Genomic DNA, 144,179 nt, shown 5'->3' on the forward strand with positions numbered 1-144,179 from the left:
ATATATGCCTGCAGATCCCATTGACCCAGTGTCACCAAGTAAGTGGAAATCATGATAGATATTTGTTACGACCAAAGAACATCACTGAATCCAAGAACATAACTAGCACTGAAAACCCAATACGACAGTCACCTGCCCCCTATGACAGTATACATAATTTCTATAGTTTTTGGATATCTATAAATAATGGTTTAATGATAAAACCCATGTTGTATCTTAATTTCACATTTTAGGTACATACCCCTTATTTCAACTAAATATTAAACTTTATTTCTTGTTTCAATTGCAGAGTAACATGATGGCAAAGGGTTTAATTGAGCATATTCATTGCAATGCTCATTAAATTCTCAGTAGATTATTATGAACTTTCTTTGAAAATGAAAATAGTCTTTGCCATGGCATTAAAGTTTTAGATTAATTAATGTACAACTGGAAGTAAAGTCATGAGTCAGAGAATATTAAAGTTGAAAGCACCAATATATGATGAAAGCTTTATCAAGCGGCATTCTGGCTAATCTAAGGGATTTGTACTTCACAATTTTTTTTGATTGCTGATTGGATATCTTTCTTGTAACAGAAACATCAAGGGCTTAAGTCTACTGTTTGGTATGCACTGGTGGGTCATGTGATTGCGCTATTAAAATGTATTGTTGTAAATGTGCTGGTGTATCTTGCTCAGGCATTTATTCCTTAGCATTTCAAAGTAATGCATTTTAGTTTTCAGAATCCATTTAAAGCATTTAAGCCAGGCTTCCCCAAACTCCTGCCCTCTAGATGTTGCTGAACTACAATTCTCAGCCTATCTATTTCATTCATAAAATCATGGGAGTTGTAGTTTAGCAACATCTGGAGGGCTTGGGGAAGCCTGATTTAAGCCCTGATAAGTAAAAAAAAATTAAATTTTGCCATACAAAAGATCAAAAGTTGCAGAGAAACAGTCACGAGAGTTTATTGTATTTGATATTAGTGGTAATACGTGTTAATCCATATTTAGTGGAACACTCCCAAACTTCATAACCACTAGAGCACACTTTATTGCCTTGGTGTTGCCACCTTTGTAAATTGTCAAAACTATTTTAAAACAGTATGGCTTCTTAATTGGTGTCCGGCTGGACCCTGCCTGGATCTCATATCTCTGTTGTTAATACTTTGTGCTACCCTACTGGACATGTTCATTCTTCTTCTGTCCTTGCAGTTCTTCCCTCTCCAACTTCCAACACCTTCTCTTAGCTAACCTACATTTCTATAACTCGCTACATTGTACATGTCAGTTCTCTGTTTAAATACTGTTCCCTCAGGGAATGAGCATGGGATTGCTTTATGTTTTAATTCATTCTCTTGAGTCACTTACTTTTTCCTTTACATTATTGCCTTCTGGAGTTTGGCTCCTTTGTAAAAGAAAAGATGGATTGTCAGACAGGTGGATAATAACAGTATCCCCTAATGGACAAATTATACATTTAAAACTTGACCATGAGAGTTAGTTTTTTAAATATAGTTATGCAAACTCATGTCTTTATGAAAATCCTCTCCATATGTTTAATAAGCTTGAAAATACCAAGAAGTTAATTCATAATGAAAGGCACTGAAGAGGTTTCTGGAAATGTTGCTGTAGTTTCTTTATGTTGTTACATGCCATTAACATCCATTCAAGTCTTGCATTACACCATGTGTTGTACATACTGCCAGCCTTTCATCTTTTTGAATGATTAGTCCACATCATTTTGATTTCTGCAGGTACAGCTGTATGAGAGCTAGGAACATAATTAGTATGTTGTCCTACTGAATGCATTCTCATTTTGTTGCTTTACTTGTTTAACTCTCAAGATGTTTTCTTTTAAATATACTTTGATATGTAACAATCTTATAAAGACCATGTGTTATACCTGTCCTTTGATTCAAGATTCTATAGAAGTCACAGTTTGTAGTAATAAGAAGGGATTAAATGTATATACAGGACAATCAGTGATCGAAGTTCAAGACATACTTGCTACAGTCTTGCATTTTATGGAACAATCTTGATTTGGGTTCCCAGATCTACTGTCCCAGGTGTCTATGAGGACAAAAGAGAAAAGTACAACTTGAGTGCAGGTTTAAAGACGTTCGTGCTGCACTATGCAAGAATTCCAGGGCATTTCAGCCCAAATTGGAATGCCTGCTAGGATGGCATACTCCTATGGTAGCATCCAGAATTCCCACTTGCCTACCAGGCCTCCTTTTTGTCTTCTCCTTTCCCATTCTCACACTTGCTAAAGTTGGTTTGTGTGGTGAAAGTAACCTTGCTATGGGCCCTGTAAAAGCCATGTGAAAAGACTTGGTTCATGGCATTTTCCATTTGGTTCGGGAACCGAACCAACTCTGGAACCACTGCACAAACCAGAGACCACCCGGGTGCTTGTTAAGCTAAATTGACACCTTGTAATGAGTTCCACTGCAGTGTTCTAATTGTTCATCTGGGTGGCCGCAATTTGAATGAACAACCACGAGGTAGCGGCCATCTTGTTCGCATGAACGCAGGCAGCAGTGTTTGGTTGTCGAATTCATGGAACTGAAATCGGACACTGAAACTCCTGAACACTGCTGGAGTTCCATCATCGCCTGCGTTCGGTTCTATACAACTTAGAAGGGCACTGTTCGGTGGAAGCGTTCCCACGAGCAAGGTGAAAAAGCTCCACTGTATGACTATTGACTACATTCGGTAGTTTGTTCGTTTTTAAACTACCAAACTTGACCGACCGCTACCACTTTTCCCCTGGAACTATTTTGGGCAGGAGCCTTGTGTGCAGTCGGTCAAATTATGACTTCCATGGAAAACCCGAACCCCTGAACCGATCTGGGTGATTTTTGGATATGTTGGTCACCCAGATCGGGGCTATCAGGGGGTGTAACTTTTCTTAGAGTTTTTACGAATTTTGAGGGAACTTTTGGGGTGTTTGAGAAATGTGTGTTTTCTGTGCCTGGAGATAATTGAGTTTGTACAGTTCCTGACTAAATTATCTCTCAGGCACAGGGGAGGGATTACCCTGTTATCTTGTGTAGGAAACCCCTTGCATGGGGTTTGCATAAGAGGCCATGTGTGGTCTCTAATAAACAGATGACTCCCAGCATTAAGCCTTGGCTCATGTGTGGGGGGAACAGCTATACTGCTACATCACTTGCTCTTTTACTGGCTATACAGCGATACTCTCTTGGAGGAGAGGTCTTCCCACTGGGAGCTGGATCCAGGTGGGAAGGGACGACGAGACCCCTGCCAAGCTGCGGCGGCTAAGGGAGCTACAGTGGTTATGGTGTCTGGTGCAGTGCTTATGGTACTTGGTGAGCACTAGGAAGCGTGATTGGCAGAGGTACCCAGTTGTGGTGGCAGGTGGTCCACCACAGTTTATGCACAGATTATAGTAGCCTAGAGGGCTAGCCCTTGTTCTTCTGCTCTTAAATTAAAAATATGAATGTCTATATTAGTTTAGAATACAGATAGATGACATATTAGAGAAACAATATCAAGGAACCCTTTTCAATTTATTAAATGAACACTCCATGCACCATAACCTAGATCCGTTAACAGTTTAGTTTGACACTTACCTGAGCACTGCCTGTCCTGTATCTGGTCTTCTCAGGCAGGTGAAGCTGAATACCAATGTAAGCTTTCATTAATTTGGCTATAGTGGTGAGTCAGCATACATATGTGCTAATCTTTGCGGTACCAAGTACCACCTCATTGTCACCTTACAATACGCCTCCCATAACGATAAGCTACGTGAGGCTTGCTTGGTGCTGAACATAGCTAAGTGCCAATCTCTCCTTGAAAATTGCTTCCCAATTTCATTCTCCCATTTATTCATATATTTTAATTTTTCTGGTGCCTCGCTTTCAATCAGTGCATTATAACACCAAGAAAATGGTTTAATAGACTTACGGGACAAAATAAATTCTGGTGAGGGTAAGATATTTGCCTCATTATCTGCATTATCCATAGCATATGCCTTTATTATATTCTTAATCCTTAAGTATACAAACATCTCTTTAGTATCTAAGTTAAATTCTTTTTGAAGATTAGGAAATAATTTTACTTGCGGCCCGGTCATTAAGTTGCCTATTTGTCTTACCCCCTTCTCTTGCCACCTTCTCATCTGAAGGTCCAAAGAAAGGGCTGCTAATGCCATTAATGGTGCAGCTTTAAACATCAAATTAAGATTTATTACACATGGACACCATTTTTTCCATAATCTTAGTAAGAGTTTTGTGCTTTGTAACATAGGTTTTAAAGGAGACTGGGGAACCGAGCATGTCCATAGGTAGTATGTTATGTTATTTGTATCTAAGCATGCCTTTTCAAATGTTAGCCAAATTGGGTATTGAGAGGTTTTTCTCATTCTGAGTAATCTAAACCCTTCTGCTAAAAAGAATGCTCTGTAATATATTTTAATGTCTGGCATTCCCAGACCTCCTTTTACATATGAAAGACCTGAACTCCCTCGTGCCACTCTTGGGGGTTTCCTCTTCCAAATGTGAGCATTTATAGTGCTCTGAATTTGTTTAAGTAATTTGTTAGAGAGTGCTATGGGTAATGTTCTAAAAAGGTATAGTATCTGAGGTAGTATCATCATTTTAATAAGATTTATGCGTCCCAGCCATGAAATCTCCAAACCTTCCCACTTTGCCATTGTATTTTTAATTTGTTGAAGCATTGGGTAATGGTTTACTTTAATTAATGTTTTAGCTGCTTTAGTAAGTTTAATTCCCAAATATTTTATAAATGTAGTACGCCAATCAAATTTATATTGTAGCTTCAATTTATCTATTACTGTTTGTTGTAATTTAATAGGTAGCGCCTGTGTTTTAGCTATGTTGTTTTTATAATACGACACCTGCCCATATTCTATTAATAGTTTAATCAGTACTGGTAAGGAAGACTCTGGGTCTTTAATAAAGAGCAGAATATCGTCCGCAAACAACGCTATTTTTTTAGTACCCCCTGGTGTAGTCAACCCTTTAATATTATTATCTTGTTTAATAATCCTTACTACAGGTTCCATACATATAATAAAAATAAGAGGGGAAAGGGGGCAGCCCTGCCGAGAGCCGTTACTTATTTTTATTTTATCAGAAAAAAAACCAGTATTAAACACTCTTGCACTAGGATTTTGATATAATGCTAATATACTTGCTAAAAAATTTGATGGAAAACCCATTTTAATAAGCGTAAGTGACATATACCCCCAATGTAAACGATCGAATGCTTTTTCAGCATCTAAAGCTAAAATTAATCCTTGTTGTGATGAAGTGTTTGCCCATTCCACCAAGTTCACAAAGTGTCTAGTATTATCCCCTATCTGTTTTCCAGGTATAAACCCTGCTTGTTCCTCTGAGATAAGATCCGGGAGGAAATGTTTAATTCGTAAAGCTCTCAATTTAGCGTAGATCTTAATATCCGTATTAAGTAGGGATATCGGTCTTAAATTTTAACTGTGTAGGCGGTTTATTAGGTTTCGGTAAAGCCACAATATTTGCTTCCAACATTTCTTTGGGAATGGCACCAGTATCTTTTATAAAATTAAAAAGTCTCGTAAGAGTAGGGATCAGTTGTTTTACTAATTTTAACATAAAATACATACAATGTAGGAGATGATTCACACTTCTAGACTGGTTCTGTAATATAAAAAGCAATATAGTGTAATATGCTAGTACAATTGTATCAATCGAAATGAGCGTCAGGTACTCACAAGCCTAGAGCCAAATTTCTGCATATGGCTCTCATGGATAGCGCTGTGGGACTTTTCAGGATGTCCCTCTCCTATTCCCAGATCACTTATATGATGCTCCGGTTGGGTAATAATCCAGGTTCCACAACTTGACTTGACTTTTTTCAAGAGAAAACTTTATTGCTCCCCAATGTGGAGTAAAACATGGATCAAATTAAAATTTCGATAAAATAAATAAAAAGAGACACCTGACCGATATTAAAGATCTCATCAATAAGGAATTTACCATTAAGGAACAACTTACATGCTTCTCTAAAGGAGTCATTTATGTGATAAAATGCCCCTGTGGCCTATTATACATAGGCAGAACCATAAGATGCCTGCACATAAGAATTTCGGAACACGTGCGCAACATAAAAAAAGGTCTAGAGACACACAGTTTATCAAAGCACTTTAAAACCCACCATAACCAGGAACCTGAGAACCTATTTTTTTGCCCACTTAAACTTGTAGAAAAAGATTGGAGGGGAGGTGACTTTAACAAAAAAATCGGAATAGAAGAAATGAAATTCATCTATAATTTTAACACTCTAATACCCCACGGATTAAATTCAGACTTCGAGGTCTGTCATTTCTTCTAAATGCCTATTTGTTAGAAACATCTTTATGCTAGAATAAAATTGAATAATATCAGGAAAATGCTGTCACCTCCTACTACATAGAGCAGGCTTTTAAAAGTATTAGATATATTTGCAATCCTCTAAAACGGAAAGCACTTTGTTATCCACCTAGAGACACCTGTGTGATGAATATTTAATATTGTAATGGATAGTGAATAATACCCTACAACTATAAGCACTTTAAATATAACAGTATTAAGATTAAGAATGATTATCACCATTGGCACAACACCAGCACTTTAATATAAGATGTCAGCATATGATGTTTTTCAATGTGATTAATACTATCTAAGTTAAAGGCTAATATCACTTTTTGCACAACATCAGCATTTTAATGTTTAATTAAGCACTTTAATGTTAAGCTATTAATGCTATTTAAATTCCACCAGCACTTTAATGCTAAGCCACTAATGCTATACAAATTCATATTTATTTAGCACTTTTATGTTATGCCACTAAAGCTATCTAAATTTCTATTAATTCCGAAATGGAACGCACGACACGCTCGACATGCGTTCCAGTGACGTCAGTAGATAGCGACGGCGCCATCTGAAAGTGGAACGCATGCCGTCAGCGGTGGAACGCACGTTGCGTTCCATACGTGCGATAGCCGGAACCCGGAAGTGAAAAGACACAAGGGGATTAAGAAGACGCCAAACAGAGAAAGAAGCCCATACACCGATTGAAAAAGCCCCTGGTACGGGGCGAAACGCGTTTCGGACATTTGGACTTTTGCCAATTGGCAGGACTATATACAGTTACTCTATTTTTTATTTATTTTATCGAAATTTTAATTTGATCCATGTTTTACTCCACATTGGGGAGCAATAAAGTTTTCTCTTGAAAAAAGTCAAGTCAAGTTGTGGAACCTGGATTATTACCCAACCGGAGCATCATATAAGTGATCTGGGAATAGGAGAGGGACATCCTGAAAAGTCCCACAGCGCTATCCATGAGAGCCATATGCAGAAATTTGGCTCTAGGCTTGTGAGTACCTGACGCTCATTTCGATTGATACAATTGTACTAGCATATTACACTATATTGCTTTTTATATTACAGAACCAGTCTAGAAGTGTGAATCATCTCCTACATTGTATGTATTTTATGTTTGTATTTTATAGAGTGGTGTAAGGGGTTCCCACTCAGGTGATCTGTGGCATTTATTGCCACCACACTTAATCCCACTTTGTTTGTATATTTTTTGTGTTCCACTTACTATTGTTTTACTAATTTTATATAATAATAATTTGAAAACCCATCTGGCCCGGGAGCCTTATGTTTAGTGAGGGAATTTATTGCTACTGCTACCTCTTCTTCCTCAAATGGTTTATCAAGGGAGGTACATTGAAGTGGTGTTAACCTAGGTAAATTTGCCTTCTCCAAAAAAATTTTGATCTCCTCCTCCTTTGGTTGATATGTATTAGTATCTCTCTCTAATTGATAGAGCCCTGAATAATAATTTGCCAGTTCATTTGCTATATCTTGAGGATTATATAATTTATCATTCCTTTTTGAGACTATATAAGGGATTTTAACTTGTAATTTTTTTTTTAACTTTATTAGCTAAAAGTCTACCCGCTTTGTTCCCCATAACATAATGCGATTGATTTAATGTTCTCATATGCTTCCCTGTCTCTAATAGTTGTAAATCTTGTACAGCTGACTTTATCACCATCAGTTGTGAATGTGAGCGTGAAGTAGGGGCAGCTTTATGAGTGGCCTCAATCTTAGTCAACTCTAATTCTAATTTGCTCATTTCCTGTGACCGTAATCTCTTTACCCTTGCTCCTTGCTGTATTAACATGCCTCTTATAACTTTATGGGCTAACCACTGAGTAGTGACATTAGTCTGGCAGTTCACATGATTTCTAAAAAACACTTCTACCTGAGATTGCAACTTTGGGAGATATTCTTCACTATCTAATAAGCTATCATTTAGGCGCCAAGAACTCTTCCCCCTTACAGAAAATGGCACTTTTATCTTAATGCATAGAGGCGCATGGTCTGACCACGTTATTGAACCTATTTGTGCGCTAATTGCAAAGGGCAAGGTTTTAATGTCCAACAGACATAGGTCTATTCTAGTAAAAGTTTTATGTACAGTTGAATAGTATGTAAAGTCCCTCTCACTTGGATAAAGATTACGCCAAAGGTCATAGTAATCAAACTCATGCAATAAATTCCTTAAGTATTTACCAAGGTAGACTGATGATTGTTTCGGTGATTTGTCCTCTACTCTTTTGATATCAAAAGAGGGGTCTGGAACACAATTAAAATCACCACAGATAAATATATGCCCCACCCTATATTGCTCTATCTTTCGAAAGGTCATAGTGAGAAACGATTTTTGTTTATCATTTGGTGCATATAGTGACACTATAGTTACTTGTAATCCGTTTAGTAATCCAACCAAAATCAGCAATCTCCCATCATTCCTAATATATTGTTTATCAGGAATAAAACCCCAATCACAATGAAAATAAATTGATACCCCTTTACTTTTGGTCGTAAACATAGAGTGAAAACTTTGGGGGTAATCTTTACGCACAAATGTGTCTCCTGAAGGCATACCACTGCAGCTTTTGATTTCATCATTTCATGCTCTAACATTCTGCGTTTATGAGGGCTGTTTAGGCCTTTAACGTTTAAAGTAAGTATAGTTAAATAATTGGCCATCTTCCTAATTCAATTATTCCTCATTATCCATTATACTCTTATACATATACAGGTACGTAATATTTTGTTGGTTCTCCAGGCAATGTGGTGACCCAGGGAAGGGCAGGGTGAGGAAAAAAAAAAAAAAAAAAACCCCAACACAAACAAAGAATATACAACCTAAGTATATACACAGCGCCATATTTCCTAGCGCTCTACTTGAATGAAGTCTAAGCGGGCAAAAAATTCCCGACCTGTTCCTCATCCAAGGGCGTGTCTTCTGACTGATCGAAATGCCTGTAACCATTAATGATGTAAATATTTCAAGTCCCTATTCCACTACCTCTTTTATTATGCAAAGTAGCTGCCCGGCTTTTTGGTTGTGTTTTTTTTTTTTTTTTAGAAACTTTTATAGTTGTACAATTTTTAAGCTTAATAATTTATGCAGTAACTTAAGCGAATAAGCTACATAATGCTTCAATTGACATTAATCTATTAACCAAACCTTATTTCACTAGTTATCGTCCACTTATAGGCATCATTAGCATCATATTGATAGTGTAGTCCATATCTTACATTACCTCTTAATAGCTTAGCTTAACTGATACTGTTAATTAACTGTTCCAAATAGCCATAATCACTCTAATTTAAGTTAATTCATAGTATATTAAATCTACCATGCCTACAGTAGGCTGCAATCCAAATTTATCTACAAACCGAGCCTTATTCCCACTAATTATCATCCTTAGCAACAACTAAACCGCACCTACATCCTTGTTTCCTCTTATAATCATTAACAGCATTATATTAACAACAACTAAACATCTCCAACTTCCTTGTTGCCCCTTATGATCATTATTAGCATTATATTCATATTTCCTTCAGTATATTGCACTTATAATCATTAACAGCATTATATTAGCAGCAACTAAACATCTCCAACTTCCTTGTTACCCCTTATAGTCATTATTAGCATTATATTCGTATTTCCTTCAATATATTGCACTGCTATATTGACAGCCAATTAACTATTCCAGATAGCAATAATCTATTTGCTTAAACCAATTCGTAATGCACTAGACCTTATATATATGAAACTTAATATTGTTGTGTAATCATTTAATTTATAATTCACATTATAATGCATATAATATGTATACCAGTTAATTTATCCAATGTTTACCCCAATCATCTCTATATTTACACCTTATTATTATTATTATTATATATTTTTTTTTATTTTTTATATCTTTTCTTTCTTTTTTTTTTTTTTCCTTTTCCTTTTATTATTTTATTTATTTTTTTTTCCTTTTTTTTTTCATATATATATATATATATATATATATATTTTTTTTTTTCCCCTCCTTTTTTCCCTTCATACTGTTACAAATATCCGCCTTATTATAACGCTCACTTAAATTTTTCCAGCATCCCATACCGCATTTTCACACCATGCTTTATATTTATACATCTTATTGTGGGATGCTTATTGAACTGAAACTAGACAATTAGGTGACTGAATATATTCACATATTTGGCATATTTGGCTATAGTGGTTATGGTGCTTGGAGTGTTTAAATATATATGCATTTTACTCTACTACTGGATTCTGGCATTCTGTCCTACAGCATTCCCTCCAGAAAAACTGCAGTTTGATCTGTCCCTTGTTCTACACTCTTGAGCGTTCTCAATGTCTGCGTTGTAGCAGACAGGGAGGAAGGTCGAATGAATTAATGGAGTACATGGTGGTTGCAGTACTAGCCTATCCTGCAGTGCCCTATATATTACATATTCTTGATATAACTATACTTGTGCACATGGAAAAAATTTGGTTTGGACGAAAAAAAAATTGAATTCGGTCAACCAAATTTCTTGTTGTGGTTCTGCTCATATGAATTCCAGCCATGCCACCGATTTGGTAAAAATGCTTTAAGATGAACAAAAAGGGTAACAAAAATATACCTACCACTGCACTGCAAAGGCTTATATTTGTGTCCTTTTAATGAAGCTAATATTGGTAAGAATTAGGTCAACTTAATACTGACTAAAAAGAATGATATTTAACCGTTCAAATTAGGTCCACATTTGGACAACTGGGATTTTGAGCATTTTGTTACTTTTGAGCATTTGGTTGCGTATTCTAAGTGTTCAGTCTGGCTGATCCCTGGTTTATTTCTTTATTATTTATTTGATTGAGTTCTACATACATTTGATTTAGTGGCTGTCCACTTACCATCAATCATATATTTTTTTTTATTGCCATGAAAGAACACTTTGTCCATTGCGTGTGTCGTTTGCTTCATGCTATGTCCATATGGTGATTTGAAGTTAAGAAATTCAGATGACCTTTCGAATGACCAAAATTGGGTGAATTTCTCTTAATTTGAAGCCAATTTCACAGGTCTAGTACTTAAAGGAACAATCCAGGCACCCAGACCACTTCTGCCCATTGGAGTGGTCTGGGTGCCAACTCCCACTACCCTTAACCCTGCAAGTGTAATTATTGCAGTTTTCATAATTGCAGTTTTTATGTCTACTAGACAGCCACTAGAGGGCACTTCCGTGATTGTAGCGCACGAAAAGTGTGCTATAGCGTCGCTGGATGTCCTCACGCTATGTTTATGTTTAAATATATATGCATTTTTATTCTACATTTTTATTTTACTACTGTGGCATTGCCGCGCATGCGCATTAGGTCTCCCCTGCTGGCGGCCGCGCATGCGCAATAGGTCTCCCCCTCCGGATGACGTCGGCGGGGGAGGAGTGTGGGCGGACCCTGACCCAACGCCGAGGGACATCGGCGCTGAATACAGGTAAGTCACTGAAGGGGTTTCAACCCCTTCAGCAACTTGAGATGGGGGTAGGAGGGAGAGGGGACCTGCAGTACCAGGAAAACAGTTTGTTTACCTGGCACTGGAGAGTCCCTTTAATATATGTGTGGATATTGGAAACATACATACTTTATTTTTTACATTCTGGTGGCATTTGTAGGAAGATGTACTTCTAAAAAATGTCATCAGATTCGTTACAAATGCCTATAAGCAAGATATTTGACTTTTTTTATATACCTGATTTAGACACTCCTACTATTTCCAGCAAAATATTGTGATTACATGCTATTTTAGACCCTGTCTGAAAGAGTGCACAATAAGAATACCATATAATTGTGCAATATATTATTCCCTCAGTATTTTTTGTGTAGGAAAAACATATTTAAAATAATAATAATTAAATAATTTCATTTTTTTGTTATCTTGAATAGCTTTGTATGTACACTCTTTCGATTTTATCCTTCCTAAATTTATGTGCTCATTATTCATCCCATATTTGAAATGAATTAATCATATTAAATGAATATTGTAAATTTCCTATTAGTATACAGTATAAATGCAGACTTTGGATAAGATGTAATAATTTACGAAGCAGGCAAAGAATGGAAATTGGCATCATGCTTTAAAACGTAGATTTATAGTTAGAGTAGTTGTTCCCTGGGGTTTTATTAATTGAAGGCGAGCATTAACCAAGAACTTTAGCCAGAGGGACAAGAACAAGATAGAAGAAAAAAGATATACTTAACTAAAGAGTTGAGCAAAACATTGATTTGTGGTGAGTAAATTGAAGCAACTAAAATAAAACACACAATGGTATCAGTAGAATTAACTGTAAAGTTTCACAACTGCAAAACAAATAAGCTGACAACGTGATTTAGCGTGGCTTGTATTCGTAGCACAGAGCTGTCTAGTTTCTCCGATTTTGTGGACACAGATTCAAGTTCCCTTAAGGGAAATGCTACAAATCCAGCAAATAGAAGAATCTTAGGTACCTAAATTAAAGGTAAAGAGCAATTTTCTGCCAAATAACCTACAGTTATTTAATGCAATTGCTTTCTCGGCTCAAATAACATGCCTAGAGGTGAAAAGGTGAATTCACAAATTGTCAGTTTCCAAAAGTTAGATTGCAGAGAGTGTATTTTATTTTGTCCCTTAAAAATGACCCAGACTTTGCACATCCATTATAGGGCTGGGCCAACACAATGGAGAGTTACAATAAAAACGAGAAAGCTATTATTTACCTTTTAAAATGGTGTCAAGCTTAAAAGGATTGACATTTTTAAAAGTGAGGGTTTGTTCTTTAAACATCGCATTTACAGATAAAGTGTCTGACTCCTAAAATTCTATATACAATTTGATGGAAATATTTTTTTTTTTTTTTTTTTTAATCTAAATTGATGTGTTTGATAACAAAAGATTTAAACACAAAAATAAAAAATTGAACAAAAAATGTAAATTCCCCAAACGGGAGTTATATTATTATAAGCATATTCATTTTAGAACATTTTCCCAAAATAAGTTTCCAGTAGCACATAGCGAGAGAATATACACATATTATTTAAAGTATTAAAAGGTAAAAGGTGCTTTAGTTCATTATTGGTGAGTGTATGGGATTGTTATTATATAACTGATAATAAGATGTATAAGCTTTTTTTTTAACCTAACAGGTCCTTTTGCTTTCACCTGCTCCAAATTGCTCAACAAATTTTGACTGTCAAAAGAAAAATAATCAAATATTCTCTAAATGGATGTGGAGTGTTCATGAAATACATAGCAAAATTATAAACGGGCCTATAAATCTAGATCGTTACCAGCACAAAACCCCTTCTTTTCGTAAATTCATGATCCATGTCCCACTAGCGAGACAGCCAACCCAATAGAAAAAAAACAACACAAACTTCAATAATGATAATGTACAATTGTTTTTTTGTTTACTGTAGCTTTCAGGCATTTTTGAAAAGCTTTACATTTTGATATTTTATTCTAGGTATTTAAAAAAACAAGTTCAAAATGTCATGCCTACAGAAGGTTATTAAACAAGAGAAGAGTCACAAAATTGTACACACCTAATATAAACCTAATATAAACCTAATATAACACCTAATATAAACCAAAAACTTCTACTTAACTTCTACTTAGTCAACCAGACCACCTCAGCCCTTTGAAGTGGCCTGGGTGCACTGTCCCTGTTAGTTTAACCCTGCAATTGTAATTATTGCAATTATGGATCAACTGCAAAACTGACCTTGCAGGGTTAACTCTACCTCTAGTGGCTGTCTACCAGGAGAGGCGACTCTCTAATTAGGCGATTTAGGCGACCACCTAAAGAAGGTCTTGTGCTGGCTAGGGCCTCGCGGCCGCCTAAATTGCCTAAGGGCAGACTGAGTTGTTGATTCCTCGGTCATGGACATCGGGAGGGGGCGTGGCGGCTTGCTATGTGTGCCGCCGGTTATGAGGCCGTTTGCCCAGAGAGCCAGCCTTCAGTCTTCAGCTCCGCCGAGTGTGAGCTGCAGACTGAAGTTTCTCGGGACTCCACAGCCAATCAGAGCGTTGCCGAGTTACCACGGCAATGCTCTGACTTCTGGAGATCGCGAGACTCTATCACATGGCTGCAGCTCACACCCGGTGGAGTTGCAGACCGAATAGAGAGCCCACCGGACCACCAGGGAGCCAGGACACTGGGCCACCAGGGAAAAAAGTATTTCTCTCCCTACCCTGCTCCTTGTCAACCCCTCCCACACTGCTACTTTTGACCCCCCTAACTCTGCCCCTTGTCACCCCCCTAACTCTGCCACCTGCCACCCCCTAACTCTGCAACCTGTCACCCCCCCTAACTCTGCCACAAGTCACCCCCCATAACTCTGCCAGCTCCCCATTCTGTCACCTTTCACCCCCTCACTCTGTCACACCCTCACTCTGCCATCTGTCACCCCATCACTCTGCAACCTGTCACTCCCTCCCACACTCTGCCACCTGTCACCCCCTCCACACTCTCTCACCCCCTTTCACACACTGTCACCCTCCTCCACACACTCTGTCACCCCCCTCCACGCACTCTGTCATTCCCTTTCATACTCTGTCATTCCTTCTATGAACACGCACTTTCACCTCCCTTGACGCACTATCTCCACCCTTCCACACACTGTCACCCCCTTAAACCTGCCACACTCACATTAACCCCTCCTGACACTGTCACAATCACCGCCTCCAACCAAACCACACTCATCTCCCCTCAAACAACCACACTCACCCTAACACATTAACACCCCTGCTGCTTTTACACTCACCTTTTCTCTCAATGTCACGCTCACCACTCCTCTTCCTGTCAAACTCCCTCCTCCAATCATGCCACACTTATGTGGGGGGCCACAGTTAGCCCACCACATACACAAAACACAGCAAGCAGCTACCCCACAAACATACACATGCTCACAGAAACATTCACATACAGGGATACTCACTGTCAGACACATACACAGGTAAACAATGCCAGATACACTAAGAAATACACACAGCCAGATAAAAACACATTGCGACTGTATGTCTGCATTAGTCAACATTTGTGTCTCTGTGCATCAGTGTGTTTGTGTGTATGCATGTGCATGTATTTGTGTATTAGTGTGTATATGTGTGCATGTATTGGTGTGTGTGTCTGTCTGCAATGTGAGAGTGGTATGGTATGGACAATGCAAAGGTAAAGTTGCAAGCAACACATATATTATATGCATACATACATACATATACAATACGTAGGAAAACACATATATAATAATATACATGCCCGCCATATATAAATTGCCAATACAGTATACAGAAAATATAGATCGATTGATTCTGTATACTGTATACTGTATTGGCAATTTTAAAATGTAGCTGTTATTCATAGATCATTGCCTCCATCCGGTGTCCCTTCCGTCTACCTTGCAATGTAACTTACTTACTCAGTAGGCATTGGGAAGGGATGACGCCAGGCACGCCCATAGATGGGATTGGAGACTGGGAGTTTATCAATAGCTGTGATGTGAAGGAGAGGAGGGGTTGATCAGCCTGGCAGAGGACGTCACCCCCCCCTCCCTTGTCCTTCCCACACCTGGCAACAACGTTAATTGTAAACACAACACATGACGTACAAAGGTCACAGCTGATTGGTCCTCATGCATATAAAACCCCGGTCCAGATGGAGATAAGGTCAGCCTCTGACGAAGGTGCAGCTTCGTGCACCGAAACGCGCGTCGGATCTCCTTTTTATTTTTATTTTCACCTTTTGGAGCACTTTGTATCACCAATGCACTTACTGTGTGTTTAGCATCCCCTTTTTCTTTTCTTTTTTGATTTGCTTGTGTGTTGGCTGACTGGAGCTGAGGGCATGGATCGAGCAGAGATTAAGCATTAGCATATAACACCCATGAAGGTGTTTCTTAGGAGATTTAGGGACTAGTAGCAAGGGCATTTATTACTTATTATACTTGTTTGTTTGGAATGGATGTTTGCCCCTTTTCCCTCCCCTCTTCCTACTAATCTATTCTCAAGAGGCTTTTAGTATCTGCCGGTAGAGGGGGAAGAATACCTATGTCTCGTAAGTTTGCTTTAAGTAGGTATGAGTGATTATTACACTCATTTAACTTCAACCTACAATAACATTTTCTGTAATTGTTTTTTTCCCAATATCTCCCAGATTCAGACTATATTAATGTGACCCTCTTGTCTCATACAGTCGCTGTATGATATAGCTACCCATTTCACTGTTTAGTGAATTTTCACCTACCATTTTTCCTGTAATTTGGTCTCAGCAGCAATCACAAGGGTAAAGTTTAACCATATCAATTCAGCTGCATTTTTCAGACCAAAGACAAGGATAGGTTTTGGAGCTGCTATATACATTACAATACAGTATTTTTTGTTACCCAGCTTTAGTCCAATTTGTATCTTATTGTTTATGGTTTCAATAAAGTATTTATCTATTGGATACATTTTGGTTTTCGTGTCACACATGACTTATCTCTAAGGAGGTTATTTAGCTGCTAATCTATTTATTTATTGTTTTCCCTCTTCTTGAGTTTCCCCCTTGTTTGGGGTATACTCACCCTCTGTTTATGCGCATTGCATTTGATGGTCCAAGCCCTTGGGTTGAGCTGGTATCACTACACTGACCTTTATATCCCTAATCCAACAAGTTTGGATTGAGTGACACATTCCTCTCTCTGTTTTCTATTAATGCTCAATCTGCTTAAACGTCTTTAGAATCTAACATTACCATTAACATTTTTGTTCAAAGTCGATGCTTAGGAAACGTTTGATTCTTACAAAGTTACCTTTAGATCTCTGAGTATTGTTTCACTACTGACACCTATAATGAGCTCAGCTCCCCATATTTTTCAATAGCACTTTTCATATCCATACTGTTTAATTTATATGCAGTGGTCTGCAGTGATCTGTTCAAACTCATTTCACTTAAATGGTCATGTAGCATTTTGTTTACATTTCTACCTGACTGCTTTAAACCATACAATGACTTGTTCAATCTGAGAACTAGTTTTTCATTCTGTCTAGACTTGACCCCTAAACCTTCTGGCTGTTCTCCATATATTTCACAATCAATTGAAGCATGTAAATAAGAGGTTTTCACATCAATTTGATGAAGAAATAAGCCGTATTGTGCTGCTAGTTGCATTATGATTTCTACTGATCTAATGTTTGCTATTGGAAAGAATATTACCTAGTGACCAATTCCTTTTACTTGATTATAACCTTTATCAACATAGCTGGCATTATATGTATCTGATTCACCAGTTTTGTTCTTTATGCATAAACTCATCGATAACCCCCCCACTGATTATTCACCTTCTGTGCAAAATTGGTTAAAATTAGTCTTTCATTCTACCTTAGTAAATACATTTCCTATTTCATAGCATTAAGGCAGGAATGTGACTGAGGTGAGCTTATGGTATCTTCATAGGTTTGTGGTACATCAATCACCTTGTCATTATTTTTCAAATCAGGAACATTGTCTTTCAAGTACTGGGGAACTTTTCTATTTCTTTTAGAGTAACATATACCATGACTGTTCTTTGTTTGACCATTCTCCTCACTCCTTGTGTTCTGGATCTCTTCTGAACGCTCTACTTCCGTAATGTTTGTTTTCGGTACAGAAGGCACATTGCTCTCTCTATAGGGATTGTCTTCATCATGCAATATATCAGTTCGAGTTTGCATTTCAACAGATTTCTTTCTAATAAATGTCAAAAGCCTGGTGTCAGGATAATACACTAGATAAGAAGGACTGTTCTAGCCATATTTAACATAGATCCCTTTCTCACATTTTAAATCTAACTTCTTCCTATCATAATTTTATGTAAAACAGTCTGACCCAAAAACCTTCATTTTAGAAAGGTCAGGTCTTTTGCCTGTTAACAGGTAATAATAATCTTTCTTTTGGAAGATTATTAAAGCACCTGTTTTGGATCTGAGCAGCAGTCATTACTGTATATGCCCATAGACTCTTTGGCAATTTACTTTTAATTAACAGACATTTTACCATTTCAAAAAGTGCTCTCCAGTTTCTCTTAGCAGTACCACTTTGATGGGGCGAGTAAGGTGCTAAGGTCTCATGTTTAATACCTTGCTTGTTTTGATGTGACTTAAAACTCTCAGCCATGAACAACCATTTTCAGATTTTATACACTTTATATTTCCACATGTGTCTGCTTGACTTTCAAGAAGTATATCAATACTGCTCTTGAGTAGTCAACGGTGAATGCCATGGCATATTTGAAACCTTCTCTAACTTGTAGTTGTATGGGACCTGCTAAGTTCCTATGCACCAGTTCTAGTGATACTATGGCTGGTATCAATCTCTCTATTTCTACTTTGAACAAACTTTCCTTGAGTGCAAGTTTCACAGTTTAGGTCCGACCTACCAATTTTACATTTAATCTTTGATCCTTCTACAGCACTTTGTAACTTTCCAATGTCATCATAATTACAGTGGCCTGGAATGTTGTGCCAAGTTTGATTATTGTAACATCCATGACAGCTATTTTTATTTCCAGAAAATCTACCGTATATACTCGAGTATAAGATGAGTTTTTCAGCACATTTTTTGTGCTGAAAAACCCCCACTCGTCTTATACTCGAGTCAGTTGTCTGTATTATGGCAATTTACATTGCCATAATACAGACATGGACCGGGGGCTGGCAGGAAGCTGTAACTTACCTTCACAGCAGCTCCTGTCAGCTCCCTTCTCTCTCCTCCGGTGCGTGCAGCTCCCAGGTCAGCTCCCTCTGCAACTCTCGCGAGAGCTGCGGGGTCAGAGCCCGTGGCAACGCTCCGCGCGGCCGCAAGAGTTGCAGAGGGAGCTGACCTGGGAGCTGCACCCACCGGAGGAGAGAAAAGGGAGCTGACAGGAGCTGCTGTGAAGGTAAGTTACAGCTTCCTGACAGCCCCCTCCTACAGCCCATCCACTGGACCACCAGGGAGTGAGAGCCCCCCTCCCTGGCCAGCTAACAAGCAGGGAGGGGGGACGAAAAAATAAAAATATTAATAATAAAACAAATAATAATAATAAAAAAAATATTAAAATAATAACATAAAAATAATAATACAAATAATAATAAAATAAAAAAAAGTTACCTAAAAAAAATAACATTAAAAAAATATTAAAATAATAATTAAATAATAATTAAAAAAATGCCCACCCCCCACCAATGCTCTGCACTCACACACACACACTGCATTCATACACACACTGCACTGCATTCATACACACTGCACTGCATTCATACACACTGCACTCATACATACACACTGCACTCATACATACACACTGCACTCATACATACACACTGCACTCATATACACACTGCACTGCATTCATTATACACACACTGCATACACACTGCACTCATACACACACACACTGCACTCATACACACACTGCATACACACTGCACTCATACACACACTGCATTCATACACACACTGCATTCATACACACACACACACACACACTGCACTCACACACATTGCACTCATACACACACACTGCACTCATACACACACACTGCACTCATACACACACACTGCACTCATACATACACACTGCACTCATACACACACTGCACTGCATTCATTATACACACACTGCACTCATACACACACACTGCACTCCATTCATTTTACACACACTGCACTCATACACACACACTGCACTCCATTCATTATATACACACTGCACTCATACACACACACTGCATACACACACACTGCATTCATTATATACACACACTGTAAATAAATATTCAGTTAATATAATTTTTTTTAGGATCTAATTTTATTTAGAAATGTACCAGCTGCTGCATTTCCCACCCTAGTCTTATACTCGAGTCAATAAGTTTTCCCAGTTTTTTGGGGTAAAATTAGGGGCCTCGGCTTATATTCGGGTCGGCTTATACTCGAGTATATACGGTATTTAGATAGTAAAGTCCGTTGTGTGTTTGAATTATGAATTTGGTGCTGGTTTTGCAAATGAGTTTACTTCTGTCTTGCTTAAAGTTAACTGATACACCATTGTTCATTGCTGCTTCTACAGCGAAAATGTCTTGAGCATATGAAATAATATCCAATGCTATGTTTAGGGTTGCTGGCATTCAATTTCCTTTACTGTCAAGTAGGTAAATCTGTGCATCACATTTCTTCAGTGCCATAACTGCTTCCTTTTTCCAATCTGCAAACTCCATGACGTTTTACTCTAACCTAAAGGTGTAATCAAAGATTTTGAAGTTTTCAATATTAGTAATTATGTGGGGTGTAGCCCCATGTTGAACATTATCCCATTTGGTATTAAAACATTAAGTTGATCAATCCTGATTTTAAAAGCATACGAGTGTCCATTATCATTGTTATCTGCTGCTTGTTTAACATTGTAACGATATACAAATATCCAACACATCTTACATAACACCAGTGGAGTTAAGTGAAAAGAGAACAATTGGCCTTTAATTCTGGCTGAGGAGGAGCCTAACCAGCGCAGAAGGACCTTGGTGCTAGAATCAGGTAACTGACAGAAGGGTTGCACCATGGTGGGAGGGATGGATGCAAGTGGGGACACTATGGGGAGCTACAGTGCTAGGAAAACAACTTTGTTTTTCTTTCCCAATATTTTCCCTTTAACCCCTTAAGGACCAAACTTCTGGAATAAAAGGGAATCAAGACATGTCACACATGTCATGTGTCCTTAAGGGGTTAAGTGCATCTAAATAGGAAGACACAAATATCTGAGATTAAATGTCCTTAGTTGGGAGACATGCCCATTATTCCTGAAATGTTGTAAGTGCAATTTAAAAACACAGTCATTCACTAATGTTTACTGTGTTTTCCTATGTGTGTATTTGTATTTGTTATCTCTAGATTAGGCCTTCTCTAGCATTCCGAGCCGACCAGTCAGGCCCTGTAGATCTCCGCGGAGCGTGGCAACATCAGTCTGGAGAGTTCTCTGCAGATCTTCCAGAAGCTCCCGCAGCACCAACGTGGCCACCAGTGAGGAGGCAGTACCCATCGAGGTCTTTGACTGTCGTGCCATTACAGGTAAGCTCTCTTCCACCGCCTTATATGAGAAGTCGTCAGATAGGTCTGTGTGACGTCATATTCTGGCTCCCGGCTTCATTTAGCAGTGCGCGAGGGAGCTGAGCAGGAAGAGCTCAGGTGAGCATACTCCCTCACTGCCCGCCGCCCGCCTCGGGGGGATCAAAAGTGGCCAGCTCTTGAGCCCCCAGGACACTAGGCAAACAAGAGATCGCCGCCCAAAGCAAATCCCCCCAGGAATTTTTATTTTGGAGTCGAAGAGCTTGTAAAGCAATGTTTTCAACGCAGAATGCCGGAGCACCAGGTTTGTGTGACTGTTCGCTTCAGCTGTTGAGCTCCGCCCCCGTGTGTGTTTTTTTAATACCACTCCTGTCCACCACACGGCAGCGCTTATCGCCCAAGTAATATACACCTACACACTACAACTCTTAGATGGCTGGGTATGTGTGCATTGCTCACACAGGGAAGAGATGGCAGCAGGATGCACTATAAAAAGAAGGCAGTTTTATGCTCTGGGCAATGTTCTGCTGGGAAACCTTGGGACTTGGCATTCATGTGGATGTTACTTTGACACCACTCACCTAGAGATTGTTGCAGATTACCTATACCCCTTCATGATAATGGTGTTCCCTGATAGCAGCAACCTCTTTCAGCAGGATAATGCACCCTGCCACAGTGCAAAAATTCTTCATCAATGCTTTGAGGAAAATGACAAAGAGTTGAAGGTGTTGCCTTGGCCTCCAAATTCCCCAGATCTCTATCCGATTGGGTATCTTTGGGATGTGCTGGAACAACAAATCCGATCCATGGAGGCCCCAGCTCACAACTTACAGGTCTTGAAGTTTCTGCTGCTAATGTCTTGGTGCCAGATACCACAGGACACATTCAGAGGTCTTGTGGAGTCCATGCATCAACGCATCTGAGCTGTTTTGGCAACACAGGGGTAGAGGGGGGACCTACACAATATTAGGCAGATGATTTCAATGTAGTGGCTGATCATTGTAGTCTGTAATTCAAATCCATATTCTATAAATGTGTTCATCAACAATAGTTGTTTATAAAGTTGTTTTTGTTTGACACCACATGAAGGAGCCACACAGACTCTGCTCATGTTCCCACTGTGCACATTTCAGTAATAACCGAGTGGTAAATTATATTTTTACTTATAAAATATTTTATGGAATATTCTTGGGTATTCTGCTGAGAGCTTTTCCGGAGGAAAAATCTAAAGCTTCAAATTATTTTATGTATCAATTTATTAATAAATGATCGGGTTTGGCACTACATTACAAATGTATTAATTTATGTATTCTTTCAGCCCCTTGTTTATTGATCTCATCCTCATTCACTTATTCACTTGCATAACCTTACAATCAAATCTAATAAACCAATTTACAAGGCAGACGCACAGGCACAAGACAGCCCTTCATATGATACAAGGAAATCAATACACACTACATGAATCCACATTTTTAATATTATATATGATCCACAAAGGCATGCTGAGCAAGTCGTCAGGGCCGTCTTTAACAAGGGGCAAACTGGGCAGCTGCCCCGGGCCCTGTTGCTCCTGGGGGGCCCAAAGCAGCTGCCCTGTGGGCCCCCTGCCCGCAGCCAGGTCTGAATAGCCCACGGGATACTAAGAAATATTCCGGTGGGCTGCTGCAGGTGAGGTAATCAAGGGCCCCCGGCCCTTTAAGAGGGCTCCAGACCGGGCCTCTGTCTTCCTGCCTGCTGGGAGGAAGTGTTGTGAGGTCACTTCCTCCCAATTAACTGAGTGCCGCTGGGGAGGAGGAGGCATACAGGGAGAGAAGGTGACCAAGAGAGAAGGTACAGACCAAGAAGAAGAAGAAGACTCCCATCAATCTCAGCCATCCAGCTCCCACTGGACTCCAGGGAAGCCACACTTCTGTAAAGGTAAGGAGGGTGGCTAAACTATGTAAATTGATATGTGTATGTATGTGTGTGTGTGTGTGTGTGTGTGTGTGTATCTGACTGTATGTGTGTATGTGTATCTGACTGTGTGTGTGTATCTGACTGTATGTGTATCTGACTGTGTGTGTGTATATATATATATATCTGACTGTGTGTGTGTGTGTGTGTATCTGACTCTGTGTGCATCTGACTGTATATGTGTATATCTGACTGTGTGTGTATATCTGACTGTGTGTGTGTAACTGTGTGTGTGTGACTGTGTGTGTGTATCTGACTGTATGTTTGTATATCTGACTGTGTGTGTGTTCTGACTGTGTGTGTGTGTTCTGACTGTGTGTGTGTATATTTGACTGTATGTGTGTATATTTGACTGTATGTGTGTGTCTAACTGTATGTGTGTATATCTGACTGTGTGTGTGTGTGTATATATCTGACTGTGTGTGTGTGTATCTAACTATGTGTGTGTGTGTATCTCAGTGTGTGTGTGTGTGTGTATCTGACTGTGTGTGTATGTGTATCTGACTGTATGTGTGTATGTGTATATCTGACTGTGTGTGTGTGTGTGTGTATCTCACTGTGTGTGTGTGTGGGGGGGTGTGTATCTCACTGTGGGTGTGTGTATCTCACTGTGTTTGTGTCAGTGTTTGTGTGTATATGCGTGTGTAAATGCATACATCCCATCTAACATTGCACACAAATACATTCCGGGGGAGGGGGGTGGCGGGGGGGAGGCAGGGGGGGCAGGAAAGGGGGGGCAGGAGGGCAGGATCCAGGGGGCCCAAGCAAATGCATGCCCAGGGTCCAATCAATGTTAAAGACGGCCCTGCAAGTCGTACAGTAAGGCAAGTCACAAGGGACAGGGAGCGAGGATGTTTTCGACTTTGTGTTTCAGTTTTGCTCTATCTGTTATGATGCTCTAATGTAATCTGCCATGTTTTAATACATTTGCTAGAGCTATTAATACTCTTAGTTTCCTTCCTTTATTAACCTGATTACAGCCAAGCTCAAAGAGAGCTCTAAAGAATTAACCTCAGAAAATTCAGGTGATATTATGAAAAATATTCCGGAACCATCACATTTCTGGGAATTACCCCATTGAAAAAAAACATTGAAAATTGCCAATAACTTGTGGTAACCCTTTTTTGTATTCTGCACTATTTTTTTGTGCTTTAAAGAGACATCCTAAGTACCAAAAGTACCATCTTAATATAGTGATTTTTCTTTTATTGCCATTTGCGAGACATTTTGCGAGAAATGTCACCGTTTGCATGTTTGTTAACACATTCCTCTAGTGACTGGCAGGCTCTAAATTCCTTCTTGTGAATTAAAGGGAAACACCAGATCAATAAATCATTTTAGCTCTCTGAAGTGCTTTATGCGTGAAGAGTATGCCCTCTTTTTTTCATCTTACAATTTCATTTTTAAATTTTCTATTTTGTAACAGAAATTGGGACTTTTATAGTTAACCTTGTTACACCCCCATGGCTGTCACTCAGACAATCAGTCCTGTTACTTCCTGGTTGTTTAGCTCTGTGGAGCTAAATTCTAGAGGCAGCAATTGCCCAGAACTCCTGCCTTGCAAAGTCTTCTCATTAAGCCGCATTGGGAAGTCTGTAAGTGGACAGTCACAGAAAGTGTGGGCTGGGCTAGAAGGGGAGGACTTGCAAAGACTGCAGACAAGAGATCTACAGATTTTGCAATCTGTGTTTCCATGTAACCACAATGAAAAAAATGTATAATTAAAAGCATGTGTGTTTTCATTGGGGTATATCGACTGTTATTATTTGTATTTGGACAGTGGAGTGTTCCATTAAACTCTTTTTGACAAGTAAGGGCATTATAGAGGATATATATTTCTATATATAATGGACCCAGTAAGTTTAGCTCTATACTGAATACTTGGAGTACTAATTCCTATGTCACTTAGTTCTTCTCAAGCTTATGTTTTATCCTTTTGCAATGGCACCCTATGCAGCAGCACAGCTCGCACAACCGTAAGGCCAGCCCTGATTGAGCTTAGGGTCTTTTTGGTTTGAGTGTTTGATCAAAGGCAATGCTTCTCATAGATGAGCATTGTATTTGCTCAGAGTAGCAATGAGAAGCATTGAATTGGCTCTGGAGATCCCCTGGGGTAGAGCGGAGCTGTGGTGAGGACACCATCACACATGGCATTACTTTTACGCACAACAGATCGATAACATTTATTTTAATACATTTATTTTAATACATTTATTTCCAACACTGGAGTATTCCTTTAATCCTGCCGTCTCTTTTTCTATTTATATTTTTTTGTGTATCTTGTCTGCTTTACTGTTATCTGAGCGCATTGAAATTTAAAGTGTGTCGAGTCCCTTTGGGAGAACACTGCTATAAAAATTTAATTATTATTATTATTATTGCAAAGGTTATAGATGTGCAAAAAAAAGTATTAGTATGTAGAGAAGTGATTTACAGCCAGGAGTACTAAAAATGAATGACTTCCCACCGCCAGCTTCTCTAGAAATTGTACGAATCATCAGAATGTAACGCCGCAGCTTAAACTATTAACTTTTAAATCTCCCATGGCAGAAATAAAAGTTTGGTGCTCCGGGCAAGTTCCCAGTGTGGGAAATCTGGTGGCAAAAACACTCAATTCCTGCTTTAACTATTAATTATCCTTTTACAGAGTGGCTTCTACATTTCCTAAACTGGCATGGAATAAGTTGTTACATTTTAATTTTAAAACATTATATATTAAAATAGTAAATTTTAATCTTCCTGAGCAAAAAAATAAGGGGCAGCATTGGAAGAAAGCATACGCATACTCTCAGAGCTCCAAAGAGATGGTGTTGAATGGTGCAAAAACTTACAGAATTCTGCCATTTATTTTTGTTTCTTGCCTACATTACATGGCTACTGCATGGAGAAAAGGACTAAGTTGTGTTTCTACCTCTTATTGTAAAGACATCGGAGATATGCTTTACTTACTTCCAGAGCTGTGGCCTCTTAAGATGGCAATCGTGCAGGACCCTCCATTTATACCTCTAATTACAGCAAGTTAGATGAGATGAAGGTTGTTCTAAGGCCAAAGGAAAAGTCAGGGTGCCTTTCATTGACAGACGTGCACCTACCTGCCAGCAAGGCTGATATCTGGAACCTGCTCACTGAAATTAAAGCTTTATTTGCTGTAGACATCGCTTTGGTTTGAGAGGAAATGGCAGTTATGGGGGATGTAGTCCACAACATCTGGAGTGCCGAAGGTTGCCTCAAGCTACGGAGGAGGAATCTAGCTCCGCATAAGGTAGACATGATTGCTTGAAGTCAAACATTGAATGACTCAAGCGGGCTCACACCTGCATGGATGTTCTAAGGTGGGCCCTGCTCCCCAATCCAGATAAATAAAAAGGCAGATAAAGCAAGTATATTTAAATAACTGGAAATTGCAATTCTAAAATATATATTCATATTTGAAAACTGCATACGTACAAATATATGTATTTGCATATTTCTGCTTGCAATGTATAGTGTTTGAATCTGAGAGTATAGTGAGCGTATACATATGTGTATATGCTGCATGTAGGGTTAAATCTAGCTAAGTACTTATTTCACTCATTAACATGGAAATAAATGTATAACTTTTTTGACATGCGTTTTTCTGGATTTCTTGTTTTTGTTATTCTGTTTCTCACTGTTAAAATACACCTACCATTAAAATTATAGACTGATCTTTTCTTTGTCAGTGGGCAAACGTTAAAAATCAGCAGGGGATCAAATACTTTTTGTAAGATTATTGAGTCAGATACTGTATTAACTCAATTATCTCCAGGCAGAAAAAACACATAATTTTATAAAACCCCAAAAGTACCCCAAAAACACATGTAATCCCCACAAAAATACAGAACGTATAGCTTCGGGAGTAGTCTCAGTTTATGTCTCTCGTTCTGAAATTTATTCTTACCGAACGCTGTTCGACTCCCGTTCGAATAGTCGAACATCCGTAGAAGGTAAGTAGTTAGCGATGTTTGTGCCGTTGAGTGTCCGATTTGAGTTCCATGTACTCGACGACCAAACACCGCTCATTGTGATTGTAGCATAAGATGGCCGCTGCCACATGTTCGAAGTGCTGCTTCGACCGTTCAGGAGCTCGAAGTGCCGCTTCGAACCGCTTAGAGAGTTCAAGGTGTTACTGAGTGAATAATATACAGAATAAACTAAAGGGAAGGCAATGTCACGAGCTCATAGGGGAATGAAATGAAGGAGTTTTCAGTCCAGGGACAGGGTGATCTGTCACAATGGTGTACAACAAGTTCAACTCACCAATATGGTAAGAACCATCCAGTTTGTTAAGGCCTTGAATTACCGACCACTTCTTCTTGGCCACACACTTGGAGACATGTACCCCTCTGATGTGGGACATCCCTAATGTTAAACCCTTATACCTGAAAATGGGTTCAGCAAAAGGCTTGCTGAAACCTCAGCCTTCACTTACCTAATGAGTTCACGTGTGAACTTTTATTGGAAGCAATTAGTGTCTTGAGGCTAACCTCTTTCATATTAAGTAACATACCTTCTTGTTTAGTCACATATCTATTTTGCTTTTCACCTTTTAATTTATGTCATTGTATTTCACAGGGTGACGGACCACCTGGCAGCCCGACAGGGGGCCTCCGTCAATCGATGCTCCTAGTGCTCACCGAGGGCTCCAAGCACTCCGCCAGACACCATAAGCACTGTAGACTCCACAAACTGCCACAGCTTGGTTCCAGCTTCCAGTGGATAGAACTCTCCTACTCCAGAGTGCGTAGCAGGAACAACTCTTAGAAGAGCTGGTGATTATACTCAGGGGAGTATTGTGATATAGCAATCCCCAGAGTGTATGTAGTTCTCCAAATCCCAAACATGAGCCAAGACTTCATGAAGGGGTAAAGCATTCTGTTTAATGCAAGGTGTATGCCCACATGGACCTTGTTGGGGACAGGGATACAAAGCTTACAAACCAATCAGAACAATAATTAAATGTACAACAATCCCATAACAAACATGCGATCCCTCCCCTCTGCCTGTTAGGTAACTGATTCAGATACTGTATTAACCCAATTATCTCCAGGCAGAAACCCCCCCACATATTTTACAAAGTCCCATAGGTACCCCAAAACACAACATATCCTCATAAACATCCCCTGATAGCCCTGATCTGGGTGACCAACATATCCAAAAACCAGCCAGATCAGTTCAGGGGTTCAGGACGTACCTAATTTAACATACCTAATTTAAGTTTAACATCACATGACGTTTAAAACGTAGTATTACTGTAGCAGGAGAATGATTGGTACTATAATCTGAATTGGTAAAGAAATTAATGAAAGTACACCTGAATGGATTATACCTGGAAGATATAAAATGTAAGACATGGACGGCAGAGCCTGACCGGGGAGCTGAACAGACACAAAATCTGTGAGCTCCCGAGCCTGGACCTGATTTTCGGCAAAAAACGAGGGAAACACGCTCAATCCTGAACCCCTACTTACCTCACCTTGCACTCCAAATGCTGGGGAACGGGTGGATACCTCACACACTCAGAAAGCCCACTGGGCTACCGGTTCAGAGACTCGGGGCCTACACCACGCAGGGTAGAGGAGAGACGGCCGCTCTCCCACCCCACCAAAGCAAGCGGCACCCGAAGTATTGGGCCTACCCCCCCCCCCCCTGGGACCGGTGGGGGTTATCCCGGTCCCAATAATCGACACCAGTGAGCCTACACAGAAAGCAACAGAGGGCAACAGCCTAAAACGTGCACTAATCCAGCAGACCGATAGCTGCACTAAAATGGCGGACGCACAGCCTGACAAAAACCACGCGGCACCAGAGTCCCAACACTCCACCTGCGAACCACTAGATACTCGCCTGAACAAACTGTTTGCAAACTTCTGGGCAAAGGTGGAAGCACGACAAGCTGCTGCACGGACACAAATGCAGGCAAGCGGGAGCACACAGAGAGATCAAGAGAGTGACAGCTGGAGAGGACCCGGGAAGCCCTTGGGCAAAAACCCGACGACGCAGAACGCTACTCCTCTCACAAGCCCATCCGGGCTGCGGGCCCCGAAGGGCAAAACCCCAACACATCCACCATACAGGCGGAGGCCTGGGCACCGCAGGTGGCGCAACTCCGCCGCAGCCTTCAGACCTACCCCACCAGGGAGGGACCCGGCCTTTACAAAGCACCGAGTCCGTGGTGATATGATGCTGGCCCCACAAAAAGCCTGGAGCGAGAGGGTTACCCGAGTATACCCCTGGCCGTCCACCGACACCCAGACCTACCCGACACTGCCGCCACAGTTCCCCCTCAGAGGCATAGGATGACCTTTTGACAGGCGGACGGGCGGCCGGCCGGCCTCCCCACAAACACCAAAGGACGCTGTGCAGCCAACCTTCCCACACACCCATTAGGACATGAGTATTGCCAGACCCATGAACTGGAAAACAAAAAGGCGGAGGTACCACTAACATGCCACGGAGGTAAAGCACAGAGACATTCCATGCACCTACAGACCAGACGCCTGAAAAACAAGATATGTGCAAATATTTACATTATGCCTCTAATCATTATGTGCCTCCTATTGATGTTTTCAATTACTGTGTGCCTATCACTGATATGACCCTAACTCTGCCGTTACACCCACAACCGTACTAGCGCTAATCGATGTTTAGGTGAAAGAGATATGTCTCTCATGTTAAATTGCATGCACTGTTGATTTCTACCACTAAGTACTGTGTCTGGTAGAGCTTCATTTGGATGCCCTTCTTGTTTAATCTGTTTGTTTAATCTGTTTGCTTTCAATACCAGCCAGTGACAGCTGAACATGCACATGTATGCTTAATGTTGAACATACCTAATATATGCTTCAAACGTCTGACCCTAACACCCCTATAGACACATAGCACAATACACGGTGACAAGACGTCAGACTAATCTGTTAAGGATTAGCCATACCTTAACGACAATGACGGCACATACTATGGGAACAACAGACAGAGCAGTACTCAAGACGGACATCACGTGACGTAGCACGACAGCAAAACAATGGTCACACTAAATATACCACACTCGACTCCCTGCAAATAACCCCAGTCTGGCTGTCATATGCTGCCGTTGATCGACATACAACGATTTAACAACCACTAAATTGTGTAGTGTAAAATGTACTGACCTACCTGTTACCTGTTAGAATTACTAAACTGTATAGCTTGTTGAGCCCAGTTAGACCAACAAGAAGACTTATTTTGCATGCCTGGCAACCACTACCAGCATGATGCTTAATACTGACGGGCTAGTTTAAATCGATGCTATTTTAGTCTTCACAGATCAGCCTTAGCTCATATAGCTCAATCTGACGGTTCTTCACATACTAATTTCTACTGGAAAGTTTACACTCGCTATATGACATCTTAATTCAGCTTGTTTAAAACATGTTTCCATTAAGCGACTTACAAAATATAAAAACAAGGCATTATTATCCTGGAAATGGCCCCACATAAAAACAAGGCATTATTATCCTGGAAATGTCACTAACAATGTTTTCGATGTATTATCCCCAATCTGTGAATTACATATGCATTTTCCTTTCTCTATTCTGTATCCCTCATATGTGCCTTAATAAAAGAAAGATTTAAAAAAAAAAAAAAAATTAAGACATGGTATTAATCCCGTATGGTATAATTTAGAAACTGGATGTACTGTAAACCCCCTAATGGGTCGCCAAAGTAATAAATAGTAAACCAAATGAATGAATTACCAGTGGCCTAATGGAGTAATTGTAAAAGCTAGAAAGCAGATAGTACTACAGAAGTCACTATATGAACGTAAACGTATTGAGGACCTGACGTGGGTCCAACGCAATGCCTAAATAAGCACAACGTGTAAACGTAAAAGGCAGAGTGAGGCCTTAATATACTTGTTTAATGAAAAATATAACCGTAAGGAATAAAACACCTGAAACAAGATTGCTGGAGGAACACCGCTGTTCTTGTTTTCTCCAGTAGTTTCCTACTAAATTGATATGGGCTTCTAGAGTACGTGGTATAATAGGAGAGCAAAGTGAGCAACGAGTTGGGGAAATATATATATATATATATATATATATATATATAGAAAAGACTTATGCACTGAAATAGTGTGTAACCTAGAGTTATTATAAAACAGGCGTATGTGACCACAAAGTGCTATTAAATCATGAACAGGAATCCCAGATGAACTGGACCAAATTGTAATAGATTACATAGCCTAGTGTGCATAAATCCTAGCGAATGGATATGAGAATTTTAAAATGTGCATTGTATTTAAGAGCGATGGTAAAGTACTGAACTGTGACCAACATTGAAACGCACAGGTGAAGGTAGTAAGTGGAAAAAACGTGAAAAGCAAGTTTATTTAACCAAACCAAATATACATTAATAAGTGCAGGAAAAAACGAACAGAAAAGCCTGCATGAATGGAGTGAAATTCAGCACATGCAGAAATGAACAGTGAACCCTGCCCTATGGTTTATAAAATGAACAAATGGTGAAATTAAGAGAATGTCCAACCAAACGGCTTTAAATGAAAGCTTAAGTGTCAGCATCTAGGCAAGTTGGAATTTAAACGAATGAACGCATGATTCAACCAGCATACGAACGGGACAAGTAAACATCTTGAACCAGACAAATGAACAGGGTAAGTGAACAGGCTGTATTGGAACAAGCAGAATCCCGCGAACGTGAGTATTAGCACAAGATTGTTTAAACAAAAGCAAACGAACGGTACACGTGTATGCAAATGTAATGGGAGCCAATCCCGGCGTTTGGTAGAACCGAACATGGAAACATCGCGAACGGGTTCCCACGAGTACATACGTAAGCGTAAATGTGTCTCATGACCGGAAGAAGGTGTCTTGCGATGCGGAAGCCAGGTCGGAGACGCTGAAGGCCGGATCCATGGGCTGCTGGGAAAAATTGGTGGGAAGGACCGTAACGGAAGTGCTGGTTGTTGTGGTAACGTCACTCGAATAGGAAAACGGTGTAGGTAAGTAGAGGGGGGTTGAGTTTATATAGGGAAAACTCCTCCCACAAATTCAGGCCTATGGCCTTTTACATATAATTTTCGAATGGCTGTCAAATTCCTGCAACTAAATCTAAAGATTGTAACATCTAACACTGCTCTAACTGGTTTAGAACCAGTCAGATACTACCACTAAACTTACACAAAAATAAATAAAAATGAAAACCAGGAATTGCTAATTTATACACATATGTGAAATTTATAAAACTTTGTTTTTACAGATTTCTTGATTGAGACCATAAATAATTGATTATATGTAGAGTAGGATATTTGTTGACAGAGCCCCTGGGTGGAGGTTTTTATGAATTAGTATAATTGGTCTCCATCAACATGTGTATGTTATATCTGGCTAAAAACAAGCTTTATTTTATTTGCTCAATACTAGGCCAAAATCTGAGATCTGGTGCCCTGTTTTCCCTTCCCAAAGTTTGTGCCTTATCTGTACTTACAGGGGCACCAACAATCTGCACAACTCAATATTCAATAAGTTCAATGTTCAAACCAATATGTATACATTATTACAAATGTAGTATATGTAATTATGTATACAAAGCTATACATTCACAAAGCATGCACAACAGCCCAACAACAAATTAAACCTATTTGTAACAAGGCTGAATGATATATATTATTTTCAAATTATTGAACATCTACTACCTCTATTTTGTCATCACTAGATGATTTTCTAATTTAGCATTTTCATTAGAGGTACAATACAATCTCTATTCTATTGCAACATTTTTATTGACATAGAATCACAATGAAATTATAGCTGCAATTTTCTGGAGTAGCAAAAGAAGCAGCATAATATATAGTTATCATTCGAAGAAATTTTCCATGAAAATATATTGAAAATTCTATTATATTTGTCCAATTCTGAATATGAAGAAAAATATGTTAGTAATACTGTATGTTTTTATTCTGCAATAAGCAAAGGGCAATTAAATGTGTTAGGCTAATCATGTTGTTTAAAACATTTAAAGGAACGCTATAGTTTTGTTCAGTCACAGAAAACACAGTTGGAAGTGAATAAAATCTGCTTCAGTAGTCTCTCTTCTAATTTTTGCTTTTTACATTTTTTTTGACTGCGTTGTTCAGATGATTATTCAGATGATTATTCTAGTAGTCTGCACCAATGGCAGCAGTACCACCACAACACACGTGAATAAACCATCTGTGTTTTGGGTGGAGGTGCTTGAGACTGCAGTTTGACCCAATGAAACACCAAGTACCAGAAAGGAGAGTAGTGCCTCATAAATGGTTAGGGTTATCTCTCTGAAGCTCCCCTGCTCCCAGTCTTTCTTTCTGTTTCTTTTTTTACAATTCAAATTTCACCCAAACACACACACACACACAGACATACATCAACACAAAAATTCTTTATATCCCAAAAAAGTTAATATCACACTTATATTGCACATTACAAACACCAGTACAACCACAACACACAAGCAATACACTCCCATTCCAGAGTCAGAGTGTATGCAGTGCACTCACTGTACACAGAGAGACACTGTGCAAAGTCAGCATCACACACTCACTAACCCATCCGAAAACTGGAAGTAGGAATATAAAGATTAAGAAGACTGATGGAGATGGAAAAGGACTACAACCAGAACTTGAAGAAGACAGTTATTGCAACAGACAGTTTGAGTATGAACCACAATAGAACAGGTCGTTCCTGTTGCACTACAATAAAGTTTATGTATTTCAGAATTATTGCTGTGTTTGGCTTTAAGTAAGTATTTCTTTGTAATGGCACCATAACCACTACAGTGCACTCTTGTGGTTATGGTATCAGTGGTGCCTGTGTGCCCAAACAATGTTAGTAGTTAAAACATCGTCAAATGAATGGAATTTCAGAAAGAAAAATGTTGGTCGAATTTCATGTGATAACAAATAGGCTAATGGCCAAAATTTGTTTTGGATGAAACCAAATTGTTTTTAGATGATGCAAACATTTTGGTGGGGCCCAAGTCTACCATTTTCTTCAAGGCAGGTGGTAAAGCTGTGAGTAGTAAAGTTGGAGGAGCAGGTACTTGTAAAAGACTAAAAGAGTGAGATGAAGAAGCAAAAGAAGTGAATGACTCGTCAATCTGAAAGCAGATATGGAAAGTGAAAAGCATTGGCTCGTGACTACGTGCTGTGAGGGCACATGTTAAGTGAATTTGCTGTTGCTATATTCAGTTTTTTGCTTGCACTTATACTTTGAGTACATTTTTGTAGGATTTAGTTTTTTCATTGGAACCATCTGCTGCTTTATTTTTGTTCTTTGTGTGGACCTGTCAGATTGAAAAAGAAAGGAAAAAGAAATAGAAAGAAAACTATGTTGACTTGGTAAGGATAGTGCATGAATGTATTTTATAGTAAACATTCAGGCTGATTTAGAGGTCCTGCAGCAACACTTGGATGTTTGATAAAACCTTTGAAGAAATAAAGTAAATTGATAAATATCATTGTTGTGAAAATTTGACCAGAGAATATTGAATAGAATCTCCAGAAGTTACCTCTATTATATAATGCTGTACATGCATATTGCATTAAAAATGGCAAAAAAATAAATAAATAACAACAATCATATTTACCTTAAAGGCTTTTGAAGCTTCAGCACAAACAGTTCCCTCCAGGATTAAGAATTTATAAACTCATTTAAAGAAATTAGTTTGCTAGTATTAAAAGCAGGATTGGCATGATTCACAATGATCAATCACAACATTAAAACTTTTAAAATGTAAAATTAAAGCAGCAGATCATTTAAGTCCTGCAAGTTGCGAAGTGGGGCCTCCATGGAATGGATTTGTTGTTCCAGCACATCCCCAAGTGGATTGAGATCTAAGAGATTTGGAGGTCAAGACAACAACTTGAACACTTTGTCGTGTTCATCAAACCATTCTTGAACAATTTTTGCAGTGTGGCAGGGTGCATTATCTTGCTGAAAGAGGCCACTGTCATGAAGGAACACCATTGCCACGAAGAGGTGTACATGGTCTGCAAGAATCTAGCATCTACATCTTTGCACCGAGGATAATGCTGCCTCTTCTCGTAGTACATCCTGCTACCATCTCTACCACTGCTAAACAAGTTACACGCACCAGGCCATCCACACGATCTAAAAGAAAACATGATTCATTAGTCCAAGCAGCCTTCTTTCATTGCTTTATCATCCAGCTCTGACGCAGATGTCCCTATTAAAGGTGCTTTTGGTGGTAGACAGGGGTCATCATGTGCACTCTGAGCAGTCTGCTGCTACGCAGCCCCATATGCCCATACACAGCAAAATGTGATGCACTTTGTGTTCTGGTAACTTTCTATCATGTCCAGCAATATGTTTTTAGCAAATTGAGCTATGGTAGCTCTTCTGTGTGATCAGACGAGATGGGCTAGCCTTTGTTCCCTACATGCATTAATGAACCATGAGCGAACCATTATCCTATCGCTGGTTCACCGGATATCCTTCCTTGCATTACTTTTGGTAGATACTAACAAATGCATACCAGGAACAACCCACAAGACTTTCCGATTTGGAGGTGCTCTGACCCAGTCATCTAGCCATCACTATTTGTTCCTTGTCAAATTCAATCAGATCTTTTCACTTGCCCATTTTTACTAGTTCTAACACATTAAATTCAAGAACTGACTGTTCATTTGCTGTCTATATATCCCACTCCTCAACAGGTGCCATTGTAATGATGTAATCAATGTTGTTCACTTCACCTGTCAGTAGTTGTGATGTTCTAACTGATTAGTGCATTTGACTTGAATGTTATTTAGTTAGTACACTTTGCTATGAAATGAAGAATAGGTACATATTGTCACTTTCTACTGCATGGCACAATATACACGACTAAGTATTACAGCTATACCTCATCCCACTTCTGGAAGTAACTATTGTTACTTTTTCGACTCCCTCGGTTGGAGACCCAAATCTGATATATATGTATGTCAAAATAGCCCTTTTTTGATCTTTTTGACTAAAAGATCATGAAGAGATACATAATACAGAGAAAGCTCAAAAGAATAGTGACCATTTTGAAAAATCTAAATATGTGAAATGGTTAGGCAGGCTCCAGTAAACATTGCCTGATGTACAGTTGTGCTCAAAAGTTTGCATACCCTGGCAGAAATTGTGACATTTTGGCATTGATTTTGAAATTTTATGAATGACCACGCAAAAAAAAAAAAATTTATTGAAGGATAGTGATCATATGAAGCCATTTATTATTTATTGTTTGGCTCCGTTTTAAATCATAATAATAACAGAAATCACCCAAATTGCCCTGATCAAAAGTTTACATACCCTTGAATGATTGGCCTTGTTACAGACTCACAAGGTGACACACACACAGTTTAAAATGGTAATTTAAAGTTAATTTCTCACACATGTGGCTTTTTAAATTGCAATTAGTGTCTGTGTATAAATAGTCAATGAGTTTGTTAGCTCTCACATGGATGCACTGAACAGGCTAGATACTGAGCCATGGGGATCAGAAAAGAACTGTCAAAAGACCTGCGGAACAAGGTAATGGAACTTTATAAAGATGAAAAAGGATATAAAGATATCCAAAGCCTTGAAAATGCCAAAAACTACTGTTCAATCACTTATTAAAAAGTGGAAAATTTGGGGATCTCTTGATACCATGCCAAGGTCAGGTAGTCCAAGAACGATTTCAGCCACAACTGCCAGAAGAAAAACCCTCAGATAACCTCAGGAGAAATACAGGCTGCTCTGGAAAAAGACGGTTTGGTTGTTTCAAGGAGCACAATACGATGATACTTGAACAAAAATGAGCTGCATGGTCGAGTTGCCAGAAAGAAGCCTTTACTGCACCAATGCCACATAAAAGCCAGTTACAATATGCCCAACAACACCTTGACACTCCTCACAGCTTCTGACACACTGTATTTTGGAGTGATGAGACCGAAATAGAGATTTATGGTCACAACCCTAAGCACTATTTTTGGAGAGCGCCAATCAAGGCCTATAGTGAAAGGAATACCATCCTTACTGTGAAGCCTGGTGGTGGCTCCCTGATGTTTTGGTGGGATGGTAGAGCACAGGGAATCTTGTGAAAATTGAGGACAAGATCAAAGCAGCATGTGTTTTAGAAAATACTGGAATTCTGCTCGAAGGCTACGCATGGGACTCTATTGGACCATTCAGCATGACAATGACTCTAAGCACAAGGCCAAGTTGACCCTCCAGTGGTTACAGGAGAAAAAGATGAAGGTTCTGGAGTGGTCATCACAGTCTCCTGACTTTAATATCATCGAGCCACTCTGGGGTGATCTCAAACGTATGGTTCATGCAAGACGACCAAAGACTCTGCATGACCAGGAGACATTTTGCCAAGACAAATGGGCAGCTCTTCCACTTGCAAGAATTATGGGCCTCACAGACAACTATTACAAAAGACTGCATGCTGTCATTGATGCTAAAGGAGGCAATACACAGTATTAATAACTAAGGGTATGCAGTCGTTTCTTTTTTTTTCTTTGTTGCCATGTTTTGTTTTATGGTTGTGTCATTCTGTTATAACCTACAGTTGAATATGAATCCCATAAGAAATAAAATAAATGTGTTTTGCCTGCTCACTCATGTTTTCTTTAAAAAACATATATTACCAATTCTCCAAGGGTATAACAACTTTTGAGCAAAACTGTAGAGAAACTCCAATCTATCCATCAAGTGGATGCATTAAGACATCACTAGAAGTTTGGAAAGTTCATACTTTGAGAAAATGATCATCGTGAAGTTCTAACAGATTCGCACGATACATATTTATGTAGTAGCTTTTAAGTTATCATTTGAATAAATATATTTTTATAAAAAGAGGGAATTTGACTTTCAGTCGTTTGCTTCCTCAAACCATTTACAAACTGAAGTTGCAGAGCACGAAATCTGGAAACTAAGAATCCCTAAAATAAACCACTTATCCCTAAATATAGACCAGCTTATTTCCCAAACAGCATTAATTGACCTGCATGATGTCAATGCAACCTATTCCTTACAAAGATGATATATTTACAAATCTTATAGATTACACAATACCAACATTTTGTTGCTACATTTTTATTGTAACTGGATCAAATTAAAATGCTTCAAACATTCCATATATTTATATTCCCTCGGGTTTATTTTCTTTTAATGAAGACAACTATTTAAATATATTTACATTCATAATGAATCCCTACAAGGCAATATTCATAAGATGCAAAGAAAAGAGTGTATTGAAAATGAAGACTGCAACACCAAAGGCATGCCATTAAATCCAAAATTTCTTGGTATGACATACGCTTTTAAAAAGTATGAATAAATATGATGAACTCTGCCACTATTTTGTAGACTAGACCCACAAACAAATACTCATTAGCCGGCTCAAAATTTCAACTTGCCACTAACCATTAACAAGTGAAAATTTAGCCCTGGCAAGTTGACATTCACACCTGGTAAGTGTGCCATGGATCCTACAAACTTTTTAAAGTATTGCTAGTGATACCGGAGAAACTGACGGAAGCCAAGCACAGAGAGATGAACACAGGTTTCTTCAGGAAGGAAGAGATTCTTTATTCGGTTCACCGATCGGGACTCAGAGGGACTAATGTCACCAAAATACAACAAGTTCTGAGCCCCGGACAATAGTGCAGGCTCCTTATATAGGCACATAACTCCTCCCATATTAAGCTCCACCCGCACATTCTCATAACCAATCAAAACGAACAAGAACTAACTTCCTGCTTGACCGCATGGCTTGTCCAGCACAATGGAGGAGGGGAATACTACATCCGGTATTCTTGCACATGCTCAGTACACTACTGATCGTATATTTGCCACGTGCAACCGACCGATACGTCAGCATATGCACGTACGCATGCCACGTGGTAATCTCGGCCTACTAAATTTATTTTTACCGAGATTCCACCACATTCCCCCCTTTGATGCCTCTGATATTTCACAATTACTTGAGGCATCACTTAACCTAATCATTTACCCTCTGGGCGGTCTTTATATAAGACATCCCTTTTTGTTTTTTTTTTGTTTTTTTGAGGCATCACTTAACCTTGGTTTGCATACACCTCAGGTTACCATGAATCAGACCAGACTTTTCTATGATGTGAATCCCTCAACACGCCTCTTCCTGCATTGGTTCTCCCTGATTTAGAGCTTCATATTTATATATGGCCATTATCTGTGCTGCAGCCTTCCTCTCTGCTATATTTTCTATCAGGCTTTGCACAGACCTAACTACTAAAGGAATAAGACATGGCAGGAGTAGACACAACATTATAATCAGCATGACTCCGCCTACCAATGCCTTAAGCCCTCCAAACTGCTCATACCAGTTACCAAACCAACTACTTGGATTATACCCTTTCCATACCTGAGTAGGCACATGCGCTAGTTTAACCATATGGTTAGTAAGCTCAGCTATTGCTTGTCCTTCATCATCTATTTGAAGACAGCAATTGCTCAGGTTAAACTTCCCACATACACCTCCCTCTACTGCCAATAGGTAATCCAAGGCTAATCTGTTTTGGTACACTGCTGTCCTCATTCTGGTATTATGCTTCGCTAGAAGATTGAGTGCTTGTGAAGTCTCATTAGTAATTATCTCAACCACCGCCTGTAACCTTATAATGCGGTTGAGCATATAAATTGGGGTTCTATATCCGAAAGTACCATCCTCTGCCCAAGTGGCTGGCCCATAATAGTCTATAATACGCTGGGGAGGCCATTCATCATCTTCCCAAGCGCCTATCTCTATGGGTCCCCTTTTCTTCCTATGATTCACATCATACACTTTAACTCCCAAAGTCTCACCTGTTTCAATAGGTAACAAGAAGAAGGATGGTTTGAGCATACCCAACACACATGCCCCTTCCCAGTCCTGTGGCAACTCCGAATAGGCCTTCTTACCACAGATCCAGTACAAATTTGCTGGGGCTTTCCAACTAGATGTGATGGATAAGTCAAACCATACGTCCTTTAAATTGGCATATCTTGCAAACGGGTTAGATGGTTCTGAGACATTTGAAGCCGACCACCAAGTTGTATTCTTTGTATCATCATCATAAGCTTTTTGCCCTAGACAAGTTAATTCTCCTACAGAAGTATTAAACATCATTCCTTTCCTTGCTATGCAAACATAACCTATGATGGAGGTTTTCACTCTCCACTCAGATTTACCTCTAACACTCATCTGATAATCGGCTTGTGAAGATATTAATTGTTCAACTGCCTCAGAACCGGATATTACCTCCTTTGCTTCCCAAGGCCATTGGTCTCCCATGTTAGTACCTCCACACACATAGCAGTTGGTTACATTAAGACTACCAGCAATACTCTCAGCTAAATCTATGAACAGGTTTTTAGCGTTATGGGGGATATTATTATCTACACTCATCTCTTCATAAAAAGAATGGAATACCTGATGAGTTTGGGAGGTTACAGTATCGGTCTCTATCCCTATAAACAATATTGTCCCAGGGTCCAAACCCGTCCCATATATTTGAAACCCAAATAAGTTACCATATTTATCTAAGAATTGGTCAGGATTATTTATAAGAATATGGACTGGATTGCATTCCATAGACTTACAATATGGATTGGTAGGCAACTTAGTAGCAACTTGTCTGCTGTCTGTCCCCAAGTTGCCCACCCCACACAAGACCAATATGGGCAAAAATGATATTCTCTATTTGGGCATTTTGGACTCACATACTTATTTTTACTACTGGGACAAGTATATTTATCATTAGACCCATACGTTCTCTCCCATCTAAGATCCCCACATACATTCCACGGCTTTCTACCACTTGATATCGCTTTACATGCATCAAATAGCAGAACACCCGAAGAATGTATGGATTCTAACACTGTTTTATTTATTAGGGTCCCCTGAGGATCTCCATTCCTGAGGGTCAACCAAATTGTACGAGGTTGATACTCTGGATTGAAGCACTTAGGTTCTCCTACTCCCAAATGGCATACACTATACTCTACATTTAAGTATCTACACCTAGACACATCTCCTTTACACTCATATTGCGAATGCCAAATTAGGGTCTGGGAAATATGATTACCTGTTATAGGAGTCTTAATGCAAACCTCACAGCTAAGAGTGTCGGTACCTCTACCTTCCTGAATATAAAAAGACATATAAATAAACAATATCATTAGCACATCTTTCGTCGGCTGCATCCTCATTCTTCGTCCGTGCGATGGCACCTCAGCTTCCAGGTGTAAGGGCTGCAGGGAATGGAGTTCTGCTCGTCTTCACAGGGGTCCCTTCGAGACTTTCCTGGCTTTTAATAACACGTTGGTGAGCGGACAGGCGTTATTATGGCCGTCTAAACACTCACTTACCAATCTCTGAAACAATAAAATTTGTAATCCACAAGGTTTCCTTGTCACTCCGACTGAGTCGTGCGCTTTAACCGGATCTTGCAGGGATTCTCTGGATCTGTTGTAGCTTGCCAAGAATCTACTGCTGCTGGTTTAACCCTGGAGTGATGAATCCACGGAGTCACTTAGGCCACTTTTATCGCTGTAGGGATAGACAAAAGAACAACATAAGGACCTCTCCTCTTAGGCCCTAACGGTACATTATTCCACTCTTTAATCCACACTTGGTCTCCTGGATGGTAACTATGAACAGGGGGATAAATATTCACAGGTAATCTATCTTGTACCCATTTCTGTACCTCCTCCATAGTCTTACCCAACTCTACAACCTGCTGCCGGGTAATTCCTTCTCCCAACTGACTCAAATCCCCCCTTAAGTTACCAAGTACGGGAGGTGGACGCCCATACATGATTTCAAAAGGAGAGAGACCCATCCTTCTGGTAGGTGTACTTCGAATACGCAACAGAGCTATAGGCAAAAGAACGTTCCACTTAAGTTGGGTTTCCTGACACATCTTTGCCAACTGATTCTTAATAGTTCTATTCATTCTTTCTACTTTACCAGAACTCTGAGGTCTATATGCTGTATGAAGTCTCCACTTAATACCAAGCATATGAGTCAGTTGTTGTAGGCACTGATGAACAAAGGCTGGACCATTGTCCGATCCTATAGAGCAGGGTAGTCCATATCGGGGTATTATTTCTCGTAGCAGGAATCGCACAACTTCTCCTGCTTTCTCTGTACGAGTAGGACATGCTTCTACCCAGCCTGAATAGGTGCATACAACTACTAGTAGGTAGCGATGTCCACCAGATTTAGGCATAACTGTATAGTCAATTTGTAGATCAGACATAGGGAGTCCCCCCATATACTGAACTCCTGGTGGTTTTACTGGTCCTTGCCTTGCATTATTTTTAGCACATGTTACACATCTTCGTACAATGGCTTGAGTTAAGTTGGACAATCTTGGTATGTAGAAATGTTTTCTGAGAGATTCTTCTGTACTATCTCTTCCAGAATGTGTCCCATTGTGATAGTTTTGGACAATTTCTACCGCTAGTGATACTGGAATAACTATTCTCCCATCTTCTAACTGATACCATTTGTTCTCCAGGTACTTTCCAGGTTCAGTCTTTAACCACTCCTCTTCTTGAGCTGTATAAACTGGAGTCCATTGAGACAGTGGAGTCGGTATAAGAGCAGCTATATGTTCCACATATTCCTGTCTTCCTGATTCAGCGGCACGCTTAGCGGCATTATCTGCCATCCGATTTCCTTTGGTTACATCACCATCGCCTCTCAGATGCGCTCGACAATGTATAATACCAACTTCTTTTGGTTCCCATACTGCTTCCAATAGTTGTAGTATTTCAGCTGCGTACTTGATTTCTTTGCCCTCTGAATTCAATAGTCCTCTTTCTTTATACAAAGCTCCGTGGGCATGAGTGGTTAAAAACGCATACTTGGAGTCCGTGTAGATGTTCACTCTTAAACCTTCTGCCAATTGTAACACTCGTGTTAGTGCTATCAATTCTGCCTTTTGTGCTGATGTTCCTTTTGACAGTGGCCGAGCTTCTATCACCTTGTCTATTGTTGTTACTGCATATCCTGCATAGCGAATCCCTTCTTTCACATAACTACTACCGTCTGTATAATATTGGACATCAGGGTTCTGGATGGGAAAGTCACGAAGATCTGGTCTACTTGAAAATACTTCATCCATCACCTCCAAACAATCGTGTTGACTTTCAGTAGGTTGCGGCAAAAGGGTATCTGGATTTAAGGTATTGACAGTCTCTAAATGCACTCTTGGGTTTTCACACAACATTGCTTGATACTTGGTCATACGGCTGTTACTGAACCAATGATTGCCTTTGTAATCCAACAACGTCTGTACTGCGTGTGGGACTCGTACATAAAGTTCTTGAACCAGAGTGAGTTTGTCGGCTTCAGCTACCAGCAGGGCAACTGCAGCTACGGCTCTTAGACAAGGTGGAAGACCACTGGCCACTGCATCCAGTTGCTTAGACATATAGGCCACAGGTCTTTGCCATGATCCCAAGTACTGTGTCAATACTCCCACAGCCATTCTTCTCTGCTCGTGTACATACAGGTAGAATGGTCGTGTGTGATCAGGTAGACCTAATGCTGGGGAACTCATCAAAGCCTTCTTCACATCTTCAAATGCCTTTTGCTGTTCTTGAGTCCATAAGAAGGGGTCGTGTTCTGTACCCTTGATAGATGCATACAGTGGTTTCGCCAGTATCGCATAACTGGGAATCCATATCCTACAGAAGCCTGCTGCCCCCAAGAATTCTCGCACTTGTCTTCTATTCTTGGGTATTGGTATTTGGCACACAGCTTCTTTTCTCTCTGGACCCATTATTCTTTGACCTTCAGAAATATGGAATCCCAGATATTTGACAGTTGGCAGACACAACTGAGCCTTCTTCCTAGACACCTTGTATCCTGCCTTCCAGAGAATGTATAGTAGATCATGTGTTGCTTGCTGACATATTTCTCTTGTGACTGCGGCTATCTACAAGTCATCTACATATTGTAATAATACACACTCTCCTGGGATGGACTTGAAATCCAGTAAGTCTTGACTTAAAGCTGAACCAAATAGGGTAGGTGAATTTTTAAACCCTTGGGGCAGTCTTGTCCAAGTCATCTGGCGTTTCGAGCCCGTTACAGCATTTTCCCATTAGAAAGCGAAGATACATTGGCTTTCTGCAGCAATTCGGAGGCAAAAGAAGGCATCTTTGAGGTCTAAGACTGTAAAATAGGTAGCCCCGCCCGGAATTAAAGCAAGCAGGTTATACGGATTGGGCACAACTGGGTGTATACTTACAACCGCATCATTGACTGCTCTCAAGTCCTGCACAGGGCGATACTCATCTGTACCGGGCTTTTGAACAGGCAGCAATGGGGTGTTCCAGGGGGAAGTACAGAATTTTAGGATACCATACCGTATGAACTTATCCAGATAAGATTGAATATTCTTCTTAGCCTTCTGCGGGATATGATATTGCCGTAGGCTCACTGGATAAACCCCAAGTTTTAGTTCAATTCGAATAGGTGGAATATTACGGGCCAGTCCTGGTGGGTTGTTCTCTGCCCAAACTCCTGGTATGTTGAATAAGGATTCATCACTCTTAGGGTTTTGGCTAGTCAACGCTGTATAAAGTCGCCACTCTTCTTCCTTTGGTACAGATAATGTCATAATACCTGAAGGTCCATTAAACTTTAAGGATGTTGTTCCATTTGGTAGGAACGTTATCTGCGCTTGTAATTTTGATAGCAAATCACGTCCCAGCAATTGGACTGGACATTCAGGCATATAAAGGAATTGATGTTTCACTACGTGGCCTCCCAATGCACATTGTCGACTTTTAAGAACCGGTTTTGCAGCACTTCTTCCAGTTGCTCCTATTACGGTGATAGTTCTTCCAGATGGAGGAGCAACCAGATCAGTCACCACCGAATGTTCAGCACCAGTATCAATCATGAATGCACTCCTTTTTCCCCCTATTGATACTTCGACCATAGGCTCCGCTCGGCCAAGGGGGATGGAGCCCGGTCGGTATCAATAGTCATCCATGACCGTGTCAGCCAATCCTACAAAGTCCCTATCTTCTCTATCGCGGGACCTTTGCGCTGCGGGATAATATCTGTCTTCCCTAACACTACCTCTGTCATTACCATTACTCCCTCTGGGACCTCCTCTACCTCTCGCTCTACCTCTAAAGTTTCCATTTCCTGCCCTGGGTGGGTCTCTCTCGTACTGCTCTCTTTTTGGACACTCGCTTCTCCAATGCCCTTCTTCTCTGCAGTATGCGCACTGATTCCTACTCAGGGGTTCCCTATTCCACTTACTATCGCCTCTATCCGGCGCCTGCGATCGCTACCGCTAGCATATCCGCCTTTTTACGCATCTTGCGCTCTTCCTCTCTCTTACTCTCTGATTCCCTATTCATATAAACCTTATTAGCTACCTCCATTAGTTGGGTGATGGACATTCCTACGAACCCTTCTAACTTTTGTAGCTTGAGCTTAATATCTCCGTAGGCTTGGCTGACAAAGGCAGAGTTTATCATTCGGGAATTCTCAGGGGCTTCCGGATTAAAGGGGGTATACAAGCGGTATGCCTCCAATAATCGGTCATAAAAGACACTAGGCGCTTCATCACTTTTCTGTATCACCTCAGCCGTCTTAGACATATTTATGGCTTTCTTCCCTCCGGCTTTCATGCCAGCAATTATAGCGTCTCTATAGGCTCTTAAATGAACCATGTCTGCGCCATTAACATCCCATTCGGGATCAGCATTAGGATAATGAGTTGCGGCCCATGCTGCTGGATTAGCTTGGTTTAAAGTACGGGCTTCTTCTTCCAGCGCTTTAATGGCAGCTTGATTTATCCTAGTCCTCTCCTCGTTGTTAAACAATGTCATTAGTAATTGCTGTCAATCAGCTCAAGTTGGATTGTGCGTCTGGACTATCGAGGTGAACAGGTCGGTCATGGCTTGTGGTTTATCAGTATACGAGGAATTATGGGTTTTCCAATTCAAGAGATCGGTAGTTGTGAATGAGACATATACGAAGATTGAGTCAGCATACACCATTTGGCCTAAATCATTAAGGTATGCTGACCCAGGAGTCAAACGGAGTGGCATCTGATAATTTTTAGGTTTTTGGGTACCGGTCAGTTGTCGGGTTAGTACAGGGCTTCGTTGAGGGGCGTCGGTTAGGGGTTCCGGTCGAGGGGTAGTAAGGCATGGGGATGTGGAAGCTTTATTGTGGGGAAGGTCGGTGAATAGAATATTCCGAGCCGGGCTAGAGGAAGCCTGACCGGAAGCTTGAATTGGCGCCAAATCAGGATATGTGGGTTTAACGGGGGTTGGTACCGGAAGGGGAGGTTTAGTAATGAGGGGGATGGATTCTGAGCTAGAAGAGGAAGCGGATGGGGACAACGGGGGAAGGGGTGTAGAACTTCCTGTATCACTTCCCCTTGAGGAGAAGTAAGGGAGCGGCATAGGGATCTCGGACTCAGGGGGCGTGTCCAAAATGGGCGTAACCATGGCCCTAATGGACAAACGAGTCCTGGCCACCATGAGGCGACATTGCTCCTCGTGGCATATTCGGATCCATCTTGGCGAGTCGTTTACGGCCTGCCTCCAACAATCAATGTATGGAAACTGTCCGTAAAGTTCAGGCCTACCTGATACAGCCACGTGTACACGCTGTACCAGATTTGGATCTAAACTGCCACGTGGCGGCCATGCGGCAACCAAAGTAGGCCATTCCCTATTACACAAAGTGATCAAACGTGCAGGAGACATTTTAACCCCAAAATCACATACTGTAAATCCCTTTTTAAAATTCTTTAACATGCATCCTAAGGGATCCAAAATCGTCGAGTCCGACGCGCCCATACTTAGCAATGGAGCGTCGTTTCCAACGAATACTACACACGCACTCTATTCAACGGTCACACCCGTTCCCTCGGCAACAGCACCACGTGGTACAGTTACTAAGTGAAACGTACACAATAAAACACTCAGGGAATTCCTGTACACACACAGCTGTTACACCAGTCACTAAGTAATCGATATTATGCCCTTTGGCGAAACTATACCGTCACCCACGCTATCATTCCTATATATGAATTACCCGTCTATAACATACCCCAGTAACATCGTCTTTACAAACAGCAGTTACAGTACGGTTAGCATAGGTCAAGTACAATTAATAGTGATTATGGTGTTAGACATGCAATAGACGACAATTATTAGTATTTATATACAGTGTCAGTAAATATACAGGGTTATGGTACCGTGCACTATAATACAGCTACACACTATTAACACTCTCGCTATACGGCAGAGCTCACGCTATCTAACAAGATATACACGCTACTAAACAATCTTTAACACATATACAATCCCAACTAATCTATTGGCCAGTACCTTGATGGACTACCTAAAACTATCTACATCCGTTTTGGTTAGCCACACTGCCCAAGCACCACATATAGCGAACTAGAGGGTGGGATTTACAACAGAACCCTTTTAGTCTATCTACTCTATCAAAAGTCTAGTGGGTTCCAAATTTACATGCCTTCCCACTTAGCCAAGATAGGTTGAGAGCTAGCGGACCGAATTTACACAGACGCCGCTTAGTCTCCCGGTCCCTCCGTGCCAAAGTTTGCCTATCCCTGGTCTAGTAGGTTCTTCCACGGACTTCAATGTTCTACTCTCCTGCATTCGCGAGAGTAAGCACTGTTGCAGCTTTTGGGAAATGAACTATTACAGTAATAATAAACTTGATTTGCAAAATGGGAGCCAAATATTTTCGTACTAGTTATAACATTTAAGAGGCAACATTCTAAACTGAGCAATCACCATGGATACCAATCGAATATTCCTGCTGATTGCTCCACTTTTAGAAGTTTATTGCAAAACTTATTTTATTTATAAATCCTGCATTTTTTTTCTCTATTTATAATGAATCCCACTGTGGCTTAATTTCCATATGCTTTTTATAACTGGGCTATCCATTCAGCCTAAAGAGAAATTGAACTACTTTTAATACAGAGTGGAAAATTAGAAATCTGATGCTTGTGTTCTGCTTAAACACTTGCAATGCATGTTTAATTTCTCTTCCATTGTCACATTCACTTTAGCTTGTTTGTGCCTCATTAAATATCTTTAGCTGAGCGGTAGCCTGCAGCTACGGTGCAGTATATATTACACCGTGTTTTATCAGCAAGCTAGCAAAACAGTGACCATGAACTTTGCTCTTGGGCTTGTTATCCTTCTGGCTCCCATGTAAAAAAATCAGTCTGCTCAGGTTATCAATATTATTCCTCTAAATGTCAAAAAGCTGTTGCTATTTTGCTGCCTATACAATTCTTGGTTACCCAGGAGGAAAATTAATGCATGCAACCCTTCTGTGGAGCCGTGTGCATTTATTTATTAGAATGTATTTACTGCAGTAGATTTGAGGATATGTTCTATTTATGTTTTTTTTTACTTTTGTATTTTTTTTAATGTTTGCTTAATGCTAAGTAGGAAAATAGAGCCCGTGGCATTCCCCTAAAGACTTCATTGTTCAATGGTCAGCAACTTTACGAAAGTTAAACATTTTTTTTCTCTTTCTTCTACATGCACGGAACATTTTAATTTAGATTGACATACACTGCCTATGCTATAACAAAAGCAATAACACAACAACAAACAAAACAAAACTATAAGGCCGAGCTGGTTAAAGGTGTAAATACAATGCATGTATATTATTACAGTTAAAAAATAGGTATGATCATGCTGCAGGTGCGAAAAAGACAAGCGCATAAGTGTAATACAACTTGTTAATAATCTGTGAGCATGCAGGGATGAATGTGAATGATAACACAGTAATAGAATGTCAAGTGTAGCACCTCCAAAATCATAAATTAAAGGATCAGACACTTGGCTAGGTAAATGATAGGTGTCTTTATTCTATGCAAAAGAAAGACAATGTTTTGTCTTAGCGAAACCCTTATATCCAGAGTAGTGTAAATACACAAAGATTGCATTTTTTCAGCCACTACAGGAAAGACAATTGGAAATGTTGTTTGAATCAATGATCTTGAAGACAGTCAATACATTTGCTATTTAACAGCTAGGTATAGGAAACCGCGTAGTAACCTCAGCCAACCTGGAAAAAAAGAACTAAACCAAGCCATCTTGCCCATGTACCACTCTCTTGATGATCACTGACCTTGAATTATTCATAGCAGTTGACATTTTTCATGTAGTCTGTGAAGTAGTAACCAGAAAACAATATTGTTGGGTACCACCTGCACATCTCAAGTTGGACTTTGGAAAATCCTCTTTAGGCACAGAAACTGGAGAAATTATGCTTCCACAATTATGCCAGAATTCATAGGTGGATAAGCAAGAACAGAAATGTTTTTCAAACTTCATTTGCCATTTTTTCAGGTTCCCTTAGCAATGGACATTGCTTTAAACAAAGCTTTTTAAACAAAACAAAAAAAAAAAATATATAGCATGGGAATCAATGCTGCTGTCAGATAATGAGTCCTTACCAGATAATGCATAGACCCTTCCTCTGTGCAGACAGAATGACCATTACATTCTCTGACCTGTACCATAGACTGGCAATTAGCTGTCAACCCTATGTTTCCATTTTGCATCCAGATTCATATAATAAGTTCCCTCTATCACATCTCCCCTACAACATTATGTCATCCTTATTTCCACATTACTCTATCCACCCATATAATTTTACACTTCACCTGCTCGTGGCAGTGAGGCCCTGGTTTATCTTCTCATCTCAATCTCCAAGTCTCATTCCATCTTCACTCATAGGGTCTAGGAGTCATCTAATGTCCACACACTGTGTAAGCCTTCCTGTTACATCTCAGAAAATTAACATTAGATCAATTTCATCAGCAGCCCACATCCTGCATCATTTCTGTCACATTTAAATTATCTCATTTATACCCCTGGTGTATCTTTATCTCCAGCATCCCATGTTGTTTCTGTCCCCATGGTCATCTCCAACTCCCCAAATCATTATTAACCCATACTACTATTATTTCACTGTATCTGCAGAAATACCAGTACTAATGCCCACCAAGATATAAATGAGTAAAGTTATGATGATTTTAATAGTTGGTCTATGGAGGTATGAATAAGAGTACATATATAAGTCTTTGGATCTACAATATCTACAAATTTGCCTGGTGGATTGCCTGTTGTGTGTCCTCCTACTCAAGCAGTCAGTGAGCAAGACAATGTATAGGCACCATGACAGATCGAGAAAAAAAAAATGTGCTTAGTTTGCTTAAAGTAGAACAGTCACTTTTTTTTTTTTTAATAACATGTTTAGTTATGCCTACGTTTAACAAATATGTACTTACAAAGTGTGAAATATAAAAATAAATGTAGAAATCTACGTCCCTTTATCCTGCGACTGGGCTCCTCCATCTTAGCGCCCAGACAATCATTGTTACAAGCTGTGTCCTTTGCACTGAGCACTCAACATAGAAAAATAATGCTGGGAAGAGGACAAATGAAACAATGTTTCTGTTTTGCCATCATATTGTTAATTTGCATTGTTTGTCATGGCTTTTCCTTGTCTGAACTGGATTGCGATGCCATATGCTAAATCTTTAATATAAATTTAAATGAAAATGGAGCAGATTATGAAATAAAAGGTTAACATGAGTTATAGGTGATGTTTCCATTTGTACATTCTGGCAATCGTTTACCTGTATTCTCTCTTCATTGTCCTCCATTTGTTATCAAGTGCCTTCCAAGGACAATTATTCACCAGCATTTTATAGTGAAATAATTCTCATTAAACCCTATCAAAACAAAGTGTTTCCAAAGCAAGATTTACTTAGATTGGTGGTATTAAGTTCATAACTTCAGGTATGCAGGTTTGACATTTCTTTTTGTACAGTTGAAACTTATCTTTTCATTATAATGTACTAAGTAGCACAACCAGGCAGGTCAGTGCAATCACATTTGATGTATTTGTATAAATGATGTATTAGAACTGAATAACACAGAACTAATTGCGGGAGCAGCAGGTGTTGGATAACAGGATAAATGGTGGAGCAATTTTCCTTCGCCGGAACAAATAAAATAAAACCAGTTATAATAGTAATGCATTTTTCTACATTCCTCTCTAGTATAGTAATAACTTTAGATTACATTGTATTTTCACCTATTTATTAAGCCAATGTCAATTTAGAAAATATTGCCAATGTATACTTAATAATAATTAATATTATAGTAGTTATAGTATTAATAATAATAACCAAAAATCAATCACTGCAGTCATGTTACTCATATCAAGTGATAAGTGACCATCACATTTAAATCTTCAGGGATTTAAATATTTGGCAATGGCTTAACACCACATTTTGGGTCAATGCTCGGCTCTTCCACCTCCTGGCTTCTGGTCCTGTCTGCGCTGCAGTTAGAGCAAGGGGAAGCCAGGCAGCCGCTGATGGGGTGTGAGCATGAGAGGCATTAGGCATTTGGGCACCCTGTGTGAGAAAACTTCACATCTTCCCTCCCTGGCCACACACCCTCATCCAAAACCTCCCACCATTCAAACCCTCAAATTCTTATGTGTAAGCTGCCAGCCCCCCTCCCAAGAATTGACTGATAGCAGTTTGTACCCCCAGACACATTTAGGTCCTGACCCCTTTCATATCCATTATACACATAATATAAATAATAATATAAAGGTAATTTTATTGAACTGAGAAATGAATTGCCACCTTTTGGACAAAATAGCTGATTTTTTTCAAAAATTCTCCAACTTTGCTACAATTACAGCTGAGCTATTTTAGCTTGAATTCATAAGCATATAGTGCGAAGGCATGTGTATGAATGCAAGTTTGAGCGCATATATTAGTGCATGTGCTTAAGTAAGTGTCTAGTGCTAGTATGTGTCAATTCAAAAAAGTATCCAGAGTGTGCAAACGCAAGAATTTTTTGAATTTTTTTTTTTAAAAGTTCAAACTTGTGAATGTAAGGGTAATAATATTACCATCAGCAAATATGTGATTAAAGGACCACTGTAGTGCCATTAAAACATACTCGTTTTCCTGGCACTATAGTGTCCTGAGGGTGCCCCCACCCTCAGGGTCCCCCTCCCGCCCGGCTCTGGAAAGGGGAAAAGGGGTAAAACTTACCTTTTTCCAGCGCTGGGCAGGGAGATCTCTGCCTCCGATCCTCCTCCGTTCCGCCCCGTCGGGTGAACGCGCACGCGCGGCAAGAGCTGCGCGTGCATTCAGCCGGTCGCATAGGAAAGCATTTACAATGCTTTCCTATGGACGCTTGCGTGCTCTCACTGTGATTTTCTCAGTGAGAATCACGCAAGCGCCTCAAGCGGCTGTCAGTGAGACAGCCACTAGAGGATTTGGGGGAAGGCTTAACCAATTTATAAACATAGCAGTTTCTCAGAAACTGCTATTTTTATAAAAACATGGGTTAACCCTAGCTGCACCTGGCACCCAGACCACTTCCTTAAGCTGAAGTGGTCTGGGTGCCTAGAGTGGTCCTTTAAGACTGAAAATTTCAGACAGGTTTTCTGTGTGCTATTCATAATGTCCACATCCAAAGATATCATTCATCATTTTCAAAATTGGAGCTATGTTGAGGGGAAAAAAAGCTTTTTTTATTATGTAGCATAGAAACCTTCATTTGTTGCTACAGCCATTTTTAATGATGTGTCGTCTTGAGAGCCATGGAAATGATCTAATTTAAGTAATAGGTTACTGACTCAGGCCTTGATTTAATATTGTTTGATAAGCTTTCCAAATGAATTAATATTTTTGGATAAATCTTTAAAATGTATTTATTCACATATTAAAATATCAAAATAAATATATTTCAATATATCAATAAATATTAACATATTACAAAATTAAAATATTTTTCATAATATTAAATACTTTTAAAACTTAACCCCTTAAGGACCAAACTTCTGGAATAAAAGGGAATCATGACATGTCACACATGTCATGTGTCCTTAAGGGGTTAATCCAAAATTATCACTCAAAAAAATTATTTGGAAAGCTTATCCAACAAATCAAAATTAAATCAAAGCCTTAGTTTTGGGTCTGTTTTGTGGCATTGTGGTGGCACCTAGAGTATATATCGTGGTAGTTCATAGGTTCATAGAGATGCCAAGGATTTAATCTGGCGTTGTAATTACCAGAAAAACACAAAAATAAGATAAACGCATCTTGCCTACTTCTACTCATTTTTTTTTAAATCAAATTGGCTGGGGCCAACGTACCTTAGACTTAAAGGAACACTCCAAACACCATAACAACGTCATCTAAATTCTCGAATGGGTTAACCCCGAAGTAAGCCTCCAGCACTATTCTCAACTATCCCCAGGCAGCACCTGGCTTTTGAAATCTCAGTCTCAGGAAGAACAGAGTGTCACTGGGCAGTGTAGAGAAATGAAGAGAAGAGAGGGGTAACAGCTGAAACAATGAAGTTATATTCTGATTCATAAAGTGTTTTTATTAAAAAGTAAAACTGTGTTCTGCGCACCCATGATAGGTTCCCATTATCTCAAACCCTGCTGTTGACATTGTGTTCCGTGATGTATTAAGTTTTATTGGACTTTACAAAAAAATATGTTGTATTGGAAACCCTAGTGAGCTGTAAAGGGGTCTAGGTTGAGCGAATGATTTATGTGGATTGCTATTTTTTTGCCCACTTTATAAAATAAAGAAGACTTTCTTCACCTTGCAGTACTTGGCAGTAGTTTCATACTGTGATCCTCTTTGTAGGAATTTAACAAGTATAAATATTTTACAAGTTATTGAAAGAAATTGCTTATCGAGCCGCGCTTTTAAAAGGTGCTTTCAAGTGTCCAATAAATTTCTATTAAACAAGGTTCTTACACAAACATGAACATTTTCTTTATTTTTCCAAATTAATGTTGCTGTAAATATTTTTTTATTTATGCAAAATAACATTGTTCATATTTTCAGTGGATTACTTTAATAAGATGTTGCTGTTCCTATAGTGTGAATGGTAAACGATTGTGCGAAAAAATACATTTTTGCTGCTGGGTAAACAATTTTAATAAGTATAGAATTTCTCTTGAACATGTGGAGAGTCTGCTTCAATTTACCAGAGAAATGCGCAGATGTTTAAAAGTAAGAGGTAGAAAATTACAGTCTGCCACAAATGCAATAAAAAGTATTCATTTTTGTTAACAGTTTTTTTTTATATGTTTGGACTACTAATTCACATTTTAAAGAGGCACACCAGGTTTGCTTTTACCAGTCATTATTTTATACACATTTATATGCATTCTATCAACATAAAATAAATACTTTAAATATATGTATCTCTCTTTCTTCATATAAAAAAAGAAAACAAAAATGGGTTTATATCAGAAACAGAATCTGCAATAAAAATGCAGATTTTGCTAGTTATACATTTTTTTTTTCATTTAACATCTGCAAAAAATGTACTAATCAAATAAGTGAGTTGTTAGTACATTTTATAACGGCGAAAATATATTCATACATTAGAACCATTTTAGCACATTGGTGGACCAAACTTTAAAAATACACGGTATAATAATACTATTTTCACAGATGTGCAATTTTATTTGCTATATTGTTTTTTTTGACAATTAAGGTGCAAATAAAGAAAATTCGATGGAATGTTCATCATTGAGACTTTTTTTTTTTTACACGCCATTCATTTTTACAGTTATATTTTTCAAATGCATCTGGTTAGTGCATGCCTGTCATACCCTTCCCTTCTCCGTAAGACATTCACCCAGTCTCCACTAATTCAAAAAAATCATTGAAAACTCACTTCTTCAAGAAAGCATATCAATTAAACTGTTAGCAGGTTTTTATCCCCCATGACTCCCCTCCTGCAACTGTCAAAAATTACCTACTAAGCCCTCAATGAATACTTTTCTAACAACCTACTCTGTACCCCTACTTTTACCCTTTGTGTCACTATACCCCACTTCCTCTAGAATGTAAGCTCATTGAGCAGGGCCCTCCACCTCTCTGTTCCTGTATGTCCAGTTGTCTGGTTAAAAGTACATGTCTGTTAGTCCACCCATTGTACAGCGCTACGGAATGTGATGGCGCTATATAAATAATAAAATAATAATACGACTTTGCATGGTTGTGCTACTATCCTAATGAGAGAATTGGCAAACACAATCAGTGGTTTAAAGGAACACTATAGTCACCTAAATTACTTTAGCTAAATAAAGCAGTTTTAGTGTATAGATCATTCCCCTGCAATTTCACTGCTCAATTCATTTAGGAGGCAAATCACTTTGTTTCTGTTTATGCAGCCCTAGCCACACCCCCCCTGGCTATGATTGACAGAGCCTGCATGAAAAAAAAACTGGTTTCACTTTCAAACAGATGTAATTTATCTTAAATAATTGTATCTCAATTTCTAAATTGACCTTTAATCACATACAGGATGCTTTTGCAGGGTCTAGCAAGCTATTAACATAGCAGGGGATAAGAAAATCTTAATTAAACAGAAGTTGCAATAAAGAAAGCCTAAATAGGGCTCTCTTTACCGGAAGTGTTTATGGAAGGCTGTGCAAGTCACATGCAGGGAGGTGTGACTGGGGTTCATAAACAAAGGGATTTAACTCCTAAATGGCAGAGGATTGAGCAGTGAGGCTTCAGGGGCATGTTCTATACACCAAAACTGCTTCATTAAGCTAATGTTGTTAAGGTGACTATAGTGTCCCTTTAAAGTAGTAGTTAACTGCCTGTACCCAGATCCTGTGTAAAGCAACTTTTTTTACAATTTGAAAAAATTGTAACTAAAGAATAGAGACTAAAGTGGGATATTACAAGCCTGAATAAATACATGAAATACATGAAAATCATAAATTACCCAAGAGATTGCGTATGTTAAAAAAATTCTACATCCCTACAAGATGATGAATCTTTTATGACATGGTGATCCATCATATGCAAACTCTTCCTTTAATGTGATGTTTACTGATGATGCTAAACAACACAATATCAGAAATAAGAAAAAAAACTTAAAGTTTTTCCTAGTACACACAAAGGTTTTGGCAATATCATTATTAATATTAAATAAAAATGCAACAGGAAAGAAATGAAGACAAATGAACTTAAGAGCATCACAGATACAAGTGAAATAGATTAGAATGCATGATACAAACCACAGTTTCTACCACATTTTGGACCCAAAGAGATATGGTAAATAAAATATACACTGATTAAGAAGATAGCAAACATAGCTGAAGACCCAAAGAGATAAGTGTTTAAATAGTCAACTTTGTATTTTGCAGGAAAGCACTTAAAGGTACACTCTACTGCCCAAACACAAATAAATTAAAAAAAATCATTGTTTACTAGTAGTGATGTCCCGAACTGTTCGCCAGGAACATAGCTTGCTCGTGGCGAACGCGGCGGGCGAACATATGCGATGTTCGGTCCGCCCCCTATTCGTCATCATTGAGTAAACTTTGACCCTGTACCTCACAGTCAGCAGACACATTCCAGTCAATCAGCAGCAGACCCTCCCACCTCCATGACGAACAGGGGGCGGACCGACCATCGCATATGTTCGCCCGCCGCGTTTGCCGCGAACAAGCTATGTTCGCCAGTGGATGGTTCCCGGCGAACAGTTCGGGACATCACTATTTACTAGGTATACCTCAAATGAAAACTTGAATGCTTTTAATTATGCATTTTTCATTGGAGTTATATCTAAAAATAGCTTACAAAGACTGCAGATCTCTTGTCTGTTGCCTTTGCAAGACCTCCTCTTCTAACCCCGGCCAGACTCTACGTGACTGTTCAGTGAGAAGTGAGAACTGTTTGTAAGGCAGGTGCTCTGGGCAATTGCATTCTTTTGGGTTCAGTGCAAATAAGCTAACCAAACCAGGAAGTAACAGGACCTGTTGTCTGCTGGAAAAGCCAGGGGGTGTAACCAGTATAATTTATAAAAGTCTCAAGTTCTATTGAAATCTGTAATTTTTCCAATATGAAAAAAACAAGAAAACAAACGTAGTTTAGGGGCTTGGAGTGTCCCTTTAAATAAATACTACAAAACTGTATTCCTAGCACTACAATGTCCCTCTGCCTCCGCAACCCCCACCTGGTGCTCCCACCAGCTATGAAATGGTTAAAAACCCTTTATACACTTACCTGATTAGAATGCTGAGATCCTCTTGCTTTCTCCTTAAGAGCAGCACTTTACTCTCTCCTCCAGCTCTGCTTCACTCCCACCTTATTTGAGTGCTATTTTCTGTCCTAACGTGTCTTATACCCCACCTCCTATAGACTGTAAGCTCGTTTGATCAGGGTTCTCTTCAACCTATTGTTCCTGTAAGTTTTCTTGTAATTGTCCTATTTATAGTTAAATCCCCCCTCTCATAATATTGTAAAGCGCTATGGAATCTGTTGGCACCATATAAATAACAATAATAAATAATAAATAAATAAATTAGGCCTGCCCCATAGAAAAGCTTTGACTCAGTTCTTACCTTTGGGGTTTGCAAGGTGCTGGTCGTCCTCATGCACAAGGATGTCTAACATCGTTTCACTAACTTAAACTTCATGAAACTGCAGCAAGTGCCTCTAGTGGCTGTCTGGGCTAAGGGGACAGGGACACTGCACCCAGACCACTTAAATTAGATAAAGTGGTCTGGGTGCATATAGTTTCCCTTTCAGCAACATTCCAAACACATAGTAATCTAAGCTAAAAAAAACAACTTGAGTCTATCAAGTTCGACCAATAAAACACGTCTTTTTATGCTGTTGATCTAAAAGAAGGAAATGAAACAAAAACAAAACAAAAAAATAAAACAATTTAAAAGGATGGACAATGATACCTCAAAAAGGGAAAAAAATCCTTCTTGACTCGATAATGGCAATCAGATTTCTTCTTGGATCAACAACCTGTTTACATACATATTACTAGTTATATCCTTAAATATTCTGTTATGCCAAAAAAGAAAACAGGCCTTTTTTATATCTATATCTATAAAATCTGACAACCTCTTTGGTTAGAGAATTCTATGAAACTAACAAAAAAACAACAACCCACCTTCCAGTCTCAATGGATGGTCTCTTGCCTGTTGTATATTCCTTCTGATGAACCTTGTATATATTTGTATAGTAATATCATATCCCTGTTGAGATACCTTTTTTCTAAAGAAAACAAATGCAGTTTTTTAAAGGCATTCTTCATAACTATTTTACAGTTGACATTGTAGCTTGCCTCTGCACTTTTTCTAATTCTGCAATATCTTTCTTGAAAACTAGTAATTAAAATTAAACCACATTTTCAACATATGGGGTCTTACCATTGATTTTTAAATAGGAAAAAAAAATCTTGATCATTTGAACCAAGACACCTTTTTTATACATGACATCTCCTTACTAGCCTTTGAAATAGCAGACCGATATTGCCCACTGTTGCCTATTATGTTATCTATAATTGTTCCAAAGTCTTTTTCATTTGATGTCATATCTAACTCAACCCCATTTTAATGTGCAAGTTGCAAGTTGGTTTCTTATTCCAAAATGCATGACTCTGTATTTATGTGCATTAAATCTCATCTACCACTTCTCTGCTAGATCTCCTAGTTTATTGGAATCCCTTTGTAATGAAGCTTTATCATGGTCCTACTCTGTGATCTTGCTAAGTTTTGTGTCGTGTGCAAACATCGATACGGGACTTTCAATGCCAACTTCAAGATCATTAAACAAATCAAAGAGAAGTGGAACCAGGGCAGAACCCTGAGGCTCACGACTTACCACCTTTGTCCAAATAAATGTACAAATTAGTATCACTATCATTTATATAGCAGCAACATATTCAGCAGCTCCTTAGAATCATAGAAAGGGAATATTTGAGAGGTCAAGAAAGCCACATGCTGGTTAGGTGGTCTAACTGGGACAATAAGAATAATAACCCCCCAAAAAACATTTAATAAAGAACAACACCTGAGGTGTACAAGGGTTAAATACATATTAAATATCTCCCTGAATTTCCTAAATACCAATGTAACCAACGACCAGCACTACTATAAATATTACTTACAGTCATTTAAACATGCACTTTACAATCAAGGCACAACGCAACACATATATCATGCCTTCAGATAACAAGACAGGTCATTTGTCTTAATATGCCTTGTATCACAAATGTATTACTGTTTTCACTCGCATGGTAAATAAAACAAGTCATTTTACCATTTTCTCAGCTTTAGTCATTTCTGACTTATGTCACACACAAATTATAAAATAAATAGAAATGTATGTGCTATGGCCATTTCGATACAGATGTATCCTGTATATAACTGTAAAAAAGAAAGAATGATCACCTTATAGAAAACTGCAGAACAGTACAATGAAAACATCAAGATAGCTTGTCATCAAATTTTGAGGATAATATCACAAACTTTGGCTGCCAAGGTGGAGAGATAATGAAATAACACTCCCCTCCAAAAAGGGCAATCATTAATATTAAGACATCCCAAACAAAGATTTGCAGACTAATTATTACAAACTAAAAAGCAGATACAAAATTGAGACTCAAAGTAAGAAACTCACCTATGAATTGAAACTATCATTCCTGACTCCGGTTTTTATTAAAAGAGGTTTCTTTTGTTTGATGCTCTAACATTCGAAAATGTAATCTATTATGTTAACACATGTATCTGTGATCTCACCGTAAAATGCTTTTGTTTCTGTACTAGGAAGATGGTGAACAGCCATCTGTCTCAGAAAATTCTTCAAATGAAGATGTTGCATCTCAATCCATATTCATCTGCTGTCTTTTGGAACATCTGGACAATTTGTCATTCATATATTTGAGGAATCTACTAAGCTTGAAAGGAACACTATAGGGTCAGAAACACAAACATGTATTCCTGACCCTGTAGAATTAAAACCACCATATAGCCCCCTGGCCCACCCTTGTACCCCTAAGTATAGCAAAAGCTTACTTTTATTCCAGACTGCTGCTGCTGGATCTGCCCTTGATCTGCCTGCTTGGCTGACATCATCAGAAGTTATGAACTGAGACAATCACAATGCTTTCACACAGGAAAGTATTGGATTGCCCGAGACTGTGAGGAGTCAAATCAGGGGCTGAGCTAGCACAAGCCAAACACAGCCCTGACAAATCAGCACCTCCTCATGGAAATTAATTGAATCAATGCATCTCTATGAGGAAAGGTCAGTGCCTCCATGCAGAGAGTGGAGACACTAAATGGCAGTGCTGCACACTGCGCAGCACTGCCCCAGGAAGCACCTCTAGAAGCCATCTGGGGAGTGGCCAGGAAAAGTATCCCTAAACTGTAATGTAAACAATGCATTTTCTCTGAAAATACAGTGTTTACAGCAAATAGCCTAATGGGAATGATTATATACATCACAATAAGCTGTAGTTGTTCTTGTGACTATAGTGTCCCTTTAATTTTTCAAACAAATTTGGGCTGAACTGCCTTGAGATAGCACTGAAATGCAGTCTCTCCAATTCCATAAAACGGTTCAGGAATTGCTCAGAAAATAATTCTCAAAAATGTTCTGAACTCTTCAGGGTGCTCGGATATTGAAAGAGGTCATGCTTCCCAACCTGCGTAAACACTTTAGTTCCAGAGATGGCCCCAAAAGCTTGCCCTTATCAAGTGGTATACAAGGACCTATGCCCCTGGTTTCATTGCATATGCATTTTTCTAAAAAAAATATGTTTTTGCAGAATCCATTGCAAGAAATATATTACCTCAATCATACCCTGTGCAAGCTGCCAAGCATTGCAGACCTTCAAATAACTGGAAGGAGAGGTGAGTTCATCTAGGATGTTAAACTGCAGTAGCACACCTCTCTCACTGGTTCACTAGCCTACCACCAATGAACCAGGCCCTGCCTCCAAGGGAAAATGGTAAGAATCCCGAAAAGGCAGGCAGAATTTTATACCGCCGCTGGTCGCACCCACTCAGTCCCCCGTCCCTCCATGGGAAACCATCCATGGGGAATTTCGGGCTGCTTCTTTGTGAGTTCCATTGGGCTATATTGCTTGTTTGTCTACTTCAAAGATATAATAATGTTGAGTCATCCAGCGAGACAGTAATTTGTAAATTTTGGTGATGATAACATTTCCCCAGAGGAACTAGCTTAGATTCTTCTGAAACGTGCTGAAATTCTAGCAATTTATTATATTATAGAAGATCGATTTTTTTTAAGAGTTAATTGAATAATAAGTTAATAATAATGATACAAAATTCAAATTCAGAAGTTTCATTTACAACACAACAGCGACAAAATTGTTTCCCAGTATATTAGTGTATTTTAAAGTGTTTTTAGAAATTTGTATTGCAATGTTTTTGCATTGCAAGTTAAATTGCAAGTTACTTGTACATTTTAAATATTTTATCAACATTTTAACAGGGCGATCCCATGGGACAGTCTGTGTTTATGTTGTGTTCTGTTGATACTGTAGATAAACTTAGTGTTTATTTCCTTTCAGGCAGCCCTGATATGATCCCCATTGGAATACTCAAAATTCTGAGAGTTGCATTATGCATTTTTCTTAACCATGGCTTAACAAAGAACTTCACTATAAATATCCCACACAAGGCAAGCTAACTTTTTTTTTTTTTTTTTTTTTTTACGAAATCTACCTGCTTTGAACAGTGTGCACATTATTTTACAATATGGATGGAATTGAAAACTATATGTATGGGAACTTTTTGCAAGATACATACTCTTAATGTCAGGGCTATCCTTAATGTTCACAGGGTCATGGGCAAGCTTCTGCATTTAGACCCCTGCTCCCCCAAAATGGCTCTATAGACTACTCATCGAAACTGCATGAGATGCCATATAAGATGTCTCAGTAGCTTATGGGAAATGACAAGATGTTGTGGAAGATTTTTAAAGCTTAATATTTAAAATTTTTGGCAATGATGTCTACTGATTGTGTTAGATTTTTTTTTTTTACATTCTTAGCCAGTCTCGGCAGATATTTTTATTTTTTTTTTGTAAATATGTGTTTATTGAAGTGTTACGTTCAATTAGTCAACTTTGAGTAAACATCAATTGGGACACGCAGGTCCCGGCGCTCAGTACATTAACGGTAACATGCAAAAACTGTAAGTTATCATTTCAATTAAGGCGACACGCAGGTCACCTCTTAACATGAGCAACTCATCTCTAACTGCCAACATGTTAACATTCTGTTTTCTGTTTTCCTCCCCCCCATACCTCCCCTCCTCCGTCGACCCCCCCCCCACCCCCCGCCCCCCGTGTGCGGCCACTCATATCCCGTGGAGAACCATTGGAAGTGTCAAGTGGGGTAATTGAGTGTAGTATCCATAGCTTTTCATGAGGAGACGTGTCGAGGGGTACATGCTCTAGGTGTCAGTTTAGCGACCTATCCAACCATAACGTACACAAGGGTCTAATGATGTTAGGCGTAAGACGTGGTTCGGAGCTCGGATAGTGGGTCTAGCACTTCGGGTATGGGCCTATATATCCCTACTTGAGCCTGGGTGGGTAGGTTTCAGGTTGCAGTTGTGGTAGGAGTGGCAATACGGGACGCAGTTTACCACTAGGCGGGGTCAGGGGTTAGCTGTCACGGTCTTATTACCAAGTATTCTCTGGGGTGCATGAGGCATCCGCCTCCCCTCCCCCCTCCCCGTTAGCTGTCAGTGGGTATTATGTGGTGCCATGAAGTATCTCTGCGTTTGGGAGTTGATATGTCTTGCCAGTGGTGTGTTCATGTGTTCTGCTGGTTCCAGGGTATCCAGTGCATGGAACAGGGCTAGGGTAGCGTCAGTGCTCCCCTTGTTCCCCTATTTGTTCCAGCTGTCTAAGTGGTCGCTGTCGGGTCATGCATTCACTGTGGTTCCTAGCCAGTATGTTCCCGCTGTCCAACTGTCTGCTAAGATACCCAGCGTCTGGGGAGTCATCTCTGGGCCAGTCTTGCTTCAGGTGTATGTGTGGGTGCCTATTCAGGTGGTCGTAGGTGCAGGTATGTGCGTGTGGTGGTAGGTGTGGAGTGTGTCCTATATGCATCTCTCCTTGTCCCTCCATCCGCCTGCCCTTCCCCGTGCGGCTCAGTGTGGTGTCAGTCTCTCTTGTGTAGTATCGGTTACCAGTGCGTATGTGTTCTACGTTATAAGATAATAGCTATCTCCCTACGAGCGTTGCATGCAAGTCTGGTTGCTCTGTGCGCTGATAGCGTTCCCTCGTCCCCGTCCCTCAAATATCCACTCCCAACCGTGGTGAGACCCCCGCTCCGGTCCCCCCGGGGTCCCTGCCCTCCTGTTCCCCGGCCCCTGGTTGAGGACATGGCAGATCAGTGTGGAGGTAGGGAAGTCGTATCAGGCAGGCCCGGGTCCCGCACCCCCACATCCCTCTCAGTCATCATCTGCGGTTTGCGAGCGGTAGAAGAACCAGGGTCCCCATTGTTCCGCGTGCTTTTCTTGTTTGCCCAGCAGGTTTGCTATTACGGATTCGGCTTTTTGAATATCGTCCACTTTACGTCTCCATTGTTCGATCGTCGGCGGGTGCGTCTTCTTCCAGAGCAGTGGTATCAGTGTCTTCGCCGCGTTCAAGAGGTGTCGAAGGATAGATTTTTTATATACTGAGAGCGATTTATCCGTGTGGTGTAGTAAGGCTAGGTCTGCCGTCAGGTTCGGAGGTTCGCCTAGTATCTTTTGTATTTCATCCCCAACTTTCACCCAGTATGGCTTAATACCGTCGCATTCCCACCAGATATGTTGGAGGGTCCCGGTCTCAGTCTCGCATCTCCAGCATGTGTTTGGTATTTCCGAGCTGATTCGGTGTAGCAGAGATGGGGTGCGGTACCAGTGGGATAGCAATTTGTAGTTCGTCTCCTGGTATTGTGAGCTAGAAGAGCTCTTATGTTGCAGCAATAGTATTTGCTCCCATTGATTTTCTGTGTATTCTTTGTCCAGTACGTCTTCCCAGCGCCTCTTGAAGGTATCTTTCCTCTCCCTCTCGCCTGTCGCCAGTCGCTGGTACATTATGGAGACTGTTCCCGCCGCCTCGGGTGTCTGGAAGCATAACTGTTCAAACCACGATAAGTCTCTGTGCAGTCTATTTCTATGCGGCAAGTTGTAATAGAAGTGTTTGAGTTGGGCATAATGAAATTGGTGCATCAACGTGGGTCTCTCTACTCCCGATAGATCCTGTAGCGTCTTCATCCCCCTGTCTGTGACCGCCGTATGTAGCGGTATGAACCCTTCTTGGTTTGGAAGCGGCCATGCTGGTGGCGGTATTCCATCGCCTATGTACGTGTTATGAGCAATGGGGATCAGGGGGCTCGGGGTAGGTGAGATATAGGAAGTTTGTCTCAGTCCGGTCCACGTCTTAAGGGTCTGGGTGATTGGCGAGTCCTCCCCGAGGTCCTTCTTGGCGTCAGCTTCCTTGTACCATAGGAAGAGGTGTAGGTGGTTGTTCGCTAATTACCGGCCTAAGGAGGTCCACCGTTTGTGGGGGGACGCCAAGTGCAAATCCCTGATGCGTTGTAGAACCGTGGCTTGGTAGTACTTGTGGAGGTCAGGCAGGGCCAGTCCTCCCCACGGTTTGGGAAGGCAAAGTGTGTCATGTTTGATCCTGGCTCTTTCTCCCTTCCATATATATCTGAGGAACGCCGAGCGGAGGGTTTTAAAGAATGCCGGTGGGATTGTGCGAGGTATGGTGTGGAACTTGTATAATATCCTCGGTAGGATGTTCATTTTAATGACTGCTATACGACCTTGCCAGGAGATGTGGTTGAAGTTCCATCTCTTGAGGTCGTCGAGGATGTCCGTCAGGAGGGGTGTGTAGTTCTGCGCATATATATCCCTAGCTTCAGGTGTGACCCGGAGCCCGAGATATGACATATATTCTGTGCACCAGTGGAACGGAAACCGTGTTGCAGGGTGGCGCATTCCTCTCTCCTGACCGTCACATTCAAAACCTCGCATTTAGGCAGGTTGAGCTTGAGCCCCGATAGTGCTCCATATATCCGGAATTCGCTCATGAGTAGTGGGAGCGACTCAAGGGGTTCAGCTAAGAAGAACAGCATATCATCCGCGTAGGCGGCTACTTTGTGTTCCTGTGTCTTATGTGTAAGGCCCAGGATCCGGGGGTTGTTGCGGATTTTATCAAGGAACGGTTCCAGGGTGAGCGTGAACAAAAGTGGCGAGAGTGGGCACCCCTGCCTGGTTCCGTTTCGAATCTCGAAACTGTCCGTGAGGGCTCCATTCACCCTGACTCTGGCATTAGGTTGATGGTACAGCGTCTGGATCCAGGTCATCATTCCCTCCCCGACACCAACCCTCCTCAGTGTCTCCATCATGAAGTGCCAGTTCACCCTGTCGAATGCTTTTTCCGCATCCGTGGATAGTAAAAGTAGCTTTTTCTTCAAGTGTTTCGCCAGGTGTTGTAGCATGAAGAGCCGGAGCGTACTATCTCTGGCTTCCCTGCCCGGGATGAAGCCTGTCTGATCAGGGTGAACCAGTCTAGGCATGAAGGCCTGCAGACGGAGGGAGAGTATCTTCGAGAAGAGTTTTATATCGGTGTTGATGAGGGAGATTGGGCGGTAGTTGCCCACCTGTTCCGTGTTCTTCCCCGGTTTAGGTATCACTGTGATCGTCGCCGCCAGGGATTCCCTGTGAAAGGAAGCTCCATCACGTAGGTTGTTAAGGGCCTTCACTAATCTTGGTATTAGGTCTTCGCTAAATTTTCTGTAGTATTCCACCGGGAACCCGTCCGGGCCCGGCGTCTTACCGTTTTTTGCCGATTTTAGGGCCAGCTTAAGTTCCCCTTCGGTGATAGGCGCTTCGAGTCCGTCCGCTTCTTCCGGGGTGAGGGCGTCTGGATTAAACCCTTGTAGGTAGTTGGTGGTTTCAATTCTCTTCTGTGCGGTATTGGTGTCACCATCTGTGTCAGGGATGTTGTATAGTTGTGAGTAGTACACCCGGAATTCGTTAGCACTGTCATCTGGGAATTGTGTAAGCTTACCTTGTTTAGTGCGCAGGGTGTGTACTTGCGCCTGTTTCTGCGGGCCCCTGAGCATTTGGGCGAGAAGTTTGCCCCCCTTGTTAGCGTGTGTGTAAAAGAATGCCTTTGAGCGTTGCACCTGTCTCATGTGGTTACGTTCCAGGATGTCTGTGAGTTGTTTCCTTTTCATGGTCAGCTCACGGTAAGTTGGGTCGTGTTGGGTTCTTTTATGTATCTGTTCCAGGTCCGCTATCTGTTTGGTGAGGTCTTTAATCAGTGCGCCTGCCTCCTTCTTTTTTTGTGTGGCCATTCTGATGAGGTGGCCCCTCAGAACACTTTTGTGCGCCTCCCAGATGGTCATGTCAGAAACGTCGTCTGTGGAGTTCTCTTCGAAGTATCGACGAATGTGATCCGCAATCAATGTTCTCGACGGTACATCTTGGAGTAAGGCGTCATTGAGTCTCCAAGTCATCTTAGCCGGGCGATATAGCGGTGATTCCAGTTCCACCCTCACTTCACTGTGGTCCGACCAGGGAGTTGAGTGGATGTTTGCCTTTCGGAGGAATGTGAGTCCTTCCTGCTGTATGCATATGTAGTCGATCCGGGAATATCTATGGTGTAACGTGGAGTAATAGGTGTAGTCCCGGTCCGCAGGATGGAGCGCCCTCCACGCGTCTGTCAGGCGAAGTGTTCTGAGGGATCGTCGAATAGTTTGCAGGGCTGAGTCAGGGATACAACTCCGTCCCATGGATGTATCGACCAGAGGATCTAGTGGGACATTTAGGTCGCCTCCCATTATCAGCACTCCTTCTGTGAAATTGGCTAACTTTCTCAGTGTCCTGCGGAGGAAGCTGGCTTGTCCCGAGTTCGGGGTGTATATGTTTGCTACTGTATACGTCCTTCCCGCTAGGATTCCTTTGACGAAGATGTATCTGCCATTGCCATCCGACAGATGGTCTGTGGGCACGAACTGGAGGTGAGCTGCGATCAGGATAGCTGTCCCCGTTTTTCACATTGTGGGGTGATTGCTATAGAAATTTAGTGGGTAGTGTCGGTTTTTGAGTAACGAGTTTGCCTCCACTCTCAGGTGAGTCTCCTGCAGGAGAGCAAACGAAACGTGTTGTCTCTTGAGGGTTCTTAAGAGGTGTGATCTCTTTTCAGGGGTGTTGAGGCCCCTGCAGTTCTGTGTCGTAAAGATCAGGGGTGCCGGAGAGTAGGCCATTGCCGCGACCCACTCTTTGGTCAGCTGTGTGCGGTCTAATCCGTACCTCCAGCCAGGGGTCTCCACCTCTTGTGTGCGTGAGCGGGGCCGGGGCCTGCCGGATCAACCGCCGTAGGGCGGCGGGGAGAAAGAGTGGGAGCAAGGGAAAGGAGGAAGAGCACAGAGGGGGAGAGAGAGGCAGGAGGGGGGGGGCAGAGGGCCAGGTGAGCACCCCCAGGGGCGTCCAGCGATGAGTTAGAGCGCTGTGGGTATGAAGTCCCTCTTGACACAGCGTCACAGTCGTAAGACGTCTGCGGGGTGTGTCTCCGTAGGCGCTTGTGTGCCTACTTGTGTTTGGTTTGTCCCCTGGAGTGTGTGTGGGTGATTAGTCGCGTGTGGTGGTGAGAGTGTGTGTGCGGCTGTTATATAGGGTGTGTCTGTGTGTGTGTGTATACCAACTTATGTAGTAGGTGTTGGTGTACCCTCCTGTATTGGATGAGGTCCCGTGTAACTGGGTGGGTGTCCAGAGCCGTACCACTACACGGTATATACCGGAGTAGCCGCGGCTGTGGCCCCCTCAGTGGTTCTGGTTTACACGGGCTTGGTTCGGGTCGTGGCCTATGCCAAGTCGAAGTGATGTACGGGTGTGTCTGGAAGTCTCAGGTGAGGATATAGCGTCTTGTGTGCACTTTGTTGCTGGTATTACTAGCGGTTATGTACTCTCCCTTCGGTTCTAGATCAGCACTATCTAAAATTGCGTGGTTCTGGTTCTGGTTCTGGTTTACACGGGCTTGGTTCGGGTTCGGGTCGTGGCCTATGCCAAGTCGAAGTGATGTACGGGTGTGTCTGGAAGTCTCAGGTGAGGATATAGCGTCTTGTGTGCACTTTGTTGCTGGTATTACTAGCGGTTATGTACTCTCCCTTCGGTTCTAGATCAGCACTATCTAAAATTGCGTTAGTAGAGTCTCCCCCGTCTGGTGGTCCGGGCTCCGCAGAGTCCCATGACCAGTCAGCTCTCAGGTGGCATCGGGCGAGTCAGAGTCAGTTAGGTTAGGTCAGGTTAGGCACAGGTCGTTACAGTTCGTCGCCGTCATGGTGGTGGGGGCGTGCCGTCCAGGCGTCGGTCAGTGACAGTGGGCGTGATTCTTGGGTGCTCGTCTCTGCAGTGCGAGTACGGTCTAGAGTGAGGGATAGTCTACGTTAAGAATGGGGTTGGCTGAGGCGTCTAAGCTAGGTCTAGGATGCGTGTCCGGGGCTTCACTGGGTATAATCACACCATATATGGCACCTGTCCTATCCAGTAACCTTGTGACCTTCCTGTGCTAAGTACAGTGCTCAGTGGGCCCCACGTCTTACATCTACCTTTCCCACCATTATACATTTTCATCCTCCCCCACCCTCGCCCACCCGCCACAAGCATTTTTCCCCCTCCAACATTCAACATTACCCTGGCCCCCCTCCCCCACATTCCCAGTCCTCTAGTAGAGCCTGGAGTAACATCAGGCTGTGCCCCTGGGTTGGCGGTGGTCCGGGTGCAGCGGCACTACAGTATTAAGCGGCAAGGTCCCATTTCCCAACTTTCTCCCCCCCTCCCAAGGAGCGTCTAGGATCCCACCCCCTCTATTCAATAGTGCCAAGCTGTCAATGTCTCGGTGGTGCGTAGGCGCCCCTGACCTCATCAGGTAGGGGAGATGTCGTCGGGTGGGTGGCATCTCTCCGCAAGGAGCCAGTCCATGCCAACACCTCTAGCGTGTGTTTTAGGCGGTTAAAGTCAACAGTCCCGGGTCAAAGTCAATACGTGTCAGGATAATAATATAAATGTACTTAGCTTGTTACGATCTCAGTCACAAGGATGCCTCGGTCCTACCAGCCGGGGGAGACGCCAAGATGTCCGCCTTAGTGCCAAATCGTTAGTCAGCCTGCTTGGCCGGGTTGCGTGGCCGGTGCGCCGGCGGTCTGTGCGGCGATTCTTCTCTGCGGCGTCGTGCAAGTCTTTGTGCCAACGGGCCAGGGTGTTGGTCTGTCGGCCGCAGGATCCAGTCTTCAACCTCCGTGGGCGGCAGGCCTAGTCGCCTCAGGAATATCGGCACTTCGTCAGGCCACCGAACCGGGATCCATTCGTTATCTTGGCGGGCCAGTAAGCTGAAGGGGAAGCCCCACTTATAGGGGATGTTGCGGCTCCTCAGAAGTTGGGTTACCGGACGGAGTGCCCTGCGGGCCTCAAGAGTGAGGGGTGACAGGTCCTGGTAGAGGGCCACTTCTGAGCCTTGAAACGGCCAGGACTGTTTGGAGCGGGCCTTGGACATTATCAGTTCTTTCAGTTTAAATTCACGCAAGCAACAAATAATGTCTCTAGGAGAATTGTCAATGTTTCTCGGTCTTGTGGCCCTGTGAGCTCTGTCGAAGTGGATATGTTGCGGTGCATCCGGGCCTAATATACCTTTGAAGAGGGCAGTAAGTACAGCCTCTACGTCTTCTTCTCCGTTGGATTCAGGGAGGTTGCGAACTCTTATATTAGATCTGCGCCCTCTGTTATCCAGATCTTCAGCTTGTCTTCTAAGGTGCAGAAGGATGGTCCCCTGTCGGGTAATTGCTAGGTTATTAGCTTCTATGCGGCTGGACATCGCCTGTTCTGAGGCCTCCAGGGTCTGAATGCGGCTACCTTGTGCTGCCAGTTCACTTCCTAAAATGGCGACCTCCGCTCTGATTGCCTCATGGAGTGTGTCCGAGGTGCTTTTGAGGTCGTCTTTCATGGTTGCAGTAAGGGCCCTGATATCTGCTCTTATGTCCGCTAGGGATAGAGTATGGGGTTCCGTCTCCGGCGGTGAGTACTGGCTGTCGGCCATCTTGGGGCCTTGTGCGCCGCGTGGCTGGCTGCTCGGTGTTTGCAGGTAGCCGTCCAGGGAACCGGCGTGCGGGCTGTTCAGCGGTCTCCTGGGGGTCTGGTGGGTATCTGCCCGTTTGGTGCGCCCCATCGGGAGAGTATTGCTGCGTTTAGTGCTGCTTACAATGCTGCGCGGGTCGGAGCTCCGAAGTTAAGCGCCCATCTCCGACGGCTTCCAAGCCACGCCCCCCTCGGCAGATATTTAGATATGCTAAAGATTTAACATATTGAATGTAATGAAAACTCACACCTTGTCTTCCATATTGCTCCACATGCATTATTAACCTTAATCTCCCTAATTATTTTAAAGGCTGGCAATCAAATATCACTGATTCCCCCAGACTAAAATCCAGTTTCCATAATCCCTCTTCAAACTGCATCCAAATCATCCTCGGCCTGATCTCTCTCTCATATACATATGTACACAATTTTTAAAGCTTCCCCCTATTCCAGTCTATGATACCCTTTGTATAGTTTAACCCCACTCTCCATAAAACCTGCACTGTGCACACATTTTTTTTTTTTATTCTTTTTTTTTAGTGTGCATCATTAGAACAGGGATATTGCTCATTTTACAAGATTAGAAGTCACATATACATATATGTTGAATACAAAAATGCAAGAAAAGGAGGATAAAAGGTGCTAAGATCTCAAAATATAACCCAGTGCAGCTAAAACCCCCTCGGTATATATTCAAATATACATACATATATAGCTTACAATAAGATATACTGCACATTTTATAAGGGTGAACATCAGTAAATTAATGCACACAAATGGCCACAGATAGATAAAGCATTGCAGAACATATGCACTGAGAAATCAAATAGTAGTATAGAATATCAAAGCAAGCAGAGACGCAGATCTAGCTGCTGGTGTGAGTAGCCCGGTTAGAGGAAATCTGTTGCACCGGATCAGTTTAAGGCCTAGTTACCCAATTCCCATTAAGGGGTGTGAATAGCCCCACAAAAGAGCATTAGGCACAGTTCCCAAGGACACCGATCCTCCCTCCACACATAAATAGAGATGCCCTTGCCAGTGAGTCAGCTTTTGAGGCCGCTGCGGGACATTTACCAAGGGCGGGCCGGAGGCGGTAGAATGACGGAGTGCAACTCCCTGCTTCATCCCAAGGGACTGCTGTTGCGACACACACACACACACCATGCCAGACAGACACACGCACCATGACAGACACACGCACCATGACACACACAAACACACACACACCAAGAAACAGACACACACACCATGACACAGACACACACACATACCGTGACAGACACACACACATACCATGACAGACACACACACATTCACTGACGACACACACACATTCACTGACAGACAGTCACTGACAGACGCACACTCTCTCTGACAGACGCACGCACTGACAGACCCACGCACTCACTGACCAACACATACACACTCACTGACCTACACACACTCACAAACACACACACACACACATTTCCCCCAACACTCACAAATTATTATAATTTTTTTATTTAATTTAAATCCACCCAGCCTCCCTTGGAGAGCTGGAGTGGATTACTTACCTGTCCAGTGGGGCTGCTGGGCGGGCAGGCAGGGGGCGGACAGGCTGAGTAGGCAGCGAGGGAGCTTTAATCTCCCTGCCCAGCTCCCTCGCGCGCTGCTTAGTGATGCCGGGAGCTGGTCTGACGTCATATTCTGGCTCCCGGCTTCATTAAGCGGTGCGCAAGGGAGCTGAGCAGGAAGAGCTCAGGCTAGCATGCTGCCTCGCTGCCAGCGGCCCGCCTCGGGGGGGCTCAAAAGTGGCCAGCCGGCCAGCTCTTGAGCCCCCCAAGACGCGAGGCAAACAAGGGATCTGCCTGGGCGTTTGGGGCGGCTTTTTTTTTTGCTGCCCCCTGCAAAGTGCCGCCAATGGCAAATGCCTTGTTTGCCTCGCAGAAGATACATCCCTGCCCAGGGGACCAAGTAAGTTGTGAAGTGCTCCTGACATCATAACCACTATTGTAGGTTGTAGTCAATATGGTACTTAAACCTATCGTTGTACAAAATGTGCACAATTTTGTGTCTATACTTGCACAATAACAAAGCACTCTGAATGTATTGTAACTTATACCAATCCCCCTCCCCCAGAGTTCTGAAAACACATTGATTCAGTCAGTAGCTTTCTTCTTGCCATTTAAACTGCTTCAGCAAGGGATGGTGTGTCATAATTGCTATATTTTCTTTTTCTTAAAATTGCAGATAATTGAGAACTTAGTGCAGGTGACCGTGAAGAGTAGTGCTGACACAGGTTAGTTTAGAAACTGTTCTCAGAGTTATTAGAGAGCATGGTAACCTGATCTCTCTGTCAGTGCTGTAAAGATTAAGCTTTGCCCATGGGTCTATATTACTTTCAGTACACCACCAACACCACTCATTATTTACCCATACATTATCTGTACAAATATTGACATACCTTTTCCTGATCAATTTAATCAGTACTAATTAATTTAAAAATCAAGCAAAACTGTTGAGCATTTGCATAAGAAAACCTTTGTCTTAAATACCATTTATGATTGCATCGTACTTGGATACAAGATTAATAATTGTGGATAGAAAAAAATATGAATATTCTATTTTGCATTCTCTGAATACGAACAGATTGTATTTAAATAATGGAGAGCAGAATGCGAAGCCTTGTTTCAATTGTCATTATCATATATTTTCTGTTAACATTAAAATCTCATTAAAATGATAGTTTTTAGTAATGTTCTGATATACGCAGTACATCGTGAGGCCTTTAGGAACATATACTTTTCACATCTACAGAGTTAATTTGCACATTTTTGCATTCATACGAAAACTCTTAAAATGCTTAATATTTTGACTTAGGCACTTGCGGGTCTAATCTTAACAAGCAACTTTTCCAAACAGTGTTTGCATGCAGTCATACTCTGCTAAGACATTTCAAAAAGTTATAACAGCATAAGTTTAAGCTTCAAAAACAAACAAACAAACAAACAAACAAAAATACATAGTACCTATATAGTAGAAAAGTTACGTCTCATTAGCGAGAATTACAGAAGTAGCCATGCCTCGTGGCATTCTGGCTTTCTAAATACAATTTTAACCATTGATGTTCATTGTACATGATTGGTCACCAAGTATATAGCTGAGCACGCCGTACAATGTATGCTTTTGCTCACAAAGGGAAAAATAAAAAAGCACTTTATTTACATTAGAGAAGGGAAGAGAGAGGCCAATAGTATAACTGCTATTCATTATCTGACACCAACAGATTCAGCAACAAATAAAAGGACTACAGACATATTTGACAGACATTACATAAACATTTACCATAACATACACATAGATACATACTACTACAGAGGAATACAGGTCGCTAGTCTTACAAGCTTACAATCTAGCATAGAGCTACACTAAAAATTTAGAAGGTAATTGAATTAACACTAACGTGATGATTTAATGATGTTAATCACACCAAATCATACTGGTCTATTGTTATAAATGGAATTGATGACGTTATTAGGAAATATTGTGAAAAGTCCTGGCATTTCATTTTGTATACATTATTCAAAGAGACTTCTCAAAACGTCCATCAAGGTTACCACCTGCTTAAAAAACAACAACATGTGAGCCAACAATTTCTTCTTTTATTATTTACATGATGTCAGTGAACAAAGTTTAATTTGTGACATACTAAATAGTCTTCATCTGAGCAGCCCGTTTCTATTGTATTAGGTTTTACAAATGGATATGACAAATTATGGAACGCATGCCTGGGTGATGTAGATTATGTTGGATTACGTCTGTCCATGCTTGAATCAACACTTTATGGCGCTATGAGTGGGTTTACCCAGCTGCAATTAATTTTTACATAAACCATATGGCATGATGTCCTCCTCTGACAGATTTTAGTTCTTTTCATAAATCTGAAATATTTTACTGCTCTGTTTGACACATTGAATCTGCAGAAGCTGCTAGAACGTGTTCTGAAAATGTAATTTTGTATTTTTTTTTTTTTAAGCACACACATTGAGGGTCACCTGGTTTCGTGATGTGCACTGTTGGCTAAATAAATAGGACTTCTGAAAGGAATTCATATTATTATGACACGCAGAAGTAAAATCACTGCTGATATTCATTGTTGAATAGATTATAGTGATATTTGTTCTTTGTTGATTCACTTTCTTTTTTAAAAAGGTATTTTGCCATCAGGCAAGTGAACCTGGCAACGTTCCAACACAATTCTGTGTATCGATGAATACTAGGTGGAATTAAGGAGCAGGAGAGAAGGAGCCTCCACTTAAAGGGACACTATATTCACCAGAACAACTACAGCTTATTGAATTTGTTCTGGTGAATAAAATCATTACCTTCAGGCCTTTTGCTGTAAACACTTCAATGGCCACTCCTCAGATGGTTGTTAGAGATCCTTCCTGGGTCATGGCTGCCTAAAATGCATCCAAACATTCAGTGTCTCCTCCCTCTGCATGCAGACACTGAACTTTCCTCAAAGAGATTCATTGATTCAATTAATCTGTATGAGGAGATGCTGATTTGCCAGGGCTGTGTTTAAATTGTGCTGGCTCAGCCCCTGATCTGCCTCTTTGTCAGTCTCAGTGCTGTGGGGAAGCTACCACTTCTGATGATGTCAGCAGGCAGTGAGCAGGTCAAAAGGAAACAGGGACAAAGTAAGCAGCTCCAGACTTGAATACAAGTAAGAGTATATTTAGGGAGGCATGAGGGGACCAGGGTGGCTAGATGGTGGTTTTAACCCTATAGGGTCAGGAATACATGTTTGTGTTCCTGACCCTATAGTGCTCTTTTAAGCATTACATAAACATATTGAGTGCTGGCTACGTTACTTGTTTTATGGTGATATTTAAGGTGAATAACAAATCTTGTAATCAGAAGGTGTCCTATGGGCATCCTGTGATTCATAGCCTAGACATGGATACCTAGAAACAAAATATAGTATCAGTTTGCACCATCGATGGGACTCTTAAACAACAGAGTGTCAAGATTACAAGTGGATCCAGCACGCAGTACTGTGTCACACCTAGGACTAAGGATAACGTATAATCGGACCTTAGAATGGCCGGACTTAACGTCTCCAAGAATAGTCAAAATACTAGCCAAGGTCAGGGACACAGAATCAGACACAAAGATGAGAGAAAGCGGGGGCGGAGTCTGACCGCCAAGCTGCACGGACGCAGAGGAACGGAGCTCCAGCTAGGCAAGCAATAAATAAGGCATAAACGACGGCTAAAAGCTCAAAAACCTCCCAGGGAGCACTACCCACGTCGGGGGTGCACTCCGGTATCGGGTGATACCCGTCCGGAGCCTGTCGGAGGTACACAAAGTAAACGCTGACTGAGGCCTGCTGGAGTGGGAAGCGTGGAGAAACGGCCGCTCTCTACGGCACCAGAACCCCCAGAAACTGCTGCAGACTTCCTATCCTCCCCCCAGACCGGTGGGGGATATCCCGGTCTCCTGCCTGACAGGAACAGCATAACCACAAACGAGCTACTTAGACTACACAACCCGCAAGCACACGGGACACGTGAGGCATACCTAAAGATGGCCTCCCAGCAAGGAAGAAAGACAAAGAAAGCGGGCGGCTATATGCCCTCCCACCCCCTGGAAGCCCTAGACCGGCTGTGCCTGAGCCTCTGCATGACACTGCGGAGCAAGGGGGTACCCTATCGGCAAGCAGCTCAACTGGTAGCCGCATGGCTTCGACCTATAACCTGCCGACGCTACTACGATCTCCCATCCTGGGCTTTCCAGGCGGCCGCCCGGCCACGCAGACACCGAAAGCCGGCGATACGAGCAACAAAGCCACATGACCCGGGCCCACATACCCGCTCTTATCCACAGAAGTGCAAGACAGCCGGGCAGGCCCCAAGCCCCAGCACTCCACCCAAGCATAAAACACAGAACCAGCAAGACTCCAAGCGACACACCAGAGTCGCAGCGGCACGCCATGCCTGCACGCAGAAGGTAATGCCGCAGAACAGGGCCGGAGCCGGACTGGGGCCCAGAGACCCATGCCACCCGGGTACACACACTGTCCCTCATGCATATAAGAGAGCGCCCGCCAAGCCAATACCACAAACAAGCAACCCACCTGACCCGCACACTCGAGCCCAACGCAGCTCAGCTCCACGCTCCCAAACAGCAGCGACGAGCCAAGAGAACACACGGGAGAACGTACCGCGACACCCCGCAGGCCTAAACAGTAAACCCATAGGCCTCAAGCTACCACCGAATGGCCAACTCTCACCTTGGCAGGAAGACCCACACAGCGCCGCTCTGGGGGACAACACCATACCGGTGGGAATAGGCTGAAAGGGGAATCCCTACAGGCGCACAGTGCTGGACTCTAGCCGCTGCCTCGCCCACCTCATGGGACAGGGCTACCGATAGCAACACCCTAAAGCCCAGACACTCGCCTTGCGGCAAGCACACAAGTCTGACAAGACACTTGGTAGCTCTACCGCATGGCCCAGATGCCAAGCCAGGCTCCTGCTACTTAATCTTGATTAATAACTGTTCAACTACTATATGATATATGATAAACGGTGACCTACAACTTCTCGTACAACAATTGATCGACACGCAGCAGTGAGTCCTTAGAATAGCGTGTTTAGTATAAGCCTTTTCTTAACGCTCAGTGACAGCATATGCACCAGAATAGGCATGTTATGCAATACTAATTATTATTTTCTTATGTTATTCTTTTAATACCTTTGTTCAGAACTACTCATGAACCTGCTACAAGTTCACACAACCTAGACATCCCTGACTAGCATCATAGAACTGCATGTTTAGCCTGTGACAGCATAACAATACGGGTATAGCTATAATAGCGTTGTTAAGCATTAATTGTTTCATTTATTTTTCACACTGACGTTCTAACTGTATAGCACAGCCAGCATACTCACTTATTTCCCTAATCTACTTAACTGATACTCTTCAGATCTGCTGATCCTTATGATTGAAGCATCGGCCTAGTTTTTCAAGCAGACTTGTTTGTTCCAGCACTCAAAATACTGCAGTCGTATACAGCAAAGAAACCTAATTCACACACATGCTAACCTACATTGCAGTAACACTTCACCATTGTTAAGCCTCTCGGACTCTCGGATAACCATAGGCATGAAACCACGGCAGGGCAATGAGCAAGAGTAGAGCTGGGTTTAAATACCCCTCCTGTGGATCGGATTGGCTGTAACCGTCCTTTGACCCCAAAAGTAATTACCAGGTTTCCATGAGCATGATTGCTGCTCGGTACAACTTTTCCTGTCAGGACAGTAATGTTGCTCAGCACAAATTTTCCTGTCAGGACAGTCATTTTGCTCGACACAACATTTCCTGTCAGGACAGTAAATGACAGTAACCAGATTTTTATGTGCGGATGAATACGTGGCACAGAGTTATTAAAGGGTCAGTCTAAGAACAAAAATCACTTGAGCTTAATATGATGGCCTTGGTGCTTTGATGGTTTCCCTGCAGGCTGACAAATGTAAGCATTACCATTTTGGAGAAACAGCTATGTTTACGTTTGTGAGTAAAATGTCTTATTGAAAGTCACTAGAGGCACTTCATCCTAGAATGCCTTGATTTGTTCTTGAAGTCATTAATTTTCTATTTTGTCATAACTCCAGAGCTTATATGCCCGAACCTCTTCTTTGTTTGAATTGTAGAAATGATGCTGCTCTGGTTTGTGTGCACCTTGAGGCTGTTGATCAAAGTGGACTTGTATAGTCCTGTTTTGTTTGCTAAAAGCAGTTAAATCTCCCATGGATAATGATTATTATTATTATGATATTTATAGAGCGCCGTCAAATTCCGCAGCGCTTTACAATGGGTGGACGAACAGACATGTAGTTGTAACCCGACAAGTTGGACACACAGGAACAGAGGGGTTGAGGGACCTGCTCAATGAGCTTACATGCTAGAGGGAGTGGGGTAAAATGACACAAAAGGTATGGATAGTATTAGACTAGTGACAGTTGCAGAAGAGGAATCAGTTTGGAGCTATTAACAGTTTAATTGATATGCTTTTATGAAGAAGTGGGTTTTTAAAGATTTTTTTGAAGGAGTGGAGACTGGGTGAGCATCTAACGGAGGAGGGAAGCGAGTTCCACAGGAACGGTGCAGCCCTCGAGAAATCTTGAAGGCGAGCATCAGAGGTGGGAGTACGGACAGAAGATAGACGTAAGTCTTCAGCAGATCGGAAGGGCCTAGACGGGACATACTTGTGTATAAGGGAGGATAGATAGGTGGGAGCAGCATTATGTAGAGATTTGAAAACAAGAACCAGAATTTTAGATTGAGCTCTATATTTTGTAATGCTTCTTTCTGAGGAAAATCCCATTGACACACAGACAGACAGACAGACAGACAGACAGACATGCATACAGACATACAGACATACAGACAGTCATGCATACATACATACAGACATACATAGACAGACATACATAGACATACATACAGACATACATAGACATACATATAGACATACATACAGACATACATACAGACATGCGGACAGACAGACAGACAGACATATAGACATACAGACATACAGACATACAGACATACATACATACAGACATGCATACATACAGACATACAGACATACATACAGACATGCATACATACAGACATACATACATACAGACAGACATACAGACAGACAGACATACAGACAGACAGACATACAGACATGCATGTAGACATGCATACAGACAGACAGACAGACAGACAGACAGACAGACATACAGACAGACATACAGACATGCATACAGACATGCAGACAGACATACAGACAGACATAGAGACAGACATGCAGACATACATACGTACAGACAGACATACACACACACACACACAAAGCTCATTTTCCAGCCATCCTCCTGTTTCTTACCTTTTCTTTGCAGGAGGGTGGCTGGGGCTGATAGGAGTCCGTTGGCTCTCCCTCTTCACGGCCTGGCTGGCGGTCCTCCTGCGTGGAGTGAGCTGGGAGGAAGTGACTACTTCCTCCCAGCAGCACTTGCTGCGGCTGCTTTTTTTTTTTTTAAAGGGGCCCGGTCGCGCTATACCACGGCCGCAGCGCTGACCGGGCCCCTGAAGATATAGGGCTCATCGGGTGGCCCTAAGTGCGTGGGCCACCCGATAGACCCCATCAGCGTGCAGGCCCCGGTGCAAGTGCACCGGCGGCAGTTCCGCTGCTACACGTGGGGCCCGGGCCCCCCAGGGCCGCCGGGCCTGTGACAACTGTTATGGTTGTCACCCCCTGATGGCGGCCCTAGGCACAGTGCAATGATTGCCATGCACCGAGAAGGCCCTTAATGCTTTGTTACAATAAGCATTGGATTGGCCTGAGAACATCCTGCTGATGGTCTCAGAAGAGGGCTGAGCGGAGGAGATGGCAAGACCAGGATGCCACTGGATGAGATGTGAGTTTGAGTTATTATTTTCATTTTACCAACAATCTAATACTACCACGAAGCGCTAGCATTGTAACTATATATGTATATATGTATTTATAACATTCGAGTGTTTCTTTAACCCCTTAAGGACCAAACGTCTGGAATAAAAGGGAATCATGACATGTCACACATGTCATGTGTCCTTAAGGGGTTAAAGAATTAACAAAAAATACTTTTGAATTAAATATTTTCTTTTGATGACATGTAATCTTTCTTGTTCTGCAATAATGTGTCTTTATAAGACAATTGTTAGGGTGTTAATTCACTAATTTGAATGTAAATGTGCTATTTTATCTATCTATCTATCTATCTATCTACCTATCTACACGAATAAAGCTGCACTGATTGAAGACAAGTGCTATAAGTGTGCTGCGTTGGGGAATAAATACATATATATAGAAAGAGAGATAGAGAGAGAGGAAGGCAGAGTCTGTAGGCAGAGCCTGAAGTTGTGGGAGGGGTTACCAAGCCTATAAATATACAGGGCTGATATTCCCTTGTTCAGCCAACCCACCACTCGCTTTATCAAGCCATTCAGCCAGACCCTATTTTTACAGGCCTACTCGAACGTCGGTTTCAGCACACCACAACCGATTTACACCACCACTACTAAAACTCGACTGATTGGCCCTGACCACAAATATATATATATAAGTGCTTTTTATATATAAACAAATAATGAGTTCTTCATGAAAAAAATACATATATTTATTAGGGCAATGTGAAAGAAAGAAAAAAAGAAAGCAAGTATTTTTTATAGTAATGGATACAGATTGCGAGAATACAATGAAAAGCGTTTAAATATTGCAATAAAAGGCATTCAAACAGAGTGTTATCCATATGTAACAGCTTTCAAGGATGAAACATGAATACTGAGTAGTACCCTCTCTTTTACTTTTGCAAAATATCAGTGTAAGAAGCTCACACCAAAAACATCAGTGAACATCAAATGAACCAGCAAAAGGTAGAATTAAAAAGAAAAATATACCTAGACAATGAATATAAATTAGAAGAAAACACAAGATAGAAAACAAAACAGAGACCGCGATAAAGTCAATTAAAGGCACGACAATGACATGATAAGATTTAAAGTGGAAAAAGATTTTAAAATCCTGAATAAACAACCAAAGGAGAACACTAATTAGAAATAGGAGAGCAATAGAACAGAGAGGAGGGGAGAAAGAAAAAAGAACCCGGCGGAGTTCTTTCCCATGTCTCATCACTCACCTTCACACCCTGTGAGAAATGTCATACAAAATTATTAAATAAACACAGGCAATATTTGTGTGTGCAGATTTACAATCTACATAATCTGGTGACTCACTCTGCAATGACTTAAAGTTTTGTAATTAAATTATAATTAAAGGAACGCTCCTCACACATATAGCACCTCAGCGATAGACAGACAGACAGATCTTTATTTAAGTATTCCAAGTTATAGGTGGTAAAGCAATCATTTGTTAATACTCTAGTATTCATTATTATAAGATTTTTTTAATTTCCATAACATGATAATTCGGTGATTTTTTTTTATCCTAGAAGATGGGTTCTAGAAAGAAATGATCAAATGTGGATTCCAGACCTACTCTCTAAGTATTATCGCATTATTATAAAAGATAGTCTGTATCACCATGTAAACAAAAAAATCCCCATTTATTTAAAACATATCACAAAAGAACAAGAGGTGAATGGAGTTCAGTGTCTTGAATATAGCAATATTATAACAAAACTTCCCCGTACACCAGCCAAAACAGAGAGAACTAAAGTGTAAATCTGGCGCTCAGCTATAAATGATCACAGACAACTTTGATTAAAATTGTTGCTTCTTGTGATTGCATTGCCCAAACTACAAATATTGAATTGTACTGAACACTGAACAACATTTTATGAAGGCTGAAAAAAAAACTCAATCATTAAAAAGTTCACAGCAAAACCAGAAAATAGTACAAGCTCTTCTATTATTATTATCATTATAACAAGCAAGATATATGTGTCCTGGGAATAGTAATGAATGTCTGATTAAGAAGCAGATATGGTTTAATCGTCTATGGAGGAGCACTGACCTTCCCTGTGTCCCTTAATAATATGCTTTGTTTTGTGCTGGGTAACAGATTCTTTTTCGATGAATGTTTGGATTTGCTATGTATAAAATAGCTGTGTTCTTTTAATGAATAAAGGCAGTCAAGATGACCAGTTGCCCAAATCTCTGTACTGGTTTAGGTGTATCTCTTTCCTGATGCATTTTACTAATCTGGTGGGCGCGATAATTATATCTGAATTTGTAGAATTTTAGTTTTCCAGTTTACTGTTTCATTCTTCATAAGTTAGAAGTAACACAGAACTATGTGTATCCTGTCTGCCTTAGAGATAAATGTTTTTCTACTTAAAAGTTTGTTTCTGTATCTAATCTGAGCTATTTTGCAGTTTGCTTAACCCCTTAAGGACACATGACGTGTGTGACACGTCATGATTCCCTTTTATTACAGAAGTTTGGTCCTTAAGGGGTTAAAGGAATACTATAATGCTAAGAATACAAAGCTGTTTTCCTGGCACTAAATAAATGCTGTAAATAAATGGTTAAAAAACATTTATTTACTTACCCGATTCCAGCGCCGATGTCACTCGGCACTGAGTTGACACTCCGCCGCCTCTGACGTCCCACGACGAGCAGGCACAAATGCGCATGCACTGCAAATGCCTTGTGTGTATTAGACCTTCCCATATAAAAGCATTGAATCAATGCTTTCATATGGGGAAAAATCTGACGCTGGATGTTCTCATGCAGAGCATGAGGTCGTCCAGCGGACCAAAGGTCTGTTTTAATCCAGGAAGCACTCCAGTGGCTGTCTGGGAAACAGCCACTGGAGGCAGACTTAGTGCTGCAATGTAAACATTGCAATAGGGACAGTGTACCCAGACCATTTCAATGAGCTGAAGTGGTCTGGGTGCCTACAGCGTCCAACACCAACAAAACTGATATATAACATGAAATACAAACTAAACCCCTAGATGTTGTTTTTACCCAAATTATCTGCCAATCAATACGGGAGCAGTGATAAATAACAACATTCCTTAACTATATGGTGGCATTGAACAAGAGCCAGGAGCTACACTATCTGACTAATGTTGGAGGAGCTGTCCCCCCAAAAGTCTAAGCCTAAGCACCATAACCACTACAGCACTCTATAGTGATTTTGGTTCCAGAAGTATCTTGGCCCTGTCCAATGGTAATTAGTACATTTGTTTTTCGATGGGATGTGGGGGACAATTTGACTCTTACCCACGTGTTGGTGCCCTGGAACTCTGGTAGCAGATACCTTAAATACACTTTCTATCATAGATGATCAAAAGCTAATCAATATCTTTTGCTATCATGATGTTTGATAGCTTTAACCTCTTAAGGACGCATGACGGACCCAGTCCGTCATGCTGGGGAAGCACTTAACGACGCATGACGGACTGGAGGGACTTCTGATCCGCCTCCTTGCTCTTCCGTGTTCGGTGTGAAGTGCAGGGAGACAGATCAGTGATGATCCTCTTCACCATGTAAAAAAAATAGATTAAAGTTAAATCCCACCACCCCTTTCCCCTGCTTTAATAAAATTAACCCCTTTCATGCTAATTGATCACTGACTACAGTGATCGATTGGCAAGGACTACATTTTATTGTCTGATTTTTTTTTAACCCCTGAGGGTTAAGTTTTATTTTTTTAACCCACAGGGGTTAAATGTATTTTATTAATTAATTTACATATTTTAAATTAATATTAGCTAGCTGGGGTGGATGGAAGTTAGTGGGGAATTGGGGAATTTGGTGTTAGGCTAGCTAGGGGTTAACGTTACAAAAAGTTTAAAAAAAAAAAGCTTTAAAAAGTAAAAAAAAAGTTTAAAAAAATGTTTTAATAACGTTATAAAAAGTTTTAAAAATCCCACCCCCACTTTTCCCTATCCTAATAAAAAATGATCCCTTCCCTGCCAGTTGATTACTGTCTACTGTATTATACTGTGATCTGATTTTTTTAACCCCTGAGGGTTAACATTTATTTTTATTTTTGACCCTCAGGGGTTCAATTAATTTAATTAATTAATTAATTTAAATATTGTAAAATGATATATTTTGCTAGGTGGGGTGGGTGGGAGTTATGGGAAATTTGGGAATTTACTGTTAGTGCTGCTTCGGGGTTAACAGTAAAAAAAGTTTATAACATTTTAAAAGTGTAAAAACGTTTCAAGAAAGTTTAAAAAAGTAAAATAACTGAATAAGTAAAAAAAGTGTAAAAACAAGTTTTAAAAAGTAAAAAAGCTTAAAAAAATACATAAAAAAATGCTCATTAACACTACACCTGTAACAAACTAGTGAAAAAAGTGATCCCATGCTAATGCACAAAATATGCCTTTTGAATTACCTTGGAGTATATTCTTTAATAAATAGTATGTGTTTGTGGGGAAGTTTAAATAACCAACCAGCTAAACTGCTCCAAAATGGAACATGGACACAGTGTAAAACTTCAAAGTTAGAAAAAAACTGAATGGCTGCGTCTCAAATGTAACCCTTTAATATCCACATATACCTGAGAAGGTACATACTGGGGTATTGCTGTACTCAGACAACATAGCTGAACAACATATGAAGTATTATACAGTTGTAGCACACATAAGGTTTGCAAAATATACAGTGCAAACTCACTTTGTGTGTCAAAAAATGCTTATTACCACTACACTTGGTACAAGCTAGCAGAAAAATAATCCCTTGCTAAGGTTCAAAATAAGGAGTTTAGAGGAAGGCGGTCAGGACGAAGAAAACAAAAAAGGAAGAATAGAGCGATGTTAGAGAAAGAAATAAGCGAAAATGAAAATAAGGGGATATTTAACCTATCAGGAAAACCACTAACAAACATCCAGTTAAAAATACTGAATAAAGGACTTAAACATGCCCCAACAAAAACATTTAACCCTTTCTTGGCCTACATAGACGTCAACAAATTCGTACGTAATGCTACTTTAAAGAGATTCTATATGGGTAAAGGTAATACTATAAATAATAAAATTCTAGAGAGTAAGGAAAACCACACCTATGTAAATAGTTTTCTCAAAAACAAGTCTAAATTTTACCCATCGTATTGCAAATCTAGTGCAATAGATATGTTTGAAAAAAAGGTAACTAGAAGCATAAGAGAACTAAATGATAAGAATAAAGGTGACAAGTATAACTTTACAAAAAAAGAGAGAGAGGGCTTGAAAGAACTACAGAAGGATGAAACAATAGTTATTAAACCGCCCGATAAGGGGGGGGTCTAGTGGTTTTATCAGCAGAAATGTATGAGGAGGAAGCATTCAGACAACTAAATGACAACAATACATATACAAAACTATCAAAAAACCCTACCCCGGAAGTTAAAACTCTATTAGAAGATTTCCTCAATCGAGGAAAAGAGAAAAATATACTAAGTGTTGATGAATATAATTACTTGAATAAAAAATTTCCAAAGGTTCCAGTCATATATTTTTTGCCAAAAAAAGTGTTGAAAAACCACCTGGCAGACCCATTGTCTCCGGTATAGATTCTGTTCTCTCTAACGTATCTGAATACATTGACATAATGTTACAGCCATACGTCAAATTGAGTCAATCATACTTAAAGGATACTATACACCTTCTTGAAAAATTGGAAAATATAGATTGGAATGAGGAATATATGCTAATTACCTGCGATGTGCAATCACTTTACACTATCATTCAACATAATAAAGGATGTAGAGCTGTAAGAAAAATCTTAGAGAGATATGATAATATGAAATTAGAGCAAATAGATTTTATCATTGAAGGAATTAATCTAATTCTCAATAATAACTATTTTTGGTTTAAGGACTCTTTCTATAAACAGAAAAACGGCACAGCGATGGGGACCAGGTTCGCACCCAGCTATGCCAACCTCTTTATGACAGAATGGGAAGAAAGAATGGTATGGAATGGACATGGCTGGGTGGAGAACCTGGTTGCCTATTTTCGCTATAATGATGACCTCCTCTTCATATGGAAAGGCCCCCCTTCTACCGCTCATTTATTTTTAGAATTTTTAAATGAAAATGAGGATGGTATCATTTTAAAAGCAGATTTTAGTCAAACCAATGTTACCCTTTTTAGACCTTGATATCTATATTAAAGACAATAGTATCCACACATAAACTCATTTTAAAGAAGTACATGTTAATAATTTTATTCAAACAGATAGTTGTCATTATAAAAGCTGGCTCCAGAGTGTCCCTAAAAGCCAATTACTTAGACTCAAAAGGAACTGCTCAGAATGTAATATCTTTGAGACTCAAGCTAATGAGATGAAAGAGAAATTTATTGAGAAAGGGTATAATAAAGGAGTAATAGAAGATACCATAAAAGAAATATCAATTATGGACAGGAATTCTTTAATCAAAAAGAATGACCAAAGCAAAAAAGACGGAAAAGAATTCATGTTACCAATAGTCTTAGACTACAATAATAAAAATAAACAATTAAAGAAAATAATAAAAAAGAATTGGCATCTACTAAAAGAAGATAGAATATTAGGGAAAATTATTCCAGAACAACCGAGAATAGTATTCAGAGGGGCCCCTAATTTAAAAATGCAACTCACAAAGAATTACACCAAAAGCGAAAATTCCAATGCTCTGAATAGCTTTTTAAGTAATAAGAAAGGATTTTTTAGATGCAATTGCTGTGTAGCCTGTAAAAAAAACCCAAAAAACTAACAAACATACTATGGATTTTAAATCAAATAATACTAACAAAAAGTACGAGATCAAAGATACTATCACATGTATGAGTAAGAATGTCATCTATTTATTAGAGTGTCCATGTGGTCTACAATACGTAGGAAGGACTATAAGACCCCTAAAAACGAGAATTGGGGAGCATTGTAGGAATATAGAAAAGGGCTTCAAAAATAATCTTGTATCTTCTCACTTTGCACTCCACAATAATGACCCACGCCTACTTAAATTTATTGGCATCACAAAAGTATCCCAACATTGGAGAGGTGGTGATATGGTTAATAAATTGGGTAAAAAAGAGATGGAGTGGGTGTACTTTTTAGATACACTACAACCTAACGGACTCAATGCTGAATTTGATCTTTTTAATTTTTTATAATTTTAAAACATATTTTAATACTTTATATATATATATATATATATATATATATTTATATGTATATATCTTTTTTTATATATATATATTTTTTATTCCTCAACTTTTAATGATACCATACACCTCTTATGTTGCCACTATATAAAATTCCTCTTGCACATATATTTTCTAATGAGATTGGTGTTTTTTCACTCTGTATAGCTCTTAGTGTATACCTCTATGGCCATATATATTGGCCCTTTAAGAATGTGTTATACATTTATAAAACCCTGATTACTATATGTTTAAGTGTATACCTCTATGGCCATATATACTGGCCCTTTAAGAATTTGTTCATTCATAAAACCCTGATTACTATATGTTTAACTTATAATCTTTACTATATAGGCTGCCATGTAAATACACTAAGATTGGACAGCTCTCCACAGTCATTATGTATATATAATTGTTCTTTATTTCTCCTTTGTTTGAGGATGCTGTAAAGGGTAGTGTTAAAACTACTCCCCCCACAATGCACCGCTAGTCGCGTGACGTCATTTCCGGGCGACACACGCGACTACCGGAATTAGTAACAACATTAGGACTACACGTCCCATCAGCCCCTGCAGGTTGCGTGACATCACTTCCCGGTTGGCGCACGCGACCGGCCGGAAGCAGGAAGAGTGCACACACTGGGATTAGAAGACAGATATAAGGACGGAACTGTCATTCCCCATTATCTACACTTCTGAAGAAGCCCCTATTTGGGCGAAACGCGTAAAGTGGATCAAGAAGTCTGGACTTTGAATTTTGGACCTTGTATTTTTACCGGAGATTTTATATACAAAGGTTTTTTATTTTATTTTATTTTACAATAAAGTTGCAGTTTGTTTCCAGCTTTTGATCTACCTCTCATTCCTGTGCACCTTGGATCCTGCTTATATCCCTTGGTGGGGATTATACCACCACAAGCACTAACCACCAGAGCAAGTTTAGTGCTCTGGAAATTGTAAGTAGGGTATTTACCCCTTGTTTTCTATCCCAATATTTATACAAAATACACTATTGGATTTTCTTTGTGTTTCTATTTTATACACGTCTGTGGAGCCTTGGAGACCAGATACTACCACCATATCCTTAGACGGGGATTATACCGTCCAGGCGCTAATCAGCAGAGCTCTTAGCAGCTCTGAAAAGTGTGAGTTGGTCCTTCTACTGGTTCTTTATATTATTGCACTATTGTATTTTTATACATTGGCATATTGCACTATTGTTTCTATTTTTATCCTTTAAGGTTTATATTTACTACCTCAATACTGGGACTACTTGTATGTATGTACAATTTTGTTTGAACTATTTTTTTATCTTGTGGCGCGGTTTACCACTTTGTTTTTGCACTTTCTGGTTAATAGCAGGAATTGGGAAGTCCTGCTGGTTTACTGCTGCCGTTCATCCATACATTCTAGAGAGCGCCTACACCTGTGCTGTTTCTAAGGTTCAAAATATGCCTTTTGAAATACCCTGGGATGTCTCCTTTAAGAAATGGTATGCCTTTATGGGATAGTTTGAATATATAGCCTGGTAAAAAACTCTAAAATGGAACCTAGACACAGCGTAAAAAATCCAGCGGAAAAATACTGGAATGGCTGTGTCTCAAATGTGCCCCTTCAATATCCAACATGGGATGTCTTCTTTAAGAAATGGTATGCCTTTATGATGTAGTTGGAATATGTAGCCTGCTAAAGTGTTCCAAAGTGGGACACGGACGCATCAAAACCCACCATGAAAATTCACACTTAAAAACCTGAACTTGTCAAGTCTCTTTTACAGCACTGTAACTTCACAAAATAGTGTCTAGGTCATACATTGGGCATATTGTTTTACTCAGAACTTATAACTGAGCATACTTTGGGGGATTTTATGACCGTGGTACATATCAAGTGTAAGAAATACTCAGCAAAAATGCAACATGTATGTAAAAATGCAATTTGTTTCCCCCCCTCACCACAAATATTGACATGAATTGGTAAAAAAAATGGTGATGAGTGAAGACACATATAAGAAACCCCTGGGTGTCTGCTTTTTCAAATGGAAGCCCTTTGTGGGTCTATTTGAATACTCACACTGATATAAATAGCCCAAAATGAGGTATAGGCTCGTCAAATCCATCTATGAAAATTCTAACTATAGAAACTGAAATAGCCTTGTCTCTTATATGGCATTGTAGCTTTACAGAATAGTGCCAAAGGCATACAATGGGGGTATCGTTATACTCAGCAGATGTAGCTGAACACAATATGTACTGTACAGGGATAGCACATACAAGCTTTACGAAATACACATTACAAAAACCTTGTTATATGTGTATATGCCAAAATAGAGAAAAAACACAATTTTACTCCAATATTTAGATTAGCGATGAAATAGCTTCGTAAAAAGTGTCAAAACTTAGGTAAATAGCCAGTGATATCTACTTTATATAAATATATACTTTTGTATGGCATGTTTTTTTTCTGTGATGGCTACTAAACCTACAAGATAGACATACCAACTTCTAAAATTGTGACCTTTTATTTTGTGACCTGTAACTTTCAAATTAAGCTGAAATTCTGTACATCTTATGTACTCTATAAATCAAGACATAAATGAATTTATTTTGAATTACTTTTTCTAAGCTGGACATATTATGTGCATGCTATTATTGCCAGAACTGTGAATTTTTTTTTCTTTTTTTCCATTTTTTGCCCTTTTTTTTATAACTAATGAGAATTTATTCATGCATATGTCACATCAAATTAAGGTTCCTTTTGCCCTCTAAGAAACGGTATAAAATATGTCTTGGTGCAATAAATGACAGAGATGAAAATTGCATTTGAACACAAACAGCAAAAAATGCAAAAAATGCTTATGTCCTTAAAGGAGCACTATAGAGCCAGGAAAATAAACGTTTTCCTGGCACTGTAGGGTCATTAGGTCCCCCCACCCTCAGGGCCCCCCTCCCGCTGGGCTGAGTGGATTAAACTCCCTTCAGCCACTTACCTTTCTCCAGCGCCGGGCTCCCTCTGTGCTGGGGAACTCTCCACCCCCTGCTGACGTCAGATCCGAATGTGCATGCGCGGCAAGAGCTGCCCGGGCATTCAAACCGCCCATAGGAAAGTATTACTCAATGCTTTCCTATGGACGTCCAGCGTCTTCTCACTGTGATTTTCACATTGAGATTCGCTGAAGCGCCTCTAGCGGCTGTCAGTGAGACAGCCACTAGAGGCTAGATTAACCCTCAGTGAAAAATAGCAGTTTCTCTGAAACTGCTATGTTTTCAGCTGCAGGGTTAAAACAAGAGGGACCTGGCACCCAGACCACTTCATTGAGCTGAAGTGGTCTGGGTGCCTATAGTGGTCCTTTAAGGATAAGTCCAGTTTTGAAGCTGCGTCCTTAAGGGATGAAAATTGGCAAAACATTATGGAATTTGTTGTTCTACAAAAACAGGGATGCTTTGAGGAAACTTCTTCCTCGTAAAGGTCCACAGGGACCATATGTCTTGACATCAATTAGGAATTAAGATCAAGAAGCCTAATTAAGGCCTTCATTTAATAAACTTTCCAAATGATTTGATACTGTTAGAAGAGCTTCCGAAATGATTTTATATACAGAAACCCCTTTAAGGTCTATGGGAAACTTTGTAGCAAAATCTATTTGAAATGTTTTTCTAACAGCATTAAATCATTTGGAAAGCTTATTAAACTAAGGACTAAGTAGGAAACATATTTCTAGAATGAAAGGGAAATTGAAAACACTGCTGTGGAAAATACTATGTGGCTGCTACGATTGTACTTGTACAAAAACAACAAGAACAATAAATAAAAAGCCACAATAAAAATGAAATATATTTTAACAATTGTATTATTAAAAAAAATATGATCTACGAGATTTTTTTGTGTGTTTGTAAGGAGCTCTTAATGAATTCTACTGATGAGAACAATGGCCCTTACAAATAAAAATGACATTCCTTCTGTTTATTAAATGGAAAGAAATATTTCACAAAGTGCAATTTAAAGGACCACTTTAGTGCCAGGAAAACAAACTCGTTTTCCTGGCACTATTTAGTCCTAAGATCCCCTCCATCCTCATGGCCCCCTCCTGCTGGACTGAAGGGGTTAGAACCTCTTCAGCCACTTACCTTTCTCCAGCGCAGGGCTCCCTAGGCGCTGGAGAACTCTCCTCCTCCTGCCGAAGTCAGCACCGAATGCGCATGCGCATGTCAACCCATCTCTCACTTACCTGTATATAGGCTGCCACCCAATCTCTCACTTACCTGATCTTTAGGCTGCCACCCCATCACTCACTAACTTGGTCTATAGGCTGCCACCCCATCTCTCACTAACTTGAACTATAGGCTGCACCCCCCATCACTCACTTACCTGATCTATAGGCTGTCTCTCCCTCCCTCCCACCCCCCCCCATCTCTCACTAACCTGATATATAGGCTGTCTTTCACACCCCCCATCTCTCACTAACCTGATCTATAGGCTGTCTTTCCCCCCCATCTCTCACTTACCTGCTCTGTAGGCTGTCTCTGCAGGCTGGGAGTTGCTGGCTGCATGTGCTACTCCCCTGCGGATTCAGTCAGGAGAGAGAAGCAGGGTTAAGATGTAGCTTCCTATCCCTGCCTCTCTCCACACACAGCTCCACCTACAGGCCTGGCGCCAGTATTGCATTGTATTTTCAATCTCACACGAAAAATATGAAGTAATGAAGTAATTATGGTTCAGTTACATTGTATTAATATGAGCCAAACCGCAATGATGAGGGAAATCAGATGCCACACCACAATGATTTTGCATTTGTGAAAACCATAAATGTGAGTACTAGTGGTAGGAGGTCCTTTACAAATTTTCATGTCTAACAGTACAGTGTGGAGACAAAAAAAAAAGTTCCACACTCAACAACAAATGAAATAATATAGCACCAAATGGTAGTGTGTGATAATTTGCAATGTGCTATTAAGTAATTATTCTATAAGAAATTTAATCTTTTCTATTTTCATTGATCATTATGACTGTTAAATGAGTGCATTGTGGATGTAAAATGCGTTGGGACTTAATGGAATAAAGACAAGAAGATGTAAAATATATTTTATGGTAGTGTATTTGCTTTTAGTTATGTAAAGCAACAAGTGTGTCCTTTATTATCTCTGACCAAAAAAAAAGTTCCTTGCACACTATCGCAAATCCCTATGCACTCTTAAATAACTGGAGATTTTTTTGTATCACTCCAAAGGCCATTAAGTGTGTAAGCTCACTTATCAGATCAAGGCAAAAGGTGAGTCCTACACTAACAATTCACCTTGCTATGTTCAGCTAATAAGATACAATCTCTAATGAGACAGAGAGTTGTATTTGTCTAAACCCCTACATACTTATTAACATCTAAGAAGTCTTGCCTTCACGTGGCAGGTGAACTTACTCTTGAATGGCCATTGGAGTGATACTAAAAAAACCTCCAGTTATTTAAATGTACATAGGGATGTGGGATAGTGTGCAAGTAACCTTTTTCTTTGTTTTTTATTGTATGTATTGGGGCCGATGTGTATTATAGTCACTGCTGCCGCGAAGAGTAGTGGGAGTTTGAGCGGAGGGCATAATTTTGCATGTTTTAATTTTTTTTTAAACTAGGTTTTATATTCTATATCCCAGATGACATCATATGACTTTCTTGACTAAATTGAAAGTATGAAGGGAAATGTACGAAATGCCGAACGCACAGCGCAGGGAGACTACATTAAAGAAACACTCCAGACACCAAAACAACTTCATATAAATGAAGTTGTTAGGGTGCCAGGAGGACCCTGGAGGTACTCGTATCTCAAGGGATTAAACTGTTCTCGAACGGTTTAACACCAAATTTGCCTTCAGCGGCAATGTCCACTCTCCCCCCTAGCAGCATCTGGCTTCTGAATTTTCAGATTTAGGAAGTGCAGAATGTCACTGGGCAAGGGCACTGATGATTAGCTGAGAATGGTCAACTGACACTCTCAGCCAGTCAGTGACTTTCCATTCACTATCCTGGCTTGGAACATTTCTTGTGTGGCACATGAAAATTCAGAAACCGAATGCTGACGGGGGGAGGAGTAGACACTTTTGCTGGAGGCAACTTTGAGGTTAAACGGTTTAATCCCTTGAGTTAAGAGTGCCTCCAGGGGCCTTCTGACACCATAACAACTTAATTTACATTAAGTTGTTTTGGTGCCAACCTTTAAATATGAAACAATTAAATCTATACTGCTTGCTTTTGTGTGTTTGTAAGGAGCTCTTAATGAATTCTACTGATGAGAACAATGGCCCTTACAAATAAAAATGACATTCCTTCTGTTTATTAAATGGAAAGAAATATTTCACAAAGTGCAATTTAAAGGACCACTTTAGTGCCAGGAAAACAAACTTGTTTTCCTGGCACTATTTAGTCCTAAGATCCCCTCCATCCTCATGGCCCCCTCCTGCTGGACTGAAGGGGTTAGAACCTCTTCAGCCACTTACCTTTCTCCAGCGCAGGGCTCCCTAGGCGCTGGAGAACTCTCCTCCTCCTGCCGAAGTCAGCACCGAATGCGCATGCGCATGTCAACCCATCTCTCACTTACCTGTATATAGGCTGCCACCCAATCTCTCACTTACCTGATCTTTAGGCTGCCACCCCATCACTCACTAACTTGGTCTATAGGCTGCCACCCCATCTCTCACTAACTTGAACTATAGGCTGCACCCCCCATCACTCACTTACCTGATCTATAGGCTGTCTCTCCCTCCCTCCCACCCCCCCCATCTCTCACTAACCTGATATATAGGCTGTCTTTCACACCCCCCATCTCTCACTAACCTGATCTATAGGCTGTCTTTCCCCCCCATCTCTCACTTACCTGCTCTGTAGGCTGTCTCTGCAGGCTGGGAGTTGCTGGCTGCATGTGCTACTCCCCTGCGGATTCAGTCAGGAGAGAGAAGCAGGGTTAAGATGTAGCTTCCTATCCCTGCCTCTCTCCACACACAGCTCCACCTACAGGCCTGGCGCCAGTATTGCATTGTATTTTCAATCTCACACGAAAAATATGAAGTAATGAAGTAATTATGGTTCAGTTACATTGTATTAATATGAGCCAAACCGCAATGATGAGGGAAATCAGATGCCACACCACAATGATTTTGCATTTGTGAAAACCATAAATGTGAGTACTAGTGGTAGGAGGTCCTTTACAAATTTTCATGTCTAACAGTACAGTGTGGAGACAAAAAAAAAAGTTCCACACTCAACAACAAATGAAATAATATAGCACCAAATGGTAGTGTGTGATAATTTGCAATGTGCTATTAAGTAATTATTCTATAAGAAATTTAATCTTTTCTATTTTCATTGATCATTATGACTGTTAAATGAGTGCATTGTGGATGTAAAATGCGTTGGGACTTAATGGAATAAAGACAAGAAGATGTAAAATATATTTTATGGTAGTGTATTTGCTTTTAGTTATGTAAAGCAACAAGTGTGTCCTTTATTATCTCTGACCAAAAAAAAAGTTCCTTGCACACTATCGCAAATCCCTATGCACTCTTAAATAACTGGAGATTTTTTTGTATCACTCCAAAGGCCATTAAGTGTGTAAGCTCACTTATCAGATCAAGGCAAAAGGTGAGTCCTACACTAACAATTCACCTTGCTATGTTCAGCTAATAAGATACAATCTCTAATGAGACAGAGAGTTGTATTTGTCTAAACCCCTACATACTTATTAACATCTAAGAAGTCTTGCCTTCACGTGGCAGGTGAACTTACTCTTGAATGGCCATTGGAGTGATACTAAAAAAACCTCCAGTTATTTAAATGTACATAGGGATGTGGGATAGTGTGCAAGTAACCTTTTTCTTTGTTTTTTTATTGTATGTATTGGGGCCGATGTGTATTATAGTCACTGCTGCCGCGAAGAGTAGTGGGAGTTTGAGCGGAGGGCATAATTTTGCATGTTTTAATTTTTTTTTAAACTAGGTTTTATATTCTATATCCCAGATGACATCATATGACTTTCTTGACTAAATTGAAAGTATGAAGGGAAATGTACGAAATGCCGAACGCACAGCGCAGGGAGACTACATTAAAGAAACACTCCAGACACCAAAACAACTTCATATAAATGAAGTTGTTAGGGTGCCAGGAGGACCCTGGAGGTACTCGTATCTCAAGGGATTAAACTGTTCTCGAACGGTTTAACACCAAATTTGCCTTCAGCGGCAATGTCCACTCTCCCCCCTAGCAGCATCTGGCTTCTGAATTTTCAGATTTAGGAAGTGCAGAATGTCACTGGGCAAGGGCACTGATGATTAGCTGAGAATGGTCAACTGACACTCTCAGCCAGTCAGTGACTTTCCATTCACTATCCTGGCTTGGAACATTTCTTGTGTGGCACATGAAAATTCAGAAACCGAATGCTGACGGGGGGAGGAGTAGACACTTTTGCTGGAGGCAACTTTGAGGTTAAACGGTTTAATCCCTTGAGTTAAGAGTGCCTCCAGGGGCCTTCTGACACCATAACAACTTAATTTACATTAAGTTGTTTTGGTGCCAACCTTTAAATATGAAACAATTAAATCTATACCTTTGCTAGTGATTTCCGTATATAAATTACATCTTTTTGCCTACGTAAAGCCATATATTTTCCCCTCATACTCACATATGACAGCTGTACCTTGCATTAAATAATGAATTAAGTCAATATTCTGTAAAAGCAGATCTTTCTTTTTTCCCAAATGTGTCACGTCAATCATTAGTTTGATTTAATAATGTTATGTTGGGTTCTTAAACAACTCTGAATTCAATTGTAAAATTAATCTGTTACACCCTGTGAGAAAGCAAGTAGAATTTCCAATTTTCATGTCAATCCGATGTGTTATCAGTAACTGTGTGCATCTCATCATGCTCATCTAGTTAAAAACAATATCTAATTTCCAATAAAAAGGTACATTTTATATACTCTGTGACAGGAAAATATGTTTCCAAAAGTATAGTTACTTAGAAATAGTGATGTCCCGAATGGTTCACTGGCGAATAGTTCCTGGCGAACATAGCATGTTCGCGTCCGCCACCGAGGGTAAACACATGCGGTGTTCGGTCCGCCCCCTATTCGTCATCATTGAGTAAACTTTGACCCTGTACCTCACAGTCAGCAGACACATTCCAGCCAATCAGCAGCACACCCTCCCTAGCAGACCCTCCCACCTACTGGACAGCATCCATTTTAGATTAATTCGGAAGCTGCAACCATTTTTTTTTTTCAATTTTGTTTTTCAATTTTTTTAGTGCATATAAATGTTACAAGCAGATACTCCCCCCAGACACTCTGTATTACTGCAGATACTCCCTCCAGACACCCTGTGTTACTGCAGATACTCCCTCCAGACACCCTGTGTTACTGCAGATACTCCCTCCAGACACCCTGTGTTACTGCAGATACTCCCTCCAGACACCCTGTGTTACTGCAGATACTCCCTCCAGACACTGACACAGAGCAGAATAGGGACTGTTCCCCCTACAAAGGGTCACTTGGCAGATATGGATTGACACCTATCCTAAGGATCCCTGATACACACTGACACGGAGCCCTCCATGGGTGAAGATGGATTATTATTTTTTGCGCTCGTTTTTTTTTTTTTTTTTAAATTGCGTCGGTTCTTATGGCTTTTTATTTGGCCTTTTTGGGGCTGCAAAAAGAAGATTTTAGAAAAAAGAAGACGTCAAATGGTAAGTTTAATTTTTCTTTACAGGTTAGTTATTTTATTCCCCCTTCACTATTTTTTAGGGTGAGGGGGGTAGGTAGGGGGTAACTTTTTTGGGGTGGGGGGTGGGTGACTAGGGGCTTGGGGACCCCTAGTCACCTTTGATTGGGGGGGGATTTTTATTTAGGGCCCCCACCCACCACTAAGGGGTGGGGACTGGGGGTGGACAGTAGGTCCCCCCCTTATTGTTTTTTTAGGGCCCCCACCCACTGCTCAGGGGTGGGGGTCAGGGGGGAGGACAGTAGGTCCTTCCCCATTGTGATTTATGGCCCCCACCCTACGCGCGCGGTGGGGGCCTGGGGGAGGACAGTAGGTCCCCCCCTCATTATTTTTATGGCCCCCACCCACTACGCAGGGGTGGGGGTGGGGGGAGGAGGACAGTAGGTCCCCCCCCAGTGTGTATCAGGGTCCCTGAGGACAGGTGTCAATCCATACCTGCCAAGTGAATAGAGACTGTTCCCCCTACATAGGGTCACTTGGCAGATATGGATTGACACCTATCCTAAGGATCCCTGATACACACTGACACAGAGCAGAATAGAGACTGTTCCCCCTACATTGGGTCACTTGGCAGATATGGATTGACACCTATCCTAAGGATCCCTGGGATATATATATACTCCCTCCAGACACCCTGTGTTACTGCAGATACTCCCTCCAGACACCCTGTGTTACTGCAGATACTCCCTCCAGACACTCTGTGTTACTGAAGATACTCCCTCCAGACACCCTGTGTTACTGCAGATACTCCCCAAGACACCCTGTGTTACTGCAGATACTCCCTCCAGACACCCTGTGTTACTGCAGATACTCCCTCCAGACACCCTGTGTTACTGCAGATACTCCCTCCAGACACCCTGTGTTACTGCAGATACTCCCTCCAGACACTCTGTGTTACTGCAATACTCCCTCCAGACACCCTGTGTTACTACAGATACTCCCCCAGACACCCTGTGTTACTGCAGATACTCCCTCCAGACACCCTGTGTTACTGCAGATACTCCCTCCAGACACTCTGTGTTACTGCAGATACTGCCTCCAGACACCCTGTGTTACTGCAGATACTCCCCCAGACACCCTGTGTTACTGCAGATACTCCCTCCAGACACCCTGTGTTACTGCAGATACTCCCTCCAGACACTCTGTGTTACTGCAGATACTCCCTCCAGACACCCTGTGTTACTACAGATACTCCCCCCAGACACCCTGTGTTACTGCAGATACTCCCTCCAGACACCCTGTGTTACTGCAGATACTTCCTCCAGACACTCTGTATTACTGCAGATACTCCCTCCAGACACCCTATGTTACTGCAGATACTCTCTCCAGACACCCTGTGTTACTGCAGATACTCCCTCCAGACACCCTGTGTTACTGCAGATACTCCCCCCAGACACTCTGTGTTACTGCAGATACTCCATCCAGACACTCTGTGTTACTGCAGATACTCCCTCCAGACACCCTGTGTTACTGCAGATACTCCCTCCAGACACCGTGTTACTGCAGATACTCCCTCCAGACACCCTGTGTTACTGCAGATACTCCCCCCAGACACCCTGTGTTACTGCAGATAGTCCCCCCAGACACTCTGTGTTACAGCAGATACTCCCCCCAGACACTCTGTTACTGCAGATACTCCCTCCAGACACCCTGTGTTACTGCAGATGCTCCCTCCAGACAATCTGTGTTACTGCAGATACTCCCGCCAGTGGTGGCTCATCAAAATAAATCAGGAAAATTCCAAACCCCAAGGTTGAATATGGCGAATAGGCTACAGATGGCCACTCCCATCACCCAAGGCTGAGTTCTTCAACAGTGTTACCCCTAAATGTCAGTCCTCTGCCTCTTCCTAGGAAAATGTTCAAGATGCCAATACAGTGCCTGGCTGAAAGTGATAGTAGTTGCTGCCTACAGCCTGAGACCAGATCCCATAATTCCCCAACTGGGACTGGGGTTTAGAGTTTACAGTCTGCCGATCCACTGTGGATTGTTATACCTTAAGAATGGCTGCATTAGAGGGTCGAGGGGTCTATGCTCCAGCTCTGAAATCACAGCTGCGGCATGCCACTTGCACCACTTGTGTCAGCGCCAGCAGGCAGTAGCGGTCAATGCGGCATCTATGTATTTTATGCAGGGCTGCCATCAGAAATTTTGGGGCCCCTGACAAAGCACAAGGTCTGGGCCCCCCCACTCCCTCCCTCCCGGGCCCACCCACGCCCTACCTAGTCCGCTGACAATGATGCAGGACTGAATGTGGTGTGTATAGTGGAAGTGAATTAGAATGTGTGTAATGGATGTAGTGTTTGTGTGTATTAGATACTGTTTGTGCAGTGAATGCAGAGTGTGTGTTTGTGTAGCGGATGCAGTGTGTATAGTGAACGCAGAGTGTGTTTGAGTAGTGGATGTAGTGTGTGTACAGTGATGTAGTGTGTGTTTGTGTAGTGGATGTAGTGTTTGTATGTACTAGATGAAATGTGTTTAGTGGATGCAGTGTCTGTAGTGGATGCAGTGTGTGTATTAGACGCAGTGTCTGTGTATAGTGAATGCAGAGTGTTTCAATTTGTGGTGGATGTAGTGTGTGTACTGTGAATACAGGATGTTTGTGTAGTGGATGCTGTGTGTACAGTTAATGCAGAGTGTGTGTCAGTATAGTGAATCCAGAGTATGTGCATAGTTTAGTGAATGCAGAGTGTGTGTTAGTGTGTAATGAATGCAGAGTGTGTGTTAGTGTGTAGTGAATGCAGAGTGTGTCAGTGTAATGAATGTAGTGTGTGTGTTAGTGCAGTGAATGCAGAGTGTGTGTAAATGTGTAGTGAATGCAGAGAGTGTGTTAGTGTAGTGAATGCAGTGTGTTAATGTGAAGTGAATGAAGAGGGTGTGTTAGTGTGTAGCGGATGCAGAGTGTGTGTTAGTGTAGTGAATGCAGTGTGTTAATGTGAAGTGAATGAAGAGGGTGTGTTAGTGTGTAGCGGATGCAGAGTGTGTGTTAGTGTAATGAATGCAGAGTGTTAATGTGTAGTGAATGCAGAGAGTGTTTGAATAGTGGATGTAGTGTGTGTACAGTGATGTAGTGTGTTTTTGTGTAGTGGATGTAGTGTTTGTATGTACTAGATGAAATGTGTTTAGTGGATGCAGTGTCTGTAGTGGATGTAGTGTGTGTATTCGACGCAATGTCTGTGTATAGTGAATGCAGAGTGTTTCAATTTGTGGTGGATGTAGTGTGTGTACTGTGAATACAGGGTGTTTGTGTAGTGGATGCTGTGTGTACAGTTGATGCAGAGTGTATGTTAGTGTAGTGAATGTAGAGTGTGTGTCAGTATAGTGAATCCAGAGTGTGTGCATAGTTTAGTGAATCCAGAGTGTGTGTTGGTGTGTAATAAATGCAGAGTGTGTGTTAGGGTGTAGTGAATGCAGAGTGTGTCAGTGTAATTAATGTAGTGTGTGTGTAAATTTGTAGTGAATGCAGAGTGTGTATTAATGTGTAGTGAACACAGAGAGTGTGTTAATATGTAGTGAATGCAGAGTGTGTGTTAGTGTAGTGAATGCAGAGTGTTAATGTGTAGTGAATGCAGAGTGCATGTTGTATTAGTGAATGCAGTGTGTGTATTGTATTAGTGCGTTAGTGTATGCAGTGTGTGTGTTGGTTGTGTTAGTGTATGCAGAGTGTGTGTTGTGTTAGTGTATGCAGTTTGTTGTGTTAGTATATGCAGTGTGTGTTGTGTCAGTGTATGTAGTGTGTGTGTTGTGTTAGTGTATGTAGTGTGTGTGTGTGTTGTGTCAGTGTATGTAGTGTGTGTGTGTGTTGTGTTAGTGTGTGTGGTGTGTCAGTGTATGTAGTGTGTATGTTGTGTTAGTGTATGTAGTGTGTGTGTTGTGTCAGTGTATGTAGTGCGTGTTGTGTTAGTGTATGTGTGTGTGTTGTGTTAGTGTATGTAGTGTGTGTGTGTTGTGTCAGTGTATGCAGTGTGTGTGTGTGTTGTGTCAGTATATGCAGTGTGTGTGTGTTGTGTCAGTGTATGTAGTGTGTGTGTGTTGTGTCAGTGTATGTAGTGTGTGTGTGTTGTGTTAGTGTGTGTGTGTTGTGTTAGTGTGTGTGTGTTGTGTTAGTGTATGTAGTGTGTGTGTGTTGTGTTAGTGTGTATGTGTGTTGTGTTAGTGTATGCAGTGTGTGTTGTGTTAGTGTATGTAGTGTGTGTGTGTTGTGTTAGTGTGTGTGTTGTGTTAGTGTGTATGTGTGTTGTGTTAGTGTGTGTCATGTCAGTGTATGCAGTGTGTGTGTTGTGTTAGTGTGTGTGTGTGTTGTGTTAGTGTATGTAGTGTGTGTGTGTTGTGTTAGTGTGTGTGTGTTGTGTTAGTGTGTGTGTGTGTTGTGTTAGTGTATGTAGTGTGTGTGTGTTGTGTTAGTGTGTATGTGTGTTGTGTTAGTGTGTGTGTTGTGTCAGTGTATGCAGTGTGTGTGTGTTGTGTTAGTGTATGTAGTGTGTGTGTGTGTTGTGTTAGTGTATGTAGTGTGTGTGTTGTGCTAGTGTGTATGTGTGTTGTGTTAGTGTATGTAGTGTGTGTGTGTGTTGTGTCAGTGTATGTAGTGTGTGTTGTGTTAGTGTGTATGTGTGTTGTGTTAGTGTGTGTGTGTGTTGTGTCAGTGTATGCAGTGTGTGTGTGTGTGTTGTGTTAGTGTATGTAGTGTGTGTGTGTGTTGTGTCAGTGTATGTAGTGTGTGTGTGTTGTGTTAGTGTGTGTTGTGTCAGTGTGTGTCGTGTCAGTGTATGCAGTGTGTGTGTTGTGTTAGTGTATGTAGTGTGTGTGTGTTGTGTCAGTGTATGTAGTGTGTGTGTGTTGTGTCAGTGTATGTAGTGTTTGTGTGTGTTACATAGTTACATAGTTACATAGTTAGATAGCTGAAAAGAGACTTGCGTCCATCAAGTTCAGCCTTCCTCACACCTGTTTTTTTGCTGTTGATCCAAAAGAGAAAAAAAAAAAAAAAAACCCAGTTTGAAGCACAATTTTGCAACAAGCTAGGACAAAAAATTCCTTATTGACCCCAGAATGGCAGTCAGATTTATCCTTGAATCAAGCAGTTATTACCCTACATTGAAAGATTATATCCTTGAATATTCTGTCTTTGCAAGTATGCATCTAGTAGCTGTTTGAACATCTGTATGGACTCTGATAAAACCACTTCTTCAGGCAGAGAATTCCACATCCTGATTGTTCTTACAGTAAAAAAACCTTTCCTTTGCCTTAGACGAAATCTTCTTTCTTCCAGTCTAAACGCATGGCCTCGTGTCCTATGTAAAGTCCGGTTTGTGAATAGATTTCCACACAATGGTTTGTATTGGCCCCAAATATATTTGTATAATGTTATCATATCCCCTCTCAGGCGACGTTTTTCTAAACTAAATAGGTTTAAATTTGTTAACCTTTCTTCATAGCTGATATGTTCCAATCCTTTTATTAATTTTGTAGCCCGCCTCTGCACTTTTTCTAGTGCCATGATATCCTTCTTTAGAACAGGTGCCCAAAATTGCACAGCATATTCAATATGTGGTCTTACCAGTGATTTATAGAGAGGCAAAATGATATTCTCGTCCCGAGAATGAATGCCCTTTTTCATGCATGACAATACCTTACTGGCCTTGGCCACTGCTGATTGACATTGCACATTGTTGCATAGTTTGTTGTCTATAACAATTCCCAAGTCCTTTTCGTGTGTTGTTATCCCTAATTCGCTTCCATTAAGGGTATACGTTGCTTGTGTATTCTTTACGCCGAAGTGCATAACTTTGCATTTTTCAACATTAAATTTCATCTGCCATTTGAGTGCCCAGTCCTCCAGTCTATCTAAATCCTTCTGCAGCAAAGTAATATCTTGCTCACATTGTATTATTTTACAAAGTTTTGTGTCATCTGCAAACACTGAAACATGACTTTCAATGCTGTCTAGTGTGTTGTGTTAGTGTGTGTGTGTGTTGTGTCAGTGTATGTAGTGTGTGTATGTGTGTGTGTGTAAATGTGCAATCTGGGGGGAGGGGGAGGAAGGGGCATTGTCACATATATTTTTGTAAAAAAAAAATTAATTTAATTAAATAGTTTCTCCCCCTCCCTGCTTACCTGTGTCCAGGGAGGGGGGAGATTCCATGATCCCTGGTGATCCGGTGGAGGGGCCCCCCGGCTCCCTGGTACCACAGAGGGGGCTCAGGCCCAGGCAGCACACAGCTTCTCCTCTCTTCTCTCTTCTAATAACTCTCGCGAGACCCGGTTGCCATGGCAACGCTCCGCGGGTCTCGCGAGAGTTATTAGCAGAGAGAAGAGAAAAGGAGAAGCTGTGTGCTGCCTGGGCCTGAGCCCTCTCTGCGGTAACAGGGAGCCGGGGGCCCGCGGCTGCACACATAGATAGCGATATTCGCTATCTATGTGTGCAAAGAAAGAAAGTGGGGCCCAGGACTGCCAGAGCAGTCCGGGCCCCCCAGGGCCGCCGGGCCCGTGACAACCATCATGGTTGTCACCCCCTGATGGCGGCCCTGATTTTATGTCTATGTGGGCCCCCATCAGGGCACTATAGAGTCAGGAAAACCGCTTTGTTTTCCTGACACCATAGTGATCCTTTACGTTTTCTATGGCTACTTAACCCAATTATCTCCACGATAGAGGGGAGGGATTTTACTGTTTCTGTGGGAGTGATTAACATTGTGAAAAAAGGTCCATGTGGGAGTATACCTTGCTGGAGGACATGCATAAAAGGCTGAGCTGGTGCCACCATTAAACAGACCGTTTTTACCCCTTCATGAAGTCTGGGCTCATGTTTGGGGGATTGGGAGCTATAATTCACAGCCAGGTATAAAACATAATTTAATATGAATAATATATTAAAGAATGTGAGGAACTAAGATTTTTTATTTTTTTATTTCTGCATGACATTTTAACTGTGAATGTCATAATACGGTTTGCTTTTACTGCAATAAAATACATATATGTATTCAGCGATGTCTCACGTGTATAACAGTACCCCCTATGTACAGGTTTTATTGTGTTTTGGGAAGTTACAGAGTCACATATAGCATGTTACATTTTTCACACTGAAATTCGCAAGATTGGTTATGTTGCCTTTGTGACCGTATGGTAGCCCAGGAATGAAAATTATGGCATAACATTTGCAATAGTAGACAAACCAAGGTATTGCAAATGGGGTATGTCCGGTCTTTTTTAGTAGCCACTTGGTCACAAACACTGGCCAAAGTTATTGTTAATATTTGATAGTGTGTGAAAAATGCAAAAAACTAATCTGAATGCCAATTTTGGCCAGTGTTTGTGACTAAGTGGCTACTAAGAAAGACTGGACATGCCCCTTTTGAAATACCTTGGGTTGTCTACTATTACAAATGGTATGCCATCATGGGGTTAATTCTCATTCCTGGGCTACCATACGGTCTCAAAGGCAACGTAACCAATCTGGCTAATTTCAATGTGAAAAAACTGAAACGCAAGCCTTATATTTGACTCAGTAACTTTTGAAAACACCATTGTAGCAAACTCACCCCTTTAAGGGAGTTTGCCTTGAGCTTTTGGAGGGGCCTGCTTGCTCGCCTCCTGCCCTGTGACTACGGCCCCTGTGATGTATTGCCCTTTAAGAACATATTTGGGCATAATAGATTTGTATTGTGCGCCTACTGGCCCTTTAAGCACAGTGAATGGACTTTTATTGGACTGTGTATGCCCTTTTAAGAACCATCTGGGGACATATTGTGACTTTTGGGAACAATGCCCCTTTAAGACTTTGTCCCCAGACTGTTAAAATCCTTTGTTCATTGCTATTTTCCACTTGGTTCAGTAAATGGGGCTTACTCAACCAGGTACACCACAGGCAGACTACCCAGAAGTGGAAGTGTGCCATCAATTTACCTCCCAGGCTGGGAGCCTGCTGTAGGTAAATTGCCGAACGCTGGGGGGCCGCCGTTCGTGCAAACGAACACTTGGCGGTGGCCATCTTTGTTTATTCAATGTGGTCAGCGGTGTGTGTAGCCAAATCCATGGAACTGAAATCGGCTATACAGTTCCGCGAACACTGCTGAGCATTACCTTCTCCCACAATGATTTTGCAGCAACAGAGCATTCGGCGATGGGACTTTTTCAGTGTGAAATTGACCAACCGCACAGCCCAAATCTATGGAACTGTTTTGGGCGGGAAAATGTGCTTGCGGTCTGTCATAAAGGAACCTCCAGCTAACTTTTAAACCCTGGATGTAATTGGCTGAATTTTAACTGTTTATAATTAAAGTGTGCTGAATAATAATATGTTTTTTTGAATATTGAATTTATAGTTTTAAAGTTATAGTACATGTGTAAAAACTTCATTTCTCTGCCAGTGATAATTACATTAACCCATTGTGTAAGGTAATTAAATCACAGGCAGAGGGGAGTATTGTGTCTGTAATTGCTGGGAGTGTCTAAGTGTATTGTACGTATTGATTGGTTGTTTTACAAAACCCTGTGGGCAGTACTATGTGTGCAAAATGTGCATAAAAGCAGTGTCTCATTAAAAGCTTCAGTTCTTCTTCACCCTCAATTTGAGTCCTGTCTCTTATTGGGGGAATCTGCTACAAGGGATTGCTATGCTCTGCATATTCCCTTGCTATAATCACTCCTAAACTCTTGCAAGAGCTCGTTCCTGGTTTGCGCTCTGAAGGAGTCTACGGTGGTTATGGTGTCAGCTGGAGTGCTGGAAGCCCTCAGGAAGCACTAGGAGCATCCCCCAACGAAGGTACCCAGTCAGGGTGCCCGTTGATCAGTTACAACCATAAAACCTGTACATGAGGGGTGCTGTTATACTCAGGAGACTTCGCTGAACACAAAAATTTGTGTTTCAAAACAGTAAAATGAACCACAACAATTATCTCGTCCGGGTAAGTGACACTAATATTTGTGTTCAGCGAAGTAAAACAGTACCCCCCATGTACAGGTTTTATGGTGTCATAGAAAGTTACAGGGTTAAATACAGTGCTAGCAAATTAAATTCCCTGGACTTTCGGCCTGGGTTGTCAGGCAGGTCCTGCAAATCGTAATTATTAAAATGACCTAATTATGTAAAAATATTACATAAATATATACATAGAATTATTATATATATATACGTGTTTGTGTATATATATAATCCGACCTCCGACACTCACCATCATTAAAAAATATAACTTGTAATACCTGGGTGCTTCCAGCGCCAAACATAAAGCAAATAGTAAACTGAGCACTCCTTAGGAAATTTTCAATCGTGTATTTAATAAGTAATCAAGTTTACTTAAATACACAATTGAAAATTTCCTAAGGAGTGCTCTGTTCACTATTTGCTTTATGTGTGTGTGTGTGTGTGTGTATATATATATATAATTTTTTGTAATTATTTTTATTTATATATAGGTATTTATATATAGATATAGTGATATTTTTCGTTCAAGTGTGTATGTGTGTGTGTATGTATATATATATATAACAATTATTAAAGAAAAGAGGAGTCAGAAGTTGTAATCCAATATTTTTTTATTTAGAAAAGCAAGTGGGAGAAGCAACAAAGCAAAGGCAGCCCAGGTTGTTAGAAGCAGTCCTGGGAGGATATAGTACAGAGGAGAATGAACCAATGTATATTCAGGGGAAGGATAGGGAAAACCAGGAGGAAATTGAGAATGTAACACCCTATAATGAACAGCGTCATCATCATTATCCCTTCTGGGAAGACCCTGCGCACGTTGTTCACGAACTAGGCTATCTACATCAGCAATGGTTATGCCCAAATTATGGCCAGCTTGCGCGCGCATTAAAATGCACTCTTCCTCCCTCATTTCCATAAAGCGCTGCATATTTTGCTGCAAGGACTGTACCAGAGTATACATTCATGCGAAACGAATATTTCTGAAGTGCCCAAGTCTAATGAGTAGTTTGGTTCGGTTTAGAGGTTTGTAGAGAAAGTATATAGTGATCATGATTTTTAGCGATATCCAATATTTTTAAGGTGGTCTTAAACAAACATAAAATGCTATATAAAATGTGTGGGAATATCGAATAGTCGTGTACAGTAAATCAGAGAGGGCTCAGAATATCGAACCATCGATCGGTAACCTGGATGAAGTAGGGGGTCTATCTGTTTTATTAAATACGCGGTAATATGCTTATAATGGGATAGGACGATAGGAAAGGTGTGTGATTGGGATAAGTGGTTGTGGCTGTATTTACCTTATCCTGGGACCGACCTGGCTCCTAAGCTTAAGCCGCGCGTGGCTGGATCACTCCTGCCTCCACACGAGCCGCATGCGGCTTGATCTCCTCTTCTGACTTAGCCGCGTGCACTGACTGCAGTGATCGGTCACGTGGCCCGCCTGGCACTAGGAGCACGGCTCGAGTCACGAGCTCGCTCTAAAAGGGGCAGTGGGAGCCAAAAGTTGAATCAGGCTCCCATTGGCCCACGTCATTCCAGCACCCCCACACAAACGTTTTGGGGGCGTAGGCATGACGTGGGCCAATCACTGGTGTTACAGTAGTGTACATTAAAAAAAAACTAGAAATTTGACTGTGAAATAATAGCAGTCAGTTTCCTTCACACGTGTGCGTTTCAGGGCCTGCCAGGGCACAGTGTCACACCAGTGCAACTCATATCTGGTGTAACAGTAGTGTACATTTAAAAAAAAAAAATACAGGGGGCTTGTTGTCACCTTTCGGGGACCCTTGGTGTTGTACGTGGCTGGGTGGAGGAAGAGACCTTCAATGACATCAGTGAGGACAAGGAACGGGACATGGCTAGCTTGGTATCCAACCTTGTGCAAATGGGGAGTTTGCGGTTGTGCAAATGGACTGTTTGCGGTTCGTTAAACGGGGAGTTTGGTCTATCACTGTGAAGTGGGTGTAACCCTTACAATACCTGATCGATACAACATCATACCTGATGTTTTAAAGCACGTTATTCCAAACAATTTAGGAATGTTAGGTGATTTATGCCCTTTATGGATTAAAACCAGACTCTGCATCAACTATGTAATTTTCCATGGGAGTTTTGCCATGGATCCCCCTCCGGCATGCCAAAGTCCAGGTGTTAGTCCCCTTGAAACAACTTTTCCATCACTATTGTGGCCAGAAAGAGTCCCTGTGTGTTTTAAACTTCGCCTGCCCATTGATGTCAATGGCGGTTCGCGCGGTTCGCCCTTTCGCGAACATTTGCGGAAGTTTCCGTCCGCCGTTCGCGAACCGAAAATTTCGTGTTCGCGACATCACTACTTAGAAATAGTAAATTCAATTGAAAACTCACTTTAAGTCAGGGTTATTTACTAAATTGGGAATTGTTGGGGTTTACAAAGTTGATTTGTACATTTATTCCAGTATGGCCTGTGATTTTGGGTAAAATTAAGTAATTCTGCCTTATGACACACACCTGAGCTATATATCTGATTTTGATTTAAACACAGTTTTTTTTTCATGTTTGTTTGTTAACCTGTCCAAAGCTGTGGAATTATGAAAATTGCAGTTCCCCAAGATTCTCTGCATGTAGGGAATCATGGGAAAATTATTTCTGGCAAGCATGCTAATTTGTTGCAAAATTGTGTAGCTTACTTAAGTGGCAGATGGCAAACCTTTTAGAAGGTTAGGAACCAGTCTCCACGCATTGAATTTGACACCACCCATCTCTCTTCAAACCCCACCTTCTGACTTGTTGGATTCATGAAAATTCATCAAAACAAAATAAAAAAACAATATATATTTTTGTATCTTTATCTGTCATCTTAAAATGATGACTCGAGGAAAGATTAGAAAATAATGGAGCAGACTGTCTGAAATCTGAGATAGTGTGGCAGACCTAAAGTAGCACTTTTGCCATTTGGGGACTTCATGAAATTGCAAAGACCTCTGATGGTGATATCACTGCTGGGGTGCAGCAATCCTCGCCCCTTGCCGAACTGTTGCTAGACCTGCTTTAGAGAACTGTTGAGAGGGTTGCTGGTTTGAGACCTCCAAGGCCTGAATGTGGCCTTCCTTTGCTTTCATCTCTGTCCTCAACGTGGCCATCTCAGACCTAATTGTGCCATGTAGGTCATCAGAGAGTGCAGACAAGTCAGTCTTAGTGGCTACTGTGGCTGCTAACATGCAAATATCTGCACTTATCTGGTGTGGCTGCTTCATCTTGGCTTTCCAGAAGCTAGGTGCCATATTAGGTTTGGATCCTCCATCCCGGTCCCACCAGGTTGTGAAAATAACTATCCATTGGATGGGATTGGGAGCCTGAGAACATCACTTTGGTGTCTGCGGGGATTCTGACCTTTTAATGCAGTCCATGGCAGAGTCAGGTGTCTGTGTGAAGGCTAATTATAGCGGAGCCGTGGGTTTAACCCCTTAAGGACCAAACTTCTGGAATAAAAGGGAATCATGACATGTCACACATGTCATGTATCCTTAAGGGGTTAAGCTGCCATGCTGCTCAGTGTCCAGGCTACGCCTCTCGGCAGATGTTTTTTTTTTCTGCAGGATGACAAACAGCACTGAAGAAAATGATCCGTTAGAGTACACTGTTGAAAAGAAGTCATTTTGATAAATAAAAAAAGTAAAATATGTTTGCATGCATGCTCTTACTTCTCATTCAAGTGCGTCTATTATTCTGTCTGGCCTTCTCTCCCTCAAGTTTATCCACAAGGCCAGTGAAAGATTCATACAATGGCAGAGATTATTTTACAAGCTATTCTTTTATTTTTAAAAATAAGTGCAAGCGCTACACTTAACCTTAAAACCTTAAAATGGGCGATCTACATATACCATGAAATAAAAACACCTACACATGCAATATTATGATTGGTGAAAAACCATTCTTTATGTGTATAGCTGCTTGGTTTACATTTTGTATATATACATCAATTTATAATTTAATTATTTGTTTTTATATTAATAGAGTTAATTAATATATTAATAGATTAATAGAGCTCTCCCGTTTTATATACATGTGATAATTATCCTTTTATATTGCCATTTAAAATCCAGCTTCTTTATTAAAAAAGAAGTTAAAATAAGAAAACAATCTACAAATAAAAAAGTGAAAGAAATTTGAGCGTTCTGCAATTTTGTAGTTCTACAAACTGCTTATTTTTTTATTTTTTTTACAAATATTTATAAATGTAGAAATATTACATTTATTTGTTTTTAAATCTTTAACAACATTCCATTAAAATAAATGTAATAATTAAAAAAAAAAACAGTTTTTATTCTTATTACTTAGGTAATACTGCAAACAGTGATTGTGTGGAAAATAATACATTTGTTTAGGAAAGCTATTTAAATATTAAAAGAAATTAGCTAAGAAATATAAGTTGATATGTTTCATTTAGGAAGGTGATACTAAGTATAATGTTAATATTAGTGTGTAGCATATATGCTTGCCATTTTAATGTTGTATTTTGTTTAAAATATTGTTTTATGTACAAATTAAGATGCTTTAAACAGATAGATGATATCAGAAATTGGCAGTAAGTTAATTCATCACGTCAATTAGTTTTACGTTAGTGCATTGGTTAACATCAAGGACATGGCAAAAGATTGGAAGGGCATTATAAAGCATGGTAAATTAGGAGTTAAACATCAGAATTAAGATTACTATGAAAAACAATTTTTCTTTACTTTTTAAACTTAAAAAAAACAAAACACTTTTCTTTTAACTTTATTATAATTTCTCAATTTTCCCACTACCATCCACCTCAATTAACTAAATTATCTAAATTAAAATGAATAATAAAATAAAGTTAACTCCAAGAAGTGAACAAATGTCAAGGAAAGGGCTAAAGTTTTTTTTTTTTTTTAACATGGTATAAAATAATTGTTACTTTAGAGGAATACCCTGTAACACTGTAATCCATCTGTCTCCACTTAAAAACTCAGTCTCAGTGCGCGGAAGAAGGAGGTGGATCCTGCCCACATAGCACTTTGACCACTGTGACTGACTGTCACAGAGATCACGTGTGCTGGACATCATGATTTGGTCTTGCTGTTTTGCCTTGGATACAGAGGAACCCAGCAACAGCTATAAACCCGGTGCTACTGCAATCGGTGGTTAATTTTAGTGCTTGATTTAATTATTATGTCAAATGTCCATACAAGAAGGACAATCATGAATGAATAATTCTGTAATTGGTTCTTAACACGACAAAGGACCACTCCACACCCAAAAGCACTTCAGTTTTCTTAAGTGCTTTACACTGATCAGCCAGAACATTAACACTACCTACCTAATATCATGTACGTCCCCCTTATGCTTCCAAAACATAATACAACAAGGAATGGGCTCCACAAGACATCTGAACGTGTTTAGTGGTATCTGGCACCAAGACATTATCAGCAGATCTTTTAAGTTCTGCAAGTTGTGAGATGGATCCTCTATGCCTCATATTTGTTGTTGCAGCACATCCAGGAGATCTGGGGAATAAGAGGCCAGGGCAACACTTTGAACTCTTTGTCATGTACCTTAAACCATTCCGGAACAATTTTTGCAGTGTTGCATGGTGCATTATCCTGCTTAAAGAAATGACCACGGTCATAAGGGAAAACCACTGCTATAAATGGTCTGCATTAAGTGTTCCAGCAATTTGAGTTACAGTAGCTATTCTGTGTGACCGGACTAGACTGGCTAGCCTGTTCTCCCCGTGTGCATCAATAAGACTGAAGTGCCCATGATCCTGACGCCAGTTCACTGGTTGTACTTCCTTACACCACTTTTGGTAGGTTCTATTCAATGCATAACGTGGGCACCCTGCAAGACTCACCATTTTGGAGATGCTTTCACAACATTGCATTAAAAACCATGTTCCCACAGCAATACCCTTACGTTGTGATTTATAGTAAACTGGCACTGTCACAAGAGGTTTTAAATTTCTATCAATGACTATCATCCTCACCTGGGGCTCCAACTTCTGTATGTACCCCTAACAACACCTCTTCTTTGAATGTTTTCCTCTGTCAAGCTGGACTTGGTAGCTTGTTTGAGAGTTCCGACTACAAAGTCAACCAGCTTCGTGAAATGCCTTTTAGTGTTAGAATCCACAATTGCCTGTACAGGATTTACTCTAGTAAACAGCACTTTAATTCATAGATTAATGTCCTCACAACACTGGGCTATAAAAACATGTTATTTAGAAGAGCTACCCCTGCATGGGCAAATGTAATTTCTAATACGTACCATTCCAGTTTGTAATTAGTACAGCATTACAACGAGTACATCCGTAGACACACACTGACAGGTATCACTAGAAACACACACATGTTGCCACTAAACACACACAGAGGAAGACATTGACCTATTTAGTGCTTGGTGCTCACCAGGCTGGGCAGTTCCTGGGGCTTTCTCTTTCTTCTGCTCCATGCAGACTCCCCCCACCTGCACTCTGAACTAACATGATAGGGAGGGACAGGGGAGCAGGGAGGCCAAGAAAATGTATGATATTAAAACTGGCATTTTAGTTTGCCATCATAACTGAAAGGCTGGTTAAATTTGCAAATCCCTCTTCACTAGTGATGTCGCGAACACAAAATTTTTGGTTCGCGAACGGCGGGCGCGAACTTCCACAAACGTCGGCGAACCGGGCAAACCGCCGTAGACTTCAATGGGCAGGCAAATTTTAAAACCCACAGGGACTCTTTCTGGCCACAATAGTGATGGAAAAGTTGTTTCAAGGGGACTAACACCTGGACTGTGGCATGCCGGAGGGGGATCAATGGCAAAACTCCCATGGAAAATTACACAGTTGATGCAGAGTCTGGTTTTAATCCATAAAGGGCATAAATCACCTAACATTCCTAAATCACAATGGATATGGATTGACACCTGACATATGACATATTGACACCTTGACATATGGACTGACACCTGTCCTCAGAGCCCCTGATACACACTGACACAGAGCATTATAGGGACTGTTCCCCCTACATAGGGTCACTTGGCAGATATGGATTGACACCTATCCTAATGATCCCTGATACACACTGACACAGAGCAGAATAGGGACTGTTCCCCCTACATAGGGTCACTTGGCAGATATGGATTGACACCTGTCCTCAGAGACCATGATACACACTGACACAGAGCAGAATAGAGACTGTTCCCCCTACATAGGGTCACTTGGCAGATATGGATTGACACCTGTCCTCAGAGACCATGATACACACTGACACAGAGCAGAATAGAGACTGTTCCCCCTACATAGGGTCACTTGGCAGATATGGATTGACACCTGTCCTCAGAGACCCTGATACACACTGACACAGAGCAGAATAGGGAATTTTCACTAAATGCCAAACATTGCTATACAGGGGAATATTCAGTAAATAAGGATAAGGGAGGGAGCCTACTGTCCTTTCCCCGGCCCCCACCCCTGCGCGGTGGGTGGGGGCCATAAATCACAATGGGGGGGACCTACTGTCCTCCCGCCCCCACCCGTGAGCGGTGGGTGGGGGCCATAAAAATAATGAGGGGGGGACCTAGTGTATGATGTTGTATCGATCAGGTAGTGTAAGGGTTACGCCCACTTCACAGTGACAGACCAAACTCCCCGTTTAACGCACCGCAAACAACCGCAAACAGTCCATTTGCACAACCGCAAACTCCCCATTTGCACAAGGTTGGATACCAAGCTAGCCATGTCCGTTCCTTGTCCTCACTGATGACATTGAAGGTCTCTTCCTCCACCCAGCCACGTAAAACACCAAGGGTCCCCGAAAGTATGCTAATAAACTGAAAAAAGAAAAAAAATCTCCCAAGAAGGAGATCTAAAACTGGCATAGGAAAAGGTTAGACAACTATAATAAAGTGATATCTACAAATCCTAGTGAGCATAGGTGTATAATAGAGGGAGAAAGGGAAAGCAGAGTAATGCTTCCTAATACCGTGGTTAGTACCCTTTGTTAAAGTAAATTGAGTAATGGACAAAAGTCTTTATTGTATCATTTATAAATAACAAAGGGATACTATACTCATTCCCCTAAAGTGGCTAATTGTGTAATAATGGTAATACTATTACCTATTATATAATATTGGCAGGGCAAGGAAATTCCCTCTAAATAGATGGGTATAGGCAGAGAGTATGGAGACCAGAGTGATAAAGTGTCAATAAGGTTTTATAAAGTTAAATGTATCACAGACACACAGCCACCCATTCTCTTAGCTAGTTTCCAGAAATGCTGGATAGGTAGAAGGGCTATAAAGACTCAGAGAGGTCTAAGAAGAATCCTCTAAACTAGCCCTAATCTCCTTAAACACCTTCAAGGGTGTTCTAAGCTAAAGCTCAATCTAAACATTTAGATGACTGCCTGATTTCCCATCACAGATGCTGGCTAGGAATAACACTGTGCCAGACAAAGAGTGGGTCTAAGTGCCCATAGTGCAGTAAAGTGTCCCTAGTGAAGTGAAAAAGAGAATAACGATCTGGCGCCCAAGAGAATAACGAGCTAGTGCCCTATCAGGGGACGTGTATATGGCATCGATTTTAGGAAGCGGGAGATGGAAAAAGATGCCTGGTCGGTCCTCCAACTTCAAATTTGGGGCACTGCGCGTGCACTCTAATGTGCCACCAGATAGGAGTGGTGTGTTAAGTAGTACTATTCCTATCAGTTTAATCCCTGTTATGTGCCTTTTTTTTGGTTTGTTTTTTGAAGACACAGTGCAGCACCAGAGGCCTGAAAAATTAGGCATGTACACATGCCTGAAAGATTAGGTATTGTTGCAGCCGCTGCTGTAGCAGCGGCCAGAAAAAATTATGTTTGTTTCCCAGGCAGAAAGTGCCCTGAAACATTGCGGCTTGAACCCTAGTTGGTGGCGGATAAGTCACGCAAGTCAACCGGCATTCAGAGCTAAAATACAGCAGCGTGTGGACCATTTTTAGCCCAAGGCAGCTCATCTCATCAGGCCTTTTTTAATCGAATGTATCGCCCAGTGTCAGTCCCTTCGGGATCCATCCCTCATTCATCTTAATAAAGGTGAGGTAATCTAGACTTTTTTGACCTAGGCGACTTCTCTTCTCAGTGACAATACCTCCTGCTGCACTGAAGGTCCTTTCTGACAGGACACTTGAAGCGGGGCAGGCCAGAAGTTCTATCGCAAATTGGGATAGCTCAGGCCACAGGTCAAGCCTGCACACCCAGTAGTCAAGGGGTTCATCGCTCATCAGAGTGTCAATATCTGCAGTTAAGGCGAGCTAGTCTGCTACCTGTCGGTCGAGTCGTTCTCTGAGGGTGGATCCCGAATGGCTGTGGCGATGCGTAGGACTTAAAGGAACACTATAGTCACCTAAATTACTTTAGCTAAATAAAGCAGTTTTAGTGTATATGTCATTCCCCTGCAATTTCACTGCTTAATTCACTGTCATTTAGGAGTTAAATCACTTTGTTTCTGTTTATGCAGCCCTAGCCACACCTCCCCTGGCTATGACTGACAGAGCCTGCATGAAAAAAAAAACTGGTTTCACTTTCAAACAGATGCAATTTACCTTAAATAATTGTATCTCAATCTCTAAATTAAACTTTAATCACATACAGGAGGCTCTTGCAGGGTCTTAACATAGCAAGGGATAAGAAAATCTTAATTAAACAGAACTTGCAATAAAGAAAGCCTAAATAGGGCTCTGTTTACAGGAAGTGTTTATGGAAGGCTGTTCAAGTCACATGCAGGGAGGTGTGACTAGGGTTCATAAACAACTTAACTCCTAAATGGCAGAGGATTGAGCAGTGAGGCTGCAGGAGCATGTTCTATACACCAAAACTGCTTCATTAAGCTAAAGTTGTTCAGGTGACTATAGTGTCCCTTTAAAAAGCTCCGCATGTCCACCATCAACAACACGTCTTTAAAGCGTCCTGTCCTTGCCGGCATGGTCGGAGGAGGATGATTTTCACCTCTTCCCCTGTTAGATTCCCGTTGTGCTGTGACATCACCCTTATACGCTGTGTAAAGCATACTTTTTAATTTATTTTGCAAATGCTGCATCCTTTCCGACTTGTTGTAATTTGGTAACATTTCCGCCACTTTCTGCTTATACTGGGGGTCTAGTAGCGTGGACACCCAGTACAGGTCGTTCTCCTTCAGCCTTTTTATATGAGGGTCCCTCAACAGGCACGACAGCATGACAGACCCCATTTGCACAAGGTTGGATGCCGAGCTACTCATGTCCCGTTCCTCCTCCTCAGTTATCTCAATGAAGGTATGTTCTTCCCCCCAGCCACGTACAACACCACGGGTACCAGATAGGTGACAACGAGCACCCTGGGATGCCCGTTGTGGTTGGTCTTCCTCCTCCTCCTCAAAGCCACATTCCTCCTCTGACTCCTCTTCCTCACAATCCTCTTCCAGCGTTGCCGCAGGTCCAGCAAGCGATGCTGATAAGGCTGTTTCTGGTGGTGATGGTGACCACAACTCTTCCTCTTCCTCTTCACGCTCATCTATAGCCTGATCCAGCACTCTTCGCAGGGCACGCTCCAGGAAGAAAACAAATGGTATGATGTCACTGACGGTGCCTTCGGTGCGACTGACTAGGTTTGTCACCTCCTCAAAAGGACGCATGAGCCTACAGGCATTGCGCATGAGCGTCCAGTAACGTGGCAAAAAAATTCCCAGCTCCCCAGAGGCTGTCCTAGCACCCCGGTCATACAAATATTCATTAACGGCTTTTTCTTGTTGGAGCAGGTGGTCGAAGATTAGGAGTGTTGAATTCCAACGTGTCGGGCTGTCGCAAATCAAGCGCCTCACTGGCATGTTGTTTCGCCGCTGGATATCTGCAAAGTGCGCCATGGCCGTGAGGAATGCCTGAAATGGCCACACACCTTCCTGGCCTGCTTCAGGACGTCCTGTAAGTCTGTGTACTTATGCACAAAGAGTTGTACGATCATATTACACACATGTGCCATGCACGGCACATGTGTCAACTTGCCCAACTTCAATGCCGCCAACAAATTAGTTCCGTCACAAACCACTTTGCTGATATCCAGTTGCTGCGGAGTCAGCTACTTTTCCACCTGTGCATTCAGGGCGGACAGGAGTGCTTGTCCGGTGTGACTCTCTGCTTTCAAGCAAGTCAAACCCAAGACGGCGTGACACTGCCGTATCCGGGATGTGGAATAGTAACTGGGGAGCTGGGGGGGTGCCGTTGATGTGGAGAAATACGCGGCAGCAGAAGAGGACTCAGCCGAGGAGTTTATGGAAGAGGATGGAGTAGGAGGAGTAGAGGAGGTGGCAGCAGGACTGCTTGCAAGTCGTGGCGGTGTCACCAACTCCTCTGCAGAGCCACGCATTCCATGCTTGGCAGCCGTCAGCAGGTTTACCCAATGCGCAGTGTAGGTGATATACCTGCCCTGACCATGCTTTGCAGACCAGGTATCAGTGGTCAGATGGACCCTTGCCCCAACACTGTGTGCCAGACATGCCATTACTTCCTTTTGTACAATCTAGTACAGGTTGGGGATTGCCTTTTGTGCAAAGAAATTTCGTCTCAGACTCCACCAGCTTGTATGGTAAAAGCTGGTAGACTAATAGTTCAGAAAAGCCAGCTGTCAGACACTGGGCAAGGGGGTGACTTTCTGACATTGGCTTCTTACTCTCAAACATGTCCTTGACAGACACCTGACTGTGGGCAGATGAGCGGGAACTGCTCAAGGCGAGAGACGGTGTGGCGGATGGTTGAGAGGGGGCAAGGAGGACAGCAGTGGTTGATGTGGCTGAAGATGCTGGACCAGGAGGAGGATGGCGGCTTTGAGTTTGTGTGCTGCTTGTAGACATGTATTGATCCCATAGGCGTTTGTGATGTGCGATCATGTGTCTACGCAAAGCAGTTGTACCTAGGTGGGTGTTGGACCTCCCACGACTCAGTTTCCTTTGGCACAGGTTGCAAATGGCATCGCTGTTGTCAGAGGCAGACACACAAAAAAAATGCCACACTGCTGAGCTCTGCAATGACGGCATTCTGGTGGTGGACACAGCATGTGTTGATTGGCGTGCTGTCGGGCTGACCCCGGGTGCCGATGCATGCTGTCTGACTGTGCCACTAGCTCTTTGCGACGACCTCCCCCTGCTTCCAACTCGTCTCCTCCTCCTCTCTGTCTCCCCATCTGAACTTTCGCCCTGTTCTTCTTCTTGCCGAGCGGGCACCCACGTGACATCCATGGACGCATCGTCATCATCAACCGCTTCGCTTGTATCTGACAACTCAGAAAAGGAAGCAGCAGCGGGTACAACATCATCATCATCACACCGTACGTCCGTGTGTGTAATGCTGCCTGCCTGAGACATATCCCTGTTATCTACATCCTCTGGCAAAAATTGTTGCGCATCACTCATTTCTTCAAACGGATGTGTAAATAACTCTTCTGACACACCAAGTGAAGCGGCTGTGGTGCTAGTGTTGGTGGTGGCGGCAGGCGGGTGAGTGGTATCTTGAGAGATGCCCGAAGCTAAGCTGGAGGAGGATGGTGCATCAAGGTTCCGAGCGGAAGCTGTAGAAGATTGGGTGTCCTGTGTTAGCCAGTCAACTATGTCCTCAGAACTTTTAAAGTTCAGGGTACGTGGCCTCTGAAAACTGGGCATTATTCTAGGGCAAAAGGGAATCACAGCACCACAACCATGATGGCCCCTGCGGGGTGGCCTACCTCTGCCTGTCATTTTTGGGGGGATTAGTGGTACTATACATGCAAGCTACTGTGAGACCAGATATGAGTGGCAATGTGCACTTGCAGAGGTTGGCAGAGTACACGCTGTAGGCCTGACACCCGCTTGAAGACAACTAACTGCTATTCAATCTATAACAGTGGAAAAAGTTTTTGGGTTTTAAATGCACGCTATAGTGACACCAGATATGAGTGGCACTGTGCACTGGCAGAGGTTGGCAGAGTACACGCTGAAGGCCTGACACCCAGATGCTTGCAGACAACTAACTGCTATTAGCTTACAGTGAAAACCTTTTTTTTCTTTTTAAAGGCACGCTATTGTGACACCAGATATGAGTGGCAATGTGCACTTGCAGAGGTTGGCAGAGTACATGCTGTAGGCCTGACACCCGCTTGCAGACAAGTAACTGCTATTCAATCTATAACAGTGAAAAACGTTTTTTCTTTTTAAAGGCACGCTATAGTGACACCAGATATGAGTGGCAAAGTGCACTTGCAGAGGTTGGCAGAGTACACGCTGAAGGCCTGACACCCGCTTTAAGGACACTGACTGCTATTAGCTTACAGTGAAAAACTTTTTTCTTTTTAAAGGCACGCTATAGTGACACCAGATATGAGTGGCAAAGTGCACTTGCAGAGGTTGGCAGAGTACACGCTGAAGGCCTGACACCCGCTTTAAGGACACTGACTGCTATTAGCTTACAGTGAAAAACTTTTTTCTTTTTAAAGGCACGCTAGAGTGACACCAGATATGAGTGGCAAAGTGCATTTGCAGAGGTTGGCAGAGTACATGCTGAAGGCCTGACACCCAGACGCTTGCAGACAACTAACTGCTATTAGCTTACAGTGAAAACCTTTTTTTCTTTTTAAAGGCACGCTATAGTGACACCAGATATGAGTGGCAAAGTGCACTTGCAGAGGTTGCAGAAAAAAACTTTTTTCTTTTTAAAGGCACGCTATAGTGACACCAGATATGAGTGGCAAAGTGCACTTGCAGAGGTTGGCAGAGTACACGCTGAAGGCCTGGCACCCAGACGCTTGCAGACAACTAACTGCTATTCAATCTATTACAGTGAAAACATTTTTTTTGTTTTTAAATCCAAGCTTAAGCTATTGTGACACCAGATATGAGTGGTGGCACTGGGCAAGTGGGCACAGTATCCACTGTGAGCCTGACACAGAAGCTGGCAGGCAGGCAATTGCAATTACATTACACAGGAAAAAAAAAAGCAGACTGATGTTCTAGCCCTAAAAAGGGCTTTTTGGGGTGCTGTCCTTACAGCAGAGATCAGATGAGTCCTTCAGGACTGTAGTGGACACTGAATACCCTAGCCTAGCTTTCAATTTCCCTATCAAATGAGCAGCAGCTACACTTTCCCTCCTCTATCTAAGAATGCAGCTTCAGAATGAATCTTAAATGGATGCTGTACAGGAGGTGGGAGGGTCTGGAAGGGAGGGTCTGCTGCTAATTTGCTGGAATGTGTCTGCTGACCGTGAGGCACAGGGTCAAAGTTTACTCAATGATGACGAATAGGGGGCGGATCGAACCGCGCATGTGTTCGCCCGCTGTGGCGAACGCAAACACGCTATGTTCGCCAGGAACTATTCGCCGGCGAACAGTTCGGTACATCACTACTCTTCACATCTCAATGGTGCTTACATACACTGGTGCACACAGAACACTGGGCAATGACAATACAATTTTACCATACCATAGAGATAACATAGAGATGTAACTCTGTGTCCGCCTGAATATCCTCTCATTGCAAAACAAACCTATTGCTTGTCTCCCTGCAGCTCAGCTAAGGGTTCAGTGCTGTCAGTGACTGAACTGGTAGGGAATGAGCTAAGGCAGGATGTTTGTTAGAATCGGAGGAGTGGCTGAAGAGACAGGCTAATATGGCTGAAAGCTAAAAAAAAACAACAAACATTTCTATTATTTTTGAAAAAATAAAATAAAACAAAACTATCCATGAGATTTTAAGAGGAAGTGAGAGTTTAACAGCGTAGGACCTGCTAGTCTGAAGAAACATAGATGGAAGAAAATATTTTTTAAAATGTAACAAAATTATTTATATAACCTCAAAGTAGTGATGAGCAGGTGCCAAAAGCCTATAAACTATAAGGGGGAAACTCTAAAATACCGATAATGGAACTGGAAATATCATGCCAAAATAGCTAAGACAAAGATAATTGATGTATTTTTCATATTCCTCCATCTTGGTCTAGTATTTAGAATTCTTATGTTAATTCTTCTCAAATCCTGTTCGCTGAGTAAATCAAAACAGTGCTAATTTGTTAAAGTGAACCTGTCGTGACAGATATTGGTTTGCAGTTTTCTAACAACCTGGTATGAATCATGTTATACAATAAATAAACAAGAGTTTTTCCTCTGAATAATATTTTAATGTTCTATTATTATTCCTTTCAATGGGTGTTATACGTACTGTAAGAACCAATTCTCCTGCATGCTCCTGTTTGGGAAGCACAGACTTGCTTTCCATAACAGGTTAAAAGTCACCAACACTTGACTTTGTATAAATATAACTTGTCTGTTCCCTCATTGCATTCTAGGATTGCGGGTCAAACGCAATAAATAATTCTGGCTGTTTCTCTCCTCTCTCCGTGCTGCTGATTGTACCACTCTGACACAGAGCCTGCCCTTCTTTTATACATCCCCTTGCAGGCATTGCGTTTCCTTAGGCCTAATGTAAGCAAAAGAGACTCCAAGAGGAGGGATCCCCAAATACAGATATGCAGAGCTCAAACTTTTATCTCTGTGCTGAAAGGCACAGATTTGGCACAGGCTGAACTTACTGAGAGAAGGGGATAAGAGCAGTTTTTTATCCTCTTGTTTTAAAGAAACAAGAGGAAACAATCCTGCCAGCACAATGTATAAATTAAATCTGATTCTTTATCAACTAAGATTTGGTTGTATTTGTCATGACTGGTACCCTTTAAAAGAGTATAAAGGTTAATATTGAATTATATATTTTATAACTTCAGGATATGACATTAAATTCAGGATATGTTTAATTAGCTCTCGTCAGATAAGAAGAATTATAAATCTAATCATTAGTGTTAGGAAGTTAGTAATTAGAATGAAGAAACCATCAATTAACAGTTACAAGCCAACATAAATTGCACAAACTTCCTTAATAATTACATTAGGTTTAACCGTCTATTTTTATATTAACTCTTTTCATTCATAAACCAGCATATTTGATACCACTGAAGCCTGGTATTAAATTAGTTGTTCTGATTTCTAAGCAGAGATAATTTTATTCACTTACATTAAAGAAAAACTCAAATGGAAACATTTGAGTTCTATTTTTCTAACAATTTAGTTGTAGTTATATCCCCAATGAAAACATGAATACATTTAATTATGCATTTTTCAATTTCCGGTATATCAACAAACAGCTTACAGAAGCTACAAATCTCTTGCAAACTCTTCTCTTCTAACCCTGCCAGGAATTGTATGTGACTGTCCAATCACAGACTTCCCAATGCAGCTCAATGAGAAGTCTTTACAAGGCAGGTGCTCTAAGCAATTGCTGCCTCTTAAGTTTAGCTCCACTGAGCTAACCAAACCAAGAAGTAACAGGACCAGGAAGTAGCAGGCTATGTGATTGAACAGAGGGGTCAAACAACTGTCAGTACAAACAATTACTTAATTTTGTTTAGTTGAATAGGATTGTATGAAGTTTTGATTAGGAATCATATGACAAATGACAATTATGTACGTATCACTTATATATTAACAATAGTCTGTAGTTAAGAAACACATCAATTTATATAAATTTTTATATAACTCATATAATATATATATTCTAATTAAGTATTTATATATATATGCAAGTATATATCTATATATATATATATGTGCATATTTAGAGTTAACATAAGACATGTGTCCATCAAGTTCAGCCTTTCTAACATCTGTTTTTGCTGTTGATCCAAAAAAAGACAAAAACACAGTTTGAAACCCTTCCAATTTTGCAACAAACTAGGAAAAAAATCCTCCTTGACCCCAGAGTGACAGTAAGATTTATTCTTGGATCAAAATTTATGGCAAGACAGGAGGCTTCATATTTGCTTTAACTTCATTTACTGATTCATCCCAGCAAGCAAAGAAACAGTTAAACAATTGAAAACAAAATCAGCCAATCAGAACAAATCTAGACAGTAATATGTGGCTGTGAGACTTCTCCCAACTCCTTTTTCTTTGCTGCGTGCCTCCCAGGTGAAGCAATTCTGATTATATTCCTATTTGAATATATATGTTTAGTGCCTTCTTATTTATTTACCTCACATTGCTGTAATTTTCTTTCAATCTAATTGTATTTTATTATATTTATTGTTTATGTTATCCTTATTATTGATATATATATATATATTGTTTTGCTTATCTCTCTGGGCTGACCTTTGTTAGCCCACAGGGCTTGGGTTTCACCCCTCAGACTATTGAGGCCGCTCTGTCAGTGCTTTCTGACCACCCCCTTTCATTTCTGGCCCTGGGACTCTAACGACCGTGATCTGATCACAGCTTTTTCCTGCTTGTTTGCGCTGCACGACTGCGAGTGCTTCACGGCCTTACCTCTCATCTTTCCTGTGACGCAAGCGTTTACAAGGATAAGTCAGACCCTTTAGAGGGTTCTTCTTTCCAAAACCTTCAAGTGATAGACACACATTGCACTAATTATTCAGATGAGGATGTCCCGGCGTATGTGTCAGGATTCGAACCTGGGACCTTGGCAGCTCTGGTGCTTTGGCTTACCTCTGAGCCATCTCTCCGCTTCTGTTTCCTGTATCTAGCCCTGTCTAGTATTTAGTACTGAAGCTGGACATTTGTTGGAACTTCTCCTGTCACTCAAGTTACACCTGAGCCTGATGTCTCGTTAGCCAGGTATATAACACTGCCTCTCCCAGAAGGCAGTGTCAGTTCCTTGACTCTGGTGATCATCCTGCTGTTTCCTGTTCTCCAGTTTGTTATTGACCTCTGGCTTGGTACACCGATTATCCTGACTTCTGGCTTCCTTTGACCCTTGGCTTCCTACGACTATTCTCCTGGTTTATTTTTCCTGTACCGCGTTTTGGATTTACCCTGCACAGCCCCCGTGCACCGACTCACAGGTCAGGTGAATTCTTGCCTGATCACCTTGGCCTGTGTTTTCTTGCAAGGGTGAGCATACTTCTCTGCCTGCCGGACTCCCACACCCAGGTAAGCCCTGACAGTATGTGCATCGAGATTCCTCAACATCAGAATTTGTCAAAGAGTCCTATATTATCAATCAGACAAACTATTCCCTAATAAGGAAATAGAATATTATGTTTTGCAAGTAAGCATCTAGTTGATGTTTTTAACATCTGTACAGACTCTGACAAAACCACTTCTTCAGGCAGAAAATTCCACATCCTGATTGTTCTTACAGTAAAAAAAACCTTTCCTTTGCCTTAGACTAAATCTCTGTTCTTCCAGTCTAAACATGTGACCTTGTGTCCTATGTATAGTCCTGTTTGTAAATAGATTACCAGACAATGGTTTGTATTGGTCCCGTATATATTTGTATAACATTATCATATTCCCTCTGAGGCCCCATTTTTCTAAACTAAAGAGGTTTAAATTTGTTAACCTTTCTTCATAGCTAAAATGTTCCATTCCTTTTATTAATTTTGTAGCCCGCCTCTGCATGTTTTCCAGTGCCATAATATCCTTATTCTTGTTTCTACCACATTCACCTACGTGTAAGTCGTTTCTTAATTTTGTGCATGTTGAAGACTACATTGGAGGGATACGCATCTAGAACAGATCCTCAGTTATTGATGTAATTAAAGAGGCATATAAACCTTGTGATCTCTACCTAGGTGACAAAATATTTAATAAAAAAAAACAAAAAAAACGTGAGTTGATAAAACCTGCTCCCTTTGTTATATTAATTTTTATATGTACCAATTTGGACTTTATGTAAGATGAAAAAGAGAAGACACACTGTTCACATAAAGCACTTCAGCAGGCCTGAAAGGCTTTAGGTCTGTGCGTATTGTCCATATAACATATGGCGCAAAACTGGTACATCTTTTACAAAACGAATGGATAAACCCTCATGTATATTAAGGAAATGATTAAATATTTGTTAACACTAATGTTATCTAGATAGTGTCATGCCCCAGCTACCGGTAATTCCTGTCTCTTCCGGGTTGACGGAGTTTAGCCACACCCCCTCTCTGACGCGGTCTCTCCACGCTACATAATGCGACCGCGCCAGATACAAGACACTGGATTAATGAACAGCGTTACCGCGATATCAACCCGGCTGAAAGTTTTCTCTGCAAACCTACCTGTGTACCGAACCGGACTGGAACTCAAACTAACCTCCTTTTCCTCTCCTCGACCACGGCTTTTATCTGGACTTCTCTCATCCTGTCTCATAAAGAACCTCCCCAGAGGAGAACTCCGGAACCTGAATTCCACCCTCTGGAAGCTAAGTTAATCGTTTCATCTGTGATACGAACTTCTTTCTCTCAAGACTGCTGAGCATTCCTTCCATAGTCTGCTCTCAAGTTCTCCAATCATTTCTGCTACAGCCTGCTCTCAAGCCCGTTAAGCATTCTGGCACCAGCTGCTCCCTAACCTGCTAACTTTAAACCTAAAACAAATCTCTGCTGTTACAACTTCATTATAGCTTTCTTCATTAACCTAAAACTTGCAAACACCAAATGTGCTAGATTGCATGTATATAGGAAGCTGCTTACCAACAGCGAAGTATTTAAAGATACAGTACCTGTATTTTCCTACAGCGAAGTAATTAAGGATACAGTACCTGTATTTTCCTATATTGAATAGACAATTCCTATTTTATTCTCTAATTTTCTAATCATCAATTTAAATCCTAAGAAATCTGCAGTTGCGCTCCATCTCAACCTATGTAAACGTGACAGATAGGAACACAGCACATTATTATAACAGAGATGGGAGGTAAGGCTATGAAGCACTCGCGGTCGTGTGGCTTCACTGTAGTGCAGCGCGAACAAACAGTTAAAAGCCGTGATCACATCACGGTCGTTAAAAGCAGGAGACCCGAGGCCAGAAATGAAAGGGGGTGGTCAGAAGGCACTGGTCAGAGCGGCCCCAATAGTCTGAGGGGTGAAACCCAAGCCTGTGGGCCAACAAAGGTCGGCCCAGAGAGATAAGCAACACAGCACATTATTAGAATTGCTCTGCTGTAACTCTACCTCTGTTACTGTGTAAATTCATACTAATGAACAACAAATAATCCCAGTGCAAAGTAGCCAACACTGGGTCTACAGCAATCAAAGCAAAAGCAATATTTGAACCTTTTCAATGTCATTGTCAAGGCAAAGGTGAATGGACACAATTAGTGCAATTAAATAGAAAAATCCCATGTATGTCACTAGTACAATATGCCTAAAATATGCATTGACACTAAAGGTAAACAAATATGCTACAGAAAAATATAGTTGCTTGGTAACTAAAGCGTGCATATCTACATCTACTACCGAACATTTATTAGTTAACCAAGCTGCTAAAAAACTTTCAGTCAAAAAACAATATTTTAAAATAGAATTTGATGAGGTTTTTTTTTTTTTCCTCTTATTTGTATTTGCACTGATTCTACAGTGCTGTAGTGGTTACGGTGTCAGGAGTGAACCGGTGCCCCCTATTGTAAGTAATCAAGCCATTTTATAACAGTTCGAGTTTTTACCTGGGGTTCACAAGATGCTGCTCCCCAATTCCTCATAACTAGGAGATTCTATTAACTCTTCTGAGCTAAGATTTGCAGTGCACGGCTAACATATTTGCTGAGAACATTAGCTGATCACCTATAGCCAATGAACTAAGCCCTGTCAGTCTAGCAGACCCCAGATAAGAAGCCACAACATTCTAAAACAGCTTGGCGTTTTTCAAAGGGTTCCCACAAGGGTACTCTTGGCACCATAACCACTGCCTGGTTGTTTGCCAGGAGTGTCCTGCTGCTCTTCCATTGTAACACATCAAACCATTTTATCTGAGACATCAGGCTTAGCTAAGACTAAGTCTAAAATAGTGAAGATGGGTTAATGTAAGGGTAAGCAGTTTTACTACTTATAATGGAGGGGTTTCGGGGGACTCCTGACATTATAATCACTACCGCATGCTTTAGTAGTTACGGTGCTTGGAGTGTTTCCTAACTAGTAAAAGCTGTCTCATTTCAGGGCTTACAGAACATCAAAATGGCTACTTTCAATCCTTGTGTTCTTTGGTTGATGTGCCAGAGGAAAGATTGCATTGAGAACACATATAATTATATTTTTTCTCAATTAAATCTGTTCATGGTAATTGAGTGAATGTTATATGTTGGTCTTTGCAATATAATAGGATAATACCAAAGGAATATACAACAAGCTGGAAAAACCGAACTAGTTGAATATGTGACTGGAAATCGTCATTCATATATTATAATAACTGTACAAACTGAAAAAATAATAATAATAGTACAAAAATTAGAGTAAATAGAATCACATCTAATTCAAAGTGCAATCTTGCCTTAATGGCTCACCTCTAGATGTGTCTCTCCAATGAATACCCTTGTCCTACTAAACCCAGCGCAAGCCGCTATCTAGTGACTTTATTGAGGCTTAAATGCAATGTCAAGGTTAGTGGCTTGTGGATCTATTTGGTAGGCGTCATGCAACTGACGTGGGTGTTCAACTTATGGCTCACACTCGGTCCTTTGTAACAAAATCCGAGCTGTTGCTGGTTAAAGTGTTGAATAGCCTGTAAAGTTCGCAGACTACACCATATTGAGTTCACCCTAACTGATAAGTGGGGAACAGCATATAAATGGTAGCCGTGATAAGCGTAAATCTTGGCCACTGTGGAAGATATTCATATACTTCACAGAGCTAAAGTTAGATAATGGTGCCTTTGCTAGGTAGATATTAAGCCCGATATGCATAAATACTGGATATAGTTGTGTACCCCCTAATTGGTAAATAGGGGATGGTATATGAGTAATATCCAGAGTGTGGTATTCAGCCGCTATAGATGGCTAATTGAGTACCTCTTAAGATATACACATCTAAGTAATTCAGACTCCAAGAGGTATAGAGTTTGAAACTGCGAACTAACAATTAATCTACATATATACAGAGTTATTCAAATAAGGCATACCAAGTATAACCGTCAGGAGAGAAAGTAGAGGTGAATAATAAGGATTAAAGTGCCTCTATGTGCAGAACCATACTTAGAGTGTTGGTTGCCTGCACATAGTGATAGATAACCTAGTGAGGAAAGCACACAGTGAGGAAAAAGTGAGCCCAAAAGAGCCCGACGCGCGTTTCGGTGCTGAGATGCACCTTCGTCAGGGGCTAACTGGAGACTGCGTCTCGGTCTCCTTTTACAGGGGTTTAGGTCCCAGAGTCTCTAGTTCTGACCAATCAGGAGGTTGCTGACATGCGCACTAACGCTCCCGGCCATCATGTGATCATTATGCTAATGGTGGTATTGATTGAGCTCATAGGAGCCATTTTAACCTTCGTACGTCAGGGATACAAAGCAAATTTTGAAAATACTGGACGACCTGACAATACCCATTGGGGCCAAACTATGCAGTCTTGACGTGGAGGGACTATATAGTTCCATACCCCATGAAACAGGTCTCAACAATATAAAATGGTTCCTTCAAACACGTGACCTATCCCTCCGTGACCATAATCAGTTTGTGCTGAAATTACTACAATTCGTCTTAACACACAACTATTTCCTCTTTGAGGGTATCCACTACCACCAGGTGAGAGGGACTGCGATGGGGACAACTTGTGCCCCCTCGTATGCAAACCTCCACCTGGGGTGGTGGGAACAGAATGTAGTGTTCAGTCCCAAATTTGCTGCCTACCAGGACTACATCAGTCTCTGGAAACGTTACATAGATGACGTACTGATCGTATGGACAGGATCGACAGAGTTGTTTGAGGATTTCGTCAAGGCTCTTAATCTTAATGATCAGAACTTAAAACTGACTCACGAGGTGGGAGATAATAAAATCAACTTTTTGGACCTGACTTTACAAATCTTGGAAAGTGATAATAAACATATCTCTACCACTCTATTCAGGAAGCCCACAGCCACCAACAATCTATTGAACTGGCAAAGTTACCATCCAACACCATTAAAGTATGGAATACCAGTTGGACAATATCTACGTGTAAGAAGAAACTGTTCCACCACGGAGGAATTTAAAATCAAAGCAAAGCTGTTAAGATCTCAGTTCAAGATCAAGGGATACTCAAATAGATGCCTTAAAGCGGCATACTTAAGAGCACTTACTACTGAGCGCAAAGACCTACTACAAGACAACCCTCTCAACGAAAAGACCCCAGGTTTGATTAGATGCATTGGCACTTTTGATGCAGGCTGGGATCCAGTCAAGGGCATTTTGAATAGATACTGGCCCCTGATCTACCAAGATCAGCACCTTAAGGAAGTTCTGTCACCACATGTATCACTCACGGCCAGGAGAGGCCGTAACCTAAAAGATCTACTGGTACCGAGCCACCTCTCCTCACCCAAAGCGGATAATACATGGCTAAAAACACCAGCAGTGGGCACGTTTCAATGCGGCCGCTGTAAGGCCTGTAGGTACATTCGGAGAAAATCTAAAACGTTTCCGAACTCCACCAATACACAGATACATGAGGTTAACACTTTTTTCAATTGCAAAACGACAGGTCTTATTTACCTCCTTACCTGTAGCTGTGGCCTCATGTATGTGGGGAAGACCTTTAGGCCATTCAAGAAAAGAATTCTTGAACATGTAAATTCGGTAAACCCCTCCAGACATATAGACACTGTCATCTCGAGACATCTGAAACTGAGACATGAAGGCACAGCCCAGGGCTTAAGGTTCAACGGGATCGAAAAAATCAAACTAGGACCGAGGAAGGGTGACATAGATATCAAACTACTCCAAAGAGAGAGCTATTGGATTTTCACATTAAAAACCCTTTCCCCTTCTGGTCTAAATGAAGGATTTTCCTATACCTCGTTTATATAAACTCACCTGAACAACATCGGTGTCTATATTCACCAATTAGCCAGAATATGTTTTTCTGACTTACAGTTCATACCACATCCCATATGCATAACTACTATGATCTGGGGTGGCTTCCCCTCATAAACATAATTGATTAATGCCATACACATTCGAGCTAGCTTTAGTTTATCTACCATATATCAAGCATCATATGCAAAATGTACATCTTTGTAAATATGTTAATATGTATATAGAATTTGTATTCTTTTTCTTTTTATCTATTGATTACTGTTCCCTATACCAAGTCTCTATGAGTATATGGACCTTCTGTCCTAATACCCATTGTTCAGGTTTCACTTCACTTAACCGTGGTCAAGATACCCAAACCTATCACAAATATTATGGATATCCAACACTAAATATGAGGGTAGACACGAATCAAATATAGGGCATTATTGCCCGGTACCTAGCCTTGGACCGGGATATAGCTACTAACGCTATGCCCTACGATTTGTATATTATCCCAGCACCGAACGGGTTAATGTTAAACCGACATCACCGCGTATCCATTTGATACAAGGCAACTTGGCGATATAATGTGAAACCGTGATCACAGTGTATCCACTTGATACACTGCACCTTGGCGGTATACAGCCGGCCCTAACCTCCTGAGCTGACGGAGGATATAGGACTTGCTTGAAGCTTTCCAGCACGGAACCGGTTAAAATGGCTCCTATGAGCTCAATCAATACCACCATTAGCATAATGATCACATGATGGCCGGGAGCGTTAGTGCGCATGTCAGCAACCTCCTGATTGGTCAGAACTAGAGACTCTGGGACCTAAACCCCTGTAAAAGGAGACCGAGACGCAGTCTCCAGTTAGCCCCTGACGAAGGTGCATCTCAGCACCGAAACGCGCGTCGGGCTCTTTTGGGCTCACTTTTTCCTCACTGTGTGCTTTCCTCACTAGGTTATCTATCACTATGTGCAGGCAACCAACACTCTAAGTATGGTTCTGCACATAGAGGCACTTTAATCCTTATTATTCACCTCTACTTTCTCTCCTGACGGTTATACTTGGTATGCCTTATTTGAATAACTCTGTATATATGTAGATTAATTGTTAGTTCGCAGTTTCAAACTCTATACCTCTTGGAGTCTGAATTACTTAGATGTGTATATCTTAAGAGGTACTCAATTAGCCATCTATAGCGGCTGAATACCACACTCTGGATATTACTCATATACCATCCCCTATTTACCAATTAGGGGGTACACAACTATATCCAGTATTTATGCATATCGGGCTTAATATCTACCTAGCAAAGGCACCATTATCTAACTTTAGCTCTGTGAAGTATATGAATATCTTCCACAGTGGCCAAGATTTACGCTTATCACGGCTACCATTTATATGCTGTTCCCCACTTATCAGTTAGGGTGAACTCAATATGGTGTAGTCTGCGAACTTTACAGGCTATTCAACACTTTAACCAGCAACAGCTCGGATTTTGTTACAAAGGACCGAGTGTGAGCCATAAGTTGAACACCCACGTCAGTTGCATGACGCCTACCAAATAGATCCACAAGCCACTAACCTTGACATTGCATTTAAGCCTCAATAAAGTCACTAGATAGCGGCTTGCGCTGGGTTTAGTAGGACAAGGGTATTCATTGGAGAGACACATCTAGAGGTGAGCCATTAAGGCAAGATTGCACTTTGAATTAGATGTGATTCTATTTACTCTAATTTTTGTACTATTATTATTTTTTCAGTTTGTACAGTTATTATAATATATGAATGACGATTTCCAGTCACATATTCAACTAGTTCGGTTTTTCCAGCTTGTTGTATATTCCTTTGGTTCTCTCTATATTTAGGGGTAAAGCCCCAGGACATTTCTGGAGTGTCCATCAAGGTGATTATTCCCACCGGTGAGACGGTCCCATCAATTTGGGCCCTTCTCATAGGTGGTAATTCTTCCATAATAGGATAATAACATAACAAAAACACATTTAAATAGGAAATATTAACAGAAATAATATTACATAACATATATAACTTTAATAAAAATAATACATTATTATATGTAATTATAACAAATCCCATAATTAGTTGGTATAATTAAAGCAATCTTTGCTTATTTTCCATATCCATTAAAAAACAAAGAATAAATAAAAGTTCTTCTTTGTTATAGATATTTGAAGAAGCCAGCATTTTTTTTTACCAGCTAGATGGCGCTCTGAGCACACTATTCCATTTTGAACAGTGATTAGGCTTCAGCAGATGGTTCTTAGAGGGGAATTAACAATTATTCAATTAATGCCCACTGTCTCAGCCGGAGCCTGGAAAATATGTTCTACCCCAGAAACTACACAGAACATAAATTGCTTTAAGCATAACTGCTGCCAACTTTCTCTATGCCAGACAAATTCATCCTTAGTCATGATCAAATAATGGCCCCATGAGTCCGCAAACAAAAAAAAGCAAAAGGGTCATTGTGGGTGTGCAAAAAGATTTATCAATATATAAATACATACATATTAAAATAATAATGTAAAAAAAGAAAGTAGATGTCATGATATTATTATTAATATTATTATGATGATGTACTAATGCATAGTAATGAATAATTAAACCTAAAGAAAAAAATAGCAATATCTGCAATGTGCATGAACAGTTGAACCACATGTATGAAACACAATGGTATCATTACCAGTCTTACAATGGAGTAGCATGGCTTACCAATGTGACTGGACCCCCTCGACATGACGGCTCCCTTGGTTCTAATTTGCCAACATAGTCTACCTACGAATTCCTGTACGGACTATCTTGTATGGGTTGTATCTGCTGTGTGTTCTGACACTTATGTTCCCATTGAAGGCAGCCTCACACTGTGTGTTCTGACACCTTTCTATCATCGCCAGCATTATGCTTTTTTTTTAGCAATGTGAGCTACCCTGTGCATCAATAAGCCTTGGGAGCCCATGACCTGATGCTGGTTCACCAGTTGTCCAACCTTGCAGAACTTTTGGTAGGCATGTACCTCTACATACTTGGAACACCCCACAAGACTTGTCACTTTGGAGATGCTCTGACCCAGTCGTGTAGCCATCACTATTTGTCCCTTGTCAAAGTCACTCAGATCGTTTTGTTTTGCCATTTCTCCTGCTTCCAACACATGAAATTCAAGAACTAACTGTTCACTTGTTACCTTTTTTCCAGCACTGCACTGGTTTTGCAGAAGCTGGCTTTGCCTCGCTCTGCCTCCTTTGCTGAGTTTGTCAAATTTGAATCAATGCATTTCTATGAGGAACATTCAGCGTCTCCATGCAGCACTGTTTAGTACTGACCCAAATGGCACCTCTAGTGGCCGTCTGAATGACTGCCACCAGAGGTGTTACTAGGCTGAAAAGGCAGTGTTTACATTAAAAAGCCTGCAGGGACAAACTATATTCACTGGAACAACTACATTAAGCTGTATTTATTCTGGTGACTATAATGTTCCTTTAATGTTGTGTCTGATTAGTGTATGATTAAAGGTACTCTGTCGGCACCCAGACCACTTCAGCTTATTTAAGTGGTCTGGGTGCACTGCCCCATGTCCCTTAACCCTGCAATAGTAATTATTGAGAAATTGCAATAATTACTATCCAGGGATAACTCCACCTCTGGTGGCTGTCTACCAGAAAGCCACTAGAGGGCTTCCTGGTTTGAAACAAACCTTTGGTCCATTATCTGAAGCCGGACTACCTCACGCTCTGCATGAGGACCTCCAGCGTCAGACTTTCCCCCATAAGAAAGCATTGAATAATGCTTTCCTATGGGGAAATCCTAATGCGAGGGCGGCTATTGCTGACGTTGGTGGGGGAGGAGCGTGGGCGGAGCCTGACCCAGCACTGAGGGACATTGGTGCTGGATTCAGGTAAGTGACAGAAGGGATTTTAACCCCTCCATCACGGGAGGAGAGAGGACGCAAGGAAGGATTCTATAGTACCAGTAAAACAGCTTTGTTTCCCTGGTACTATAGAATCCCTTTAAGTACGTTCATGGTCAAAAAAAGTTCTAACTTTCTGCCTTACTTTCTCAGTTATTCCACAACAAAAATGTAATAAATTTTAAAAAAATATGCAAAACTAGACAAGTCTTATTTACTGATATGTTTAACAAACCATTAATTTCTTACATGATTTTATTTCTGGAAACCATGGAGCTATAACTATAGCTATAATAGCTATGATTTACATATAATTCAAAAGATGGGGCACTGAAATAATGCATGGTTTTAATACCACGATTTACCAAAACAAACTTAACCCGTTAAGGACACAGCTTCAAAAGCTTGTCTTACCCTTAAGGACACAAGCCATTTTTGCATTTTTTGCTGTTTGTGTTCAAACACAATTTGCATCTCTGTCATTTATTGCAACAACACATATTATATACCGTTTTTCAGAGAGCAAACAGGGCTTTAATTTTATGTCACATATACATAGATACATTCTCATTAATTCTAAAAAAAAGTCCACAAAATGGGAAAAAAAACAACCTTTTTTTTTTTTTTTCCACAGTTTTGGCAATAATAGCGTGTGCAAAATATGTCCAGCTTATAAAAAGTAATTCAAAATAAATTCAATTATGTGTCTTGATTTATAGAATACATTATTATATGTATAGGATTTCAGCTTATTTTGAAAGTTACAGGTCACAAAATACAAGGACTAAAATAAAATTTTAATGTGAAACAATTTTAGAATTTGGTTTGTTTGTCTTGTAGGTTTAGTAGCCACCACAGAAAACAGAATTGCCACACAAAAGTATATATTTTTTATAAAGAAGACATCACAGGCTATTTAACTAAAGTTATTTTGACACTTTTTACGTAACCATTTCATCGCCAATCTCTGCTAAATATTGGAGTAAAATTGTGTTTTTTCTCTATTTTGGCATATACACATATAACAAAATTTTTGTAATGTGTATTTCGTAAAGCTGGAGTATGCTATTCCTGCATTCAGCTACATCTGCTGAGTATAACGATACCCCCATTGTATGCCTTTGGCACTATTCTGTGAATCTACAATGCCATATAAGAGACAAGGCTATTTCAGTTTTTATAGTTAGAATTTTCCGAGATGGATTTGATGGGCCTATGTCTCATTTTAGGGTATTATAGCAGTGTGACTGTTCAAATAACCCCACAAAGGGCTTTCATTTGATAAAGCAGACACCCCAGGGTATCTATTATGGTGTATATTGTGCCTTAACTTGTCACCATTTTTTCTCCAATTTATGTCAATGTTTGTGGTGAGGGGGGAAATAATTGCATTTTTACATATATGTTGCATTTTTCCTGAGTATTTCTTGCATTTGATATGTACCACTGTCATAAAAATCCACAAATTATGCTCAGTTGCATCTTCTGAGTAAAACAATATGCCCAATGTATGACCTAGACACTATTTTGTGAAGTTACAGTGCTGTAAAAGAGACGTAACAAGTTCAGGTTTTTAAGTGTGAATTTTCATGGAGGGTTTTGATGCGTCCATGTCCCACTTTGGAACACTTGAGCAGGCTACATATTACAATTACACCATAAAGGCATACTATTTCTTAAAGAAGACATCCCAGGGCAATTCAAAAGGCATATTTTGAACCTTAGCATGGGATCATTTTTCCGATAGCTTGTACCAAGTGTAGTGGTAATAAGCATTTTTTCTGCCTTTTTGACACACAAAGTGAGTTTGCGCAGTATATTTTGCAAACCTTAAGTGTGCTATGACTGTATAATACTTCATATGTTGCTCAGCTATGTCGGCTGAGTACAACAATACTCCTGTATGTACCTTTGCCAGGTATATGTGGACATGGAAGGGGAACATTTAAGAAACAGCCATTCCAGTTTTTTTTCAAACTTTGAATTTTTATGCTGTGTCCATGTCCCATTTTAGAGTATTCTACCAGGCTATATGATCCAATTACCCCATAAATGCATACCATTTCTTAAAGAAGACATCTCAGGGCAATTCAAAAGGCATATTTTGAACCTTAGCGTGGGATAATTTTTCCGCAAGCTTGTACCAAGTGTAGTGGTAATAAGCATTTTTTCGGCCTTTTTGACACACAAAGTGAGTTTGCGCAGTATATTTTGCAAACCTTATGTGTGCTACGACTGTATAATACTTAATATATTGCTCAGCTATGTCAGCTGAGTACAGCAATACCCCCGTATGTACCTTTGCCAGGTATATGTGGACATGGAAGGGGCACATTTGAGAAACAAACATTCCAGTTTTTTTCAAACTTTGAATTTTTACGCTCCACGTGTCCATGTCCCATTTTAGAGTATTCTACCAGGCTATATAATCCAATTACCCCATAAAGGCATACCATTTCTTAAAGAAGACATCACAGGGCAATGTGTGCTATCACTGTATAATACTTCATATGTTTTATGAAACATATGTCCATGTTCCATTTTGGAGTAGATTAGCTGGCTGGTTATTCAAACTTCCACACAAACACATACTATTTATTAAAGAATACACCATGTGGTAATTCAAAAGGAATATTGTGAACCTCAGCGTGGGATAATTTTTTCGCTAGTATGTTCCAAGTGTAGTGGTAATATGAGCATTTTTTATGTATTTTTTTTTTACTTTGCAAAACTTTTTTACTTTGTAAAACTCCTTTTTAAACTTTTTTTTTACTTATTAAATGTTTTAAAATTTCTTAACTTTTTTACACTTTTACAATTTTTTAGAACTTTTCTTTTACCGTTAACCCCTAACTAGCAGTAAGCAGCACTAACAGTAAATTCCCCACTTTCCCATAACTCCCACCCACCCCAGCTAGCAAAATATATAATTATAAAATATTTAAATCAATGAATTAAATAAATTGAACCCCTGAGGGTTAAAAAATAAATAAAAGATAATCCTCAGGGGTTGAAAAAATTAGATCACAGTATAATACTGTGATATGTATTTTGATCACTGTAGGCAGTGATCAACTGGCAGGGAAGGAGTAAATTTTTATTTGGACTGGGTAAAGGGGGGTGGTATTTTTTTTTTTTACTTAAACGTTACTAAAACAGTTTTAAAAAAAACTTTGTTTTAACTTTTTAAGGCTTATTTTAAAACTTTTTTAACGTTAACCCCTAGTTAGCCTAACACCGAATTCCCCAATTCCCCACTTACTTCCACCCATCCCAGCTAGCTAAATATTAAATTTTTAAATATTTAAATTAATTAATAAAATTTATTTAACCCCAGAGGGTTAATAAAAAAAAATCAGATGACAGTAAAATGTAATCCCTGACAATTGATCACTGTAGTCAGTGATCAATTGGCAGGGAAGGGGTTCATTTTATTAATGCAGGGGAAAGGAGGGGTGGGATTTAACTTAATTTTTTTTTTACAGGGAAAAGACGATCAGCACTGATCCGTCTCCCTGCACTTCACAGTGAACCCGGAAGTGCAGGGAGGCGGATCATGAGTCCCTGCAGCACATGTGCTCGCTCTGACAGCCTGTCAAAGCGATCACTGCTGCAGGGGCAGCACGATCTGGTGCTCCCCGTCTGCCTCGGATACCAAGGCAGAACAGGCGAGCGTTAACCCCGCGATTGCAGCCATTGATGCAATCTGGGGTTAACCTTAGTAAATGACGGAAATTTTCCATCAACGGTCCTTAACTGAAGGACAAGGTTGACAGAAAATTTCCGTCTCCGGTCGGGAAGGGGTTAAGCACCTCAATATGTATGCCTTTAGAGGGTATGCTAGAAACTGGTAAACATATTAAAGGATTAAGTTTCATTAAATACTGAAGAGTTTTTTTAAACCTGAGAAATAGAAAAACATTTTTTTGGAGGTCAGTGGGAGATGAAGGGTCCTTTACAGAAAAGGTTCCATATACCTAAAATAATATGGTGGAAACAGTAAAAGTTATGGGAAATCTACAGTTACAGTAAGCAAGCGGGATAAGTAAGCCGATGTAAGTAGCTAAGCTAAGGCTTACACAGACACGGAGTTCAACACTGCTTAGTATTTAAATAATCCAAGAAGTCAAATCAATCAGATATATTGTTCCTTATCCAAAAGCACAATCTATGTTTTGTTTTTACTTCTGCATATAAATAATAGTTTGAAAAGTTCTGCACAATTTGAGATCTTTCTAGAAACACCTTTGCACTTGTATTTAATGTTGATTTTTCTTTAAAATCTTTAACTCTACACAAAGAAACCTGCTTATGCGTGTATTATCATTATTAGTATTCATATAGTTCTAACATGATCCACAGCCCAGTACAAAAAGGAAATGATACATATAGTATGAGTGCCAAAACAAGTTAGGTGAATAGGACCAGGAGATGATGAGGGACCTTACTGTGTAAAGGATGTATATCGTAATTATAGAACAAGTAAGATGCAATCTTCCAGATATCAATGTTGAAATCTGTTATTTAAAATGTCTTAAAGTATATTGGATAGTTTTAAACTGTGCTAATGATATAGATTGAAGCTCTGTTTTATGCTCAATTAACTATTGTAAAGTTATTTTATTTGACAGGTTTGTTTTACCTTGAAACAAAGTAATATAAATCAAGCAGCCATTTACGTGTAGAGGTATCTGACTGCAATAAATAAGGATAGCAATATGCCTGTTCGAAGACGCAGCTTCATAGATTCTCAATACTAAACAGTGGTGCATGTTTCATAGATATTTCTGTAAGACAACAAGTGGATCAGTCAAATCCTCACACATTCTCAGTAATCAATGTTGCGTACTTGCTTTTATACATCTTTTGCTCTGATTTCTGTTGCTCCTCACATCTTATCTCATGGCATAGACATTAAATCAAACCATGGTTTATGTCTTATTATATCTAGATTGACTTGGGCGAGGATGATGACATACTGAAGTTAGCATCTTTCAAATTAATGAGTCGAATCCCATATGGTAATGCCATATTACCTATGTTTTTATTCACCCTTCTCAATCATACCTTCCAAGGAAGGCTTGGAGATATGGACAGGCTCCTAGGTAGTCTGCGTTAACATTTGGGATTAATTACATTGAAACAGAAGAAAGTAAATACCAGGAACCATAATGTCAAGGCTGGGAGTCAGCAAGCAAAAGGCAGGGCAATTCCAAAGCCAAGAGACAGGGCAGCCAGCCAAGAGTCTAAAGTCCAAAAGATAACCCAAGGGTCAGAATCTGGGAGGTCAATACAACAAACAGGAGGTCAGGAAATGGTGGAATGGAATCGAGCAAAGAGACAGGCAAAACAGGAAAAAAACATAGGTTGTGGGCAGTGGCATACTAAGGGGGGCACGGTGGGGGCGGTCTGCCCCGGGTGCCCCGGGCGCACTTACATATGTAAAGGGACCAAGCTGCTTGCAGGAGTCTCCACTTTTGCTTCACATCCAGCAGCAGCATGTCCTCTGTTCTCGCAATGCGAACACAATGGATGCCGTAGCATTGCCACGGGAACCCGCAACAACACTCTTGCGGATCGGAACAGAGGACATGATGTTGCTGGATGTGAAGCAAACGTGGAGACTCCTGGGCCCCTCTTCACCGGACAACCAGGGAATGTAGTGTGTGTCCCCTCCCTGGACACAGGTAAGAGTCAGGGAGGGACACACACACACACAAACAATACACACTGCTCACTACACACACACACACACACACACACACACACTATACAGACACACACACACTATACACACAGACACTGTATACACACATACACACACACATAAACACACACACTGTATACACTACACACACATACTGCCTATACTACACACACTGCATACAGTACACAAACACATACCCTACACAAGCACACACTGCATACAATAAACACACACACTTATACCTGTGTGTCTGTGTTTGTATCTGTGTCTGTGTTTGTATCTGTGTGTATGTCTTTGTATCTGTATGTGTGAATCTGTATGTGTGTCTGTGCCTATGTGTCACTGTACATGTGTGTCAGTGTGTGTCTGTAAGTGTGTGTCTCTATCTGAATGTGTGTCAGTGTTTGTCTGTATCTGTGCATGACTGTGTTTCTCTGTATCTGCAAGTGTATACCTATTTGTCTGTATACCTGTATGTGCCAGTTTGTGAATCTGTGTGTCTATGTATTTGCATGTGTGCCAGTGTGTGTATATTTGAGTATATGTGTATATGTGCATACATCTCAGTATTTCGCCAACACTACACACAAATACACCCTTGCATCCGAATATCAACAATACATAAAAACACACCACATATTAAAAAAACACACTACACAAAAATACACGCCTGCATTCAAATGCCAAGACTACGTGCAAACACACCCCTACATTCACTCACACATACTTCTTACAAAAACATGTTTACATTCAAACACACAAACACTGCCCAATGGGGGGTGGGGGGGGGGGGCAAATATAATATCTGTCCCAGGTGCCAGAGGCTCCAGGTACACCCCTGCACACATTAAAGCTTAATTTGTACGAGCAAGGAAAGACTTACACTGACAGAGTTCTTCACTAAATTTCAAATGGCCTCGTACAGAATGGGGCAAAAACCATCTGGTACTGTATAGGGTTATTCGGACTGCAAAATCTGGCGTTGCTTACAGTATTTAACAATATCTGGATTTTGCAGAGCAGACTTCAAATGAGCCTGAATTTGGTCTGGATCTCAGCTATATTGAAAACAATCCGATGACTGAATTTCAGACCAGAATTGTTAACATTTAGGCCCTGATGCTTCATGTCCAGTCTCAGATTTTAAAAAATCAGAACTATTTCATGCCTCCCAGCATTTCTAATGGACAAAGAGGGACACTTTCATTTCAGAGGTGTGAGCGGGTGTTGCTTGGGGCGGAGTTGTTCTGAGAAATTTTCGATAACTTATGCAACTGAAAATGTAATTTAGAACAGAAACAATGTATCTTGTTTACACAAAGTGATTTCTAAATACACTTTATGTAATTTAAACATGCTATACTGTGAGTATTATTGCTGTGGAGCTCTGTTGTACACTTAGACACACCAACAATATGGAGCTCCTAGAAATGAGTGACATTATGATAGAAAGAGAGACAGAGGGATTTTGGACAAATATAGGCACTGTCCCACCTAAATAGGGACACTAAGGAAGTATATTATTTGTCCGCTGGCAGCAAATAGTTATATAACCCTTTGCGCTGCAAGGCTTAATAAAAAATAAATAAAAAAAGGTTTGGGGGTTAATAAGCCAGCTGTTAGCAAGCTACAACCTCCATTTACAGAGTCTCTGCTCTGATTCCATTCTGTAGTTTGTATAACTCCCACAAATCTTTGATAGCCAAAAATGCAGGATGTGGTTACCAGAGGGCCAGGGAAGCTGTAATTTGTGAACTTCTGCCTTGTATTGGGCAATACAATGAATGCACTTAATAATGAACAACCATATAAAATCAAATACTCAATAGACAGTATTTATTAATTAACACAAGTAAAAAAGTACTGGGAAGAGATCCATATGTACACTCATGGTACTGTTCATTTTTTAATATTTATGCTTAACGTTGTTGGCGTGATTGACACATACAAAGAAAAACTCCACAGTTTTAAGGGCAAGCAAGTTTATTTGATGAAGTCAACATTTTTCTTTACAATAATAAATATGTCATTTTACAACACATTTAAAACGTGTGGTTGATTTATTTAATTCACATCAAACGGTGACCGTGAACCTCACTTCAGCTGAACCTGATTTCCAACTGTCTAAGGTCATCTTAGATTTGTGAGAGTTCAATTTCAGCACTATTAGCCAACCAAAATCATTCTTCAAATTATTTGTTACAATGATTAGATATGTTGGATTTTTATACTTTGTGTTAATACATTGTGTTGATAAATACGTTCGAGTGAAATATAATAAACAGTGTTTTATTTTCCTTGTTGATTGCTCTTTGCATTGCCGACCACCTGTGCCAATTGTCTGTTCGTATAATTGATCTTTTTTAAGCGGAACAACATCCAAAAGAGTCACACCTCTGTATGAATAAAGTGACCTGCACAGTGGGCATGAGGTTTTCTAATCTCTAAACAGAGCACCAGGTGTTATCACAGAATGAACACATGCTGGGAATTAGATGGAGATGTATTAATTCTACTCATTATGACCCCAACCTTCAATCATTCTCTGTAAAGCTTAGCCATTTACTTTACTGAAAAGTCTAGAAAGCACATGTTGCATAAACATGTCTATTAACGTTAATAGGGCTAATAATTTGTTTAAAAGGAATGCTTACTAGAATTTAATCTCTTAATTGTTACCTTAACATTATAGCAGTGTCAAATAGGGCCTTACCATTTGATCTATCGATCTTCTGTGTCTGTCCAGACACAAGAAAATGCACAAATATACTATATGTCAAAATAATGTTCTAAATTTGTTATTGTTTTGTCAAATTGCATTTCATTTCATATTTATTGTCACTTTTTTTTTATTTAAATGATGATTAAAAAAATTTACTTGCAGAACTTCTGGTTAGATTTCTAGCAAAGACGTCTCAGCCCTTTATCATTCTGAGGTTGATTAAATAATTATCATTGAGTTGAGTAATAATAATAATCACTTTTCCCTGAGATACTTGAGAATCTGGGAAATATTTTGTTTGTAGTTGAATATGTTGATGATGTAAACAACATTTTCAGATGTTTTTTATATTTGCACACATGCTCCCCTAACATTGTTATAGTCAGTTTGTTTTACTAATCTAATATAATTATTATATTGCTATCTGGACTAATGTATTTTATGCCAATTTTAAAATTATGTTTAAAGGAGTACTATAGGGTCAGGAACACAAACATGTATTCCTGACCGTATAGGATGAAAACCATCATCTAGTCACCCTGTCCCCCTCATGCCTCCCTAAAAATAGTAAAATTTTACTTGTATTCAAGATTGCAGCTGTAACTCTGCATGCTGTTTGCCTCAGAAAAACAAGCTGTCTGCTGACATCATTAGAAGTGGTAGTCTGATCCAATCACAATCCTTCCCCATAGGATTGGCTGAGACTAACAAAGAGGCAGATCAGGGGCAGAGCCAGCACAATTCAAACCAAAGCCAATCAGCATCTCCTCATAGAGATGAATTGAATCAATGAATCTCTATGAGGAAAGTTCAGTGTCTGCATGCAGAGGGTGGAGACACTGAATGTTTGGATGCATTTTAGGCAGCCATATACCAGGAAGGATCTCGAACAGCTATCTGAGGAGTTGCCAGTTAAGTTATAACTAGGCTGTAATGTAAATACTGCATTTTCTCTGAAAAGAAGGTGTTTACAGCAAAAAGCCTGAAGGTAATGATTCTACTCACCAGAAAAAATTCAATAAGATGTAGTTGTTCTGGTGACTAAAGTGTTTTTGTTACCCTTTTAAAATCACCATCCTAATTCTTTAAAATAATTTATTTTGGGGCGGGGCCTGAGATTTATTGCAGTCAGACATATCTCAAGAGTGCTCCTCAGCTAACCATTATGCATTCTGCAACATAATCAATCTTGGACACTCTCAATTAGCACCAGGTGTGACTTACCTGCCTTATGAAACCATCGAGACCCCATGGCAGATTTTACGAAGTGCCTGCTGTTAATTTTACACTGAGCTCCAGGTGAGGCCTAGTGCAGACATTGGGAGGGAGAGGCGGACGCTCTTCTAATCCTTGCAGCACTGCCTCGGCACAAGATTCTCTTGCTTCTTCATCCCCCCCATCTGGATTGGGTCATCCCGGTCCCCACTGTGCCAGTATACATACCTCTGTCACTGTTCACCAGCTACTCCCACTTGCATTCTCTGGGAACCAACCCAGCATTGCTCCATCAAAAGCTCCTTGTTGAAGCTAGAAGCAATATTCAAGCGCTTCTGGGAAGCATTGGAGGCACGGGTATCAGCATCACAATCCCTGCCTCATTGAGATGACCGAGGGAAGGAGAGGCAAGGAGGGAGGGATCCTCCTCTGGGCTCAGAAGTCCCACCAGCACCAGTCACCACCCATGCTGGCTCTCCTAGGCTACCGATGACAAGGGGTCAAACCCTGAAATATCATCCACACAAGTAGAAGACTGCTCACCATCAGCGACAACAGAACAAAGGAGCCTTCTGCTATCTCCCAATTGGGAAGGACTTGGCATTGAGGATTTCCCAAGTCCATGACCCAACGATGCCAGCCTGCATACTGGCCTGGGGCTGTGAGGATGTCTCACCTAGCTCCTGTTCCGCTGTCTCCCCTGATAATCACCCTGCAGGTCTTTCACGCTTCCCGATGTCAGTTGTCGGCTGATTGTGGACTTCCTCTCCTATACAGCCATTCTGCCTAAGTCTCACATCCACAGGATCTGAGTGGACTCCATCTTACCCACACATCTTGTTGCATATTTTTTTTTTTCTGAGATATTCTACTCCCTTTCACTTTTATTTTCCTTAACTCTTTTAAGGGCAGCGTTTAAATAGTAAGAGCGGTCTTTTTTCCCACTCTTGTTTAGTAAGCATGTTATAAAGCAGCATTACTCAAAATCTTCG

The sequence above is a fragment of the Pelobates fuscus genome, chromosome 5 (genome assembly GCF_036172605.1).
Source record: "Pelobates fuscus isolate aPelFus1 chromosome 5, aPelFus1.pri, whole genome shotgun sequence".
NCBI classification, from domain to species: Eukaryota; Metazoa; Chordata; class Amphibia; order Anura; family Pelobatidae; genus Pelobates; species Pelobates fuscus.